General features: G+C 37.0%; 8 protein-coding genes and 3 pseudogenes across 9 annotated transcripts; 7 read left to right on the plus strand and 4 right to left on the minus strand.

The window, feature by feature from the left end:
- Positions 1–9,022: 9,022 nt before the first annotated feature.
- On the plus strand, positions 9,023–11,495 carry LOC119982034 (annotated as a pseudogene).
- A 2,478-nt stretch (positions 11,496–13,973) lies between these two features.
- LOC119981994 (leucine-rich repeat protein 2-like) lies at positions 13,974–16,374 on the plus strand. The gene is made up of 7 exons (XM_038825133.1): positions 13,974–14,175; positions 14,434–14,566; positions 14,704–14,775; positions 15,042–15,185; positions 15,286–15,357; positions 15,469–15,540; positions 16,057–16,374. Exons 1-7 carry the CDS (start codon positions 14,100–14,102, stop codon positions 16,121–16,123), a joined length of 636 nt encoding a protein of 211 aa, XP_038681061.1. The 5' UTR covers positions 13,974–14,099; the 3' UTR covers positions 16,124–16,374.
- Positions 16,375–22,328: 5,954 nt separating this feature from the next.
- On the minus strand, positions 22,329–28,380 carry LOC119981895 (annotated as a pseudogene).
- Positions 28,381–36,201: 7,821 nt separating this feature from the next.
- Positions 36,202–39,340, plus strand: LOC119981998 (PXMP2/4 family protein 3-like). Its single transcript, XM_038825140.1, has 4 exons — positions 36,202–36,641; positions 37,637–37,865; positions 38,687–38,811; positions 38,932–39,340. The coding sequence occupies exons 1-4, from the start codon at positions 36,315–36,317 to the stop codon at positions 39,016–39,018; spliced, it is 768 nt and encodes a 255-aa protein (XP_038681068.1). The 5' UTR covers positions 36,202–36,314; the 3' UTR covers positions 39,019–39,340.
- Positions 39,341–50,304: 10,964 nt separating this feature from the next.
- LOC119982853 (zinc finger protein ZAT10-like) lies at positions 50,305–51,246 on the plus strand. The gene has a single exon (XM_038826439.1). It carries the CDS (start codon positions 50,358–50,360, stop codon positions 51,066–51,068), a length of 711 nt encoding a protein of 236 aa, XP_038682367.1. The 5' UTR covers positions 50,305–50,357; the 3' UTR covers positions 51,069–51,246.
- A 12,242-nt stretch (positions 51,247–63,488) lies between these two features.
- LOC119982280 (BTB/POZ domain-containing protein NPY2-like) lies at positions 63,489–69,856 on the plus strand. Its single transcript, XM_038825581.1, has 5 exons — positions 63,489–63,594; positions 64,544–65,296; positions 67,033–67,102; positions 67,712–68,896; positions 69,127–69,856. Exons 2-5 carry the CDS (start codon positions 65,235–65,237, stop codon positions 69,694–69,696), a joined length of 1,887 nt encoding a protein of 628 aa, XP_038681509.1. The 5' UTR covers positions 63,489–63,594; positions 64,544–65,234; the 3' UTR covers positions 69,697–69,856.
- A 500-nt stretch (positions 69,857–70,356) lies between these two features.
- Positions 70,357–79,024, minus strand: LOC119981980 (QWRF motif-containing protein 2-like). Its single transcript, XM_038825119.1, has 6 exons — positions 77,378–79,024; positions 74,236–74,355; positions 72,500–72,616; positions 72,328–72,417; positions 70,887–70,994; positions 70,357–70,807 (listed from the first exon to the last, which is right to left on the minus strand). The coding sequence occupies exons 1-6, from the start codon at positions 78,740–78,742 to the stop codon at positions 70,727–70,729; spliced, it is 1,881 nt and encodes a 626-aa protein (XP_038681047.1). The 5' UTR covers positions 78,743–79,024; the 3' UTR covers positions 70,357–70,726.
- A 5,102-nt stretch (positions 79,025–84,126) lies between these two features.
- On the minus strand, positions 84,127–86,230 carry LOC119982251 (40S ribosomal protein S29-like). The gene is made up of 3 exons (XM_038825539.1): positions 86,073–86,230; positions 84,454–84,553; positions 84,127–84,339 (listed from the first exon to the last, which is right to left on the minus strand). Exons 1-3 carry the CDS (start codon positions 86,132–86,134, stop codon positions 84,331–84,333), a joined length of 171 nt encoding a protein of 56 aa, XP_038681467.1. The 5' UTR covers positions 86,135–86,230; the 3' UTR covers positions 84,127–84,330.
- Positions 86,231–94,098: 7,868 nt separating this feature from the next.
- LOC119982314 lies at positions 94,099–98,741 on the minus strand (annotated as a pseudogene).
- A 9,269-nt stretch (positions 98,742–108,010) lies between these two features.
- LOC119983115 (zinc finger protein-like 1) lies at positions 108,011–113,512 on the plus strand. Of its 2 annotated transcripts, XM_038826789.1 has the most exons (10): positions 108,011–108,288; positions 108,953–109,033; positions 109,290–109,410; positions 109,512–109,606; positions 111,195–111,266; positions 111,547–111,840; positions 112,023–112,131; positions 112,557–112,737; positions 113,016–113,139; positions 113,264–113,512. In XM_038826789.1, the coding sequence occupies exons 1-9, from the start codon at positions 108,265–108,267 to the stop codon at positions 113,104–113,106; spliced, it is 1,068 nt and encodes a 355-aa protein (XP_038682717.1). In that variant the 5' UTR covers positions 108,011–108,264; the 3' UTR covers positions 113,107–113,139; positions 113,264–113,512. The 2 variants fall into 2 exon arrangements, with proteins under 2 accessions (XP_038682717.1, XP_038682716.1); XM_038826788.1 differs by having other exon boundaries at positions 113,016–113,512.
- A 2,858-nt stretch (positions 113,513–116,370) lies between these two features.
- LOC119983050 (zinc finger protein-like 1 homolog) lies at positions 116,371–123,123 on the plus strand. Its single transcript, XM_038826704.1, has 9 exons — positions 116,371–116,741; positions 117,512–117,592; positions 117,861–117,981; positions 118,083–118,177; positions 119,806–119,877; positions 121,252–121,545; positions 121,721–121,829; positions 122,381–122,561; positions 122,852–123,123. The coding sequence occupies exons 1-9, from the start codon at positions 116,718–116,720 to the stop codon at positions 122,937–122,939; spliced, it is 1,065 nt and encodes a 354-aa protein (XP_038682632.1). The 5' UTR covers positions 116,371–116,717; the 3' UTR covers positions 122,940–123,123.
- The last annotated feature ends 21,056 nt before the right edge of the window (positions 123,124–144,179 follow it).

A 144,179-nucleotide genomic window follows, 5' to 3' on the forward strand; every position in this document is an offset into this window, starting at 1 on the left:
TTGTTTTAATCTCTTTTGCGTGTATGTGTGGTGCATATATATATATATATATATATGGTGTCTGTGTGTGAATGTATATGTTGTATGTGTATATATGCATTTGTCAGTGTATGTATATGTGTAGATACCGTGGGTTTGTGTGTGCATATTTAATGTGCATATATGGTGTGTGCGTGTATATATATATATATATGGTGTGTCTGTGTGTGTATATATATATGTTATGTGTGTACGTATAGATTTGTATGTGTATTATATGGTGTGTGTATGTGTGTGTGTGTATATATATATATATATATATATATATATATATATATATATGTGCTTGTATATGTATATATTCCAGTTTGTATATTTGTATATATGTGATCGTGTGGGCATGTTTATACTATATATGGACTGAATTTGATTTGAGTTTTTATGTCATTTGAGCACAATTTTGACCCTCCATTTTTATGTTTGATGTTGGGTTTGGGCCGGGCTTGACCACACTTGGACCGAGGGGCAATTTAGAGGACTTGGGCCGAAGGGCAAACTTGAAGGAATTGGGGTGGATTTGAGCATTGGCCCCATGGGCTATATTTGTACATTATTTTTATTTGTATTTTTCATTTTTATTCTGTAAAGTGTAAGCATTGTAATAGTGTAGAAAAATAGTGGATGTAAAGTAGAAAATGCATACATGATATCCTAGGATGCTAGAAGCATATAGAAATTAGGGATTGATTTTGTGAATGATGGTTGCATTAGAACGCATGCTTAGGACTTTGATTTCTCACATTATGTCATGCCTTAGACGTATGCTAGGATTGTTTGAATGCCATGAAAATAAATGCAACGCGTTAGTCATTAGAATTAATCCAAGCCGTCTCACCTCAATAAACACACCAAGATTAATTTATGGAACCCTTACGTTTCGTTTAAATACGAAGGAGCCTTCAAGATATTGGGGTTTCATTGGCATTCATACAAAACATTTGGATTTCGTGGACCCGGAAAGCGAATATGTTTTTAGGGATTAGGAGAATTTATTTAAGGACTCAAAGGTGGGTTTAAAGATATTTGGCCCATTCAATGAGCTTTAAATGAATTCTTTCTTTTCTCATGAAGAACATAATTGTGAGTAAGGCTTGAATTGAATCTTATTCCTTGATTGTGGACCCTTTTGGTACATCAACCTATGCAGATGCATCCAGCTCTGCATTACTGACTTTCATCTGAACGAAGATCTCACGAACATCATCATATTCACCACTCCTCCCATACAATTTAACAAAACACTATAAGTTGCGGCATTTGGCACACAACCTGCTGCCTGCATCTGCCTAAACACTCCCATTGCCTCCTTGATCGATCCTGATTCCAAATATGCCTCTAGTAACACATTATAGGACGATATTTCGGGTGAATTTCCTCCAACCCCCATTTCCTTAAGAAGCTCTGAAACCTAACCAAGTCCTCAAGAGTCCTTTTTTCCAAATATATAAACCCACTCCAAGTAGTTGTTTTACCCAATCTTTGGCCAAGCCGGGAATGGCCCCAGTGATCCCGCGCACACTCTTTTTCCAAATATCCAAACCCACTCCAAGTGGTATTTTATCTGATCTTTGGCCAAGTAGGGAATGGCCCCAATGATCCCGTGCACACCTTTTTTCAAATATCCAAACCCACTCCAAGTGGTTGTTTTACCCAATCTTTGGCCAAGCCGGGAATGGCCCTAATGATCCCGCGCACACTCTTTTTCCAAATATCCAAACCCACTCCAAGTGGTATTTTATCTGATCTTCGGCAAAGCCGGGAATGACCCCAATGATCCCGTGCACACCTTTTTTCAAATTATCAACCCACTCCAAGTGGATTTTATCCAATCCTTGACCAAGCCGGGAATGGCTCCAATGATCCCGTGCACCTTGTTCTCCAAACCACTCCAAGTGGATTTTTCATCACATTTCAATAAGACTCATCAAAATGGGATTTTCAAATACAAATTAGAGCCAAATATGAAAACATTCAAAGGTAACTGATTTCGGGAGTTGTGGGGTGCCTAACACCTTCCCCATGCTCAATAGACCCTCTTGCCCATTTTTCTCGTAGACCAGAACGGATGTCCAATTGCATCCTAAAAATCAATTGGTGGCGACTTCATTATTTTTCATACCAGTTGCTTCAATGCCTCCTCTGGGAATGTCAGTTCCTAGTGGTCATGTTTGTAAACTAAATAAATCAATATATGGCCTTAAACAGGCTTCTAGAAAGTGGAATTCTAAATGCACTGTTAAAATTTTGTTTTAATCAAGCCAAAACAGACTATTCTCTATTTTACCATAGGAAAAATGGAAAGAGTGTTCTCTTGCTTTTATATGTTGATGACATGGCTATTGGTGGTGATGATTACGCTCTTATTCAAGATCAAGGAACTAGGAAAGCTAAAATATTTTCTAGGTATTGAGGTTCATAAATCATCTTCAGGTTATTTCATAAATCAAAAAAAAATACACTTTAGATCTACTGAAGGAAACTGGTTACATTAACTGTAAACCAGTTCATACTCCAGTAGATGCTAATGTCAAATTATCATCTAAAACAAGAACAAGATTAGAAAACCCTCTTGAGTTTAGAAGGCTCATAGGGAAACTAATATATCTAACCATTACTCGACCAGACCTTAATTTCTCTGTTAACACTCTTGCTCAATTCATGCAAAACCATACTAATGTGCATTTGAGTGCAGGGTATAGAAATTTAAGATATATTAAAGGCACAATAGGAGAAGGATTGCTTTATCTTTCGAAAACTAACATGCAGGTAGAAGCTTAATGTGATATTGAATGGGCTACGTGTATAGACACCAGGAGATCCGTGACTGGATACTGCATTAAGTTAGGCAACTCTCTCATAGCCTGGAAATCCAAGAAGCAGAAAACTATGTCCCGTAGTTTTGCATAAGCTGAATATCATTCAATGGTAGCAGCAATCAGCGAACTTCAATGGATATATCATCTATTTCAAGAAATATAGATAGAAATTGACCTACCAATGATTTTGCACTACAAAATCAGGCAGCTATTCACATTGCCAATAATCCCGTCTTTCATGAACGGACTAAACATATAATCAGTTTGAGCTATGTAAAATCAGAAAAACAACCAGCGGATGTTCTTACCAAAGGCGTTCCAATCATCACATTGAACTCTTGTTGGCCAAGCTCAACCTGGTCTCTCCTACCACGTCGAGCTTGTGCCAGGGGGGGTGTTGAAATTGACGAAGGAAACATCCCTAAATTGACTGGAATTGAAGCAGAAGATGAAGTTTCTCTGAAATCGAAGGAGAAGATGCTGAAGAAAAAGATGCCCTAACTCTGTTTTCTAATCTGGGCTCGTGTTCTTGGGTTGGTTTTACGACCTATTGCTAATATCTCAATCTGGGTCTTTGTTTTTTATTTGTGTTGGCCATCTCGGCCTGTGTAATATCTTGTTTGGTTGTTTCTTTTTTATTAGCCCAATCTGGTTGCTTCCAACGGTGAGTTCTTCTTATGATTGTTACTTCCTCAACTGTATATATGTCTTTCTCAGACTCTTTGTAAGTCACTTTTTGGTCATTCAATGAATTCAAACCATTTTTCCTACTCTCATCTCCTTCTTCTCTAACTTCTCATCTCCTTCTTCTTACAAACTACTATAAAATATATCAAGTTTACAAATCTCCGCCAAAACCACCAGACTTTCAAACCCAAACGCCTTTTTATGTTGTTTCGCCGGTCGTAGCAAGAAGAAACCCTGCGGGTCCTCCCCTGCACATAGACGGCTGCCACAAGAAGAAACCAAACATACCACAATCAAACTTGGGTATGATCGGGTGGCAAAAGGGTATCTCGTTCCACGTCAATTTGAGAGGTTTTATACATGGGGTTACATTTCAATGAGTATGGTGACAACTATGAAGGGTAGATTTTGTGGGAGAGGGGAGATGAATGTGACGTGTTTGATGGAGATTGGGTTTGGGATGAGAAATATTCATTGTATCAGTTTAAATATTACTTTTTTTTGGATGAGGGGTTTGTTCCACACCAAGTGGAGATGGCAGCCCAATCATTGCAATTTCCCCAAATTCTTATTTTGCTATCTTTCCATTGTTGTTAGTAAAGAGAATACTCATTCTCAGTCCAAGTCAAACACAATGGAGCCCATTCACAACAGCTAGCTATCATTTGTAATCATTTGTCAATGGAGCCGCTAGCTATCATTTGTTTATTTGTTACCGTTGTAGTTCTTTTCTGTACATATACTCAAACCTTGCTCTATTGTAAATTAAGCAAGCAATCAATTCCAAACTCTTTTATGGTATCGGAGCAGGACAACTCTCCAGAAACCAATTCTTCTTTTTCCTCCATGGCATCAGAAACAAACCGCTCACATGGAGATGGATCTGCGTTAATCGCAGCAAATGGCAAACCTGTGGTAGCCATTAATGCAAATTCCCAGCTTGCCCAAAAGCTGAAGCCCACCAATTTCACTTTGTGGAGAGTTCAGCTTGTTACAGTGCTGCGAGGATACAGACTTATGGGTTTTGTAGATGGAAGCACTCTCTGTCCACCCAAATCAGACTTTGCTGAGTTTGACTATTGGGATCGTCAAGACAGTCTCCTTCTCAATGTCATTGTAGCTTCTCTTCATGAGACTGTCTCACCGCTCTTGGGTGATGTATCCACAAGTGCTGAAGCTTGGAAGAAGCTTCACCAACTTTATGCTAATCAATCCAGATCCAGAAAGATCCAGCTACGACAACAGCTTCATAATCTTCAACGAGGCAACCGAACAATGGAAGAGTACCTTCACTATGTCAGGCAAATTGCTGACGAACTTGCACTAGTCAAAAATGCGGTCGATGATGATGATCTTGTACTCTACATCGTTGATGGTTTGGGTGCCGAGTACAAAGGTATTGTAGAAGCGATTCGAGGTCGTGAAAATCCCATATCTTTTGAGGATCTCCATGATCGTCTTGTCAGTCAAGAGGCTTATCTAAAGAAATTGGAGGAGAACCAGTCCATTAATGTGGCCACTGCTCACTACTCTCAAAAACAACATACACATAGATCTCAGAATTCTGGGTACTCCTTTAACAACTCACAACCGAGGTCCTTCCCTCCTCGTCAACACAATGGAGGGGGAAATGGTAGCCTAAAATCACATCAGCAAACCCATGGTGGATCTGGTTCTCATCACTTCAACAACAATGGTTTTCGACAACGGCCTCGTGTCATGTGCCAGATCTGTGAAAAACCTAGGCATTCAGCTAGAGTTTGTAGGAAACTCAAATCGTTTGTCACTGAGTATGCATCTAGTGCTAATTATGCTTCCAGTTCAGTTGGATCTGCTCCCTCTACTGTGCAACCGTGGCTGGTGGATTCAGGTGCAAGCCACCACATGACACATGATCTTGGAAATCTTTCAATTCACTCTGAATACGATGGGACAGATGAAGTAAAAATCGGTGATGGATCAGGTTTGCATGTCACTCATGAAGGGTCTTGTAATCTTCACACACGACTTCACAAATTTACACTTGCACACACTCTATGTGTTCCTGCCATTAAGAAGAATTTGATTTCAGTACACCAGTTTACTAAATCCAATAATGTGTTTATTGAGTTTCACCCTAACTATTTTGTTGTGAAGTCTCAGAATTCAGGGCTCCCTCTGGCTCGGGGCAGATGCATTGATGGCATATACCAATTCACTCCTTCTCTACCTATCTCAGCTCATTTTGCTCAAAAGACAAGTCTCAATATCTGGCATCAATGCCTTGGTCATCCCAATCACACTGCCTTACAATCTCTGTTGAATTCAATTCCAATTTCCTATTCTAAGCATGAAAGATTTTCTGATTGTAACTCTTGCAGTATCAATAAAAGTCATCAGTTGCCTTTTAAGTCTTCAACTCTATCTTCATCTGCTCCTCTTGAAATTGTGTTCTCTGACGTTTGGGGACCAGCTGCTACACCTTCAATCTTTGGTCACAAATACTATTTGCTTTTTGTAGACCAGTTTACTCGTTATACTTGGATTTTTCCCCTAGTTCAAAAATCTGATACAATGTCTTTTTTTTTGCAATTCAAGAACATTGTTGAAAATCGCTTTACTACCAAAATCAAAACCCTCTATACCGATAATGGGGGTGAATTTCTCAAGCTAAAATCTACACTCTCCCAACTTGGAATCTCATGGATGCAATCCCCTCCTTACACTCCTCAACACGTAGGACTAGTGGAGCGAAAACATCGCCACATTGTAGAGACCGAAAAAACTCTTCTATCTCAGGCCAACCTTCCATTCTCCTTTTGGTCTCTTGCTTTTGAAACAGCTACTTATCTGATTAATCGTCAACCTTTAACCCCTCTCAAACACCATTCTCCTTACCAGCTACTTTTTCAACAACTACCGAATTACCATAAGTTAAAAATTTTTGGGTGTTTATGCTACCCCTGGCTTCGGCCTTATACCAAAAGCAAGCTTGACCCTCGCTCCACTCCTTGCATTTTTGTTGGCTACTGTACTTCACAAAGCTCATTCAAGTGTTATGATCCTCAGACCAAGCATCTTTATCTTTCTCGTCACGTTGTGTTCAAAGAACACCTCTTTCCTAGCATCTCAACCTCTTGCCCTCCTCCATATGATTCCTCCGATGTTATCTATCAAGGACAATTGCCCAACCCCAACCATCTTACCTCCCTCCCTGCCTCTTCCTCCTTAGATTTATCCTCTCCACCTTCCCCATTATCAGCCTCTCATGATCCTCTTCCTCCTACTGGTTCCCCATCTAACTCATCTTCTTCTAGTCCCCTTATTGTTGCTGAACCCATCTCCTCTACACCTCTTCCTGCATCTCTTCCTCCCACTCCTCCTCGTACTCACTCCATGGTTACACGATCTATGAATAATATTCATAAACCCAAAGTTTTGCACCACTCCACCGTTCATCCTACTCCTGAATCTCCTGAACCACATTCAGTCCGTGAAGCACTTAAAAGCCCCTATTGGACAACAGCAATGACAGAGGAAATCCAAGCCTTACAAAACCACCACAAATGGACCTTAATTCCCCCTGATTCCACTCATCGCCCTATTGGATCCAAATGGGTATTTCGCCTTAAACGAAATCCCGATGGCACTATAAATCGCTACAAAGCTCAGTTAGTTGCTCAGGGTTTTCTTCAACGCCCTGTGTTTGATTACTCTCAAACCTTTAGTCCGGTGGTCAAGCCAACCACTATTCGTCTTATTTTCTCTATTGCTATTATGAAAAACTGGCCTCTTAAACAACTCGATGTCAATAATGCCTTCCTAAATGGCACATTGACTGAAACTGTTCTCATGAAACAACCCCCCGGATTTGTCGATCAGCAATTTCCTCATCACTTATGCCTTTTACGCAAGTCTTTATACGGTCTCAAACAAGCTCCCAGAGCTTGGTTCACCGCTCTCCGCACCACGCTGCTTCACTTGGGTTTTGTTAACTCTAGAGCTGACTGCTCACTCTTTATTTACACATCTACTTCCGCTGTTCTTTATTTACTGGTTTATGTTGATGATATTATTCTAACTGGCTCTAGTTTATCTTTAATTCACAGAATTACTGCAGCTCTCGCCCATAAATTCTCTCTCAAAGAGCTTGGTGATCTCTCTTATTTTCTTGGTATTGAAGTTGTTCGCACTACTGCTGGTCTCTTTCTCTGTCAACAGAAGTATATTCATGATATTCTCCACCGTGCTACTATGCTGGATTCTAAACCTGTTGCGACACCCTTACCTTCAAACTTCAGTCTCTCACAATTCTCTGGCTCTGCCATATCTGATGCATCCCTCTATCGTCAGCTCGTTGGCGCTCTTCAGTACCTGTCTCTCACGCGCCCCGATATAAGCTTCGCCATTAACAGACTCGCTCAATATCTCTCTCGTCCTACCACTGCTCATTGGCTCACTCTCAAACGCTTGCTGCGATATCTTAAAGGCACTTGTCATCATGGAATTTTTCTCCCATCGGATTGCTCTCTGAAACTCAGAGCATTCTCTGACTCTGATTGGGCCGGTAACCCTGACGATCGCTCATCTGTCTCCTCTTATATAATTTTTCTGGGTCACAGTCCCATCTCTTGGCGCTCTCGCAAACAACGTGCAATTGCTCGCTCATCTACTGAAGCGGAATACCGCTCCCTTGCTTCTACAGCTTCTAAAGTTCTTTGGATTTCCAGTCTTCTCCATGAATTGCACCTTCCTATCCTTGCTCGGCCTGCTCTTTACTGTGACAACCTTGGTGCCACGCATCTCAGTCTCAGTCCTGTCATGCACTCCCGAATGAAACATATAGCCATTGATCTACATTTCCTACGTGATCTCGTCAACAAGAAAGCTATTTCTGTGCAGCACATTGACACTCACAATCAACTCGTAGATATTCTCACGAAATCCCTTCCGCGATCACGCTTCTCTGCTATCAGGTTCAAGATCAGCATCCGTGATGGATCCTTGATCTTGCGGGGGCGTAAAGAGAATACTCATTCTCAGTCCAAGTCAAACACAATGGAGCCCATTCACAACAGCTAGCTATCATTTGTAATCATTTGTCAATGGAGCCGCTATCTATCATTTGTAATCATTTGTTATTTGTAATCATTTGTTTATTTGTTACCGTTGTAGTTCTTTTCTGTACATATACTCAAACCTTGCTCTATTGTAAATTAAGCAAGCAATCAATTCCAAACTCTTTTAGTTAGCATGTTTGGTTGCTCAGAAAATGTAGGGAATGAAGAGTCATTTTGTGTTTTGTTTGAGTAAATAGTATTTTGTTTGAATTTTTTTTTTCCCAATTTTGTTAAGTTAAAACTACGTTATTTTGTATTTCACCGTTAGTCATGACGGTTAAATGAATGAAAGGACCCCAATCACACGAAACGAAAGTAAAAGGGTGTGAACCTTGCGAATTCAAAATGAGGAGTGTATACAGAGATGACTCCAACCACAAAATTGTGTGTCCATTACATTTCGCCTTGTTCTAACTTGTTTCCATACTTTCTTCGACCGCATTTCTTCCCTCAAGTACCCCCAACGAGCGCCACAACCTACTCTTCCTCCTCTTCCGGCACGCTCATCCAAGCTACTCAGTAATCCATGGGAGGAGGCAACGGGCAGAAAGCAAAGATGGCTCGTGAGAAGAACCTGGAGAAGTAAAAAGCTGCCGAAGGTAATCGTCTTTGATATTGCTATTTTAATTCTCTCAGATCCATTTGATATGTCTTGTTTGCTTTGTTTTGATTTGTTTTCAGGAAGCCAGCTTGATTCCAACAAGAAGGCCATGTCCATCCAGGTAGTCTCTTTGCATGCTTCGTGATTTTCTCCTTTTAACTCTTCCGTCTCTGGTCAATTTAGTTCTTTAAAGCATGTATGTCGATTTTATTTCCCCTTTTGTATGGAGTGAATTGGTGATGATTTTCCATCATCTTCTGCTATCCTTATGTTCACTGTAATGGATTGTTCAAAAAATTGTATTAAAGAATTATGATTGATTAGCATAATTTGTAAACGAGGATATGCTTATCTTCTTCTAAGTTCTAACTGAGAAGCCTTATCCTGTTATAACAAATGTGTAATGTCTGTTTCAGAATGAGTCAAATCTCCAGGTACAGATTAAAGGGACGAAACCCCTTGCCCAGCCAATGCGCTAAACCACTTTTTTTTTTTATCCCTTTTAATATGGCACTAATATCACTAATAAAGGCGTAGATTTCTTTTCGGTCAATCCTGTAGAAACTATGTGGGAAATAGGTTGTTAGTAGGAATTTGGTCAATGTAGATGTGCACTTCAGTAGATCAATGTCACAAAGGAAGTTATAAAATAAATGTATGGAATCTATCATTTAATTTGACAGATTTTTAATATCAAACTAGTTGATTTGGTTTTGAATAGGCAGAATCATATACTTTTGGGGTCAGGAGATGACCATCGAACTATGGTCCTGATTGATGATCTTTCGCTTGTACTAGCTGAGAGGGCAGTTATTTGATAGGTACCAGTTTACTGAAAATACTTATTGGAACTTGGTCGTTTTTGAATGATGATTGATGACTTGGCTTAGTGCGAATTCAGGACATGAAATGCATAAGTTTAGGCCAATTGCATAAAAATCAGACCGGCTAGCTTCCTGGTTCTCTGGCGGGTTGCTGAATCAATGAAGTAAACGTAAGGGCTAAAAGTACATAATATCAAAATTGAGGGGATAGTAAAAGGAAAAGTAAAAGAGCAGGGCAAGGAAGAAGGAAACAAAAACAAGGGAAGAAAAAAAAAAGAAGATACTCCATTTTTTGTTGCACTATGTTCTATATTTTACACCAGATCAATGTACGAAAGTAGAGACGGCCAGAAAGTCAAAATTTTAAATGTTATTTGGAAACCTGTTTTCCCTTCTTTCAGTTTAACTAGTTTTCTAGTTTTGACTTCGGAACCAGTTCTAGTTTTGACTTCGGAACCAGTAAAGATTTTTAGGGGTTCTTGTTTACTTTGACAAGCCAGGCTTCCCGTGTTGAGATTATTTTTTGAGGTAACAGATGCTTAACAATGAAAGCTAGGATTAATAAGAACTTTGGTTTTAAGTTCTGAAACTTGAAATTTATCAATGTTTCATAAGTGGATCTTAAAGGCTTTGTATGTGCGCTAGCGAAGGTAAAACTATTTCATTTCTCCCTTGTTTGTGCCTTTGAGGAGACAAGACTGCGGACATTACAAATTGCTTGAATGGGTGTGAAGTTAATAGAACTCTGTTTTGACTTCTTGACACTGTCATCTGTTCTCAAATTCCTATATCTGGTTTATGGTTTTTACTTAGAAAAGAAGCGTCATACCCTCGTTTCTGTTTACCTGTCGTTTGCTAGTTGGTTTAGATTTTTTTGTAGTAGTCGAGATTTACTCGCTCGCTTGACAGGGGTTGTGAACTCTTTTATCTTTATTGTTGGTGCCTTAAATGCTTCTGAATGCAGTGCAAGGTTTGCATGCAAACATTCATTTGTACGACAAGCGAAGTGAAATGCAAGGAGCATGCTGAGGCAAAGCATCCCAAGTCAGATCTCTATGCATGTTTCCCACATCTTAAAAAGTGACAATGCAACTGCAAGAGTAGGGTTTGTATGTGGAGACTGGTTGCAGATTATTTAGCATGCATCTCGCTACTTTGTGAACTACTTCTTGGATGTGGAATTTGTTGGTTAAACTTAAATCAATGGAGTTTATGTGCAGAAAGTACTTTTTTTTCCTCTTATCTGAAAACAAAATTTGAAAAGATTGCCTGGCTCTGGATCTCTAGGTATTAGTTCTGCGGTGCACGAGTTTCATTGTTATGTTTGGTTTGATTATGGGGTGCTTCCCCATGAAATGTTTTGACTTTCGAATTACTTCTGTGTTTGGGATGTATTTGAATCAACCCCTGAAACCCTGAAACCGTATCCAATGCATTCTTCTTGTTTGCAGTATCCGCACACACATGTTATACTTATACAAAATGCTTTGGGGGTGTGAATCTAACTGTTCAGCAGAAGAGTGTGGAGTCTTTGGTGCCGTGAAAGACCAGACACTTCTGCACTTGTAAAACTCTAAAATTCCACTCTAAATGGCAAATGTGGAACACTCATAAAATCTGGTCTACAACAATTGCAGAATTGACTGATTGTTCCTGACTCGTCTAGTTTAAAATCTGACTTGTTTTAGTGGATGGACCTAGAATTATTTTATGAATAATGCTTGACACCCTTAAAAAGTGACCTTAAAAGATCCCGATTTAATGTGAAGTGGGTCTTACATGTATGTTTTTAATCAATGACTATTTTAATGTCACATAAATTTGGGAAACTTTTAGAGGTCATATTTTAGGGGTCTCTAGCATTGTCTTTATTTTATCTGTTGTGTTTTATGTTTTATCCAATTTTTTTTCTCTTTCTGAGAAAATAACATGTTCCTGCATCTCACAAATTATTAGATATTTGGATCGCTCAACTCCTCTTCTCAAACACATTATTGACAAGTTGAAGTTGTTGAAAGTTTAAACTTGAGCCTTCTAACTGTTTCACTTCTGATTAGGGACTTCTGATCCGTATTATCATTTATGGTGTTGTGTTGAACTTTTATGAGATATTATACACATAAGTGTCATTTGAGCTACTCGTGATTCTATATTGGTGGCTTGTTTCATTTATGGTATTGTATTGAACCTCTATGAGAGATTATACACATGAGTGTCATCTAAGCTACTCGTGGTTCTATATTGATGTCTTGTTTGTGTTGTGCACCAACAAACCTACGGATAGGAATACCCTTATTTTTCTCATAAAAAAGAGCAATTTGTCTCATATTTTCGTATAAAGAAAGTAGTTAAAGTACCCTAATTTTTTCTTTGTATTAATGTCTATGGTGGCCCAGTTACTAACAATTGAAAATGTCATATAAATACCATTTTTTTTGATAACTTATGAACACATATGTACACTTGAAAAGATCTTGTCCACATAAATACTTTCTTTAGACATAGGGTTCTTTTTACAAAAATTAATAATTTTAAATTTTTATATTTGTCCTTCTTCTTTAATAGATATAGACTCAAGATACCTAATCTAAGAGATCTCTCATTCATTTTCACCACTATCACCATCATCATCGTCCATCTCCACCGTCGCACCTCCACCATTATCTTCTTCATCTTTTTATTTTTATTCATCTTATTCGATCTGAGATGCATTGAGTTCAGATATGAAATCGGATAGATCTGAGATCGTACAGTTATAATGTTACAGTTTTGAAAAATGTAACATTATACAATCAAATAATTTGACTTATTTTCTTAATCCTCTATGTTTTGAAACTGTAAAGATATACAATCAAAATATTAGCATTATATGACATAAATGGACTTTTTAATGTCTATGTTATAGTTTGAACATTAACATTAAGCGAAAAAAACAGACCAACTTCAGGTCCCCCTTTTCGGTGGCTATTTAAGAAGAAATCTGGTTGGGCATTGTGCATATTCGTGAGGGGAGTCTAACAGTGGTGGTGGTGGTGCTGGTGTACTGAATCGTTGTTGAAATCGTCTGGATTTGAGATTTTTTCTTTCATGTTACTGTTTAAACTAATATATAGCAAGACTAGTGATATAATTGATATTTTATGGAGTACTTATGTGTCAATTTGTTTTTTGAGTGAATCTAGATATCCAAGTCTCCTTAAAAGGTACCAACATGGAATTTTCCGATTCAACGAGACACTTGGTGAATGGGCTGGGCCCATTAGAGCATCCACAATAGATGTTTGATAACTTACTTTTTTGCACTTGAAACACTAGTTTCAAGTTCTTAATGCCTACAATCAGTACAAATCTACACTTTGAAATCAACTCTAAACTTAATAGGCTCTTGACATATCAAGAACTTATTAATAGTCAAATTTTGGATCCACACACACAAACCAATAAAATTTCGTCATGTATACTCAAAAGAGAGAAAAAAAGACAAGGAGAAGGGAAAGTAATTGATAATTGATATTATGGAGTGTTTGATAATATTGTACCATTGTATCTAATACACTTAATATCAGTTTTTCACACCAATATCAATACATATCAACGACTACATTTTTGGTCATTGGAGTAGTTTACAGGATAAAACTTGAGAAGTTCACAAGTCCCAAAGCAGAAGCATGCCACATTGTGTTGGCAGCAGACAATATTGATTCCAAGTCTTCGTTCCACAAATGGGCCCCACTACGCACCCACACACATGCATGACACAACGCGGCAAAAGAAAAACAAAAAGGACTTCACATCCATTGCGTGACTTTTTGCACGCATTTGACTGACTTGACCTCTCTCACACTCAAAACTCAAAAGTCCTCCATTAAAACAGTGAAACTCTTTCTCTCTCTACAGATCTTCCAAGCAAGTTTCATACTTTCATTCATATATTGACTCTGTCTCCCTCTCTCTCTCTCTCTCACTTCTTCTTCCTCCTCTTATTTATTAATTAACAATTGCCTTTCCTTTCCCTCCCGTTCGTTTTTCTCTCATGGATTCCTTCTCTCTTCTCTCCTTCCTCGCTCTATCTCTCTTTGTTTCTCCTGCCCTATCCACCAACTCTGAAGGTATGTATACTTCTTCTTCTTAATTACTTTCCCTTTCTTGGTTTTTTTTTCTGGGTTTGTTTGTTTTCTCTTGGGTGGTGCTCAATTTTGTTTGTAGAGAGGTCAGATTGAGGGATCTCTCTCAGCTTAATTTTCCTTTTTTTTTTTCTGGGTGACCGAATATGTGGTTGGGTTTTCTTAATTTTGAACTTTTGATTTTGATTTTTTTTTTCCATTTTTGATCTGACAAATTTTGGTTCTTCACTTTGTGTTATTCAGGAAATGCTTTGCATGCTTTAAGAAGTAGGTTCTCAGACCCTACAAATGTGCTGCAGAGCTGGGACCCAACACTTGTCAATCCCTGCACTTGGTTTCATGTCACCTGTGATTCCAACAATCATGTGATTCGCTTGTAAGTTTCCTCCCTTAATTTTCCCTATATTTTTTTTTTTTTGGTTTCTTTTTTTTTTTCCTCGTGTTATTTCTTGTTCTTTTTCCTTCTTATGCTCTTTGATTGCTTATTAATCTGTGATTCTTTTTGAATTTCAGGGATTTGGGAAATTCTAACATTTCTGGTACTTTGGGGCCAGAGCTTGGCCAGCTCCAGCATCTACAGTACTTGTATGCGACACTCTGTTTTATCACTTTCATGAATTTACTGATTTTTTGTTCTGCTGTGTTTGGTTACGGGGAAAACAAAGGAAAATTGATTAAAAAAAGCCTCTTTTTCCACTTTAGATTTCTGGTTCACTGAAATGTTAGTTTACATTTATACCTCACACCCACTTGTGCAAATTCTTTTTGGGGAAGCAAATAGACTAGATTGAATTACTCCCTCAAGTAGAAGACAGAAATTTTGGATTTAAGTTGTTGGGTGTCTGGTGCAGGGAGCTGTACAGGAATGACATAGGAGGAAAACTTCCCAAGGAGTTGGGTAATTTAAAAAGCCTTGTTAGCATGGATTTGTATGACAATAGATTTGATGGAGAAATACCAAAGTCCTTTGCCAAAATGAAGTCACTCAGATTCCTGTAAGCATGTTTACACTCGTCATTTGAAGATTTTGAACCTTCAAAACTTGTGAGCTACTGAGATTTATGATAGGCTTATGATGATTTAATTGTGTTGCAGTCGGCTAAACAATAACAAGCTAACAGGATCAATTCCGCGGGAGCTTACCACACTCTCACACCTCAACGTATTGTGAGTACATACATCAAAAATTTGAAAGAAATTTGAATCTACTATAATTCGTGAATTGTCTGTTTGTAACTGTTACATTAGCCCATATAATATCATATGTCAATTTTGTAGCGATGTTTCAAACAATGATCTCTGTGGAACAATTCCGGTTGACGGTCCTTTTGCCAAGTTTCCAATGGAAAGGTAATCCCTACTTTCATCATCATCATTCAGCCTGCTTGATTTGTGCAGTGACACTTCTAAGTAACTTTTCTGATCTAGCAAATGAATGTATGGTTGCATGTTATTGACATTTGCATGCATTGATCGTCAACACACGCCCATATTAGATAGATTATGTCATAAAAACATTGAGAACAAGGAGTGAATGAGCTTAGTTAACATGTATGCAATACCTTCATTTTATTAGTTCAATTGTTAATTGAGGATTAGCCAGGAAACATGTCTGGAACGCTCAGAGTGTCTACTTTTGTCAGAGTGCTTTGTGATCATAAATCTTTGTATCATGTATCAACGTGCCGCTAGGGTGGTCAGAGGTGTCGATTGCATTTTTGTTTTCCTGAAGTATTTGAGGTAGTTAGGGTATATCATGTAAGAACTTTTAAGCTTCTGATGGTTCTGTATTCAACAACACAAGTTTATGGCTTACTGTCATTGGTTTCAACCATAAGAAATTTTCCTTCTGGCTTTGTTTTTCAGCTTTGAAAACACCAGGCTCAATGGACCAGAGCTGAAAGGCCTAGTACCCTATGATTTCGGATGCTAAATGGGCGAAAAGTGGTACAGAAGGATTGGTGTTCACCGCTTCTTTGCCGGGGAACTATAGTCAGCCGTTAATAGTCCTTCTCAACCATATTAGTAGTTGGTTATATCTTATGATGAAAACTACCATATTAGTATTTGCTTATATCCATGATGGACAATAATATTTCATACCTACTTACTTACATTATATGATGAAAAGGTTTATATGTAAAAAGTAACTAAAGCAACAAATAAGATTGTGGTTTCAGTCTACAGGAGTTTTTTTTGTAACGTTAATAGTCCTTTTCACATGAGGACTCCCTCGTGTATCATCTACACGCTTTCTAGCTCCTTCGTCACAATCGCGACCTCCTTCATCGTCACTTGTTGAATCGCGACCTAGAGATAGTGGAGATGTTGGAGAAGCAAGACCCAAGCTGGTGAGAGAGGTTGAGATTGACCCAAGCTCTTTCATCGTCGTTAACTGGTTCCGATTGACCCGGGGGCGCTGTTTGTGGTGAAGTAGATCAAAGCATAACTCTAGCGGCCCCCCCCCCTCTCTCTCTCTCTCTCTATATATATATATATATATGCACACCACACCCAACACAACCACCATTTCATCACTCCATTCTTGCCCCAATTGGATTAAAATCTGGAGATGGATTTTCTGTATTTACTCTAATTTTGTCTTTTGTTGTTATTGCAACAATCATTGGCAGGGAAAGATTACTACAATGTGAGCAGAGCATAGAGAGGGAGGAAGCAATTGAGTGAGTGTAATTTGCTTTTAAGGAAAATGGGTTTTTGATGCTTCATATCCTCTCTTTGATTCCTCAGGTCGTCCCTTCATAGACGATGAATTTGACTGCAATAAATATGAATTTAAGCAAGTAACATACTGCCATTTTGCTTATGATTTCACGCATTACCAACAGAAACTCTGTGTCAACTAAGAAAATAAACAAATTGCCCATAAGTCGTATCCATCAATTTGAGACATTGTAAGGCAATAGCATAGAAAAGGGTAAGGGGCATTTTAATAATGGTGAAAGAAAATATTATTTTTAACCTCAATCATTGAATAATTCTAGTGGTTCAGATTAAAAATTCTCATTATAAGATACATCATATGTACTCCTATGCACACCTAATTTGTGCACTTAAAATACGCATAACTTTTTAAGGGTATGGATGATTGAAATGACAAGTGAGGTTCACTGTTTTTGATCTCATATCTTTCAAATCAATGATGAAAACATAGGTGCATAAATTAAGTGTGCATAGGAGAATTCTTATATATATATATATATTCACTCAATACATATATGCAATTGATTGGGCCACACTAATCCAGTGGATGATTTGGGCCTTTTAGTGATCAAAGACGTATCAAGACCAAAGGTTTACGAATATCTCTACACCGCCCTCCCCACCAAATCTTCATCATCATCGTCTCCTCGGCCCATACTGCTTTATTTGAGAGTAGATGAACTTCGTAGGACCATATCTACACCTATCGCGCATTCCTTAACACCCTCAATTTCTACCTCCATATGCCTAATATCTCCAACCCTTTCTATATCCGATAACCAACAACCGTTCCAATCTTTTTATTTATTTTTTCTTAAAATTTTCCAACATCAATTTGGATTTGGTTGGCATCTTCTTTTTTTAGGCAATAACGACAAATTAAGGAAAGTTACGCAATATAATAGGAATTGATCGGGTCTATAGATATGAATTCATAGTGACTGCAAATTTTTTTTATAGTCATGAAATTCTCATTTTGGAATCGTGTTCTTTTAACAAGCGACAAATAAATAATCTCAAAAAAAAAAAATTACAAGGGCCTAGACTCCATCACTTATTCAACCCCATGATTCTAATAATAATAATTATTATTATTATTATATTGTTAGTAAAATACATACAAAAATATAAAAAATTAATCCTGAGAATACTATATTTCTTTTCCAAGATTGTTAGTCAACTTAATAAGAAATCAATACGGAAAATGAACAAATAAGAACATCACAAATTTAACGAGAAAACACAAACTGAGAGAAAACTTTGGGTCTATGAGGGATCATCCTGTCAAAATAATCAACTATGTGAAGAAAAACTTACAATCTATCGTTACCTACGACTCGATCATACAACTTGACTCAGCGTATGCTTTAACCCCAAATCAATACACCAATGATGATTTGCAATTGCTCTTGGCGCCTCCAAGAGACTTTGTACTCAAGTACGACCCAGGTAACTTCTGAGGTAGCCTGCGTAGGTTGCTTCGAAGCAGTGCAGTCTTGCTCTTCTTCTTCTTCTTATGGATCAGTCAGAGAAATCAATAGAGCAGCACTCAAACACGAAACTCACACTCTCTCATATTGAATACAGATATGAATCACTCATCAGAACATCTAAGAGTGGAAAAAACAAAACAAACAGAACAGACTCGAAACACAAAATATTTCTCTCTAGGTTTTTCTCTCTCAAAGCTTCGATGTCCTTCACTCCATCTTGATGTGCTTTATTTAGACACCATGAACCGCTTCTAATAATCTCAGATGTTGATTAGATGATTATCTTGAAGATAATTGCTGCACATGATTAAGATAAAAACCAACACATATATGTCCAATTAATAGACATTAGTTCTTATCCAATAACTAACAAACAAGGAATCCATATCAACTTCAACTAATCCACAAGGAGTATCCATATCAACATCAATACTTTGTTCCTATCACATCTCCTGTATTAGATAATCTTGATAGCTTCACCATATGGATTGTTGATGCATCAAATGGATGTAAAAACCGTTTTCTTAAATGGTGAACTCAATGAAGAGATTTATATGGAACAACTTGAGGGTTTCAAGGTCAAAGGATAAGAACACGAAGTGTGCAGACTTGTTAAGTCATTGTATGGGCATATGCAAGCTCCAAAGCAATGGCATGAGAAATTTGACCAAGTAATGATTTGAGACGGATTTCAAATCAATGAGTGCGACAAATGCGTTTACACAAAAACTATGAATAATGAGTGTGTAATTGTTTGTCTATATGTCGATGATATGCTAATTCTTGGTCGTCATGTTGAGATCATCAACAAAACCAAGAAAATGCTATCGAAGAACTTTGAATGGGTGAAGCTGATGTGATACTAGGCATTAAGATTCTCAAATCTTTGGAAGGCCTAACTTTATCTCAATCACACCATATTGAGAAAGTGATTGAACGGTTCAAAGGACATGACATCAAAGATGCAAACAATCCTTTTCTCCCTCACCTGGTCTTACATAAGAATATTGGAAACAGTATTAATCAGATAGAATACTCTAGCACTATTGGCAGTGTCATGTATATCATGAACTGTACGAGACCGGATATTGCGTATTCTGTTAGTAAACTAAGCAGATACACTAGCAATCCTGGACATGAGCACTTATGTATTTCTTCTTGGAGGGGCAGCTATATCATGGAAGTCCTCAAAGCAAACTTGCATCACACGATCGGTGATGGAATCGGAGTTCATCACTCTCTATAAAGCCGGTGAAGAAGCAGAGTGGCTTCGATACTTTTTGGAGGATATTCCAATATAGCCAAAGCCTATGCCTGTAATTTGCATTCATTGCGATAGTCAAGCTGCAATTGTAAGAGCACAAAATATGATATATAACGGTAAGTCTCGACCCATTCGTCAAAGACATAATTCTGTTAGGCAGTTACTCTTGAGTGGAATAATTTCCATAAACTTTGTGAAGTATAAAGAGAATCTTGAGAATCTGTTTACAAAAGGTTTGAGTCAAGAGGTGATAGACTGCGCATCGAGGGAAACGGGCTTGAAGGCCTTGATTGAATAAGTTACCTTGATGGAAATCTAACCTAGCGATTAGAGATCCCATTGACTAGGTTCAATAGGACAACACAAGTCGGGTGTAACTTAAGTGTGAGCCGTACGGAGTTTTACTCCAACCCATTCCTAGAATGCACAAAGTGCTGCTAGAAAGTGTGTATAAGGTTAAGCTATGCTTTTAATGATTCCTATATCTTGTGATAAACAAGTAGGGTATTAGAGGATATTCTTGATAGGAAATCACCTATGTGAGTGCAGAGTATGGCAGACTCTATGGTATTTTAAGGCGATATTTCTAAAGCACTCATTGAACCCAAGACGTTCATGGCCGAAATAATGAACACAACCGAGAATCAATTATGAATTTGATCAGTGTTGTGTGAGGTCTGTTGACTAAGCTTACACAAACAACTGGCAGTTCAAGGCGTCAGTCCACTAACTAGTTAAGTAAGTCCGATAGGCTTTCACTAGGGAAGGTTCAAAGCCAAAAGCTACCTATCTCGATGCAGTATTGATTCTACTGCACTCTCAAACGTATTCCCGTGTTCGAGTTGTCGTCTGTTTCCATTCAATGTGGGGGATTATTGGAAAAATGATGGTCAACCATAGTTTGACCTAAATTTAATGACTAATTAATGAGTCATTGAATAATAATTGATGGGTCTTAATCTTCCATATGAAGAGAAGAGGTTGGAGTTTCATATGGTCAAAACCATTTTTCGGTTGAATGGAAATTCACTCCAAAATAGTCATGTTAATCATGAAGAACAAAGTGCAATTAGTGTGTGTACGAGAATCCCACATTGGAGAAATTTAATGTGAATGTGTTGTTTATAAGCTTAAGTTTTGAAGTAAAGTTTTGGGCCCAAGGGCACCCAAAATTTTGTAGAAGGGAGAGACTTTACACTATGGGCTTGGATTAAAAACACACCCACACAAAAGCGCGCCCACCCTCCGTGCAAGGGCCAGGCCAGCCAATTGGTCGGGCGTGGCGTCGCCAAGTGAGCTGGCGAGGCGGGCCTGACTCATGCGTTGACTTGGGCTTTTGTAGGCTCAGTGTCTCCTAAATTTTTGCACAAAGTTTAGTTTATTTTTTGACCCATTAGTAATCCAAATTCATTGAATGTGGACAGATGATTTGGTCAAAACCTGTTGAGTCTAGCCCGCAATATCTGCTTGGCCCCAACCCTCATTACCTGGTCAAGTCAGTTGAAGCCCAAGTGGTTGCACGTCCTGGTCAAGTGGAGGCCAAAAATCAGTGGTTGATCACTAATTTTTCTGGGCTGGTGGTTGCTGGGCTCTCCTATTTAAGGAGAGCTTAGCAGCAAGTCTCAACACACCGGGAACAATTCATCCTTCTTTCTCCCTTGCGTCTGTGTTCTTTCACTCTGAGAGTGCTGTTTTAACTGGTTCGATTGAGTTCATCTATATTGTTGTGCCGCTTACTCGTGTTGTGAAGTGTTGTATCTGGGGAAGAGATTGTCCGGAGAGCAGAGGCACCAAATTGGCCAGGACCAATTCTCTTTAAGGAGATTCGCTAAGGCGTACCTCGCTTGCTCATCTTCTGTCCAGCTGCTTCTACAATTTGGTTTTGATATTTTAATTCAAGCATTTGTTCTTGTATGTGATGCTGTGCTGATTAATATATGCTACTGTGTTCGTTTTCTAGCATCTCAAGATTACTGGCTGTTGTTTATTCAATTTAATTGTTACTATAACTTTTATGCATGCTAATAATCCAACACATAACACAGATAACTGGTTTCATCCATGGAAGTATATCCTCTAAACTGCTTGCTTTAACTTTTCTTTTTATGAGGGCATGCGAATCAAAGGGCATATGATTCCCATATTTGCTGGTCTTTGGATCCCAAAATTTACCAAGACACATCATTTTCAGATGCAGTTGTGCTCCATCATAACGATAACCTGGTTGATAGAAACCTCCAAGACCCAAGCCAAGCTCTCGGCAAGCTTTTAAATTTTCAGATGCAAAATTGGTTGTATCATTTTGGGTGTATTCCAACCTTAATTTTGCTTCTCAATAGTTCTATCCTGAGGAGGGTTTGAGATCCGTAGAAGTAAATCTAACCGAACAGCTAGTAGAATAGTTTTCACACAGCATATATAGAGCAAGAGACATCTAAAACATGATTGTACGTTATGGTTGTAGGATTGCATGCGTTGGTAACATATTAAATTTACCAGTTCGATAGTACATGAGAAAATACTACATATACTCGAACAAGAATGACCAATAAAAAAGCAATTTACTCTAGATTCTAGGATATTATAAGACATAGCATATATTAATATGAGTGTGAATAGATCGATGCATCACATAAATAGATGCCACAGGCAATACAAACTTTTATTCCAACTTATAAGAAAAAAGGCAATATCAACCTTTTATTACCTCATAGAAATAGGAAACACACAAAGAGATAGTACAAATTCTTATTCCAAGCTATAAGGAAAGGCAACATCATCTCGAGTGACAGCCATATCAAGCTCTTATTACGTGGTACAAACAGAAAGCACACAAAGAGAGAGTGGCATGCATCCTCGAAAAGCCATGCATTCCCAAGCACAAATACACGAAAGCTCCAAGAGAAGGCAAGACCATCCCAAGTTATCAACCAGCATTTATGATTCGGTGGAGAAGTTGAGTAAATATATATTGCTATAAAAAAAGAGTAAAAAAGATACTAGCGTGATTTATATATTCCTTACTGTGGGGCTCAATTTTCCATTGTTGATTATTTCCATCAATCTAGATCCCGCCCATAATTATAGCACCATCAAAGGATAAATCGTTCAAAGCAGCAGCTTCCAAATGCGATGCCCATTTAAGACTCCTTATAGCCCTGTAATCTTCACCACGATCGTCTGCTTGTGCCCACAAGACAGACTCGTCAAGAACATCTGGATTATAAGTAACCAATTTCACCTACAGGTATAAGAGTTTTTCACAATAAATGGTTACAAGTAATGGAAATGTTGTCAGTAATTGTAAAATTATAAGCGACAAATTAAGAAAACCTATAATTTTAAGGTTAGAGAATTCTTACAGGAACAAGGTGATCAAAAGAATGTTTTAGGGTTTGGCCAGTTGCTTTATTAACCAAAGAAAAGGCAGGAAAGCCCCATACATCCTTCACATAGTTGTACTTGTCATCTTTGTACCAATGCTGAAACAACAAGAGAAATTAGTGTTAGCATATATGCTAGAATCTTATTATTGTAAATTAAATGTATGCAATTCTTAAGAAAACAATTGAAGAGATTGAAAACACGCATTTTAACAGAAAAATAGAAAGATCAAAAAAATAAAAATGAGAGATCACGAATAAACCTGGCTGTCATCATTTTCATCAACGGGGACAAGAATAGCCATTCCTTCACCGGCGGCAAGATTGTATTCAAGGGAAGCCCTGCAATACACCCTCTGACCGACACCAAAGTGTGTGTGTGTACTTACCCCAAGTGTAGGGTATCGTCAAGTAATAAAACGGTGAGTTCGGTATTGATCCACGAGGAAGCAATGCAAATTTGAAGTGAATGATATGCAAATGACTAGCTAACACTAATAAACACAATGAATATCAAATAAAAGCAAGTAAAAGAAATGGACCGAATGACTCGGTAGCATGAGCGATTTTGTAATCAAAGTAAGCACAAATTGGATTTAAAACAATTAATTAAAAACCTAGTCTCTAGTCCGTCCCGGTGGCTACTCGGTTCTCATACTCAAGGTATCATTGCAAACACACACAACCATACACAATGCATTGTGTGATACTATCAATCATGCATATGCAAAGAGAATTGGGTTATAAGACTTCAATTCATACATGTAGGCCATCGGGTCTCTTAATCTACGATGAACGCTAAGGGATAAGCACCTAATATTATGAATTAATATTCCCCCTTGGGGCTTGGCTTGGCTAACACCCTAGTTTCACACTCAAAGATCAATTAACCATAACTCTCCCATGCACATTCCTAATTTAACCCAAAACCCCATCATCAATACACATAATTAATAGTTATGCAATGAAAAACTCAATTAATTAAGGAAATCATGCAATGGGTTTAACAATTCTCAATCAAACACATTAGATGCAATCCCTAGACTAGACAATCCAAAAATACAATCAAATATGTCATCTCCATAGATCCAATCACACAACCACGAAATTAAAAGAGCAAAATCAAAGCTACAATTCAATGAACATACCTTGAGTAATTGAAACCGAGCACCCACCGTTTGGGACTAGAAACTAGAAAGAGAACTTAGCCACTCATCATAATGGACATAAACTTCAATTTTATAGATGAAAATCAATGTCTACACACGAAATCACAAGAAACCAAGAAAAACTTAGAGAGAAAAATAGAGAGAAAAACAATGGAGGCAAGAAGTTGGAGGAGATGAATCCATTGAGAGAGTCCCCCAATCTTAGGGTTTTCTCCTCTTTTACAAGTATAATGACCTATTTACCCTTACAAAGCTTTCTTCCATTGGTTACATTTGAGAGATACCCAAAAACCCAGCTCAATTAATCATTCTCGGAATGCAGAAATCGGGCGACTGTCCGGACGGTTGAAATCTGTGTGGACAATTAAACCCTCTGGTTCCAACTGTCCAGACGGTTGAAATCTGTTTGGACAGTTTGTGCTGATTTTCATTTTTAGCTGTAGCTTCATGATTCTTTCACCTTTTTGCCCTTTGATTCAATTATCCGAACATCCAATGAAGGTGTCCGGACAATTCTTCATCTCTATGAACTTTTCTTCAATCCCAAGAGCTTCTAATTTTGTCGGTTTAATCATATTTTCTGCAAAACCAATGAAAGACAATCATAAGAGTAAAACTAACTTATTTAAACACAATTACATTACTTAAGATACTAGAACTCCCTAATTAGATGGTATTAGAACCTCAAAATAGAGGTCCGGTCACACCCCCCAACTTAGACGTTGCTAGTCCCTAGCAATGCAAACACTACCTAAAAATAAAAACCTAACTCACTGACGTAGGAATCACGTTTGCATTTAGCATATGCAACAAGCCTTTAAACCCCTAGGTCACCCTAGTGGACGAGTTGTAGTCTCGTGAGGGCTTATCAGAGCGATACCCACAAACACTTGCCAAAGGATCCACCATTACTTTGAAAGCACCACAAATGATTCTTAAGTTCTCACATGCAAGAAATAGAGCTAATCCTCCAATTCCCCTGCTTAGTCAAAGACATGCAAAATCTTTGGAAAATCGATCTCAATCCCGTTAAAAATGATCAAGAACATTTTATACTATGAAAAATATAGGTGCAATCAAGCAAGACAACTCAACACATTCACACAAGTAAAACCTTGTTATGGACCCTTTTGGTGTTCATAAATCCCCGATCCCAAATGTACACAAAAACATAAAAGCATTGGGCTAAGTGAATGACTTACACAATTGGATTAAATGTATGTGTTTATAAAAGATAATTTGGATGGGCATAGCTTTGAGAAAGAAATCACCTACAAGAGCAATTAATGGATCCACCAACTCACTTGCTTACCTTGGATCAAATTCATCAAAAGGTTAAATAGTTTGTAATGTGGCTAAGGGACAAGGTAGGAAGAATTTGGAACTAGGTAACAAGTTGCAAGGTTAAGTTCAAACATGTGAGCTAAATTCTCATTTTGCCACCCCTTCCATTGCACTACAAATCCAAACACTTCTCATCCTTTACACACAAAGGATTAACTTTATTGTATACACCTCTTTTTGATTTTTTTTTTCTATGCACTTTTTTTTTTCTTTTTTCTTCTCTTTTCTTCTCGAAAATGAACAACATTTGAACAACAACCCTCAATTTTTTTTCAACATAAGAAAGGGTAATATCACTACCAACTTATTTTTTTCAAGCTCCTACTCAACCTTGCAACCAAAGGTGGGAAGTATTTAATGAAGTGGTGCACACAAGGCTTGTAAGTGAAATAAAAAAGGCTTAAAGAAATTTAGGCTTGTAATCACTCACAAATGAATAGGCTATGCTCAAATCTCTCAACCTAATGAATCATTCAATCCTAAGTTCACAGGCAAGTGGCAAAATACAAAAATCACACTTCTCAGTAATCAAATGTAATGGATGCAAAGCTATTGAAGAACACGCGCATAAGATGTCAAATGAATATCAATGAATAGCATCACCCAGAACCCAATGTATATCAAGGAAAAATGACTCAAAAGAATGAGAAGGGATAAAAGGTAGTTTTCCAGACAAAAGGATCCAAAAACGTAGTCATACAAATGCTTCAATGCCAAGATGCACACTTAATCACAGTTTTGATATCAAACTAGGTCCCAATCATCCCAAGAAAGATTGATCATAGTCATCCTACTCAATCACATGCATCGACTTCACAAAAGAAATCAAGAAACCTACTCTACACTTGCACGTTCGAACAAGAATAATAAATTAACGTTGAAATTGGTAATGAATCCCAAAAGCATCTACCATTCCCTTCCTAAAGTCCATCTAGCATGTATGAACAACAAAGCCCAACACAATAGGATAGAGGGTAGGAAATCATACCATACTCTTCAGAAGTGGTCGGAATCATGAGAAACGAAGCATATCCTGAAAAAGTTAATACCAACCACACTATCCAAGCATGACACAACAAGAAATTTTTTATTTATTTTTTTTTTCAAATTTTTGATATTCACAAAAGCACACCAAAATAAAGCAAGTTTCACAATGAATTCACAATTCCCTCACCCCCCAACTTAAATGAGATATTGTCCCCAATATCAAGAATGGAAAACAAGGCAAGAACAAATTGTGAAATGCATTGTGAACATACAAAAACACACCAAAATTAAAGGGTAAGAAAATCAAAACATAACACACAACCATGTCACAATTCTCACCCCCCAACTTGAATAAGTGCACAAGGAGCAAAAATTGTGAAATGGATTTTGAGTATACGAGACACACAAAAATAAATGTGATCTCTAAACCAATCCTAAACATATATGTACAAAAGTGGATCGACCATAACACAAGAGAGGGATGGGATCCTTGAGATCCCAAGAACATCCTCAAAATCACTACTCCCACTTTGAGGAACATAACGAACCACACATGATTCGGTCCCCTTTTCCCCAAACTCACCTAAAAAGAATTGTAATCGTGGTTTGGGATGCCACACTTTTCTAATTTTGGTAAATATTTTATGTGTGACATGATGTTTAGAGGATTCTTTAAATCCACTTGCAAAAGGTAACGTTGTCAATTCTTGAGGATGCACTTGGTATGCACCGACTTTGATTGGGAAAGCCTCTAATGCTCCTAAATGAAGGGGCAAATGTTCTACACTATAAATAGTCAAGAACTTCAAAACTTTTTTCATAATATCTCCCTCAATCAAAAGTCGACTACCTTTCTTAATCAAAACTAGCACACCCTCAAATGAATTCTTTGCAAGTGTCATCTCTAATTTATCCTCAACATGAGAGTGAATGTAAAGCTCAGGGATGTACTCAATTGCTCTCCCACGGTCTAACTCATTCCCTTTTGGTCTCACTTTGTTCTCCTCTTTCTCTTCATTTCTCTTCTCTTCGCTCTTTTCCTCAACGTTTTCAACTTGATAATTGTCCTTGTCTCGACATGATCTATCTCCAACTATAACATTTTTCACCTCACCACCCACTTCTTCCACTAATTTCTCATCCTCACTTACCTTAGGAGTCATGGTATTGTCAATTACTATCCCACTCCTTGAGGTAATGATGGGTTGTTCTTGTTCTTGCACATCCAACCCCTCACTTGAAGTTTCGAATTGAAATTCTAATGTTTGAGTGATCTTTGTCAATTGGCTTCTTAAATCTTCCAAGGCTCTATCGGTTTGCTCACGAAATTCAAATCTCCTTTGATTAACCTCCAATTGAGCTTCCATGAATATTTGAAGCGTATCCTCAAGTGATCTCTCTTGGGGTGGGGTGCATGGTTGGTAAGATGGTGGAGCTATACATTGGTGTGAAGATTGTGCTTGCCTAAAGGGTTGGTACTCATGTGCGTGAATGTAGTCAAAAGGAGGAGGAGGAGCATGCACATCATGCCCATAATATGCATATTGTGGAACTTGAGGCGCATGAGGCATATAATGCATGAGTGGTTCATTGGGATATTGAAAATCATGTTGGGGTGAATTTTGAAGTACATGATCATGTGGAACATTTATGGTCACATTTTGCAAATGGTTATCCTTTTGGACAATTTGTGGCACATTTTGCAAAACATTACCTCCTTGGGCATTTGGTTCATGCCTAGAATTTGACAATTCCTTTATGTTCACATTTTGCAATAAACAACACAATGTATTCAAATCAATTTTGTTTCCTTGACCACCCCCCATATCATTAGCATGAACACTACTCCCTCTAGATAATGACATTTTGGCACAAAGTTTCAATTAAGCACAAGGAGCACAAGATAGTAATCGAAGAGTTTCAAGCAAAGAGATCACAACCAAAGGTTCATTCAAAGCAAGAATTTATGAGAATAAGCAAAGGCAATGATAGATCAACAATAGGTTTCCAAGAAAAGATAACCACACCAAGTATACTAGCAAGTAGTAGGGAATAAAAAAAAAATGCTTAAATCTCTCTCAAACAACGTTCCACTACCACAAAGCAAACAAGGTGGCATCCATCGCCCACAGGAAACTAAGTTAATCCCATCCGCCAAGTTCTCCTCACAAATTTTTTTTTTCTTTTCAGCAACTATACTAAATCAACTACTCTAGAAAGCAAGGAAAATGAAGGAACGAAGTTACCCTTGAAGCGTGACCGTGCTCCTTCCTTATTTGATGGCGTTTAATAGCATAAAACTAGCATCTACAAGCCACCCAGCTCCGTCTTTGACACTCGCTTCCCCGGCAACGGCGCCAAAAACTTGACCGACACCAAAGTGTGTGTGTGTACTTACCCCAAGTGTAGGGTATCGTCAAGTAATAAACCGGTGAGTCCGGTATCGATCCACGAGGAAGCAATGCAAATTTGAAGTGAATGATATGCAAATGACTAGCTAACACTAATAAACACAATGAATATCAAATAAAAGCAAGTAAAAGAAATGGGCCGAATGACTCGGTAGCATGAGCGATTTTGTAATCAAAGTAAGCACAAATTGGATTTAAAACAATTAATTAAAAACCTAGTCTCTAGTCCGTCCCGGTGGCTACTCGGTTCTCATACTCAAGGTATCATTGCAAACACACACAACCATACACAATGCATTGTGTGATACTATCAATCATGCATATGCAAAGAGAATTGGGTTATAAGACTTCAATTCATACATGTAGGCCATCGGGTCTCTTAATCTACGATGAACGCTAAGGGATAAGCACCTAATATTATGAATTAATATTCCCCCTTGGGGCTTGGCTTGGCTAACACCCTAGTTTCACACTCAAAGATCAATTAACCATAACTCTCCCATGCACATTCCTAATTTAACCCAAAACCCCATCATCAATACACATAATTAATAGTTATGCAATGAAAAACTCAATTAATTAAGGAAATCATGCAATGGGTTTAACAATTCTCAATCAAACACATTAGATGCAATCCCTAGACTAGACAATCCAAAAATACAATCAAATATGTCATCTCCATAGATCCAATCACACAACCACGAAATTAAAAGAGCAAAATCAAAGCTACAATTCAATGAACATACCTTGAGTAATTGAAACCGAACACCCACCGTTTGGGACTAGAAACTAGAAAGAGAACTTAGCCACTCATCATAATGGACATAAACATCAATTTTATAGATGAAAATCAATGTCTACACACGAAATCACAAGAAACCAAGAAAAACTTAGAGAGAGAAATAGAGAGAAAAACAATGGAGGCAAGAAGTTGGAGGAGATGAATCCATTGAGAGAGTCCCCCAATCTTAGGGTTTTCTCCTCTTTTACAAGTATAATGACCTATTTACCCTTACAAAGCTTTCTTCCATTGGTTACATTTGAGAGATACCCAAAAACGCAGCTCAATTAATCATTCTCGGAATGCAGAAATCGGGCGACTGTCCGGACGGTTGAAATCTGTGTGGACAATTAAACCCTCTGGTTCCAACTGTCCAGACGGTTGAAATCTGTTTGGACAGTTTGTGCTGATTTTCATTTTTAGCTGTAGCTTCATGATTCTTTCACCTTTTGGCCCTTTGATTCAATTATCCGAACATCCAATGAAGGTGTCCGGACAATTCTTCATCTCTATGAACTTTTCTTCAATCCCGAGAGCTTCTAATTTTGTCGGTTTAATCATATTTTCTGCAAAACCAATGAAAGACAATCATAAGAGTAAAACTAACTTATTTAAACACAATTACATTACTTAAGATACTAGAACTCCCTAATTAGATGGTATTAGAACCTCAAAATAGAGGTCCGGTCACCCTCTAAGAAGGTTTGTTTGTTTCAGTCATTTCTGCAGCCATTGTCTAGTGGATAAGCTGGGGATGGGCTTCTAGGGTGGCAAACATGCCTTCTTATATAGGATAAACAAAACACCAAAATACCAATTAATTTAGTAGCAACTTATGAAATTAAGTTAATTAATGACTCTACCACTATAATAAATCTTATATTATGCAATATATATAATTATAAATCCGCAATACTTCTCAAGTTCCCATTGCTTACCTATCAATTGAAAAAAAAAAAAAAGAAGAAGAAGACCATACCGACCATATATTAGCAAAAAAATTAAATCAATAATGCTTAGCATTTGTGATCAATCAATGTGCACATAAGCCAATTCAACCACCGTAGAGGGTTTTTTTTATTTAGTACAACGCGGTTGATGTAGGAATAGATGTTTATCACAATTTAATTGATTATAATTATTCTCTTAGAAATAGTCATATTCGACCACCCTTTAGGGTTAATGAAGAGAGCTAATTTCTTGCAAAAAAAAAAAAAATTAAACTGTGCTGCTCAAATAATTAAAGAACAACAACTATTTTGTAAACAACTGATGACCTAATTTCTTGCACGCCTCTCTAGTTTTCTATTTAATTTGTCAATTAAAAATCTAATAATTTAGTAAAATAGTCATGTGATACTTGATATTTTTTTTCAATTAAAATTAATTTAAATTTAAATTATTTGGTCATGGCCTCATGCCTAGTTTAAATAAAGACTATCCTCATTAAGTCTATATTACACAACTTGAAACTGTGGTTGACTTTGTGCAGAAATTGGTTTCAATACTCGATCAAACATCGGTTCACTCGAGCGAAAGAAATAACGTTCTGTCAATCAGACTCAAGAGTAAGCACACGATATTGCGCTCGGGGAAAAAGGAATGTTTATTGATATGCGAGAGTTTGCGTTCGAGCGAAAGGTATTATGCTGGCGTGAAATTTCACATATGCAAATATGATACATATTAGTTTAAAATAAAAAAGGGGCTAATTATTTAATGAGGTGGCTGCGAGAGAAAAGAGTGTGAAATAGTTTGAGAGAGCCATTTTTTGAAAGAAACTTTGTTCACCTTGTAAGGTGGATTTTACTTCTTGTAATCTTTTTCCAAAATAATGAATCTGCATTTCTTCTGTCAGTAGACGTAGGTTAATATAGAACTAGGTAATTCCTGGTGTTCTTTACTGTTTTTTGCTTTATTCCTACTTTTATGTGGTTTGGATCTTGTTATTGACTTAGTTATCGTTGAGCGCTTTGTATGTGTGATGAGTATCCTACATCAAAAAAATAGAGCTACCAACTCTAGTTTATAAGGATCCAAGGCACCCTCACCTGGTAAGCCGGTTTTCTGGGTTGTAGTTCTACCTTGGGCCTTATGGGCCTGTTTGGGTTCTCATCATTGATGCTTTCATTGAGAGAGTTGCGTTTGCGGAGAGGGCTACCGTCTGGGAAAGGGCTGCCGTCTGAAGGGTGAGCAGAGCCGCCAGGCGAGCGTAGCCGCCGTGGACGTCGGCTGTCCAAGGGAGGTGGTTTGATGAGTATCCCACATCGAAAAAATAGGGCTAGCAACTCTAGTTTATAAGGATCCAAGGCACCCTCACCTGATAAGCCGATTTTCTGGGTTGTAGTTCTACCTTGGGCCTTATGGACCGGTGTGGGTTCTCATCAATGTGGATCAACTCGCACTAGTCATGATTTTAGTCGTTATTTATTCTCTATGAATCAATTAATATACATCCCTCACCCAAAAAAAAGTTATCTACACCACCTACCGACAATTATACGTGCACAATTGCACAACTGACTTCGATTGAATATTGACAATTCAATTAATTTGACATATACTTGTAATTAATATATCTATATATATATCTACAATATGAAGCTGAGATTTGTCATGCAACAAATACATATAATAATAATAACGTGAAAAATCAACGAAAAGGTAATAAAGGTAATAAAGTATTTTTCTTCACTCAAAGATGGAACATCAAATGGTCCACAAATGTCTGTATGTATTATTTTAAGAAGTTGTGTACTACTTATGGCTAATCTCTTAGTATGTTTGACTTTTTTTTTGCCCCAAGTAGGATGATTGCTAATTAATTTGATGAGCTACATTTAGATGAGTTACATTTAGAGTATATTTGGATTGAGAGATTTGGTGAAGGGAAGAGAAGTGAAAGAGAGTTTCCTTTCAATTATCTTGTTTGGATAGTTTAGAAAAAATTGAGGGGGGGATTTGAAGAGAATTGAGCGGACAATTTCTACAATTTATTTGTTATTCTTTGCGTTTAGCTCTTTAGTTAGTTTTTTGCATTCATCCACCAAATATTACATTTGTTTTCCTGTGGATTCGACTTCGGACTCCCGAAAATTACTACTTGTTGACTACCTTGCACTTGATGTAAGTCCACACACTATTTGGTTTTGGTCAGTGTCCAAACAAATCACACAATCAAGTGCCTTTAAGTTGTGTCGGGCATCAAATAACTTAACTTCTTGTATTCTTTCTTTGGGGCTTTCTCTTTGGGTTTTCTAGAGAGACAAAAACAGAGTGAGAGGAGTGCTTTGAGATATCATTCTAGAGTGTACAAACGTGCGAGTTCTTGTGAGTTTCTCAAGGGTGTGATTAAACCTTGTGTTTGTATTATTGTTTGATTGCACGCAATTTCATTGTACATGGTTGTGTGCTTGCATGCTAAATACCTTGAATATGATAATTCAACATCTACTGGAAAGGATTAGAGACTAGAACTTTTTATTAATTATTTTCTCATAATAGTTCTTAGGTTAGTTACAAAATTCCTATGCTACCGAGTCATTCAATCCTTTTTTTACTTTACTTGCACTGATTTTTTATTCATTGCATTTTAGTTTATAGTTAGATTTGTATTTCATCCACTTCAAAATTGAATTTAGCTTCCTTGTGGTTCTCATTGAGTTTATTACTTGCCGACTATCCTACACTTGGGGTAAATACACACACGCATTATTTGGTGTCGGTCAACATTTGAGCTCTGCTCTACTCTACTCCACTACTCATCAGTTTCTTCATACCTCTTGGGGAAGGGCAGAGCCAGGAATTCATGTTTGGAAGCAACTAAAAGTTGACAGGGAACCGGGAACAACGCCTTTGAAAAAAACAATTGAGTCATTTACAACATTACAAAACTATAGGGTATGAATATGCGTCCATGATATTTTATTTAGACTTTGAAGATATTTATGCTATAGTGTATGAATATGCTAGAGATGTCTTTCATCTCCTTATTGGATTTCAAGGCAAGGGACTTGACTGGAGAAGCGCCAAGCTTGACATTTGACAATTAAAATAGTGACAGACCAATGGTTTGTCGCCATTATTGTGATATTTGAACTAACTTGGAGCCCAGCTATAGTACAAATAAGAACAATAGAAAGTCTGGCCCAAGGCCCAGTCTTCAAGAGGAACTGAGGAAGAGATGACTTTAGGGCTTGAAGAAAGAAGAAGAAAGATGAAGTGTATTCTCTGTTTGACAACCATCTTCAATAATTGAACAAGTGTATATTTTTCTACAAAAAATTTGGGGGGATTACAACCTAGTGTAGTCCTCCTAGATCTGCATTTGCTCTCGGATTTGTAATAGAGTGACAAATGCTTTGACCTCTCTGGAAGCGCTCGTTTGAATCAATTTCAATCAGGTTGGAATCGATTCCCCTCCATTCAAGATCTTCTTTCTTTCCTTTTTTCAAACGGAGGGATTCGAACCCTGATTATCAATGTGACACACACCATTTTTATCACTCCAACTATTGGTTTGGGTCTCCATTCATGATCTTCTTACCAAAGGTCGTATTCCCTTTTGATTAATGGATTTTCCTCCTTAAAAAAAAAAATCTGACATGGTATATAAAATATCATATTTTCTAAAAATATTTCTCTAAGTAATATAACGTGAATGGTAAAATATCATTTATTAGTGATCGAAAAGCACAAATAACTATACTTGGGTGAGGAAAGTGATGTTTACTAAAAGGAAATCTCATAAACAAACAAACGTGACTTTTTTTCAATTTTATTTTGGTGAAATTTGTAATATTGTTCCCAATTGTGCAATACAAAAAGTTAGGAGGGACTTAGAAAGAAACTGACAATTGTATAATTTGAGGAGTTTCAACTTTCAATTCAAATTTTCAACGAGAGACACGTGCCACAAAAGAAGACTGAATGGACACGTGGCAAGAACTGGTTTGGCTGTCCGCATGTCTGGAAAGTGGAAAGTGGAAAGTGTCCCACATGATTTGCCTTCCCGAGCTGGGAAAACAAGACTATAATCTACTCGCTCTTCTACAAAGAGAGTAGCCTACTCCTTTTTTTTTTGTTTGAATTTTTTATGAGTATAAATTTTAAAAAATAATTGAAAATTATTATTAAAAATAGTTAAATAGGTCATTTAACTCAACCATCGATTCAAATTCGATATAAAATTTTCACCATGAAATTCTTCCTCGGAATATTCATATTTTAAGGGAGAAAATTATTATTTTTAATCCAAAATTAAATTTTAAATAATATATACAGAAAATACTTAAAATTCTTTTTTTTTGAGATGGAAAATATTTAAAATTCAAACAAAAATAAATCAAACAAAAATCAGAAATTTTATTGATAAAAGTAAAATTATAATACGGTTATAGAACCACTAAAATAAATCAAACAAAAATCAGAGTTTTAATCAAACCCAAACTCAAGAACAAAAACAAAATGGGAATACATTGCCCAAGAAATGCGATCTTTTATCCTCCAACGAAGCCAACTTTTCGGGCTTGAAATACTAGTTGGATAGAATCCAACTGGCTGAGAACCAAAACCAATACAAACATGTTTGGGTCAAATTGGAGAATTCACACAACATATTTTTATCCTTATACTTAGATGCAACGGTCGACTTTACCCCACACTAAAGAATATAAATTTCTCTCTACTAATACACTACGCTCCATTTCCTTAGAGCTTTTAAATATTAAGTAATTTCTTCTAATATGAGTTATTTTTAACAAATGAGGCTCTTAAGTAGTGTTTTAAAATACCGGTTGAATCGAAAATCAAAAAGGTCACCGGTACGATTTAATAAAATATCGATAAAATATCAGTTTGGTCAAATATCGGTTCAACCAGCCAGTTTTCGATAAATACCGGTTGTCCGGTTTGAAAAAAAATTAAAATTGAGAACTTTTTGATAAAAAATTAAATAAATATGAAAATAAATAAGTAAAAAAAAATTAAAAAGTAAAAGTTGAACCTAATTGAGATTTAAATGGTTATGTTGGACTTGGACTTTTATAATTTATATAGTTATGTTGTACTTTCTTATAAGAATACTTGTTAATTGAAAATTAAATTTGGTAATATTGTGTTTAATTTGAGATTGAGAGTGTCATTATTGTGATTATTACTTTATTTGGATGGATTTTAATTTATAGTATTTTTCTAAAAAATTGCAGATTTTCTATAATTTACTAAAAAGAAATCTCATAAACTAACGTCCCTTTTTTTCAATTTTATTTTCGTGAAATTTGTAATATTGTTCCCAATTGTATAATTTGAGGAGTTTCAATTCAAATTTTCAACGAGAGACACGTGCCACAAAAGAAGACTGAAGTGGACATGTGGCAAGAACTGGTTTGGCTGTCTGCATATCTGGAAAGTGGAAAGTGTCCCACATGATTTGGAAATCAAATCCCCTTTCTGGTAGAACTTTTATTAAGGCACCGAAAACTCTTCCTTTCTGTCTCTCTCTCTGTCCCTCCAAAACCCTCAGAAAGGGCAGAGATTCGCAGAGAGAGACATTGACAGATTAACCAAGATGAGCACAGCCCTCCTGAGGAAGACAAGCCTTCCTCGTCTTTTACATGGACATTTGAGAAACCCCATCAGAGAAACCCATCAAATCCTCGGTACCCAAACGCCGCAGACCAGAGCCTATTTTCGTTTCCCTCATTTTCTCAGGAAAGCCAGGGAATATGAGCTGCCTCCTTCCTCGTTCGCCTCTTCATTCTCTTATTCTTCGACAGCGTCATCATCTAGGGTTGGGTTTGTTGGGTGGTATTTGGGGATGGTGAAGGCGAGGCCTGTGTTCACTAAGAGCGTCACGGCCGCCCTCATTTACACTGCTGCCGACCTGTCATCTCAGGTGTGTAAAGTCCCTTGATTCTCATTTACATCGGTTTTCTTGAAATGATTTTGTCAGATTTATTCGTGTGTTGGAAAAATGGGATCTTGATTTAATTTTCTTTTTGGGACTGCTGTTGGGTCAGAGGTTCTATTGAGTTTTCCAGAGTAGTTGTTTATTGTCATTTTCATGTACATGACGTTTTATTGTTACTTTGAAAAGAAAGTCATCTTGATTTTGGGTATATATTTATTCTTGCTTGCTTTTCTCTGGCATCAATGGAGTGTTTCAAGTCAGGTTTTCAATAGAAATGCTCTATATGGAAATTGTTAGAATATGCTGATGTATTCAGAGGTTTCATTGAATTCATTTATTTGTCTTGGTGCTGAATGGGAAAATCATATAAATCAATCAAAAAGCCAACGAATATGCTTGACCATGCCTTTTAAGGTGGAAGGACTCTACTTGCTTTTGTTTGACAGAAATCCTTGCAATGACATCTCTTCCATATTTTCCTGGTCTTTTTTTGCAATCCTTCCTTTTGTTCCCGAAACCTATTTTCTTTGTTGTTTATAGACTTACCTGTTAAAGTTTTTGATTAAGTAATCTATGTACCCAATTAAGTATAACAAAATTTTTTTGACAAGGCTAACCTTAGGAGGAGAGCTCCCGGTGGTTGTGGGAGGAGACATTTCGAGAGGGTTTCTGAAAAAAAAATGTTGATTTCTACTGAAACCCTCACGAATTCTCCCCTCGCCAACCACTGCAAACTCTCCTCCCAAGTCCCAAGCTTAAAGTAATTGTGTAAATATTAAAGATGAACAAACTTCTGCGAAAAGATCATAAAGTATTTTATAACTTAGTTTATATTGTTTACAAGTTTCCCTTGTACCAATCTTCAAGCCAAGGTTTTGATACATTGACACAATTATATTCATTGTGATGGTGATCATTCATACATATTTTTCTAGTTTGAGTAATACTTTGCTGTAGTATTCATAACGAATTTTCATTAGACAATTGCAGGGTCATATTCAGAGTCTTATGATCTGGTGAGGACATTACGCATGACTGGATATGGTATGCTGATTTTGGGACCATCACTGCATTTTTGGTTCAATTTAATGTCAAAGCTCTTTCCAAATCGAGATTTACTCACTACATTGAAGAAGATGCTCATGGGCCAGACACTCTATGGACCTGTCATGACTGTTGTTTTCTTTTCTGTAAATGCATATATGCAGGGTGAGTACGATTCTTTACTTTTAAGGTGTGTTGCTTGGATTATCGGGAAAAAAAGGTGTGCTGATTGGCTTATCGTGAAAAAAAGGGTGTGTGTTGCTTGTCGTATGATTATGCGCATTGTTACATTTTTCACTTCTGTGCTGTTTCCTCACGCAAGCCAAGTATTTGGTTTCAATGTAAGTTGTTACTAGAGATGAAGATAAATTTTAAGGTTCTTTTCATTTTAGTTTTATATCGTTAACTAATAGCGTTGCTCCTTTTGCATTTTTTTTCTAATTGTGCCTTTACCAATAATGTCATTGAATTGTCAGTGCTAAGGTGACAATGAAATTAGGCATGTATCTTTGTAGGTGGTTGATACTGGATCTAAGGTGAACATTGAACTTAGAGAAATTTTAAGCTTAGTTTGACTTGACGACTGGGAAAATATAAATTTAGCCATTCTTCTATCAAATTTTCAGTTGTGGGTTAGAGCTTTTGAGAGCAGAAATGGATATCCTGTTACCATGCAAGCATGCTTGTGAGTCCAATTTCATGTTTCCATGACTTACTCGTTTCAGCGAGCCATAGATTTACTATAAATCAAGTTGTATAAATATCATTTTTCAGCTATGGTCCCACCTTTGAAAGGTTCTGACCAAAAACTCCAGGAATGATCCTAATCAATGACAAATTTTCCCTTAGAAGTGTCATTATATTGGAGCATGGAATGCCTATCTCAGTTGACGGAACCTTAAACAACTTTGTGTACTATCTTAGAAATGTTTTAACATTTTCATTGTGATATGTGTTTTCACTGTTACCATGATTTCCTGGCTCAGGTGAAAGCGGGAGAGAGATCATTGCTCGATTAAAGCGAGACTTAGTCCCAACGATGATAAATGGTGTTATGTACTGGCCTATATGTGACTTTATCACGTTCAAATTTGTTCCTGTTCATTTACAGGTATCATCTATTTGGAGGAAAACATGGGCCTTTTTCTTTCACTTTTTTTCTGCCTGGCGTGTTATTACAAGATGATGTGGGTTTTGAACTAATTTCTATTTCATGTTTTTGATTTGGCAGCCATTGGTTAGCAATTCGTTTTCATATCTATGGAATGTCTATATGACATATATGGCGGGTTTAGCAAAAGTAGACGCCTCCAGCTGATGATTGATTTCCCTAACTTGTCTCATATGTCACCTGTCTCTACATTTGATGATGGCCATGGTAGACGGTTTTGTGAAGAATCATAGTGTATGATACCAGCAGGAGTAGGAGCACCGAAGAAGGAAAACAAACTTTCTAGCGAGTTTCATCTCTCGGACGGATTTAGCATCAATTTCTCTCATATTTAATTGTTGGTAATCCTTTACAATTTTATGATTTTATAGGAAATCAACTGTACACAAACTGTGATGTTAAGCAGTGGATCAGTGTTGAGACTTTACTTGTAGTATTACTCAATTCATCCGTGTGCACTATTTAGCTATGGGGAAATTTGCTTTTGTTTTAAACTAGTCACCATCCGAATCATGAATATCTCTTACATCAGGTCTTGGGGAGATTAAAAGGGGAAGAGAACAAAGACATGGAAATTGTTGTTAAGCTTAGAAAGACGAAGATGGATAGCAAAAGAAAAATAAGTTATGTTTTCTGAACATGTAATTCAACAAAATAAGCTATGTATATATGTTTTCTGGACATGTAATTCAATACAAGCTTTTGGTCAAAATACACATTGTATTAGGGGTGTACACCGGACCGGGTCTGACCCGACCCGGTGATTTTTTATAGGTGAGGAACCCGGTCCGGTAACTCTGTTAATAACCAACGGGTTATCGGGTTTCGGGTCTTTGGGTTATCGGGTTCGGGTTTCGGGTCACCTGTTAACACAGAGAGTCCAAATCGGTATATCAAAACTGAGATGTTCTGATGAATTTACCCGGTCAGGGACGGAGGGGAAGCGGAGAGAGTGAACGGACAAGCACATATCTGAGTTCAATTCTAATAACTAGTCAAACTAAGCAAAAGTTGAAGGCAGATCTGTCTTGGCCTGCAGCCTATGATGATGAATATCCAGCGGATTCACATAAAGGACTAAAAGGCAAATCCGAGATGAGAAGGAAGATGTTATTAGCTAGAGACAACAGAAAATTCGATGGTGAACAATCAGAACAGCAGCTACATGAGGTAATGGCAAGCAAATCAAGATCAATTTTGCAGACAAGGATACAAAGTTGCGGCAAACTATGTCGGAAATAATTTCGCTACACGAGATCCACGCTATGCTTTCTACTCTTAGAGATCGCCTCTGCCTCTACCAAGATCTGCCAAGATCGCCTCTACTCTTGGTAGTGATAGAAAGTTGTAGAGAGAGCTGGAAACTTCCAAAAACCATTAGAGTCTCCTTTGAAGCAATAATACCAACTTAAGTACTGGGCCTATTGAGTTATTGGGCTTATTGAAGTATTGGGCTATTTGTTAAGGTTGTAATTGCCAATTGGCATACATATATTCCACTCCCATTGTCCCACATCATAAAACTACAGAACAGAATAGTAAGAAATAGTCTTTAAAAGGTCAAAGCAAGCTAGTAAATTATAACTAATCAATTATATAATTCGTTTTTATTTTATTAACCGGGATAACCCGGAAATTACAAATATAATGACCCGGTACCTGGCCCTATTATGAGATTTTTGGGTCGGGTTTGGCCTGGACCGATAAAAAGAGTTTCGGACCTGCCCGATAAGCTCCGGGTCGGACCGGGTTTCCGGGTCCCTTGTACACCCCTACATTGTATACAGCAGACAGAAACAGGAATTCTAGCTATAGGCATTAGTTACCGTCAAATATGGGGCTCCTTTGCTTTCATATGTAAAAGCATGAGAAAACCCTAGTCACCATGAAACAACATTCACCATAAAGCCAGATCTCTATTTCACCATTATGGGTTCATTACCACATTACAACCGCAACATAAGTCTCTTACGAGACATTTGATTCATAATTGTGTGAGATGAGCATGATATGAGAAGGAGATGAGTGCGAAGTAAATGTGAGATGAGTATGGGGTGAGTGTCATCATCCCTAAAGCCAGATCTCTATTCCACCATTATGGGTTCATTACCACATTACACCCGTAACATAAGTCTCTTACGGGACATTTGGTTCATAATTGTGTGAGATGAGTATGATATGAGGAGAAGATGAGTGACAGGTGAGTGTGAGATGAGTATGGAGTGAGTGTCATCATGTTTCGAAGAGTGAGCATAAGTGTGAGAATATTAATAGTATAATTTTCATATTATCTTTTTTTCTTTTTAGAAAATAAAATAATATTTTATAACAAGTGTAAAAGAGTCTTTTACACATCAAAACTCATTCTCCACAATGGAGAATAGAGGGTGGAATGGGTTTGAGATTCAACCCTCCAAAACTTAACCAAACAAGAGAATATACTAATTCCACCCTCTCACACCATCATTCCCCGCTCAAAACACTAACCAAATGCCCCGTTAAGCCTTTAGAAAAGTCCAAAACAGTGGCTTAGAGGCACACAACATAAAAAATATCGCTGTCGTGCAATTTTCAACCATCAAAATCATAACAAATGATACTGCACACCTTATGTAAAGTCTGAACCTAAGCAAACAAATAATGAAAGCTATAAAAGAGTAGAGTTCGAAGAGATGCAAACAATGATTTAGAGTGGTTCGGAGACTTCTCCAAGTCCTTCTATGTCCATTACCCAAGCACACCTGCCTAGACTTTCAAATCCACTAAGGACACGATTGTCTTTTCAGAGTAAACCACCAAACTCAGAGCTTTTTCAACAAGTCACCTTCTAACCTTTTATAGTATTTTTAAATTGGAAAATGACATATTAATATCATTTTCAAACCGTTGGACATCTAGGTCCACTCCAAAAAACTTTATCCCTCATAAGTCCATTTTTTTTTATAATATTTAAATCATTTAAATTTTATCTTATTCCTTTTTTGTCATTTTTCAAAGAGTATTATATCTAATATGATTTTCTCTCTTGTTATATGCTACATCTCTCTTATCTCACTACATCTTCTCTCTTTACTGCATCTCTCTCTTATCACAATAACTTTCTCTCTCCTACTGTATCTCCCTCTTATCACAACAACTTTCTCTCTCCTTCTAAATCTCTCTCTCTACTACATTTCTCTTTACTACGTCTTTCTCTCTCTCTCTCTCATCTCTTTTTATGGCTGTCGTTTTGGTCCAAATATGACTGACCATTATGCGTCTCTATGAGGGGAGTCTAATGGTGATGGTGGTATTACAAATTGTCGTCAAAATCGGCCGAATCTGAAGTTTTTTTTCCAAATTATAACACTAGCCGACCAATGTTACTGTTTTGAAATAGTAACATTGACCGACCAATGTTACTATTTTAAAACAGCCATAACGCCCATATCCAGTGGCCGTTTTGGGTTGTACTTGACTGGACATTGTGCGTCTCAGTGAGGGGATTCTAATGGTAGTGGTGGTATGGCGAATCGCCTCTAAAATCGATCGGATCTGAAGTTTTTTCCAAATAGTAACACTGGCCGACCAATGTTACTGTTTTGAAATAGTAACATTGGTAACACTGGTCGATCAATGTTACTGTTTTAAAATGGTCATATCTGGTGACCGTTTTGGGCCGTACCTGGCTGGGCATTGTGTGCTTCAATGAGGGGAGTCCAACTGTGATGGTGGTATGGCGAAATCACAAAATCACATTATAACTTGGCAGTGTGCAGAAGCTACAAAACTTGCAAATCAATTAAATTTTCAACTGTCCAAATTGTCTAATGTTATTGCATTTACAACATGGTGCTTGCTTGCTTGCTTACAGAGAAACAATCAACCCTAATACCTATACCTACAACAACAATGAAGCCTAATTACAGAATAATATCTAACCATGAGAGCTAGTAAGTAACAAAGAGCTTTCTACTGCCTTGCTAAAACTGACATCTAATAATTTGTCAAAAATAAACAAGGAATATTTCCATACTTTTGAGATAACGGCCGCTCCAACTTAGGATTGTTGTTCTTGGTGAACAATGGTCTTCTATCGCCTGACTCCAAGTCAGAAATTGATGAATCTTCTCCTCTTTGTCTAGCTAACCTTTGTAAGAAACTTGTTGGTTCCTCTGGTGGTGGACATGATGTATTTGGTGTTTCTTGTAAGCTCTGCATGTGTTGTAGGCAAACTTGAACGGCGTCATGCACTCTCACAAAATACCATTCCTTACCAAGCAACTCTATAAAACCAGACTTGGATAATGTCAGGAGAACCTCCTGGTTTGGATTGGAAATTGCAATCTGCAAAAAAATCCCAGCAAGTAACAAGCATTATAAGTCTCTAGATGTACACATATTTGTTTGATATTAGAAGTGTCGGTGTGGCGTTATCAGAAATATTGTCCACCTGGATATCCCATGATTTGTACTGGATAAAACAAGGGTAAGAAAGTAATTAGTATACTAGTGGTACCTTAGAGGGATAAAATATTTTAGACTGGACTTAAGTGTCCAAAAGTTTAACAAGTGGTACCGGTCTGAAATTTTCCCTTTTTAAATCTAAATCACAAAACTTTTCACAACTCACAAGGGAAATACCCATAAAGGGTTAATAAAGAGCAAGGTTACACTCCAGTATTTTGGGAACTCTCAAGATAGTAGATATGTAGATGAAAGTGTATAGGAGCTTATAGAACAATAACTGCATGTTTGTATGCTCTCGGATAGAATAAAATAAGACTAGCTTTGCTTGCAAGAGAATGAGAGAACGTGAGAGAGTACTGCATGGCTAGTAATAGTGTTGTTCATGCAAGTAGTGAACGTGGCATCATAGAGTAGGGAGTGGCGCCATGGAGCGGCAGACCACTTCCCACTCCATGTCGCCTGTTAGCTTCCTTCAACCTAATCCTAGCAAGAGAGAATTTGCAGAGAAAAACCAGAGAAGGTTTGGTGAAGAAGAATCTTCATTTCAAAACGATTTCAATAACTCCTTCATACAGACAAAGACTGATCCTTATATATGATCAGCTAAACCGACTTAGTTGTAACTAACTTGAAACTAACTTGCCAACTCAGCTAATTACAATTGATTACAACTAACTAAGCCACATCAGCACACTAGAGCTAATTACAATTATATCCTTATTAATAGGTTCGTAACATCGCCACGACCATGAGTGATAAGAATTAACCTCACTGTGTTGGTACGAAAATTGAAGGGTAATATAATCATTTGTTGTATTAATTCTGTTAGAATTAGATAAAGGATTGTAACTTAATTGTAATGGGTTTGAGTCAGTTAATCTTAGATTGGGTTTCAGTTACTTGGTTGTGACACAGCTAGGTTCTTGTATATAAGCATGTGGGCTTCTCTTGTAAAGGCATATTTGATAATAAGAAAAGTTCTTCAGTTTCTTTCCATTTTCTCTGTAATTTCATTTTCAGTTTACATTTTGGTATCAGAGTCAAAAACCTCACATTGCCTTCCTTCTAGGTTTTGATTATGAGATACAATACAAAAAGGGAGTGGATAATATAGTGGCTGATGCTTTGTCTAGGGTCCCTAGGACCCAGGTTAGTAGTTATGATGTATCAACTGAAGTTCTCAATGTAGAAGGTGAATTACAGGCTATTTCATACCCTTATTTTGGATGGCTAGATAATCTCAGGAGAGATTTGGAACAGGATGCTTGGATCCTAGCTAGGTTAAAGGAATTGAAGGAGTCTGATGCCACTGGAAATATGTCTAAATTCAGTTTTGACAATGAATTCCTTAAATACTAGAAAAGGATTGTGTTGAGTCCTGATTCTTATTAGACATCAAAAGTGTTTCAAAGAATTCCATGCCACTCCCACAGCTAGTCACCCAGGAGTATTAAAGACATATCAGAGGGTGAAGAGAGGTTTTTATTGGGTTGGGATGAAGAAAGAAATTAAGTTTTTAGTGGCTGAGTATGTTGTATGCCAACAAAATAAATATGAAACAATATCTCCCCCTGGTTTGTTACAGCCATTACCAATTCCTAATAGAGCATGGTTGGATATCAGTATGGATTTTATAAATGCTTTACCAGTTTGTAAAGGCAAATCGGTAGTAATGGTGGCAGTTGACAGATTTACTAAGTATAGTCATTTTTCGGCACTTGCTCATCCATATACAGCTAGTTTAGTGGCTTAATTATCCATTGAAAATATATTCAAGCTTCATGGGATGCCTGCTTCAATAGTCAGTGATAGGGATCCTATTTTTATTAGTTTATTATGGAGAGAATTCTTTAAATTACAGGGTTCAAAGTTATGCATGTCATCTGGTTATCATCCACAATCTAATGGACAGACTGAAGTAGTGAATAGGTGCTTAGAAACCTATCTCAAATGCTTCACTTGCTTACAACCTAGAAAGTGGTTAAATTGGTTAGCTTGGGCAGAATGGTCTTACAACACTACTTATCACACTGCAGCACAATCAATACCTTTTTAGTTGGTTTATGGATACCCACCTCCACATGTGAACTCTTACGAGATATGTTCTGCCAAGCTGGATGTGTTAGAGAAATCCTTGTTGAAAGAGATGAGATGCTAGCTATGTTAAAGCATAACCTCTAGCTTGCTTAGGAGAGAATGAAACACCAAGCTAACAAACATAGAACTGAGAGGAATTTTAACGTTGCCCAAGTACTATGGCCTTTATGAAGTGTTAGAGAAGATTGGTATGGTGGCTTATCATTTGAAACTGCCTCCTACCACCAAGATACATCCAGTATTTCATGTCAATAATTTGAAAAAGCACTTGGGACCTTCTATTGTTGCATTTTGATATATTACCTATTGTGACGGAACAGGGATTGTTGCAACAAGTGCCACAAGCTGTATTACAAAGAAGAATGTACAAAAAAAGGTAACATAGCAGGGATTCAGTTACTCATTCAGTGGCAAGATCATAGTGAAGTTGAAGCAACATGGGAAGATTGTGAGGAATTCACTCAAAAGTTTCCTACATTCAAACTCTGAGCTGATGTTCTCTTGTTTGTATTGCTGAATTTTCTTCTGATGTCACTCTTAGATGTTGTCCTTCCAACTTTGATCTATCTTTGCTAGCATTCAGTCCTTGTTGTTGTTATTAAGTTCTGCTTGTCCTTGTTGCTGGTGATCTCTTTGGAAGATAGCAAGGTTGATATTCTTACCAAATCCTTGAGGACAAGGATTGTTTCAAGGGGAGGAAAATTTATAAGACCTCACTGTGTTGGTACAAAAGTTAAAGGGTAATATAGTCATTTGTTGTATTAATTCTGTTACAATTAGTTAAAGGATTGTAACTGAATTGTAATGGGTTTTGAGTTGGTTAATCTTCGATTGGGCTTCTGTTACTGGGTTGTGGTTGTGACACAGCTAGGTTATTGTAAATAAGCTTATGTGCTTCTATTGTAAAGATAGATTTGATGATAAGAAAAGTTCTTCAGTTTTTTTTTCCATTTTCTCTATAATTCCATTTTCAGGTTCATTTATACTAGGTTAAGGTTGAACGAGTTAACAATGAGGCACGAGCTACAAAATTTTCCTTTGTTTCCTCTACATAATTTATATTAAAAATTATAGATTAGGTAAACACTTTGCTTATTCATTAATGTTATTTCATGTTTTTTTATTGAAAGGATTCATAAGTGCAGTTGGTATAATGTTATTAGAACATTATGTAAGGTATTGCTCTTTTAAAGGAAGACAATGAACTTCCGCAGGAACCAATTTTTACACTCCACCAATTTAAATTTGTTCACATATTGTTTGCAAAAAATTTTATTTTTGTAATAAACAATTTATATTTTTACAATTATAATGACAAAGTTATAAATATATCAAAGGGTCTCCTCTGTGTGTTAAATGAGAACTCTTTTCCATGCGAATATTAAGGTGAAAATGAACGTGTATGAGCCACTATACACATTCATAAAACTTCCAACGACAAACGGAAGTTTTATACTCATCACTAGCAATTCACAATTCTAGGGAGTGGTAACAATACTAGAATTTCACCAGGTAGGTATGCTGCAAAATTCTAGGGAGTGCTAACAATAGTATTTCACCAAGTAGAGGGTTTAGTTTGACTCTGACAAATATCTTCACCTTACTGTTTCACTATATAATGTTGTATTATTGGGAATCGTCACCTCAAACTTTATTAATCACCATTCATACATGATGCACGTAGCCTTGGTATGCACCTAGTTTAGTTGAAATTATTGGGTCCATTTGTCACTCTGTTTGCCACCCAAAAAGCGCACCACTTTGGTGTCTTTGTCATTTGGCACTCCGTCGTGTTGAGCTAACTCACCAAGTCGTCATTTTGGAGGAAGCACCTGGGGCTACTTCAATCTGTTAAGAAAAACGCGGAGGAGTTGACGGAATAAAGTTACGGAAATACATTTTTCCAATTATGCCCCAATACTTTTTATGAAAAGCTCATATTATCTTATGCTTTAAAACTATTTTGTAGTGACATGCCTTCATGTTACTGATGTAATTAATTTTAATACAACTAATAATGAAAAATATTGGACAAATTATTATGACAATAAAAATCTTAATAATTATTATGATAGTAGAAATTTTAATAACAATTATGAGAGTGAAAATGTTAATATTTTTACTGTCATAATAATTTGTCCAATTTTTTTCATTATTAGTTGTATTAAAATTTGTTGGATGTTTATATCCTAATTTATTATTATTATTATTATGATACATTACAATTAAAATTAAACAAAATTCACTGAATATTCCACCTAAACGGCTAAACCTCGTAAGTGTTGAAACTCATTTTACTGGAGTTTTGTACATGCCAAACACTAGATTGCATATTACCTCACCATAATTTTTTAGTGAAACTCACCACACAATACTCCAATAGGTCAAGACACAACACACAGCCAAACGCATCCATTGTATTCGAAAATAATTCAGTTAGGTCACAAAATAATATCCACGTGGCAAGTCGGCAGGCGCTCTCCAAGTAAATGGACGGCTTGATGTGGCTGTCATCTAATCGATTGTCGGTTATACTTTGACATGTGAAAGTAGCTAAAAAGCAACACGTCGAGGTACCACGTGTCAGAAGCTAAAAGAATGAGCGCGTTCAACCTACTACTACAGACTAGAGCAGACCTGGAGTCAGCTGACTTGGATAATTGTCATGGTGCAGCAATCACACACGTGGCTAATCATGGACGTTTATCAGGAACATTAATTAGCTGTCGTTCTAGAAAGCCAACACTCAAGCAACTACCAAAACGGAGTACACACAATGATAGTGTTTGGCAAAATGTGTTTCACTTGTGTTCAGGTGCATCACACCTCACAGCATTACAGTTTTTTATGACACGTCAAATAGTTTTTGCGTTTCAACTCACCTCACAGAACCATAGCTTTTTACCTCATAGCACCTTACTACATCTCACAGCATTCCCAAACTCTTACAATATATGTTGAATTGTTCTACGTAATCAAATTAGATCAATTATTTTATTTTAGATTAATGTACAATGTAAACATTAAGTGATTTTATATTAATATTACTAGTCATCTAATACAATCATAATTTAGATAGCCAAACGCACCTCACAGTACCACACCACAGTTAGGGCTGTTAAAAAACTGAACCAAACCGAAAATCAAACCGAAAATCAAACCATATTTTTTAATTTGGTTCGGTTTATCAGTTTACGATTCGGTTTCGGGTTGAAGTTTTGGATATATTCGGTTTCGGTTTACGGTTCGGTTTGGAAATTATATTTTCGGTTTAAAACCGAAAACCGAAATTATTTTTACATATATTTTTATTATATATTTGTGTTATGTAATTAATGTTAATATGTTATAATAACCATTTTTACTTAATTAGTGTAAAATTAAACATTTAATGTTTAATGCTTTATATATAATTACAATATAATCAATATTACTTAATAAAATTACAATATAATTGGATATTGGAAATAATTTTCTAATTATATCGGTTTAAACCGAAAACCGAAACCGAAATTTACGGTTCGATTTAATCCGGTTTATATATGTTATTCGGTCTGGTTCGGTTTGTCTAAATATGAAACCGAAAAATTTCGGTTTGATCAAACCCGAACCGAACCGAACCATTTCCACCCCTAACCACAGTTTTAAAAGTGATGCGTCAAACAGTTTTTTCGTTCCAACTCACCTCACAGCACCACAATTTTATAACTCACAACACTGCACAGCAGTTGACAACACTCTCAAACAGGCCCATTGTTAATCCCGATCGTGTGAACAGTAACTATTAAGTAGATGAGACGGATGTACTGCCGCAGGTAAGAATCAGTGCATTGAACGATCGAATATGCTGAAAATGAAAGTGAAGCCTTGATGTGTTAAAGTAAATGCAAGAAATATATACCCAAGTTTGGCATGTTGTTGTCCTGACTAAATTGGTAAAATTATCATCCGTTGGCGTGTTAGAGGTGTACAAAAGTCGAGTCAAAACCAACTGTTAAAAAAAAGTATAATGTATAGCGTATAATTACCAGTAAAAAATATAATTAATTACAATGATTCGAAAAATATTAGTATGTGAAGAAGTCTGGAAACTAATGGGTCATTTGTTTGATATTTAAAGGATGGAATGAGGATGAGAATCAACGACGGAGCCAGGAACTAATCTTGGAGTGAGCTACTGTATATTGATTCATTCGGAAAAAAAATTAACAGACTACAACCTAGTGTAGCCCCCTCCCTCAACCCTTGGTGAGAGTCACTCATTCACTTGCTTGGTTGATTTCAAGAGAGTGAAATCTCAAACTCATCACACCCTCTCTATTCTCACCAAAATGGTGAGAATGAGTTTTAATACATAATATTATTTTATCCTTATTATAAAGTAATCACATCAATTATACTATTAAAATTTTCACACTCCTACTCACTCTTTATTTCATACCAAACACGATCGTGCTCACCTCAAACTCATTGTTACACTCACCTCACGCTCAACTCACATTCACATTCACATTCACAGTCATTCAATTATGAACTAAATATCCTGTAATTTTAATTAGGGGAGGTGATGTCATAAATAGTTAATTTGGTGGCTAATAAGCATGCACACATAGTAAACCACTACATATCTTCATAGTAATTATCCCATATATCAAATGTACCAAATAAAGAAATAAAAAAGGGTAGTGAATTCAATGGTTCTATCTTGCAAGATATGCCAAGATTATGCCACAAATTCTATCCGATTCTAGTGAATTACCCTCACAAGTCCAGCAGGCAGGAGTGCCATTGTTTTGACTTGGAATGAGTCATCAAATACGAAGCTCACCCTCTCTTTCTTTACTTGACCGACCCTCACTCTCTATATATAAATAACCGACTAACCCTCTCTCCCCCTCACACACAACACAACTTCAGTCCACTCAGTTTTCTTGAAAATTATGGCTCTTGAAGCACTCAACTCCCCAAACACTACACCCAATCCTTTCAATGCTGCTTATGAAGACTCGGACATCAAGCGCAAACGCTCAAAACGACCGCGTAGCGAGGATGAGTACCTCGCGATCTGCCTCATCATGCTCGCACGTGGCAACACCAACAACAAGGACAAGGAGGCAGTGTCTGAGTCTCAGCCGCGGACTTTGGAATTGTCGTACAAGTGCACCGTGTGCGACAAGGCCTTTACTTCTTACCAAGCCCTCGGCGGCCACAAGGCCAGCCACCGGAAATCCTCTTTCGCCGCTGCTGCCGATAACAACAGTAATAATAACGATCATCCTTCCAGCAGCACAACTACCGTGGCCGTGACCGCCACGTCGAGTGGTAGGGCTCACAAGTGCTCCATCTGCCACAAGATTTTCCCGACCGGCCAGGCTCTCGGCGGACACAAGCGATGCCATTATGACGGCTCCAATAGCAATAACAACAACAACGGGAGTGTGGTGACGTCATCATCGAGTCACGGCTTGAGCCAGCAACAGCGGCAGCGCGGCTTTGACTTGAACTTGCCGGCTTTGGTGATGGAATCCGCTTGGGCAGGACACGTCCCCATGAGTACTCGTCGATGTGGTGCCGGCGAAGATGAGGTGGAGAGCCCCCTACCGACGAAGAAACCGTGTTTGTTGCTTAATAGTGAAAAATCACTGAATTAGAATTAATTTGCCAGATTTCGTGGATTACAAGAATTATTATTATTATTATTTTTTTTTGGCCTTTTGGTATAAATTGGTTGTGTACAGGGGATTTGTTTAGTAGTGATATAATCTGGGAGTAGTAGTCAATTCTTTAATTTATTCTTGATAATACAGTAATTTACGATTTTTATATTTACTATTCTTCTCCTAAATTTGGATCAATTTATTTCTATATATTTTAGCTCAAAAGTAAAAAAAAAAAAAAAAAATTGTAGGAAGAATCAAACACATCATCATCATCATCTTGTTGATCCAATAAGAAAATTGATTTGATTAGTTGTAAATAAACATGTGTTGTAAATTAATATATAGCACCTCAATTTGACCACTTTAGTTTTTGGAGTACTTCACCAATTGATTTATTTTAGTGTGTTTGTAGCTAATATTAAAAAAGCAACCACGTGTAGCACTGAGTTGATTGTATATATATATATATTCCCAATTATTGCCAAAGTAGTATTCTATATAAATATATTTTGAATTAATAATTTACAATAAAAGCAGGGATGGGGGGGCAAGTGTGAATTAATAATAAGTGTTGTTAAAGTCCAATTGATTGCCGTGTGAAGAGTGAAATTAAGAAGAAGATCAGAGGCAGTAATGGAATGGCGTTGATGATATTGGAACAAGGCCATGTTAGTTAAATTTAGATTTTGAACCGTCGATGTCTTTTTGCGTGCCTTACTACATTTGTCATTTATAGCATATATATATATATATATATACACCCTTTATCCAATAATTCATGTGCTACCTAATTACTTGTCTTAAAACCCACACACCTCAAATTAAAAACCCATTACCCATATTATAAAAAAAAAAAAAAAACCCATTACCATTTACCCATGCATCTCCAAAAATCGAATTTTATTTTTATCATTTTTGTGTCGTTGAGAAGTTAAACTGATGTTCCTACGCCCAAAATTTGCAAAAATTCTTCGTAATATTCAGCGTTAAGATGGTGAAGCTGGACGGTCGTGTTGGACGGTGGTGTTGGGTCCAAAAAAAAAAAAGAGAGACTTGAAGGAGTCCTTTATTTAAGCCATCGATGATGCTTTTGCGTGGCATATAGTGTGACCAATTAATATGGATACCACTCAAACCAAAAATGCAATTAGCCTCTCTCTTAAATTTTCTCTCAACTAAAATTTCTCTCATAGTACATATTTGGGGAGGAGGAAGAGACCACGTCCTCCATACACCTTTTATAGTATATCATTTTAGTTTTGTTGATTTGTTGCTAGTAAAAATGTTGATGAAACTACCTTGCATTCACTATGGGAATGCCCAGCTACGAAAGATGTGCTCTATGTAAGTCTTGCAAAATTTCAGAAGATGAATTTGGTATACTAGGGTTCTTTTGCTCAGTTTTGTCTCGCATCCTCTTAGATTCTTGTTTCACATGAGTTAGCGACTCTAGCAATCACAATGTGCATGATCCAGCTCTGGTGAAATAAATTTGTCCATGAGGGGGGTACTCACGCACCCTACACAGTGATGTAGTGGGTCTAACTCAACCCTGAAAATCGACTTACAGGGGGAGGATTGCCCACCACATATAAAGCACTTCACTTGCTCCCGCCTACCCGATGTGGGATATAACAACCAGCGCACTGCATCAACATGATGTAATGGGCTTAACTCAACCCTGAAAACCGACTTACAGGGGGAGGATTGTCCACCACATATAAAGCACTTCACTTGCTCCCGCCTACCCGATATGGGATATGGGAACGACCAGCGCATTGCATCAATTTCCACCCTCCCCAAAGAACACGCGTCCCGCGTGTTGTGCACAACCCCGCGGACCCACATGCACCCACACCATCAGGATGGGCTTGGGCTCTGATACCACATGATGCAGTGGGTCTAACTCAATCCTGAAAATCGGCTTACGGGGGAGGATTGCCCACCACATATAAAGCACTTCACTTGCTCCCGCATACCCGATGTGGGATATGGGAACGACCAGCGCACTATATCACACAGGTAGCTCATCATGGTACTATTACAGTTGAGGAATTTGTTACTGCTCAAATTGGACTGGATAATCATCGATCAACTACAGATTCAGCTAGTGTTCAACTTGAAATGCAGTTATGGAAAGGTCCAGCAATTAATTTTATAAAAGCAAATTGGGATGCGGCTACTCAGTCCCAAACTAATCGTATTGGGTTTGTTGTTCTGTTCGGAGATGCTAGTGGAGATGTAATGACATGTAGCTCATTGGTGAGATCACTTGATCCTTCTTTGGCAGAAGGCCTTGGCAGCCTTACATGCAGTCAAATTAGCCTTTGAATTGGGATTCACATATATAATATTTGAAGGCGATTCTTCAATTATTGTGGAAGCTATCAATGGAGGAGATTTGAATCTTGTTGTATGGTGTCCGGTGATAATGGAGATCAAAAGATTATTACGGTATTTCTCGAATTGGAAGGTTGCCCACGTTCGACATACAACTAACATTGCTGCTCATTGCTTTTCTCATACAAGACATGCATGTTTGGATTGAGGAAGCACCTTGTTCGGTCATGCGCATTATCCAAGCAAAGAAGCGTTCTTGAGAATTAGCTCAACGAGGTTCAATTGGTGACTTAATATGAGTTTTTTCCGGTGTTGATTTGTATTCTTTTGAACTTTCATGTTTTGTCCAGATTTATTTTTGCTAATGGTTTTATTCCACCTATTTGGTGGTTCGAGTGTCACTACAAGAAAAATGGTTATTGACAACGAAACTATAGGGAACGAGACGTTTTTTGTTGCCAATACAATGTCATAGGCAACGAACAAAACAAGTTGTTGCTATTGGTTTTTATATTGTCAACAAACTTCAAGTTTCGTTGCAATTGAAAGTGCCGCCACACCCGTGAATGCTTGGCACCAAAATAATAAAAACGTAAAATATTGTTTCGTTGCCAATGATTACAATTATTGGTAATGAAATATAATTGTTGCCAATACCACATAACTATAGACAACAAATTTCTGTGTTTGTTGCCAATGATTAAACCTATTGGCAATGAAATAAAAGTGTTGCCAATACACGATAACTATTCATAACAAATTGTTGATTATTGTTACCCGTAATCTATCTTTTTGGCAATGAGAGAAAATTATTGCTAATGAGAAAAAGTTTTTGTTGTAAATGCTTATTGGCAACAAAAAAATTGTTGCCAAAGTTAAATTATAGTCAACGAACCAATGAACTTATTGCCATTGTAATTGGTACATGCATAATTGAATCAGATCCCGCACTGCATAGAGAACAACTAGCTGAACAAATTGGATGATGATCGACTTATAATTAAGTTCTCGCATGAAGGGATAATGTCATGACATGCCCCCTCATATGAAGATGCATACCTTCGGAGGTAAGTGTACCTTGGGACCATATCCAGCGCCACCAACAAGACCCCAATTAAGTTTACTATCTTTTGCAGTTTAAAAATATTATAATATATTATAGGAAATTTTAAAGAATTAAATTTTAAAAAAAATTAAAATAAGTATTGGCAACAAAAAAATTTTGATTAACAAAATGTTATTGACAAAAAAATATTTAATTAGAAATACATATATGGCAATGACTTATATTTCGTTGTCAATACTTCTACGGACAGCGACTCAATTTTAGTTGTCAATGCATGTATAGGCAACGAGACAATTGTTGTTGCCAATACTTATATAGGCAACAACTAATTACTCGTTGTTAATGCATATAAAGGCAACAAAATAATTATCGTTGCCAATACTTATACTGGCAACAACTACCACTTCGTTGTTAATATATGTGGTGGACAACGACTCAAATTTTCGCTGTCAATGAGCAAAGAAAACGCGGCATAAACAACAAATGTGACAACGAAAATTTTTCAATGCCTTTGATTTATTGACAACGAAAATCAGGATTATAGACAACGAATATTATTGTTGTCAACGAGGTTTTTTGTTATAGTGTGTCGCTAATGGCCTCCATTTCTTTTACTCACAAGAGGAGTATATAAATATATATTTGGTCTATTATGACCTTTAAGAAAAACACTAAGGACTAGCTGGATATACATTATTGAGAATAATCGCATCCCAGTTATAATCAAGTCTATATTGGTGGCTTATTAATCAATTAATTAGTCGTTTAGGTATAAATCGCAAGAAGCATCTCAAATTGGCCTACTTTAATACTTGCAAGTAGCAATCGCAAGATTTTTTAGTTATATTCTATTAATAAATAATAATGAGCCAATTTTTTTTAAAATCATTAACATGTTGTAGAGATAAAAAAAACGTGCAACAATATAGACCCCCAATTTTATCATCAATCTTATGTGATAAGTGTGATAGTCATTGATTAAAAGTACATATATAGGGCCCACTTAAAATGGGAGGCATAAATTAGGGGTCTCAAACATCCTATGTGACATGTGTGATAGGCATCCTATTTAACTTTTGTCCACTCTAACATAAATTTCTACGTCTGCCCCAGACTCCAACAAAAATGTAAGTCAGTAGACAATAGGTGTGTATAATTACTATTTTTCAATTGTAAACTTGCGGGTAGACGAGTATGTAATATTAAGATACTCAACCCCCCATCCTACTCTCACTCTCGTGAGTATGAAAAGTCAATACTCTCACCCTCCACTTGTTCATCCTCACCATACCCTCAAAATTGTGGGTGGGGTTTGCCAGTATCCTTAGAGCGATACAAACTATACTTACCACTTCACCTAGTGACTCATGAGTCCTTTACATAAGTGGTTACTTAATATTCCTTTCATTGAATATAATTGAAAAATTAAATTATTAGATATAACAATTTCGTGCATTGCCAGGCTGACGTCTAATGTGGTTTACAGTTGTAAACTTGGAGACCCAATTTTTATCCGCCAAATGTCATTTTAGTGCCCACCTTATTAAAGTTGGACACATAGGTCAAAGGAAAAAATATTTTGTCATATAAGTACCTCTTTTTCACATAAATACCTATTTTAAAAATTAATAATTATATAATCTCACATTTGTCATTCTTCTTAAATAGCCATGGATATAAAAAAATACCTAGGTCCAAGACACCTACTCTCCATCTCCACCACTACCACTGTCCGCCTCCATCTCCACCACTGCCACCGTCGCTCCTCCACCACCATCGCACCTCCACAATCATTTTCTTCATTTTCTTATTATTATCATTATTTTTTATTAGTGTTCGTCTTCTTCTTGTTAGATTTGAGATCTAATATAAGATCTAGGATCGTAATATGAGATATGAGATTGTAATATGAGTTCAAATCTGAGATCATACGTTACTGTTTCAATATTACTATAGATCTGAGATCGTATGTTACTGTTTCAATGTTGCACGAGCAATGAGGGGAGTCTAACGGAGGTGGTGATGTAGCGAACCGTAGCTAAAATCTTCTGGATTTGAGACTTTTTCTTTCATGTTACTGTTTCTATGTTACTATTTCATCATGTTACTGTTGCAAAAATTAATATTAGACTAATGTTTATCTACATTATCCTATTAATGTATTGGTGTTGTGATGCAGAACCATGTACTATAGATCGAGTTTTTTTTAAGGTCATTCTCTCCAGTAAGAAATATGAGAAGGGTTTTGTTTATTATGTTACTGTCGAAACAGTAACATGAACATGTCTGAATGATTTTGCAGAACTTGACATATTAATTATTTCAGATCCAGCACTCATAAACTCAAGAAAATCTTGAACAAAAATCATGTACCCAACATCTACATCTAAATAAAAACAAGGAATAATAGAAACAATAGTTGTAAAGCTTTTTAAGCTTTAAATTGTGAAAAATATATTTAAAGAGAGAGAGAGAGAAGAAAGAGAAGAAGAAGACGAAGAAAGAGAAGAAGAAGAAGAAGAAGAAAGAGACAAAGAGACGAAGAACAAAGAGAAAGAGAAAGAGAATAGAGAGAAAATGAAGAAAGAGATAGGCGAAGAAGAAATAAAGAAGAGAGAGGTTGGGGGTAGAAAGGTAAATGATCATTTCATAAGTACTTTTATGTCCATGTCTTTTTTGTTGGATCTAGATGTCCAAAAGTGTTAGAGTGGGTATCGGCTTGGCATTGTCCCATCTTGGATTGGGACGGATTGAGCCCACATTCCCCAACTAAGCCATATCTAGGCCGAGATAGAGGGACCTTGGCACATTGGCCGGGAAATAGAGGGGCCCTTGGTACTCCATTATATTGGGGCAAGTTAAGCCCCAACTAGTTGTTCGAGGTTTAGCATTTGCAAATTCTTCATGGATTTTTTTTATGATAAATTTACTTCTCATTAGAATCGACTCGTGGGCACACATATGTCTAACCCAGTCGATTGCCAACTGAGCCACCTCTTGTTGATAATTTTTCATGGGATCAAACTTTCATATTCAAAGAATTCAAGAACCCATTATGATAAATCTTAAAATAAAATGGGCTTGAATTTATTGATGTCTTTTTTTTTAATAAGCTGAAAAGAAAATATTTGTGGATGTAAAAATCTAGACGATCCACAAGTCAACTGCTAAGATGACTGACGCAACGGCAAGCCTCCGTGAGTTCTATAAGAACAATGGAGAGGACGACCCTTCATGATCTGGTGACACTCCGATGCTCAAGTCAATAATCTTATTAAGAGCAAATCAATAGTCAAATGTCTCGGTTGTGAGAACATACCTAGGATGAGTTTGGTCATCCTCCTTTTATAGTGTTGTAGATCATATCTGTTGGGATTTTCATAGCCCAATTGTTCAATATGTTGAGATCTTGACATTGAGGTTGTGATACGAGGATCCTTCATGATTTTGACATTAAGATCGTTTGCGATATGAGGATTTGTCCTCATCTAACTTTCTAGTTTGAGTTTGAATCTTTCCTAGGTTGTCGTTAGGCAGTCTTTCCTATTTGGATTGAGTGGGTTGAGTCTAGATACTTTCTTAGATCCTGCATGGTGGTTAGACTAGTATTACGTGACTATTGGGATTCCCACGTTCCCTGTCCTTGGGTCGACTTCTTAGTTTGAATTCTCTCTAGATTATCCTCTGGGAAGTCATTCCTCTATATGCCACCTATCAAGCTGTCATGTTGACCTAGCATGTGTCATTTTATTTATCCACAATATTAAGACTTTTTTCTAAAAAGAAGAAAAGAGAATTGCATATCCTAGGAAGCACCAACTCGGATACGGGGACGCGGAATGCGGGTGCGCGGACTCGGGGATTCGCAAAACCTCAAAAAATCCTATATTTGAGTGCGGAGGGACTCGGCAAATAAAAGCTATTTATATATTTTTTTGTACATGTATTTAGAATTATAAATGTAATATAAATAACTCCATGCATATTGTATTACTTCAAATGTACTAAAAGTCAATTACAATACTATTTATAAAGTATTGTTCACACTTCCAAATTACAAAATATAGTAGTAGAGTAGTAGTTGTGGATTAATGTTTTCTGTAAAAACAACTCTTTTCATTTCAGGTTCATCAAGAGAGAGGTCAGCCACCTCTAGGATTCCTGCACCATCCATAGAATCAAAAGACTCTCGACCAATATCCCACATCTTAGACTTCCCTGTCATATATTGATGACTTTTCCTCGATAGAAGACGGAGATTAGTGTGTACAAACACTAAATCTTCAGCACGTTAGGGAACTATCTTATTCCTTCTCATGGAATGAATGAAGGAATAAATTCTCCAATTTCGCTCTGAGCAAGACGAAGATGAGGGTTGACCAAGTACTTTCAGCGCTAGTGATTGTAAACTAGGAGTGGAAACCCCATATATAACCACCATGATTTTGGACCAAGTGATGCTCGATCCTTCATAGAATCATATGATAAAAAAATACCCATAAAAAGCAGAGAAATTGGCAAACTCCACGGTTACCTTAGTCCTTTCATCATCATTTGGAAAGTACCTCATCAAGCTTTTGTTCCTCTCATTTGAAATCTCAAGATCTTTATGCGGAGGAACACGATTTGGAGCACCATCAATCCATTCCTTGCTATAATACCTATAAAAAAAATGTAGTGGATTATTTGTAATTTATAAAAAAAATGGAATTTGGAATTTGTAATACCTATAATAATTGCTTGTTGTAATTAAAAATGGAATTTGTAACTTATAAAAAAGAAATTTACCTTGGATTTAAAGAATGCGCTAAACAATGTGGTGGATTATTGCTCTTGTTCCATCTATCAATAAGAATGGAATGAACAATTGAATAAAAGCTTGATTCTTCGGTAAGTTCCTTTCCCTCAAAGTGGTATATAGATGTCTTAACTCCCTCAATCATAGAATCTCACATATCATAGATCAAATGAAGTGTAGGCTTCACTATAACAAAGGGGCGATTTTGTGACGAAATTTAGAGACGGAATAATATTCCGTGACGAATTAGCCACGGAGTATTCCGTCACCAAAACTAAACATTACCTTTTTTAATTTAATTTGTGACGGAATATTCCGTCGTAAATATTTCCGTCACAAAATTTTCATCGCCCATTCCATCCCTAAATCCCGTTGCTAAGTTCCGTCGCAAAATTTAGCGACGAGGTTTTTGTGACGGAATATTTTCCATCACAAAATGATTTAGTGACGGAATTTCATTGGTCAATGACGGAATATTCCGTGGCTAAATCTGTTGTTTCTGGTAGTGCTTATTTGTGTGAGCACACCGAAGCATCTCATATATTGGATTAGTGAAAGAAATGACTTTATCAACTTTGTCCCACCAAATATCATTCAATATTATCTCCTTCACATGTTGTGCCTTTCCCACATCATCCTCTCTATATGCTTCCCACTCATCAGAGATAACCAATTCTTTCAGACCACGCTTGATAAGTTTAAGCCTTTTTAGCATCACAATCACATAAGGGAATCTAGTTTCAGCAACAGAGAGCAATTTCAAAGGCACAAAGCTATTGAACAAAGCTAATCTCATAGAATGATTGGCGATGAAATTCTCCACCAACACCGCATCTTCTGCAAGTTCACTAATCCAACGACACTCATGATAAGCATCTTGGTTAGCTTCAGTATTCTTGGGGGCACAAATATTCTTCAGAGCAAGATTTAAAGTGTGCACTACACACAGTGTCCAGAATATGTGAGGAAATTGTGACTCAATGATCAACCTTGCAGCATTGCATACTAGGGCATTATCAGTAACAACGACTCCAAATTCCATTATTGACTCTTTCAGCAAATTGGCAATAAAGAACCTGTCTTTAATTTCACCTTCACAATTGATCGCTCTTAAGAACACTCGAGAATTCTCTGTAGCCATCATAATATTGATGAGTGGCCTTCTTTGAGGATCCCCCATCCATCAAAGACAATACTTACACCTTTTTCACTCCAACTATCTTTGATTGGCACTAATAGCCTTTCAATATTTGCCCTCTCTTTCTGAAGGAGTGTAGTCCTCAATGCATTATAAACATGAGGAATAAAGCCAGCAATATTGTTGTTGGATGCAAATGTGTAGGAATTTATATAGTGAGGATTTCTAGTCAAGTGAAATGGCAATCCACAGGAATAGAACATCCTAGCAATTTCACCCCTCAACTGATCTCGCGCTTCCATATTGAAAGCTTTTGCTACAGCTGAATCATTAACACCTTTTCTTTTTTTTGTTTGGACATCTGGCAAAAGTGAACTTCCACCCATAAATGAACTTCCACCGCTAGGTGGGAGTGGGATAGAAAAAGATTTGGATTTCTTCAAATTTTCAGCTTGATCATTAAGCTTTTGCATCTCAAAGTTAACTTGAGGAGTCACAGAATTGCAAACAACTATTCCTTGTCCCTTGATCTTCAGTAGATGAGCTAACACACGTGAATAAGATCCCACATAATTTTTATGGCAATATTTACATTCAAACTTGACATTTCCACCCTTTTTCTCAATTCTATCTAACACAATGACATATTTCCAAAGAGGATAATTGACATCCGTATCATCTGTAGTACTTCCTATTGTGGCTGACGAATTTCAACTTGAACTCATTGTTTGTGTATCTAAAAAAATAAAAAAAAATATATTAAAGCACAGACAATGAGTGAACTCATCTTCTTTGTATCTAAAAGCCAGAAGCATACAATACACAAAAACTTCAGAGAACACAAAATAAATGGCAACATCACATTTTCTCAACAAAATAAATGACAGAAGCACACCATCACAAAATGAACTCATGGCAGAAGCATAAGAAATAAAGCCGTGCGGGCCCGATGTATCCACAGAAACTGGACAACCCATTGAGGGCTCGATGTATCCAAAGAACCGAACAACCCAAAGCGAACAATATAGTTGGTGTGTATGGGGGTGTTGGATTTACAGCGTGATATCGGAGCAATTCGGTCCAGTTGGACATGAGCTCTATTGCACTTGTTGGGTCTGGCATAACCCAGCCCATAAGTGCGGGGGAGTGTAAAGTCTCACATCGGTTGTTGATGTGTAGACAATCCGCTTTATAAGGGTTAAGTCCACCCTTAACCACTAATTAGGCCTTTTTCCTAGTTTAGTGAGTTGGGACTTGACCCACTTGCTAGCTAGGGAGAAACAAAGCCGTACGGGCTTGATGTATCCACGGGAACTAGACTACCCATTAAGGGCCCGATGTATCCGAGGAAGCGGACAATATACTTGGTGTGTATGGGATGGTGGATTTACAACATTTTCATTTCACATTTCAATGTATAAGATCTCATAATGGATAATATTATATTATCCCTGGTTCCTTAAAAATAGTCTAAACACCGTATATCATCATTAATGTATAACTAATTTATACTATCTCATGCATGCCTTATATATCTCTTTAACGGTTTTAAGATTAAAAATGTGTGTGGATCTAATTAGTATATCTCTTTGATATAATCAAACGGGAAAACATGGGGTAAGATGCTAATATGCTATGCATGAGAGGTGGTCCAAGTCCAACCACAGATTCATTCATTATAAAATGCATTGTAATAGATTAGACACAATCTTGTATTAGACATACACACACATGCATGCAATCCGAGCCAACACATTGAGACTGATGAGTGTGATGATTATTAGGGTATCTTTTTTTGATTTAACGGAGCAAGTGAAGTGATAATCTATTTAAGTATAATAGCTAGCATTTGTGGGCATGTGCACGACACTGTTTTTCTATCTTTCTGTATTAAGTAATAGTACAATCCATATCTTACATTGAAATTTGACAGGCCATACTCCAATTATAGGGGCAAGTGGTGGTCGATTATATTGTCTACTGACTACTGAGTTGATTTTCCTCAGAAATAGGGATTTCCAGACAAGTTATATATAACAATAATACTTAAATAGATACCCCGATACTTACGTAGGAAATTGTTTTTCATAGAAGTGTAAAAACAAAAGAGAGGGAGGCAAAGTGCTTTGTCTAAGGTGGGAAGCATGGGAATATGATAGCTTACAAGCTAGAAGAGGAAAATTATAGGCAGAAAGAAACTAGTACTTTGGGTCAAAGTTTGACACTATGAGAGATCTATTTTCCATGACCAGCATGTGATGTGACCACAAAATTAAAATAAAGCTAAAGCTGATCGAGAGAGTTTTATGCTTTTGAGATCCCCAACAATGGCAGATCGAAGCTATGCAATATACGTCCACACACATGCTTCCCCAACTGAAATAAATTCAAGTGATAATATGCCTTTGAGTCTTTGACTGTACATTGATGCTTCTTTAGAGAGAACCAAAAAATGCTCTCACAATGACTTTTAGGCCATTTCTGTCCTATAAAAAAAAGTTATGGGAGGTCAAAGTTTGAACATTTGGCTATCAAAGGAGCAGGGAATCAAGTGTTTCTTAAGGAATCATCTTTTAAGTTCTAGATTAATATATGGAGACATAAATATATATATATATATATAATATATATATGTATAGGAATTCTCCTATGTGGACCAGAGGTGTGGACCAAGTTTGTGGACTTGTTTTTCAACCATAGATGTGGTGGGTCCCATAATAAATGTGTGGCCCCCACTTATGTTGTGATTGATTACAACCATTGGATTTTGGTCCACAAACTTGGTCCACACTTTTGGTCCACATAGGAGAATTCCTGATGTATAGGTATGTATGTATGTATGTATATCTAGGAGGCAGTATTTATGGTGGTACAGTCAGCACCATGTGTGGAAATGTTTTAAACAAACTTAGAATTCAATGATATGGGTGAATGAGCAAAAAGCATGTCAAACCCACAAAACAATAAATAGAAATTATTTCATTTTTGCAATTCTGGGGACTGAAGATGTTAGAGTTCTGAAATGGGAGATGAGTGTTTTAATGGGTTAAATCGGGGAAGCAAGTAAAGTAAGGTTTGGGGGATTGAATTCATTTAATAAAGAGAAGTGGCAACAAGAAAGCTTGGTGGGTGGGTGTGTCAGATTTTGGCGTGCATGACTGAGCAAGCCAGCAAGGTAGAGTGAGTCATGAGGTTCTCTTAATGTCCCAAAATTGAATAAACTCTTCCTACTTTCTGTCACAGAATTAAATTGGAAACAAACAAGGAAAGTGAAAGTAATTTTATTTTTTTGTGTGCTTAGATGCACAAAGTATTTGAGGTAGTCTTGGTACACACATCACCGATGAAACATCTCGCAACAGCTTGGATTTTTGTGTAAAATCCTGAAGGGTTTTTTTTTTTTTTGCCGATTCTGTAACCCAGAACAAGAGACAGCTCATTCGCTGATGGGTACTTCTGAAATTGTTTCTTTAGCTTTTGGTTTCGGTGGGTTCTGTGAAATTTTGTTTTCTCGCATTGCCTCTTAAGCAAAAACATGTTCTAATGTTCTTTTAACATGACAATGTAGATACATTGGTGAGTTCTGCCCTGCTTTTTGGGGATCAGTATCTGTTTGTTTCTTAGTTCTTCGGTGTGATTTCGCTTATACTTGAAGTGGGGTTCCTTCTATTTTGTTGAATACTCATTAGGTGCAAATAAATAGGAACTACTGTTCCTAGATTTGAAGATTTTGATACTTGGGTTTTGTTGGGGTTTACACGGAGAGTGGCTTTTGGGGCTTGTCTTTTTGTTTGCAAGTTGATAACATGCATAATTATTCATGTGTGACTTTAGGGTCTAATACACTAAGAAGATTTAACAGCTTAACATGATCTTTGGATTCGCTTTTGTGCTATATTTCTGTGAGATGTTCTGGTAGATTCCAAAGATTTCAGTTTGATGATGTTGTGATTTATTGTTGGTAGTTGAAGTTTGAGTCTTCATTACAATAACTGTCTTTCATTTTGTGATTTTTCTCATTGATTCCCGTGCTTTTGCTAAAAAATATTGAAGATTGGATGCTTTATGTCTACAGTTTTGGTGGTTTCTTCAGCTGACACATAGATGCTGTTTTTCTTTTGCAGGTTTTCAAACTTCAACGGTAAAAAACCTGATTTGTGTATGTGTTTTATAAGTTTGGAACTTGAAAGAAATCTTTATAATAATCTCTAGTAGTAGGGAAAGCAAGAACAAAGAAACAGAGTAATCAGATTGGGAAAAAAATAAAGCATAGTGGGTGGAGTCAGATTTGTGATGTGAGGTGTCTGTAATTTGGGAATTGTTTAGTGTAGAAACCTTGTTGGCTATGTCTCCCGGGCTGACTTCTTGTGCCCGGACTCCGTGGGCTTTGCTGCCGTCCAAGGCAACAGCCACTTCTGTGGTTCTCTTCCCATTCAAGAGAGCCTATTGTTAAAAATATTACAAAAATCCCCACCATCCCATCTTCACCAGTTATCTCTTTTATTTCTCTTACTCACACTCCTTGATTTCTGTCAAGATTCGGTCATACCTTATAGTAGCATACATACTTCCCCACCTATTTGAGATCCTTCTTTACTGTCCTCAAAGCCCAGAGATTTTGTCACCTCCAATAGTTTGGTCCCCACACCTGGGGCATCCCTTTCCATTTGTGGGAAATTTTCCTTGAGCTGGGTAAATATTCAAGTGATGGGGATTCGTGGTTGTAAGGTACAGTATTTGATGTAAAAGCAATCAGTTGAGTAGCGTGGAAGGCTCTATAGACATTTTAGACGGATAGATCTTTTGGTTGCAAAGATGAAGTATATGAAACTTGGATCTAAGCCTGATTCTTTTCAGACCGATGGGAACAATGTTAGGTAAGAAATTTTGATGCCTTTTTCTCTATTTCATTGTCAGATTAGCCCTTTGCTTTCATTTTTTCATTGAATTTTTGTCCTTTGCAAAGACTATGCTAGTTTTGTTGTTGTAGCTTTGTCACTTCAGTTTATAGTTATTAGGCTTTTCCCTTGGGAGCACGATGAGTCTCTCCCTCATTTTGTTGGAAGGTGTATGTTCATTGCAGTTACTGCTTAATTGCGTGGATGTATGATTCTCTGAAACGTGATGTTGGCATAGTTTTAAGTTCTATTAAAGCCTTTCTCTCCATTGACTTAGAAAATCATGCTGATTGCTTCTAGATTTGTTCTGATTTCTTTTGTTTCATTTTGGTAGCCTTTTCGGCAATAGTCCAGCACTTACATGCTAAAGAAAGTGTTCTGTTTTCTTGGTCTCACACTTTGGTTGTAGAAGGAAATATGAAACTTGTTTGGGTTTCAAATATGCCACATTTTCTTTGTCCCTGTATTCTGATAAAAAAAGGCAAACAAATCCCGTGTACAACGCTCCCATAGTTGTTGGGTGGGGGGAGGACATGCAGGATGTACGCAGACCTTACCCCACGTAATATATTGGGAGATTGTTTCCAAGAATTAAACCTATGACTTTTAGGTTGTACCCCTGTATTCTTATAGCATATAGTAATTCATTGCTTCATAAAATAAATTTACTAAATAAAAATAAGAGCTAATTTAATTAAATACATACAATCCCATATTACAGCATATGGTTTTTGTATTTTACATTGTTCCTAACACCATTGAAATCTGGTTCTTCTGATCTCTTTTTATACTTCTAAAGCTGCCACGGCCTTTTGCCTGGATTTGGAATATTGTAGTCTAATTATAACGTCCTTAAGAAGGATTGAGGGAGGGAACTTGTTTGCAGAGTTTTTACACCTGGCAACCATAGACTTCCACATATTGGATGAATCAACCTGGTAATTGGCAGATGTGATCCTAAGATAGGAATGATAAGATCCATGTCAACATATTATCTGATTCTAAGTCATACGTTTCACTGGACATCATTTACTTTGTTGACTAGAATAAATTGTTCAATTGAAGTAGCAGAATTTCATGTCATCTAAAAATAGTAGTATGTGAACTTTTACTATGCAGTGGGGGCATACATTAACATTATACAAACTATCGACGTTACAGGAACAGCATCCACAAGATAGTCTTCGAGTACATGAATATGGGATATCCCGTTTTATGAAAATTACAAGTGAGTCAATAAGTTACCTGCAATATTGAACAAAAACTTTGGAAAACTCATGTAACATTTTGTGAACATTGTTTTATTTGAATGGGGGATGCTTGGATTCTTGATGAATCTCATATTCTTGTTAGTCTCCTTTGATAGCATACTCAGGGTTAGTGAAATCTAATGGTTACCTGCAACCAAGAATCAAGTAAGTACATGCTGATGTTATTTTGAACAAAATCGCACCAAGTACCAACTTACTTGTCTATCAGAATCTTACTTTTTGTGCTGAGTTATACTATAGTTGAGACTGGCCCTTAAAAAGTCTGTCACTGTGGAAAGTTGATAGAAATAATCTGATAAGGAAAATGCTAATGAGGGTCAGAGCCATGAGGTGATCGTAGATGGATATTGTTAATATCCCCTATCATTGAGCTGTCGTCTGAAATTTTTTTTAAGTCTGAGATTTCGAGAGTTATTGCTTTACAAAACAAAATGCTAAATGCAGGTATGCAGCTAGTGAGTTGGCAACTGATATTATTATCAATGTTGGGGAAGTAAAATTTTATCTGCACAAGGTATGGCAATCTTTCTTCCTTGTTGCCATTTTTTAAAGATTTTACTTAAGTTCAAAATTCTGTATTTCTTGCTGTGGCACTTGACTGCTAAACTGTGTACTCGTCATGTAGTGTATAGTAGGCTGCTTGCAATAAGACTCTGGTTCCTTTGCCTTTGCCTGTTTTCTATCAAATTCAACTGATCTTTTGTTATAAAATTATATTGCTCATATATTCTCCTTCAAATTTAACTGATCCTTTGTTAAGTTCAGATATATGGTGATTATGATCTGAGCTAGCACGGCATGTTATGAAATTCTCTTTACCTTCAGGAACAATTATAAGCCTAAAGTCTAAGACTATGCAGTTTGGCTTCCTGGCTTTGGGACAATAGAATTTTTGCTTATAATTGGACAAGTTAATCATAATCTCTAAACAGTAAATGTACCTAGGGCACGATTTTGGATATCATTTCGAATAGATTAGTCAGCGGAGTTCCAATACAGTAATTTGATCACAAATGATTGGCAATAGGCAGCTCAATTTGTATCCATAACATGCATGCAAACAGGCTTTGGAGCTTTGTATTACCATTTAGTGAAACTAAAATTGAAAATATATGTTATGCAGTTTCCTCTTCTGTCAAAAAGTACTCTGTTGCAGAAGTTAGTTGCATCCGGTAATGGTGACAACAGTGATGAAGTCGACATATCTAACATCCCTGGTGGGCCTGCTTCCTTTGAGATATGTGTCAAATTTTGCTATGGTATTACTGTCACCCTCAATGCTTATAACGTCGTCGCGGCTCGTTGCACGGCTGAATACCTTGGAATGCATGAAAGTGTAGAGAAAGGCAACCTTATTCACAAAATTGAAGTCTTCCTCACCTCTTGCATTTTCCGCAGCTGGAAGGACTCAATCATTGTTGTTCAGACCACAAAGTCTCTATTGCCACTATCTGAGGACTTGAAGGTGGTTAGCCGCTGCATAGACGCTATAGCTACCAAGACCTGTGTTGATGTTTCCAGAGTTGACTGGTCTTATACATATAACAGAAAGAAGCTCCAGGAGGAAAATGGGGATGATCCAAATCTGAATGATCTCAGACACCGATCAGTTCCCATGGACTGGTGGGCTGAAGATTTATGTGAGCTCGAAATTGATTTGTATAGGCGTGTAATCATGAACATTAAGACCAGTGCAGTAGTTCCCAGTGACGTCATTGGAGAAGCCTTGAAAACTTATGCCTACATGAGGTTGCCTGGTTTAAACAAGGGAATGATCAAGAGTGGGGAGATGCTCAAGTCTCGACCAGTTGTAGATACCATTGTGTGGCTGTTGCCTGCAGATAAAGACTCTGTATCTACTAGATTTTTGCTCAAGTTAATGAAAGCAGCTTTATGCGTGGACGCAGTAGATATGGTTAAGGCACAGCTAATACAGAGAATAGGACAGCAACTAGAGGGTGCATCCATAAATGATCTTTTGATACTATCAGCAGAAGGGGAAAAAGGGGAAACTGTGTATGATGTTGACACTATAAAGACTATTGTACAAGAATTTCTGATGCAGGATCAGATTATTGATACTGCGTCGCCAGAAGTGGCCCAAGAGGTTCTGGAGATAAGAAGACCGGGCATTTTATCAGATGCTTCAAAGCTAATGGTGGCAAAAATGACAGATGCATACCTTGCTGAAATTGCAAAGGATCACAATTTACCGCTGTCAAAGTTTATTGAGCTTGCCGATATGGTGTCTGGAATACCCCGGCCTGTTCATGATGGGCTTTATCGTGCTATTGACATATATCTAAAGGTATTAATATCTAAACACATGCCATCTATTCGGTTCATTGTGTAATTCGACTTAAAAGGGAAAATGTTGTTTGCATTTTTGCCTGGTACAGTTTTTTTCAATAAACTTGCACTAGTGTACTCAGATACTGCTAATGTATTCCCGGGACAATTGGATTCACTATAGTGGGAGATTTCAACATAGGAAACTTCTATAAGCTGTTGCTTAATCGTAATTGTGACTCGATGCAGGAACACCCAGGAATCAGTAAGAGCGAAAGAAAAAGGATCTGCAAGCTGATGGACTGCAAGAAGCTATCTGTTGATGCATGCATGCATGTGGTGCAAAATGAACGGCTCCCTTTGCGAGTACTAGTGCAAGTACTCTTCAATGAGCAGGTCAGGGTAGCTGCTTCATCTGGTTGCAGCACTCCAGATCCACATAGAAGCATCAGGGATCTAAACTGCGATTCTCGTGGGAGCTCAAGGTCAGCAACAACTAACCAAGAAGAAGAGTTGGACCCAGCTGCAACAGCTGAGGAGCTCAGAGCCCTAAAGAGGGAGCTAGCTTCACTGCGGTTGAGCAATGGAGTGGCAACAATGGAGAGAAATGGAGAAAGTAAAAATGGAGTAGACAGAGCTGCCATTGGTAAGATGAAAGGGTTGCTTAAGTCCAAGAAGAAGATCCTCACCAAGCTTTGGTCAAGCAAAGGTGGACATGGTGAAAACAGCGGCTCAGATTCTCCGGAGAGCCTTGGATCAGCAAACTTTGATGAAGCTAAGTGCACTCCATCCAGAAACAGGAGGTATTCAGTCTCCTAGTGAAAATTAGTTAACATAGAATAGTTTTTTCTCTTCATGGTTTTTCTTTTGGTGGCTTTTCTGGACTTACCTTTGTCAATGTCTTGAGCTATGAATGAAGCATAATTGAATATGGACAATGTTAATGAAAAAGAGAATAACTTAAAAGGAAGCAGTGGGTTTTATCATTTCCAATCTTGATATGCCATGAAGTTCACAAATTCGCCATCTTGTACTCATTTTTCAACCATGAGGCAATCAAATTGATAGATAAATCTAATTAACTGCATACCCATTAGCTGCAAAAATGAAATAGTGTAACACGATTGATTTTGAAGGGAGTGCACAGTGCCTCACTAGAGTGTAGCGCATATTTAACCTTTAAGCTGGATTTGTGAGGATTGATTCAAGTTTCGAAACTGAGCTATGTAAACTGTAATTCTATGATTATATCGTATGCGAAAAATGTTAAAGATTGGTATCTCAGTTTTCCCAAACTGTTTAGTTGGATGCATATGAAATTAAGTACGTACAACTCAACAATAACTGAGATATCAACTGATATCTGTATGGAACTAACCCTTACCCTTGAAGCAGCTGTGATTCTCACTATTTTCTTTAAGTTGGGGCCGGGATTTCGCAGGTCTATTGTAGGCATCACGGTTTATAAACAAAATTTACTCAAGAAAAGCAATTGCATTGGTCTCATCATGATTCAATGACAATCACTAGTAGCAATAACATGTTAACATGATTAAAAACAAGCTGAACATTACACTATATACATACATGCATTCAATTTCGCTGCAAATGCGAAAAGAGTAACTTGAAGCTAACTAGCGAGCAGAGCTACTTCCGGTTATCTTCAAAACATAGATATACCAAATACATGTGTCGTGGAATGGTGTGACCTGCCAAATTTTCAAAACAAAAACTAGCTATGATCAATCCGTTCTTATTACCTCCAGAGCGCCACCACCCGTTGGAAAAACAAAAGGCTGGGGGACAGTGATGTTAGCATTCAGAGTGAGATTGTCAAGTAAGATCAGTTCTACACATGTGTTGTCAGACTGCTCATAGTTGGTGCACGGTTTAGTAGTATTATATGCGTCTTCAAGCTACAGTCCTTAACCTGTTAATGAAATACCAGAGCTATATGAGCATATGAACGACAGTTTAATGATAGGAGCACAATGAAAAACCTGATTTACCTGCATCCCTGCTATTGAGGACAAGAAATCTTTACATTGCTGAAGCAAAGCCTTTTCTTTCGCAGTTATATTCACGAGTTCGGACACTAAAGAGTTCATATCCTCCACCTGTGAATGACAAATGGTTTTAAATGTATAAGGCAGCCACTTCCAAAATAATCAACTGACGTACAGGACAAATTGTTTTCCATTACAAAGTTTTCGGCATTTATATAGTGGTTTGAACAAGACCTTTTTTTCCCCGGTAGAAAGGAGACAATCAGTTTCAATAGTTGACCATAAGACTTCGATCCAGAACCCCATCCACCAAACACCGTTCAAACCCCCCCCCCCCCCCCCCACACACGCAAAAAAAAAACAAGAAAGAAAAAGGAAAGAAAAGGAAAAAATGAGAAAGGATTAAATAAATTGGAGTTACCAGCTTATCACTAAACCAAGTCACCAAGACGTGAGAAATTTTGAACTGCCAAAAAATTATCTTTGTTGCAAAAATACACAATCTAAGACGGTGGGTTTTAGAACAATCAGCCTATACTGTATCGATGATGGAATCAAGAAGTTTCAACTGTTATTGGCTGCTACACAAAAGGCTCACAAGCAAGTAAAGATTGTGCCACTGGAGGCCAAATGGTATATGTTTGAGTGAAAATATTTTGGCAATTTTTTTATGAACCAACATATGACCCCCCCCCCCTCCTTTACTTGTCTTTGCTCGACACGCATTGTCCCATTCCGATCACTATTTTCGTAGGACAAGTCTCAGGTTAGTGATAGAACAACTAAATAAGGTGGTGCAAATTATTCTTCTTAACAAATGACGTGGGCATTTAGAAATTAGTAAGGAGACACAGCCTCTTAACGAACGATAAAGAGAAATTCCCGACATGGGAATATCTAGGCAAACTGAGAGGTCCAAATAGCTTGCCATAACACTTATGCTGCTACTTAAAAGTTAGATAAATCACCATTATCTTGACCTCATTAAAGACGCATCAAGCCCAACCTACCTGCTAAACCAGCAAATCAACCAAAAGATGTCATACAGTGTTTCTGAACTAAAGCACCTAAATCTTAATGACAAAAGCAACAAAACACAATTCAATCGTTTCTGTGTTTGCGTATTCCTTTCTTTCAAACTTCAAAGAACCTTCAACCCCAAATATCTCCTTCCAAACACCACCCTTTGGAAACAAAAGAAGAACCTTAGTAGTCAGTACCTCACTTAGGATCCAACACAAAATGTTGAAGCACTCAACACACGAGACAGAAAAACAACAATTTATTATAGATTAAAACAAAATATTGAAAGCAAAAAAACAAAAGAGAGTAGTCATCTACCACCAAAGACTAAATAAATGAATACCATATCATTCTTCAGTACTCATAAGTGATTTGTTGTTTATAGTATTATATTGAATAACGGTTACAAGAATGAATTTACCCTTGATGATAGAGAGCATATAGAGGATGCCATTGCATGCATAACATCAACTGCTGAGCCTACAGCATCCTTCAAATTTTGGATATCAGCCTAGTAAATGGTAAACGAACAAGATTAAATTTTTTCAACCTTAATCATGCCAGACATTTAAAAGTTATATTACGGTACATACTGTTGCTTTTCCAACAACCGGAAGACGAAGAGTGCTGGCCTTTAAAGCTTCAGTTGCTCCTTGCAAAGAGCTAGAGTGATCTCTATCTAGAAGAGCCCATTCTTCTAGATGGTTTATCTACCACATGCAGTAAAACAACTTCAGCTATCAAGAAGAATAAATGATACAACAAATACTAGCATGCAGCACCAACTGCATCTGAGAAATAATAATAGAAGTTGGCATGAGTAAATGCATAATCAAACAAAATTCATTTAAAATTGTGTTTATCAAGCCGGTTGACAGAACTTATATATGGAAAATTACAATAAATCCTGCTGTGTATATCCAGGAATGATGACCAGAATATATTGCACGCTTCTAGTAGAAAACTGACTCTTCAATAGAATATCAAGAGAGTAAAGAAGGAAAACAATCGACAGCACAAACAAGATAAATATATTCCTTTTCCATAGTTTTAACACTAATAATCTAAACAGATCTCTCATTAATATGCTTGTAGATATTGTCTTAAGGGAAAGAGGCTAAATCATGAGTTAGCTTAGGAATATGTAGGACTAAAACATAATACATGAATTGTAAATTTAACAAAGCCATGAAAGGAGATGATAAACCGATTAAAATAGATGGGAAAGAGAAATCACTTTAATCTTAGGTAAACAATTCGAAAGGATACATAGATTAAGGATGATGTGTCTCACAAGACCAAAGTGCTTTTCAAATAAATAAATAAATCAGGCTAAAGCTAATTGGATGTAGTAAAAGATTGCATCCAATGTTTTGCATGAACACATGATGCACTCAAGGTTAAAGGTATAAAAATTATTCTCCCTGCAATGATACATAGCACATAATGTTGGACCATTAAGTGAGAACATGCTCAAACAATGAACATCGCAGAAATCACAATGCCACTGAATGTGCAGCTACACAATGACCAGAAAAGAAAAATGCTATCTGATCTAGGTTAGGGAAAGCTCTCCAATCAAAGGTAGAATTAGACAAAATTGTCCAAGGGTTTGGGCATGTACAAAGCAAAAATGTTGGTGTTCTGATGTGAAAAGTCATGAAAATTCAAGCAGGAGACTAAAATGTACAAAGAGATAAAGGAGGTCAAAAAAGATAAGGATGACATAGATAACACATAACAATGGACATTATAGGACCAGTATAGAGTGCAGTTCTAGACAGAAACGAATTGTATAGGAGAATCCACTTCTCCTTATGATTCATAAAGGCGCCTCCAAAATGTTTTGGGAATAAGGCTTTGATGGAGATGATTGACACAATTTCTAAAATCATATGATTATACGGGTGTATACTGATAGACATGGAGATTTTAAATTCAATAAATCTTTTAAACAAGTTCTCTTATTGATCAATAGATATGTAACATCATATGCTTTGCACTGATCCACTAGTTTTTAAGGAATATTGCATAACCATGTCAGACACAGTAGAAACGAATAAAATATAACTGGTCATGAAAGATGATAGCAGCTGCCTCAAAGCTAGTTTAACAACAAAATTCATACTTTCACTCCATATGATTGATTTTCAAATATTTAATTTAGTTTACAATCTACGTAGCCTATAAGCTGCAAGCTGCTCTTGTGCAAACATATTTCAAAATTTTAGCATACACTTATTTCCAATTCAGGGAAGCTAAGGTAAATGTCCACTTAAAAGAACCAGCAGAATACAGTTTTTAATAAAGGTGCAGCTCTGAATCTTACTTGTCCCTTGAGAATGGAAGCTAGCTTCAGCTTTTGCCGGACCAACATTAACTTGATTCTTTTAAGAGTCACAGAATGCCGTAGTTCGGAAGTTGTAACCCATGCATTCCATAAAATTTTCTGGTACAAGGAATGACATTTAGATTACAAAACTTTTGCATCACGCATTGTTGTATATTCAAGAAATTTCAGTAACAAAGTATAATATTTTTCAATACAGAGCAGTGCCACCAAACATGCCACTACAAACAATGTCGTCGTAGCTGTAAGAATAAGTAAAGGTAAACAACATCCGTGCACAAGACTCCTTTTATCCCCACATAATTTGTCAAGAGACTATTTTCAGAAATTGAACCTGTGAGCTCTAGGTTGCACCACTGCAACTGTACCACTAGGTCACATATTCAAATGGTAGAATAAAAACTGCCAGGAAATGGTTGTTGATTATTGTTAGACGAACAAAATCATTAGGTGCAAAAAGCTCATGGCAACATAGAAAGCTTCTAGATTTGTCCCATTAAACATAAATCAAGCCTCAGTTACATAAGCTGACCCATGCCAAGCTTTTTTTTTTTAAACTCCAGTACACAAGGCTCCCGCAGTGAGCAGGGACAGGCAAGATGTACACAGCCTTCTCCCGCATGATATGCAAAGAGGTTGTTTCCGCCTTTCTGGGGTTTGAACATGTAACCTATAAGTTGCACCTCTGCAACTTAACCGCTGGGCCACATGTCCATGCCATACTCATATTTCAAAAACTCAAATGTAGCCAGACATAGACAAGTAAAAAAATCCATTCATGAGCAAAGCTGTGTGACACAAATCATATGAGGCCTATATGGACAGTCTAGAAACTGCATACCAATCCTGATGTTGTAGGATGTAACTAAAGGAACTAGGTCAAGTCTGTTGAACATATGTTTGTTTTGAAAGAAAGAAGAAGAACGTACTAATGATTGTACCCTTTTCTTTTTCTTAAAATGCAAAATCATACCCTTGTCATTGTTAGCAGACTACAAATTTGTGGAATGTGATCAGGAGAATGCAGAGCATTAATTGGGTTCACTTCAGGAACAACTAAGGAGGTATGGAGGCTTTTTTTTTAATTTATCTGAGACAAAGAATCAAAAGGGAGTACAAGACATGTTGCCTCTGATTACCTGCTGGACTACGTGACTGGAAAGGAATACTAGGGCCTTTAGAGGGTTGAATATACTGTCTATAATATTGAGAAAACATGTTTTTTTAACATGCTTTCTTTTTCAAGAGTGGTCGTGAAGGTTGATTGTAATGCGACTGGATAAGTGCTTGATTTGTAACAAAGTAAATGTAATGTTTGGACCTACATGATGAGGGCAATCAATTTAACTTTGAATGGATGAATATGAAACTCTCGCTCCAAGTTATGGGTTTCTACTGCATCCCGACAAAAGTATCATGGTATTTTGGAGAAAAAGCTTTTGTTGAAAGAATATATTTAATATAAGTTTCTCCCTTCCCAGGTTTCTCTGTCTTTGCTGTTTCTCATCTCCATCTCTCTTCCTTCCGAGATATCTTTCTCTTCCCACTTTTCAATCTCCTCTCTCTTCCCTGTTCTTTCTATTTCCTATTGCTCCTGTGTAAGTGTGTGCATTGAGTTCTGCATAGGTTCTACATCACCTTACCCAGTCCTTCCAGGCTTATTCTTCACAAATTCTAATTGAGCCAGACTCAGCCAAGTACACAAGTTTATCCACAAGCAGAGCCTTGTAATGCATATCAAAATGAGACCTATTTGGACATATTCTAGACACTGCATGTCGAGCCTGATATTTAGGTCGTAACTTGAAATGTACTATTTTACTCTAACAATGAATTTATATTAGTTTAATTGGTTCTCTTTAGAAACTTTTGCTCCAAGTTATGGCCTTCTTTGCTTTCGAAAACGGCTTAGCATATTGTCCCACGAAAACTTTATACATAAGCTGAGGAAAGGGACTAAATATCAAGTTCCTGAACCCCCTTTTCCGGCTTCTCCTCTACCCTCTTTCTTCCTTCTCAGATATCTCTCCACCCTCTTTCCCTCCTCTTCGCTCTTCCCTGTCCTTTCTATTCTCTCCTGCTCCTATGCAACTGTTTGCCTTGAGCTTGGCATTGGTGCTAGAGGACTGACCCAATAAGGCTAACATACCGGAATGAAAGAAACGCCCATAACTCAAGCTCTCATGGGGGTAGATAAAACTAAAACTAACTGAAAATAATCATACAAAGTTAAGTGGCTCATGTTCAATATGAATATAGCTGTTCAACATTCCTTGACAGCTCAACATTCTGAAACATCAAGTATCGCTGTTCTATCATAATGAGTGGCTCATGTTCAATATGAATAGCAACACTGACATTCCAGTAAAAGAGCCAAGCCAAGTGGCTGGTACGGGTCAAAGTGTACAATTTGCCTAGCAGATCAAGGTAGTAAGTCTCTTTTTGTAGAGCACTCGCATTAGTGTCTCTTAACCGATTCTCTATATTACCTCCTCAAACAACATTTTTTGACAATTTACAGCTTCTCTATTTAACAATCACTGCATCAATATCTCTGTTATAATCTCTACTTCATTAAAATATTAATTTTTCTTTCTTTATTGATTTTATATTATTTCAGGTGGGATGCAGGTGAGAGGAGAGAGAAAATACAAAATAATGTTATTTTAATAGTTTATAATGCAATAGTTATACAGAACTCTAACAGATTCTAATGCAATTGGTTTTTTGCCCAAATATGAATTTTCTATTATCTAAAATACCTCTAAACTGATGCAAGTGCTACGGATTTTATCATACTGTAAATAGAGTGGCCAGTATTTAAGTTTCAAAAAGAATCAAGATGCCTAAATCCCAATCCTTTGGTAGTTTACAATATAAAAAAGATTCAGCTGAGAAAAAAAAAAAATTTCTCCCCTTCTAGCCTGAGGAAGACATGCTATTATTATGTTCACAAATTCTAATCAACTTCCTACATTGACAATATATCAAATTGAACATAAACCACAACTAGAAGGAACCATGTTGAGAAACAATATCCAGCTGAGAAACAAAAAGTGTAAATTAAAATCCATTTGTGAAATCAATCAAATACAAGTGTACAGCAATTAAATAAATTTACCTCTGCATTCAGTCTTCGCACCATGAAGGTAGCATCTGCCCTTGCATTCACAAACCGCCATTGTAAATAACGGTTATACAGAAGCCGCAACAGATGTACATCTACAATTCTATCCTCCCCTATTTTCCCTCTCCTTACATCAACTGAAAAACTGAGAATGGAAGGGGTGTTACTAGAATTGATACTCAACAGTCCACCAACTGCATTCCTTACCCTAGCAGGACTGAGCCCTCTCAAAGGAGAGGAAGCTGAGGAAGCCCAAAGCTTACTTGGGGAAGCAGGTCTTGTAGCTCCTATAGCAGGAGAAGCTATTGTCCGCGGGGATGCCAATGGACCATCAATACTGAACCTTTTGGACTGAATAATCTTTGATTGGATACCCACCCTGGAACTGAGGCTTCTAGACAAAGGAGATCCTGGATCCTGCAGCCGTCGCAAGCGACTATTTGTCTCCTGCCAAAACCTAGAAGATACAACAATACCACGGGGACCACTCTTCTCCTTCGAAACCCCATTTTCATTGCATTCTTGAAAGCAAGAAGTGGCACTACCAGAGGACACACTGTCAGTATCGGATTCATGCTCAGAATTACCATCTAGATTTTGCTCAACATTACGCAAATCCAAGCTCAACCTCCTACTACTCTCATCAATCAATGATTGCTGCAAAGATTTACCCACCAATCCAGATCCAAACCCGATCACCTTACTCTTATCTCCACTATAATCCAAACTCCTTGACAAAACATTGTTCGCCCTTGAATTTACTTCTCGGGACCTGCTAGGCCACCGTTGCTTTTCAATGGGCTTCGAATTCTCCGTCTGATCTCTCACTGGGGTCGCTCTGCGCCGCTCAGGAGTGGGCTTCCTGTTCGTATTGGGGGTTGTAGCTGTCTTGGTCTTGCTAATCGGGAGTGAAAATGCCTCTCCTTGAAACGAAACAGACAAGCTTCTGCTGGAAGTGACCAGCAGCTTTGTCGCCGCAGATAACTCGTTCGCACCCGCATTGCCTTGAGGAGTCACCGGCCGAGTAACAGAGGCTGGCCGCCTCCGGTCTACGGATTGGGAACGCTTAGGGACAGCTGTTGGGGAAGGCACGTAATTCGTAGACCGTGACAAAAGAGGAGAGGGAAACCTTCTTGAAGAAGACGAAAAAGAAGAAGAAGAAGTTGTTGTGGTGGTTGTTGTTGAAGTAGTAGAGGAAGTAGAAGTGGAAGGAGAAGGTGAAAGGTATCTAGAAGGGACTTGTTTGGCTCTGGGTTTTCTTGCTGGGACAAACCCATTTCGCTCTTTCTCTAAGGAAGGCAAAAGAGGAGGCCTTGCTGGGTTTTCAGTAGAAGCTGGTTCAGGAACGGCAGCCACCATTATCAGAGCTCGCTTTGTTCCCTCACATTGATGTGGGTTTGTTCCTTCACCACTCCTCCAGAAACACGTGGGCTATCGGTGGCTTTCATAGCCAACACCTGCAAGATATGAGAAACCCAGAAATTGCTTCTTCAAGATTCTGCATTTTCAGAAGCGACAGTAGAGAATTGCTATCAGAGATCAGAAAGAGAAAGAGAGAGTGGAAGTGCGAGTGCGAGTGGGAGTGAGAGAGAGAGAGAGAGAGAGGAGGTGAAAGGGAAGATTTGGGAATGGAGTTTGTTTTGGGGGTTTGGGTTTTTGGTGTGTCGTTAGAGAGACGTTAGGTTAAGTTAATTTAATTTAATTTAATTTAATTACACATTGTTCTAATATTTGTCCTTCTCAAAAGCAATTTTGTATTTTACTTAATTATTTATTATTTATTAAATAATGAATCATGTTATTCATTATTTATTCTAAGAATTATATTAGAATGTGATCAAGTACTTTTTCTTTTTTCAAATAATTTAAGAAAACATATTTTAGATTCCACATATATCATCATACCAAATTGTTCAATCATCACAGTCACACACCCCTCAAAAAAGAAAGAAAAATAATAATAATACTATTCAATCACATTAAAATATAGTTATAAACTGTTGAATCACAATTTTTTTCCTTCTAAAAATCTAAGGACTTCATCCATAAAATCCTCATAATTTATCAATGACTCTAACCGTCTAGGGTTTGGGTATTTTCTTTAGAGGGAGAGTGGTTGGGGCATATTTTCTTATGTCTGGAGCAATAACTTTTCATGTTCGAATTGAGTGATACCCAACTTCGAGTTCTCATTCATTCTCATTTACCTAACCAAAAAAAAGGGTATTACCTTATGGGATTTGATGTTAAGATAAAAGAAGATAAGGTCCTAATTTAAACGAGGCCTAAATAGTTATAGTAATCTGATCTTTCTATCTTTTTGAATAGTAAAATTACAAATTAAAGTGTATTCAAAATAATAAGATTTAACTGACATGTCATCAAAGATTTGTAAAAATACCAATTCTTAACATCCACTCAAAATGAATTGTGATTAAATTTTGTGTGTGATTGAATTTGTTTGACATATAAATATGAACTCTAGTATTATTATAAGGGTAAACATAAGTGATTTCAAAGAGAAACAACAAAAAAAAAAGGAAAATTTGATGGCATGAAGACTTGATGGGAAGAGATGTCATGAAGAGTTTTGATTAATTAATATTTTTAGAATAGAGATGTTGGGTGTTGTGATTTGATGTGAGAAAAATTAGTGATTTGGTTATCTTTATTAATGAATTCAGATTGGTTTAAACTCTTTAATAGAAAATATTAAATAAAAATTAAAATAATTAGTATATAGAAGGGTTTTATTAATTGGAGTCCTCTTAGATTTGTGGGGTATTAATTGGAGCCAAACTTGAGTGCATAGAATAGGCCGCCATGGTAATAGGCTCAAAGTTGTGAAGGTAAGTTAAGGGCGTTATTGGCATGAAGGTTTTAGAGAAATGAAGGTTGGGAAGGGTAGATTGAGAAATAACTTGTGGGGAGTTTTGAAGGGTTTTCCCTCACATCTTCAATATTCCTCTTTGAGCCCCCAATTTCAAATAGAATTTTTATGAACCCCTCTATCAAACAAATTAAGGTTTTCTCCCCTTCCCATCCATTCCAAATTAAACCCTTTTGACAAATAAAATCTATAAGGGTTGAAAAGGCCTAATTAACTCATGAGTTTTTATCAACAATTGAGTTTGTTTTTCTTTTTAGTGTTCTTGTACACATCATTAGCTATTCTTGCATGCATATTGTTATTTACTGATTAACACTAAAATTAATATTTCTAAATTGAACTATAAGTCTATGTATACATATGTGTGTGTATACTATATAATAAAAAGTAGATGGTATTATGCAATAAATCAAAAGAGGAGAAGGAGATGAAGAGAGTGTACGTACCCGGGAGAAAAGACATGTACAGGAGAGAGCAAATTAAACTTCCTCCATGAAAAGAGCTTTCAAGCAGAACAAGCTAAGTTGATATGTTGTCAATGAAAACACACCCAACTTAATTTATTTGACGACAAATATATATATATATATATATATTAAAAGTAATGACAAGATATTTGCCTAGTGACTTTTGCAAGCTAAGGAACAACCCATTTTTTCTTGTTTTAACTACAATGTTAATCACTTTGTAATTATAAGATGCCACATCTCATTCCACACATATATATTGTCCCTTGCTTTTAACGCATTATTATTTTGGCTTCTAACAAGTACTTCTCTTGTACTAATTAACCAGCATGGGCTGTTAATCATATATATATATATATATATATATATATATAGCACCATCAATGATATATATTGATCATGACTTTCTTAATTAAGAGCTACTTTATGTATGAGAAGATTCAAGACTAGTAGGGAATTAAGCAATCACTAGGCGTAATTAAGCCTGTGCAATGCACGAAATTATTATACTAACTAATTATTAATTATTTTTGAAAAGAATATCAAGTACCATGGGATTAATATGGAGCTCAACTTGTAGATAAGATTAAGCAATCACTTGGGGTAAGCCCATGCAATGCACGAGATTGTTATAGTAACTAATTATTAATTATTTTTAACTGAAAGTAATATCAAACACCATAGGATTATTATATCAAATTAATAATTTGATTTTTATTTTTGTTCTCTATTGTTGAATTAAAATGGCAGATTTTATTATTTTTAAATTATTTTTGAGGGAACACAACACAAAAACTGATAAATAAAAAATTAGAATTGTAATAGGCAAAAATCTAAAATTTTGATTAGTTAATTTTTTTTTATTATAATTATACATGAAACAAAATGATGATCTTCTTTTCTTCTTGTTTTTTTCTTCATCATATTTTCTCGTTCAACATATATAAACTAGTTCTTGCCAGAGTTTACGTGATTGAGTTGGTCGGCAACAAAACATTCCAGCTAAGAGAAAAGGACTCGTCATTACTACTCCAATGGCAATACCCCCGAGAACTATGATTCACTGTATCAGCTTATTTCTTATTCAATATATTTATCCATTCAATTATCTTAGTTTTGTATATATATATGTGGGTAAGTCCATCCCTTACATGCTAACAAGGCCTTTCCTGGGCCCAGCAGGAGTTGAGCTTGCTCAGTGAGTTAGGTTTCAGCCTGTGGTAGCTTATGTATTTAGCCATTCAATTATCTTAGTTTTGTATATATATGAGTAAGTCCATCCCTTACATGCTAACAAGGTCTTTCCTGGGCCCAGTAGGAGCTGAGCTTGCTCGGTGAGTTGGGTTTCAGGCTATTGTAGCCTATGTATTTAGCCATTCAATTATCTTAGTTTTGTATATATATGGGTAAGTCCATCCCTTACATGCTAACAAGGCATTTCCTGGGCCCAGCAGGAGCTAAGCTTGCTCAGTGAGTTGGGTTTTAGCCTATAGTAGCCGAGTTCAAGAGGAACAATGTATTCACGAGAATCGGATAATCCAAACGGAACAATATATGATAATACCAACTTTTTTTTTATAGAAATAATCTTGGCTATGTGCAAATCTTCACTCATCCTAAACCCTAATCTTCTTAAATACTTATTAGCGTGGAAAGTTTAGCATACGAATACAACTCAATTAATTATACTATGCCAAATCTTGAAGCAAATCTACCCTTGCAAAAACATTACATATATATGAGGGGCTTGATGATGAGTTTTTAGAAAATAATAAGCTAGTCAAGAGTCTCAATCTAATCATACTGTTGAGCCACACTCAGAGAAAGCATAAAGCAAGAGAGAGAGAGAGAGAGAGAGAGAGAGAGAGAGAGAGAGAGAGAGTCATTTTTGCTCTACAAATTCATCCAAAATTAAAAAATGCAAAAGCATAAGTATTAAGAACCCTAGTTGTTAAGCTATGACTGTTAAATATACTAGTATTAGCTAAAGCTTTTGAATCCCATATGCCTTAAAATACACTCCATATAAAAAAATTAGTTTAAAAGTAATACATCACCTAATGGTGATAGGTTGTTTAAGTGGTACTATTTCTTTAGCCCTACTTTCTAAGTGAGAAATAAAATTGCAAAGACTAATCATTCTGTCTCAATATTCAAAGATTGCTTCTTTTTTCCACTTGTGAGTTTGTTCTATTCTTATTCATTAATTTAATGGGCCAAATGCATTTGTTAAATGTGATCAAAATATTTAACACTAGTTGGGGAGTACATTTTCTTAGATTCTAAGATAACTAATAGAAATTGATTGGAAGACCCAAATGTGCTTTTGTAACTATGAGATTTGTGATTGATAACCAACAAATAGAGACTTTTTTACATACGAAAATGTTAATGTTCACCCTTAAAGCACTAGATAAGGATGAAAAATGCTAATGTGTACCCATAAGGCACTAGATAAGGATGAAAAATGTGCATTAGAATTTGAAAAAGATATGTATTTTAAGTTTAAAAAATTAAGTGAGAGAGTATTCGTCACTCATGACATGCTTTGGTTTTCTATAATGGATCCTTAACAAGTGCCCTAAGGACACATGTTATCAATACCCTTTTACATATACTCAGATAACTAATAGAAATTGAATGGAAAAAAAAAATGTGCTTTGCTACTATGGTTGTGTGATTGATGACCAACAAATTACTCACAAGAGACTGCATTTTCCTAGAAAATGAAATGGCCAAGATCAAGTTGAATTCAAAACAATGTGTTTGGTCTTCACTTGCAGATTAGAAGTTTCCAGTTGAAAAGTAATGCATATGATGGTGAAGAAGAGTCAGAAATGATGGCAAAGTTTCGCTGGAGAACACTATTGCTTGCTTCAAAATCTGAACTTCATACTTAAATTGGTAGGAGAGAATTGATTTGTTGTCTAGAAGGAAAATCTAAAAATAGCAAGTAAAAAAACCTTAAAAGGACCCAAGAAAAAGGAGGAAAAAAGACAGGTTGCCGAAAATTCAATCCAACCAACCACTTTCACTTTCATCTTTTATTACTAAATTTTATTAATTATTTCCTCTTCTTTTGTGGGCAATTCCATCCAACGCAACAATAGGGATGGTGAACATTGGGGACCAGAGAGGTACCCAAAGACTAAAGAACCTTCGTGGGTTGGGTAATGGTTGTCCCAACAGCTGCCAAAGTCTCCTCCCATTGTTCAGACACAGAACCCCATGTAAACCTAATTGAAATTCATTTTTCTTCAAGTGGGCATGAGACTCGAACAGATCCCACCTCCAACAGATCATAGCTTGTGGAATTGAAGTACTCTTATTGGCAATATGATGGAAGCAATTCGAATGAAGTGGGGGACAGATGCATGCTGTGCATTAGAAAAGAAAAAATAGCTGAAGAACAGGGGACCAGTAGTACCCAAGTTAGACACTCCAAAAAGTTTTCAATCCTTGCATCAATTCAAGTTCAATAATTTATCATCAACTAAATACGCATCTTTAAAATTCATTCAGAAACAAAACGATTGCCATGATTGTTCTCCAGGCAATTCTTCCATGCTAGTGGGAAAGGCAAATCTCCTTTAGCGGTACTGCAAGGGAAAGAAAAGTTTTTTAGAAAATGACATCAAGTAATAAAAAAGAATGATCATGATTTCTATTGACATGCGCTATCAACATAATCAAATTTCATGGAAGGTTTTTACCTTAATGAAGCCAATTTCCTTGGCATTACTACGAAAGCACTGTCTGCAACACATGAGGCCGTACTTCCGAATGATACCATGGGGGTTCCCACACACACGACTGAGAAGAAAAATGGAATAACAGGATTAGTGCTTCTTCCCTGTACTTAAGTTTTATAGTGAAATTATAGGATGTACATGTAACATCATAGAACTGGTATAAAGAACAGCAGCAACATATGCAACTACATTGACCAATTCTTTGAGCAATGATTTCTATAATAAACATTTATAATTAATGCAATTGCTGGCTAAAAAATATTTCCAAAATCAAAACGGACTTGGTTTAATGTAGTCATTAACCAGCAAAGGTAAAGACCTAAAGGGGACAATAGCCTCAACAAATGCATTATCTTTTGAACAGCACAAGAAAGGAATTCCCAGAGAGTGAAAGCCAGAGATATAAAGCAGGCTGCAAACAACAAACATAACTCAAATACGGAAAAAAAAGAAGTTGACTCATTATTTATCTCTCTCCTGTTTTTATTTTATTTTATGTTTTGACGAGTAGAAATGCCAGTTTGGGCATGAAGTATTTTATAATTAAGAAGTATCAAGCTACACATTGTGCTTCACAATTGAAAAAGTGCAAGGAAATCTTCCGCAAGGCGAATATGGCCAGACACACTATAGAAGTTTATCTTAAAAGAAGAATGCGAAAGAAATTATGTCAATTAGCACCAAGCGTACGCAACCCACAGATGTTACAGGTCCTATACTGATTACTAAGGATACCAAATCACTCCAAAGAATATAACATGCCCAAACAATTGGTCTAAAACATAATAAAAGAGCTAAACTCAATTACATGATAAAATGAATAGATAGAAGACAACATGAAAAAGTAAAAAACAAGAGAACAAAAAGAAAAATAAATTAATAAAGTATGCTGAAATTCAAACCACATTCAGTTAACAAAAAGTTTTTCACCACTACAAGGTCATATCCATCAGAAAGGAGTACTACAAACAATACACCAATCACACAAGATAAGGAATTAACAATCAATTTCATGAGCTGTGTAGAGAACAGTTCATATAACCTTGAAAGACAGCCTATCAAAAAGTTATGAATCATCTAACTTCAGAACAGAATTAAAATGAAGATTAATGTCCATTTTGGAAACACTAATGCAGAGACAAGACATAAGAAAATAGAAAAGGTCATTGATATGAGATTATTCACCCTAAGATTTTGAGATCATTGAGGAAGAGTCCATTACTAGATTTCTTACTGATAATCTTACCTCACCAATACCTACAAAGTTCAAGCAAATCAGTACAACTACCACATCAACTAACTTCTCTATTAAGTTCTAGTGTTCTACCACTATAAAATGAAATTCTTCCTAATCGTAAGCCAACTTTAGATACCAGATCAAAATACAAAGAGTCTACGCAGGAAATAAACCGAAGACATTCCAAAACTAATTTGACTGGTTTCAACACTTTCTGAACTTAGCGAATGATTCTCATATCCAGCTTAAAGAAATCAACGAAGATTTATGCGTGTGAGCTATAGAATAACAAAACGTGAAAATTCGAACCAATATGGAGAAAATAAGGATGACAATAGTTTACCAGGCACGAGATCCAGGGCCATAGTTCTTGGGATGAGAGTTCCACACGTTGGAGTGCCCCATCGCTCGCTCTTCTTTCAACCTTGGGAGCTGCGGACTGTGGAGTTCTTCTGCAAACCCTAGAAATCGCACCGTGGATTTGCAGGAACTTGGAGCATTTAACGAGCAATCAAAGTCAAAACCCTAGACTGTGGACCTGTGGTAGCCATTGGACTAAGTTTTCGGACCCGGATCCGGGGCAGATAAGCAACTTAATTGGGCCTTATCCTTTCGAGGGCCCGAACGCTAGCCCAGTTAAGACTTACGACTCATATTTTTGGGCCGCCCTTCAGGCAGTACGGGCCCACTTCACAACTCCACCTGAGGCTTTAAGTGGAGACTCCTTATTTCTTAAGGCGACGTTAGATGACCCGGTAACCCGGTGACAACCTCTATATCAAGTATGAACATTTCGATTTGGAGGTTTTAGTTTAGTTTTAACGATACAAGTTGAGACTCCTTCAATGGCGAAACAAGCTGCCTCTTCACTTCCTCCTCGGCGGGTAATACCATGTCATTTTTCCCTTGAGATTCTCGCCTCCCAAACGTAGAGGATTCAATATTTTCATTCTTGCAGGAACATGGTTTTGAAGATGAGTTGGAGGATGACTTAATGGAAGAAGAGGGAGCAGAGTCTGGTTGGGTTGAGGCCCGTACATCGTGCGATCACTTGGATTCCCTGTCTTCTGATCTTTCCCATATACCCACTCCTGATACTCTTTGCAACAGGTACTCTGTTGAATTTAGCTTCGATTTCACTGCAATTTCAAAAGCCCTCAATTTTTAACACCAATTGCTTGTTCAGTTTCATTTATTTTAATACAACTGTTAAAAGGATATCTAGTTTTTTTTTTCTTTTTTTTTAAAGTACTGTTGTACTACCCTAATTCCTAAACCCTAAAAGGATATCTTGTTGTTAAGTGTTATTTACGTCTAGAAGTTGGAGGTGGGGAACTGGGCAGTGCATTCTAAGAATGTTAAGTGAGTTTTCTTTGTCTTTTATTTTTTTTTTCTGATTTTATTTTCCCAATTGTTTTAAGTTGAGAGATTTTATGTGACTGTTATGGTTGGTTATGACACTCCTACTTCCAAAACACTCGGTAATCGGAAGACCGTTTAAACCAAGAAGTTGTAAGTTTTTCTCCATATTGATTCTTTTTGGTACAAGGTGCGACATCCGAGGGAGAATTGGCTATGTCTATGCTGTAAGGATGTCCTGTGTAGTCGTTTTGTGAACAAGCATATGCTTCAGCATTTTCAGCAAACCGGCCATTGTTTAGCGCTTAGCTATAGGTACATGGATTCTTCTTCGTTTTTTTTTTTTCATTAATTGAAGTTTTTTTTATTGAGCTTGTCCTGTTTTCCCCTTATTTCCATGCTTATGACACACTGTATTTCCTCTTGGGAGTAGTGACCTCTCAGTTTGGTGTTTTTCCTGCGACTCATATTTGGATGTACAAGTGATTATGGAATTGTGGCCAGTTTATGATACTGCTTATGTTATCAAATTTGGAGTGGCACTGCCTTTCCGGACTGTCGAAAACTCCAACGTTCACGGTGCTCATCCCGGGGAAGGATCATTTGGCAGTTAAACTTTGTCCTGTATTTTGCAGTTTCTCCATCAAAATTTTGTGTATTTAGGATGGAGTTTTCTCTTTGCGGGATGTAGGGTCTTCTCTGTTTATCTAGCTACCTTTAATGGCAAGCTCTAATGATGGTGGAAGTCTAGGCTTTTGTTTCTTTTTCCCGTGTTCAACTGACGTACCACCACTTGTATTGTAATTTTGTGATGCCTTAGTCGGATAATGAATGTAAATGCTTCTTTTGAATGTTTTAAATGGTCTTACTTCACAGAATACTCTGTGACAGGAATACATCCATACATTCTTCTTTTACAAATAAAATTAGGAAGATTCTTGTGCTTTGGTATTTTAGCTTTCAGGACTATTGACTGTTGAGCGTGTCACGACTAAAAATTTCACATCGGAATGGTATAACCCAATTGAGTGATTTATAAATAAAGATTCACTCTCACACATCCAACACCTTTTCATGAACTTGGGTGTAATAGGCGATAAAACCGTGTGGACTCAGAACTGAAGTTAACAAAATTGATTTGTAGTGTTAAAAAAGACTAATAAGTCAGACATCACGTCCCAAGCTTCTATGGTAAGTGACAAGTGACTTATTAGCTTTGGAAGAAGTTTGGTTTATAGTTAAGCCTAATAAATTATTCTTGTATTGAAAAATGAGATTAACCTTTGTGTTTTTTTTTTGAAATACCATTGAGAAATATGTTTTTCATTAGAATCGAATTTTGGACACATATATGTCTAACCTAGTCGATTGTCAATCGAGCCACCTCTCATTGGTAACGTTTGTATTTCTTGGAATGTAGTTATGTTTGGAAATCTAAAAAAGTTAGTATACTTAACTTTGGAATTTGGTTAAGTGGTTTATATTTATTCAACAATAAATTATTGTTGTCTTCGAAAACTATTTCAGCATTTATATTTTCTTAGTAAGCAGTGTAGGAGGCTCACCATTTGGCCCGCGGGCCTAGGCCCGGCCCGGGCCTGTGGGCTAAAGCCCGGCCAGGCCCGAAAGTAGACCGGGCCTGGGCTTCATTTTAGGGCTGGGCCCGGCCCGAGCCCGACCCAAGCCCTACATTATTTATTTTTATATGTATATAATATGTATATATTTACATATATATATATATACATACACACATACATATATATATACATACACAGACAGTGCACACTGTCTGTGTATTTGTATATATATATACGTATGCAGACAGTGCATGCACCGTCTGCATATATATACATACATATATATATATATATATATTATTGTAATGTATGTATATATATACACATAATACGTATATATTTCACCCTCTATAAAATATTGTTCAATTGTATAAAAATTAAAGTACAATTATGTCATTAATCAATTGTAAACAGGGATGACAATTTGTTCCCGCCCCGATCCGACCCGCCCCGCATGAATTTAATCTCCAAAACCCTAAAGGCCCAAAACCCTAAACCCCAAAACCCTAAAGGCCCTAAACCCTAAACCCTAAACCCTTAACCCTAAATACCCTAAACCCTAAATGCCCTAAACCCTAAATATCTTAAATCCTAAAGCCTAAAGCCATAATATGACCATCTACTCATAAATGTTGATAAAATCTTAAGACCTTAAGATTTTATAAAATAAGTATAAAATTAAGTTATTTAAAACTATAGATGTGTATAATATAAAATTTAAAATCAATACTCATTAAGTAAAACTAAAATTATTTAATTGTGTTAAAAATATAACAGGTGGTATGTAAAGATAATAATTTAATTAATTGACAAGTATAATATGAAAGTAGCTTTGGCTTGTTGGTCAGTTCATTACTCTTCTATCTAAAAGTCTCGAGTTCGAATCCTATGATGAACAATTTAATTTTATAATTTTCAAAGAGAATGAATAGTGATGGGCCATGAGAGCCCGGCCCGAGGCCCGAGCTTTATGGGCCCGGACCGGGCCTGGGCCCATAAAAGTAGGGCCGGGCCGGCCCAATGTCGAGCCCTATGTAGTTTCTAGAGAAACACAATCTAGGGGTGAATATCTGGCCGGGTTCTGGGTTATCGGACCGGGTTCCTCCCCTCCAAATAATATCGGGTCGGGTCAGACCCGGTCCGATAACCCTATTAAAAATAATCGAGTTATCGGGTTCCGGGTCACCGGGTTATCGGGTGACCCGATAACCCGGATTGATTTAAGAGGTAGGCCCAGTCCAACACATTATGATATATTGATTAATGCTTAAGCTATCGAAGAAACAAAGACCAAAGCAAATCTACAGTATTGCCAATAGAAATAGAAATAACCTGGACAGTGGACAACCATACACATAATTCATAAATGCATAATTATCAAAAGCTAGTGAATATCAAATATTCAAATCTATTCAAAGCCTCATCAGTTCATCACAATTATTCCATACACAATTACACATAGCCCCAAATGGTAATTGCAAATAGCCAAATACTAACAGTGGTACCACAAGTCCATCTATGTCATCCTTCCATACCAAGTAAATGACTAAATGCAACCTAAGTGTAAGGCACCCCACCCCAACCCAACAATCACAAAACACAAAAGGTCGTTCAAGCCAATGCTCATACAATAATTTCTCAGAACCCCATCAAAAATTATATAGCACTATAAATCCTAAGTAAAAGAAAAGAAAAAATATAGAAAACTACATTGCTCCTGTGTATTTCCTCTCAAGAGACTGATATAGGCATTTAGAGAGATAACAAAACAAAGTTGCAGGACTGAATGTAAGCAAATCTGTAATGAACATCAAATATTCAAATCCCAATCCATTCAAGTGTTCAACAAAGCTGCAGGACTGAATGTTTTAAACCAAACCAGCAAGCCAATATGAGAATGCATGTTGATGATTCAAGAATACATCAGTACGATATCAATATCAATGATTCAATATGCAGCAAACCATTAAAACTTTAAGAGTTTAAAACATTCAGCCATTAAAACAAAAAAAATCCATTAAAAGTTTAAAACATTCAGCCATTCCCAAAAAAAAAAACATAAACTTCCTTAATACAAAGCTTTGACACCAACATTCTTCCTCCTTGCTTCTTTATTATCCATGTGTTCCAACTTTCCATGATGCCACTATACAATATACAATATAAATGAAAAATCATAAAATAGTTAGGTCCATGTAATATACCATGTCCAGGCAATCAAAAACTACTATACAGAATACACCATAATATTTGTAATTCTCTAATTCTCACATACCAATATACCATGTCTTCAATTAAGTTTTGCGTACAACAATAGGTCAACACCCTAAAAAAATTCAGAAGCTCAAACAAGAGGACCTAGACAGCTCTATTATTTGATCTCAGTTCTATTAGATGCACCTAGATTCTAATGAAAACAACTCCTACAAGTTGTAAATCCAAACAACCACGCACCTAGACAGTAAACACAATCTTTTTGAATGCAAGCACCTAAATACAATCAAACTCCATATCGGAAGCACGACAAAGTAACCCAACCCATCTAAATTTCTAATCAATAATCATACACAATTTTACTAAAACACATCCAACTCCTAGTACAGGATAAAACAAGGTGATTTCAATGTGATTATTGTACAGAATGACATTTGCTTAATTTGAAGGGCTTTGCTAAAAAAACCAACAAAGTACACTAAATATAGAAAACAATCGGAACATAAGAACCAAAAGTCTTGAATCAAATGAGAACGAATAACATGAACATAATTACTAACCTTACTTGAGATTTGAACTGAAAAACACCTTCAATTGGCGGAGACGAGGACAAAGTGAGGCTGGCATAGAGGGGTACAATCTTCAAACAGAATAGAAGACCCACGACTAAGGCTGACGTAGAGAGGGAGAGGCCGGATGTGAGGACAGAGTGAGGTCCCGAAGATGAGACAGAGTGAGGCAGTCGTCGCGAAGAAGAATTTCGTTTAGCGTCAAAGAACCCTAAAGACACTATAAACAATTTCGTTTTAATGAAATAACGTTTTTTCTTTTCGTTCTTTATTTTAAAATAAAATTCTGTTTTAATTGGTTATCGGGTTATCGGGTCCGATATCTCACAAAATGCAAATCCGGTACCCAGACCTATTAACTAAGGTCCGGGTCGGGTTTGCCCTGGTCCGATAAATATCTTATCGGGTTAGCCTGATAAGGTCCGGGTCGGACCAGGTCTTCAGATCGGATCGGGTTTTAGGACCCGGTGTACACCCCTAATACATTCAAATATCAAAAAGCGAGTATTTTTTTTAAAAAAAAATCATTTAAAGGGATAAAAGAAATATCAAGGACAAAAAAGAGGCCCCAAGTTGGCCCATTGATCATTTTGGGGTTTGCATGTTTATGTTCAATGGGCTTATTTTGGTTTGTATAAGTTGGGTCTTTTGGATGTTGTTTAGTTATTTTATTTTATTTTTAATGAAAAAATATCCAAAAGACGTCATATTGGATCTCGTCCTATATCATAACTAGTTGCATGCCCGCGCTTCGCGCGGTACATATTTTGATTGGAAAATAGAGATGTGTGAATGTTTTTCGATACTTTGTTAACATGAAGAGCAGTAGAGCTTTAATTGTAAAAAATAGAGATGATTGTGAGATGAAGATAAAATATGTACAATACTTGTTTTTTAATTTGCTAAGAAAATTTTTTTCTAATAGGGTGTAAGAAATTTGATGCATAAGAAATAAGTATGCTAAGAGTTTATCAATTTTTATTTGCGTCGCTAGTATCTACAAAGTGTTATAGGTCACCAAATACATGTTTATGAGACAATATTGTATGGTTAGTACAACAATCTCTACAAAGTGACATTTAATATCGAGAAGTACAATGTAGCATAAGTAGTATTTTTGAAATGATATTTTTGTAATAAAATTCTTAATATTTTTAGAATAAGATTTTTGAATTTTTATTTTTGAAATGTTATGTATGACTGGTAGATTTATGCCTATAATCATTTTGACCTTCAACAACTCATTGAATTCTACCGTGCTTTCCTGTCACCACTTACATGTTCCAATACCAAATGGGCTGAATTTACTTACACATTAGAACAATATAGCATGAGAAAAACCTCTCATGTTGTGTATGTTGCAATCCAAACAGACTACTAAACCTACCAAACTCTAAACATGCACAATACATCAACTAAATACTACAAAAACACACAAAATACATCAAAAACACACTAAATGATGAAAACACACAAAAATTCCCACAAAATGATGGTAATTTATGCCAAAAACACACAAAATGTTTTCAAACTAAATACTACAAATGAATTTCATTAATTGAGTAATATCAAAAGACTCTCATAATTAGCAATACATGACCTTTGAGAAACCAAAATAATATCAAACCACTCCTATGAAACATTAAATTCCCATACAATTCAATATAATTTTAAAATTATTTGAATAATATTAACTGTATGAGTGTGGTTGTGGGTATTAAAGTTTTGTAATATATTTATGTGTGTGGTTATGGGTCTTAAAGTTTTCTAATATATTTTAAAATTTTCTTTTGTCTATGTAGGTTTTTTTGTAAAGACGTCCACGTGGCATCATGAATTAAGGAGAAGTCTTGTGGATCCTCAGTTAAACATTAAATTCCCATACAATTCAATATAATTTTAAAATTATTTGAATAATATTAACTGTATGAGTGTGGTTGTGGGTATTAAAGTTTTGTAATATATTTATGTGTGTGGTTATGGGTCTTAAAGTTTTCTAATATATTTTAAAATTTTCTTTTGTCTATGTAGGTTTTTTTATGTAGGTTTTTTTGTAAAGACGTCCACGTGGCATCATGAATTAAGGAGAAGTCTTGTGGATCCTCAGTTATATATATATAGATTGATGTCGGCTAGATGATCCCACGTGCATTGTCCCACAAGCATTTTGAAGTGGACCAGGACTTTTAGTGCCATGGGGTGGTTCCTTAAAAACTCATTTGACATGAGACTTGAACTTTAAGACCCTTTTGAAAATGGTTAAACTTCACACGTTAATCTTCCCACCAAACCAACATCTTCAAGTGATTTTTTTTTTCATGTTACTTGTTTTATTGTTTATGAATGCTAGTATGGTGTGTTAGTTACCATGATTGTTAAAGGGGCCTAATTCATTTCAATTCCAGCTTTTCATATTTTCCCTATAAATAAGTATTTCTATAGTACATATAAGTTATAACAACAATTTGAAATGTTAAATCTAGTTTAAACCTTAAAGAGCCTTTTAGTATAAAATGAATATAGATACATATTTTTTTAAACGGGAAGGGGGATTCGAATCCTGGTCATCATGGTGATACACACCATTCTTACCACTTCAATTAGTGGCTCGAGTGTAAATGAATATAGATCTATTAGACCAAAGCTCTATGATTTTTATTGTTTCTATGATTTTATCATTTCTTTACTTGACCATACAAAATTAATACATTACACAATCCTTGTTATTATAATTTAAATTGGTATGGTTCACAACACTAGACTACATAAAATATACAGTTGTTGTAATGTGTTCAATCGCCAAGACTTGTACTAGTCCCTTGCAAACAAATCACAGGCACGATGCTCACACTCCATCTTGCCCCACCTAGCATCAACTCTCTGGCAGGGAAACACCAGTTTACCAAGGCTGTTGAAATCATTAACCATGTTAGCAAAATCCAAGCGTTTACTAACATGGTTTGTCAAAACTCATGAGAAAGAGTTTTAAATTACTACATTAAGAATAGAATAAACAGAAAAAGTGAAAACCATGGTAGATTCCAGCCAGGTCATATCAAGACCTAAAACAAAATATAAACTTAGTTCTGATCAGTTGTTTTAGGTTTATATCGACGTAGATGAGCTCAAGTTTGCACTTGAAACATATTGATGTGAATCCCACATCGGTGGTTTCAGGTGTCAAGTTGCAGTATATAGGTGTGGGCAAACCTAACACTAGCAAGCCAGTTTTCTTTTGGGTTAATTAGGCCTGGATCCTATTGTTGGGCTTGGGCCTGGGTTTACATCAGAGCGTGTTTCGAAAACACGTGTCAGCCGGGGCCCGGAGGGGTAGCAGCGACGTGTCGTAGAGGGTGAGAATGACCTGAATCCCACATCGGTGGTTTCAGGTGCCAAGTTGTAGTATATAGGTGTAGGCAAACCTAACACTAACAAGTCGGTTTTCCAGTGGGTTAGTTAGGCCTGAATCCTATTGCCAGGCTTGGGCCTGGGTTTACATCACATATATTATGTAAGACTGCAAAGCTCTTTTAATTTTATGCTGATGAGCCACTGACACAATTTCAGGTGCCAAGTTGCAGTATATAGGTGTGGGCAAACCTAACACTAGCAAGCCGGTTTTCTAGTGGGTTAGTTAGGCCTGGATCCTATTGCTGGGCTTGGGCCTGGGCCTGGGCCTGGGCCTGGGTTTACATCACATATATTATGTAAGACTGCAAAGCTCTTTTAATTTTATGCTAATGAGAGTCACTGACACAATAATACGATGTTCATCTTTCCTCATTAAAGTGTAAGAAGCAACAAGCTTCCCTCACATATTAGAAAAAGCTTAACTTACCTTCTGTTAACAACATTGTGGACGTGACACAACCACTGCGAGAACTCAGCATGAGAACCAGCCTGTACAAGATTTGCTCTGCCAAGTATGTATGACAGCCATAAGTTGAAAGGTAAACAAAAGGGAAAGGGGGCATATAATGACAAAATGGTTTCAAAAACTACATGTTTCAGCTTCTTCTTTTTTGCTTTACTGATGAAATTTTGAAAGATAAATAGAGCCTAAAATTCCCAGCACCTCTTCCCCTTTTGATGAAAAGCACAACTTAGCATTTTTACTGGCTCAAATTATATTGTGATAATTCTCATTTGAAGAAAAATATTTGTCGCGACTTGCAATGCATGGCTTGGACAAGGAAATGCTTCTCAAAGTAAGAAAAAGAATTTATCCAACACAAATACATAGCCAAAATTTCTCAATGCAGTGTTTATTCAGTTATTTGTGGAAGTATATCAACTAAAAAAAAAGCTTCTCTTCCACCCACCTGATTTATAGTGGTAGTACAAGGAAAGCAAAAAAGAGAGAAATACAGAAAAGAGTCTGCAATTGGTAACATATATAGAGAAAGGGCGGGAGGAGTGGGCCGGGGGGCTGCAGGATGGAACATACCTAAGAACTTCCTTGAAATGATCTGCACATTCCTTGCAAGGATACATCCGATATAATATCGCCATTTAACATAAGCAAATGAAATCCTATTAGACCGCCTCAATAGTCAATAAGATAAACAAGGTATTGTTCTGTTAGAAACTCATCTTGTGGTTCAATCCACATTTTCTTTACCACTTCTTGGCTCCAAATTACCAGCAGTATGAATGCAGCAGCTTCTTCTTATGTGACTGCAAAATGTAAAGAAAGTATCAATAAGTTACCACAAAAGCTTGAATACCGACTACATAGCATATGTTCTCCTTTTCTTTTCTTTTTTTATTTTTTTATATATGTTTACTCATTTTATATTTGCTGGACATTAAGTACTTCATAGGTAAACGCTAAACAACTCCCGTGCACAAGCCGTCCAGTAGGCGGGGTCAGGGACAGGGAGGATATACGCATACCTTACCCAGTTACCCTCACATAATTTGTGGAGAGACTATTTTCAAGAACGGAACACGTGACCTCTAGGTTGCACCCATGCAACTCTACCACTAGGCCACATGTTCTGTTGTAAATTAATTAAGTACTTCATAGCCGAAGATAAATTGATGTCACAAAATGTGTTTTGTACTTCTGTTTACTAAGATTAGTGACATGGGGGATATTACTTTTGCTTTGCCTTACTTTAAACTCTGAATTAAGAATTTAAATATTACCAGTTATTTGACATGTTTCGTGAATTTTTATGGTATTTGTGTTCCCACAATCATATATAACTCAACCCCTTTAGTCAAACTCAACCTACAGCAATGTTTGGTGAGCACCAATGTACTGTCAATTGGCATTGTTAAAAAATTCATTAGTTAAACAATATGAAGCTCCAGATTAGATAATAATGACAATTAAGTAACAAATAATAATTACACGTTAAGTACAAAGTCATGCAGATGATGATTCAAACATATCATTGGGCTGAAGTTTAGGGTTATAAGAAAAAATGAACCACAAAATTTTTAAAAAATAAAAGAGAGTAATATTTGAGTCTGCTTAATAGTCGACAACTCTGCGGACTAGTCTTCAATTGAGCTGGGACAGGTCATTAAAAACTGATATATTTTCAGGAATCATGTTGTTTTAAGCTCCAACCTAGGACAAACTTGCCATCTGGTGGCCTCAGATCAAACGTGCAAGATATAGGCAAGCCTTCAAAGTAAACTTTACATAGTCCGTATTTCATCCTCATGTTAGCACATTATCAGCTAATAAATTCTAACTTTTTTTGGTACACAAAAGCAGAAAATCTATGGGAAATTCGGTTGAAGGAAGAGAATTCTTGGTCTTAGTAAAAATTCAAAACAGCCACTCCACTAGCCATTAGACCTCAGAAACAGTATATGAACATGCAAGAGAGCGCCATACCAGTTCTTTTACATCCTTCTTTTGTTGTCATGTTGGATTTTCAGGATACTGCATGGGAAAAAAAAAGGGTTCAAAAATTGGTAACTTTTTAAAATCAAGAGATAATATAATGCAGAAAATTAGAAAACTTATTTTCTTGAGATTGAGATGGATAAAGGTTATTGAAGCTAGTGAGCTCCCACTTAGAAGCAAATTGAAAAATTCTATCAATTCATAAAGAAAAAAGTTCAAAAACACATTTTGGACAAAAGTATTTGTTATGCAGCAAGTAGGAATATCAAATTTTGGTGTAATTGTAAAAGTTGCATTTCTGAAGCCATAACAAAATTCACAAAAAGAGTAATAATGCAGATACCTGTGCAGCTAGAGTGTGAATAAAAGTCCAAGTGGCTCTTCCAAGCTCCTCTTTAGTCACAGGTGAAGTAGCTTTTTCCTTTACAGCAAACATTAAATTTACTATGCAAATATATTTTTATGCAGTTTTCTCTGTAGCAGCATGTCAGTACTAAGGCCATGCAAATGCTTAAAAGTATAGTGATATTAAGTATCAAGAAATTTATATCCTAGTGCTACCAGGATTATAGCAGCAAACTTCTGAAATCAACCTCACAGTAAGTTCACAACATCCTTTTTTCATCTTCTTCATATTACCCTCTCTTTGGTACCAGTAAAAGCAGGAAAGGAAAGGAGAAACAAAATTGTTGATGTTTCTACAGATTCATATTTAACATACTCTATATTCTCTTTAGATAACCATATAAGTTTATATTTCATTTTCCTGTGTTACCCACAATCCAATCAAAGTTTTGGCTTCAATATTCTGAATCGGGGAATTGCCTCTTAAAATTTCATTTTGTGACACAAGGGCAGAGTAATTGTCATCATTACCTTCACACACATCAACCCTTTTAAGATGCAATCCCCTACTCATTCCAAACTATTCAAAAGCTATCAAACATAAGCGGTCGAAAAGCAAGTCCCACATGAATCAATACACAAAATTTGCAAAGGACTTTCCGTTGAGGACTTTTTCCGAACAAGTGGTGTGCTCCTCCTTCATGGGCAAACGACAAAAACTACCAATTGATGAAAAATCGAACTCAACCTCAATACAATGAATGTGATGAGCGAAAATGAGGGATGTGAAGATAAGTGAGCACCTTGTTGGGAAGAGAGTCCGGAGTTTGGACAATGGCGGCGCCATGGTTTATTGGGTTAACTTTGGATGATGAGGAAGAATGTAGAGAAAAAAATGGATTCTCTTTTGGGGGAGATGGGTGATGAGTGTGATGGCCAATGAAATTGAAGAGATGGGTTTCGATGCAATTTGAGAATTTCTGGACAGTTTGGAAAAGAGGCTGCCATGGATTATCGGACATTTTTGAGGAGTGGGAAAAGGGTTAATCTAAATAGACCCATGTTTTTACTCCATATACTCCCTCCATTTTCTGTGGACATTTTTGAGAAGAAGTGGGAAAATAGTTCATCTAAATACATTCATATTTTTACTCTATACACTCTCTCTCTTTTTTATTTTTTTTCCTCGATACACCACCGATCCCATCATTGATCTTATCTCTTTTATATTTTTATAATTTTAAATTTATTTGGTTGAAAAAACAATATTATTAAAATATAATACTATTAAAATATAATACTATTAAAATATAATATTAGAAATTTTATTTAATATATGATGTGAATTCTAATTTTTATTATGTGAATTTTTTTGTATATTTATAATTATTTTAATTTGAATTTTTATGATGTGAATTTATTTTTTTGTAGGTTTGTAATCATTTTAGTATGAATTATAATTTTTATTATGTGAATTCTTTTGTATGTTTGTAATTATTTTAGTTTGAATTTTTATGATGAGAATTTTTTTTTTATGTTTGTAATCATTTTAGTATGAATTATAATTTTTATGATGTGAATTCTTTTGTATGTTTGCAATTATTTTAGTTTGAATTTTTATGATGTGAATTTTTTTTGTAGTTTTGTAATCATTTCAGTATGAATTATAATTTTTATGATGTAAATTCTTTTGTATATTTGTAATTATTTTAGTTTGAATTTTTATGATGTGAATTTTTTTTGTAGGTTTGTAATCATTTCAGTATGAATTATAATTTTTATGATGTGAATTCTTTTGTATGTTTGTAATTATTTTAGTTTGAATTTTTATGATGTAAATTTTTTTTGTAGTTTTGTAATCATTTTAGTGTGAATTATAATCTTTATGATGTGAATTCTTTTGTATGTTTGTAATTATTTTAGTTTGAATTTTTATGATGTGAAAATCATTTCAGTATGAATTCTAATTTTTATGATGTGAATTCTTTTGTATGTTTATAATTATTTTAGTTTGTATGTTAAATTACTGTAATACCCTTTTCGAGTATTATAAATACATGTCTTTAGTATCATTTTCTCTACATCTTATTTTTTGTATATTCTACTCTCCATTTGGTTGTAGGTTAAGTTACTCATCCACTATAATTTAAGTAACTTATCTATAATATTTTTCTAATGTTATGGATAATTATATAAGTTTATGGGCCGACGATTTAAGATTATCCAGTGGAGGATTAAGTGAGGTATTTTCATATATTATTGTTTGTACAACTTTTTTAAAAAAATTTATGCACACACACATATATATGTATATACGTATTTCTAATATTAATATTAATTCATTTATAAGCATGCTAATCCAAGCCGAGAAGAAGTTGGATCAACATCCAAGCAAATTGAGCAAGATTTTACTGATGAATTTACTACAGATACGGTATGTTTATATGTAAATGGTATAGTTTGAAACACTATATTACAAAATTCTAATTATTTTATAATATGTGCAGATATTCCAGTCTCGAGAAGAATTAATCCAATGGGCACGTCATATTGGATGAAATCTTGGGTTCATTGTTATCATCTTACGGTAGGAAATTGGAGGTCCTGGAAAGCGTCACAAATTGTTAATGGCATACGAGCGTGGTAGAAATTATAGATTCTTGAAGAACTCGACAAAACTTATAGGATCTAAGAAATGCAATTGCCCATTTCGATTGAAATGAATGAAATTGGAAACCAATGATGATTGGATGATCAGGGTTCTTAGTGGAATTCATAATCATCCAGCAACAGTTTACATGGAAGGACATTCATTTGCTGATAGACTCTCAACTGAGGAAAACAATACTATGATTGATATATCAACGAATTTGGTAAAGGCACGCAAACATATTGTCTACACTAAAGAGCAATGTCTATGGCCAAGGGTCATTCTCATCGATAGAGAATCAGAGTATATATGAATATGAATTTCATCTTGCAGAAATTGAGTTAGAATTTTATAATTATCCTATGATTGTTATTTACTTAAAGGACGTTTGACTAACTTTTTACAAAGAGAAGTTTGTATCTGTGTGGATAAACAAGTGCATGCATTTTGGAAATACAACAACAAGCAAGGCAGAGAGTCAACATGCAAATTTGAAACTCCATCTTAGTACATCTCAAGGTAATTTTGAGTCGATATGATCCATTATTCATAATTTTCTTGAATGTCAATTTACAACAATAAAGAGTACCTTGGAGAAGAGCTTAAATGTTGTTCCATTTAAGCTCTTCGAAATATAACTTGTTTATCCACGCAGATACAAACTTCTCTTTGTAAAAAATTAGTCAAACGTCCTTTAAGTAAGTAAGAATCATATCATAGGATAATTATAAAATTCTAACTCAATTTTCGCAAGATGAAACTCATATTCGTATATACCCTGATTCTCTATCGATGAGAATGACCTTTGGCCATAGACATTGCTCTTTAGTGTAGACAATATGTTTGCGTGCCTTTACCAAATTCGTTGACATATCAATCATAATATTGTTTTCCTCAGTTGAGAGTCTACCAACAAACGAATGTCCTTCCATATAAACTGTTGTTGGATGATTATGAATTCCACTAAGAACCCTGATCATCCAATCATCATTGGTTTCCAATTTCATTCATTTCAATCGAAATGGGCAATTGCACTTCTTAGACCCTGTAAGTTTTGTCGAGTTCTTCTAGAATCTATAATTTCCACCACGCTTGCATGCCATTAACAATTTGTGACGCTTTCCAGGATCTCCAATTTCCGATCGTAAGATGATAACAATGAACCCAAGATTTCGTCCAGTATGACATGCCCATTGGATTAATTCTTTTCGAGACTGGAATATCTGCACATATTATAAAATAATTAGAATTTTATAATATAGTGTTTCAAACTATACCATTTACATATAAACATACCGTATTTGAAGTAAATTCATCAATAAAATCTTGCTCAACTTGCTCGAACGTTGATCCAACTTGCTCGGATGTTAATCCAACTTCTTCTCGGCTTGGATTATCATGCTTATAAATGAATTAATATTAACATTAGAAATATGTATATACATATATATGTGTGTGTGCATAAATTTTTTTAAAAAAAGTTGTACAAACAATAATGTATGAAAATACCTCATTTGATCCTCCACTGGATAATCTTAAATCGTCGGCCCATAAACTTATATAATTATCCATAACGTTAGAAAAATATTATAGATAAGTTACTTAAATTATAGTGGATGAGTAACTTAACCTACAACCAAATGTAGAGTAGAATATACAAAAAAAAAGATTTAGTGAAAATGATACTAAAGACATGTATTTATAATACTCGAAAAGGGTATTATAGTAATTTAAAATACCTTAGGTTCAGTGATTGACTTGCTTCAGTATGTGTAATTTGCCTCTCGATCTTCTTTGATCATTTTCGATGATCTAATATTCTTGCTTTGTTGTAATTTCATTTTCCGTAGCATGTTTTCTCTTGATGTCTCTTATCTCTTTTTGTCTTCCCTGCACGGGTTCATTTGATCAATTCTTTCTAAAGATCTTCCCTGTCGTTAGGCTTTAGTGCTTAACGAAGGTCTTGGCACTTTGATTTCGTCGTTATTTATATTTTATGTGTATTTTTTTGGCCTCTATTCTCTGTTGTATATCCTCTTTTGGGTTGCTACTGCTCTGCGCCAAAAACAGCAACTGCCACAAGATTGCTAATCTTTGACTTTCTATCTATATGCAATGAATTTTTACCTTTTATGGATTTATGAATATATTAATAACTAATTTCTTCCCTTCATTTTTTAACAAACGTTCATCATTCCTTTCTCTTCTCTAAATGAGACTTTATATTTCAAGGTCTTTTGTAATTGTCCCGATGAGGTTGTATTTTCAGGTGTTAATTTCTTTGATTTTTTTCATCTTTTCTTATCGATGTGATTTTTTTCATCCCTTGTGAGGCGGACATCAAAGAGATCTTTGCAATTGCATGTATCAATTGAGGTTTGGAAGAATTGATTTGTGTCGTTGTTGTGCTTTATTTCTTACCGGGATTTGACGTCAATCATAGATTGTGTCTCCCGGTATTTCACGTGACTCATCCATTGCTTTTGATGAGGTAGCTAAGGTTAGTGGCAATTGTTATGTGTTCTATCTGGTTTGATTTGGCAAGTTTAGTAGTTCGATCTTTCCCCAATATCACTAGCCAGTAAGTATTTTCCCGTTTCTTCACGCTTATAGTTTTGTTAGCTTCTTCAATCTCAATCTTCCATATTCCTATTGTTGCAATTTTGTACTAGTGGTTGACATGAGCTTCTATTTGTTACAGTTTGTTGGTGTCAGCTTCGTATTGGGTACGGATCGACAGCGTGAGCTTCAATTTCCTACTGACTAAAGTGTTCGATTTGTTAATATACAAACTTAGGACATATAGTACAACTGCATCTAATAAAAAAAATGTCATAAGTGAGACAACGGAGTAGGTGAGTCTCCTCCAAGACTGAATTTTGATGATTTGGACCTTTATTTTCGATGATCTGATTACGCCTTTGTTTTCTTTTTGATAGTGATGTCATTAATAGATTTGATTTTGTTTTCCTTTATTTAGTGTTCTGAATATGTGATATTTGGATGGATTGGGTTAATATTAGTGGATGCAAATTATTATAAATAGACGAATGTGCATGCGAACAGGTCCCACTGTTTGAAGCGGATGATAATGTTTATGAGGATGAGGAAGATGGAAATGATGATGAAAAAATACATGGTATAAAAGATGGAGGTCATCATTATATACATGGTCAAGCAATTGCGCAAGATAGGGTTAATGTCAAACAAGAAGATTCTGATGGTGTTGCTCTAATGGAAGATGTTCATGATATAGAAATCAATGTGAAAGAAGAAAATATCAACTCAAAGGCTGTTTTGGATGAGTCAGATCATACTATTGCATAACTGAAGCAGGAAATAGTTGATTTGAAGATGAGATTGGATGAAAAAGAAGATATATTGAAAGATGCTTTTATTCTATTACATTGTATGAAAGATATAGTTGCGAAGAATGAGGTTGATTTGGAGGAAAATGACATGTAATTGAAGTATATGAAGCATGTCAAGGAGGAAAAAGAGAAAGGTAGACCTTGTTTTGGTTGGTAGTTTACAGAAACACAAACAATACATAGTTGAGCTTAAAAAGGAACAACAAGAGAAAGTATTAGTAACACCTATTCCTCAAATGAAAAGGGGCATGAAAAAAAGGGCAACATAAATGTGGCTACAAGATCTATGATAAGGAATGTCAGGGAGAGAACAAGAAGAGCAAAGCTAGATTCTAACTTTGAGTATGCAAATAAGAAGAAGCAACTGGCAAGAAGAAAAATGGTGACAGAGGAAAATATCGAGAAAGACAGAGCAATTGATCTCGATGATTTCGCACCAAGCAAGAACGGTGCCAAAGTAAAGAAGCATAAACTTGGGGCAGAAATTTAATATCTACCTCCTGATGACCAAGAAAAGATGAAGACAAGTTCAGAAACTGTAAATCTTAGGTGAGTAATTCTCGGATTGTACTTTTTAATTGAACACATTGAATTTTGCAAACATTATACCTCATGATTGTTCCGGATCCCCTTGTCCATTGTTTAAATTGAATTTTTCATTGGATGTTGAAATTTGGTCTGTCACTCCAGCGCAAATGTTTGGTCTGGTGAGAATGAAATTAGGTTCTCAGAAATGTTAAAACTGGCGGGTAATGCTATGGCCTCAAACAATGTAAGTTATTTGCCTATGTAAAACAATGTAGTTGATCCTGCAGATTTAATATTCCTTATAAGTATGTAAATTCATGATTTAAAATCCCCCTTCAGGTTATTGATTGATTTGTTGAGGTCCTAACAAGGCAGCAACATCAAAACGAAGACCTATCTGAAACACATCCTGTATTGACTATGACAGTGACAAGTTCTTCGCAGGTAAGTAATGTACATTTTAATTCGTGCATTGGATATAGTGAATATTGGAAACTAACTATACCTGATGCTTCTATACAAGCATACCTCATATTACAATGAATATTGGAAACAAAGATAATGTGAATACTTCAATGTACGTTACTAAAGCTTCATTCAATTAAGTCGTAAACATAATACAACTTCCAATATGAAATCATGTTAAACTTACTACAACCTTGACTACACTTTTTCACATAACCAGAGTTCATAAGTACATAGTTTAATGCGAACAAAATACATTCCCATGAACAACAAATGAAATTGAGCATTATCATCTTCTCATTATAATTAACTTCATCAAACCAAATTTCTTGAATCCTGCCAAAAAGACATCAACAAGAAATTAGCAAATCTTACTACAAATATGGTATAACTGAAATATAAACAAGATAGGTGATAAAAATTTCATACCAAATTCCTAGTTGTGCTTTGTATTGGTGTTCCTGGTTGTATGCGCTTCTTCCTCTTGAATATCTTTTTCTTTCTTAAAGATGGAGGACGTCATTTCCCTCTTTTTGGAATACTTTGTTTTGTCTTGTTCTAGGTTGGCATGCTGAGTATACACGCCAAGTCAGCTGCCAACTAGATCTGGGATTATTTGGGACGGGATTACTTGTGACAAATAAAATTTTCGAAAAAGAAAAGGACAAAAACCTAAATAATTCAAAAAAACAATTCGTGTGTAGTAAGGACACGTGACTAGTATTTATAAAATGAATTCATTATTTATTAATTTTCTAGTGGAATGAATTGGGTAGAAGAATATTTGGAGATAAGACATTGATATTAATTGGTGATAATTCAAACAGAGCCAACTTGAAGATGTGGAGAGAAGTAATGGAAATGCAAATTAAAGTGACAAATATATAATATTAACAAAAAGGATAACTTAAGAGTAGGGATGACAACGGAGCAGGGCGAGGGCGGATCATGGTCGCTCCGCCCCCGCCCCGCACCTCCAGGTGGTGCCCCGCGCCCCGCCCCGCCCCGCCATACTCCGCGGATCCCCACGGATTCCCGCCCCGCCTCTATTCAAGGTCGAGGGCGGATCATGGTCGCCCCGCCCCCGCCCCGCACCTCCAGGTGATGCCCCGCGCCCCGCCCCGCCATACTCCGCGGATCCCCACGGATTCCCGCCCCGCCTCTATTCAAGGTCTTTGAAAATTGCAAAATTAGATTGCACATTCTAGGATTCGAACCTGGGACATCTAGGCGGGAAAATAATGAACTGACCAACAAACCCAAGCTATTTTCATGTCACACTTGCCAACTAATTAAATTATTATCTTTACATGCCACCTATTATATTTTTAACACCATTAAATAATTTTAGTTTTACTTAATGGTATTGATTTTAAATTTTATATTATACACATCTATAGTTTTAAATTGTTTAATTTTATACTTTATTTTATAAAATCTTAGGGTCTTAAAGATTTTATCAACATTAATGAGTAGAGGGTCATATTATGGCTTTAGGGTTTAGTGCTTAGGTTTAGGGTTCAAAGCCTTGAGGGTTTAGGGTCTTTAGGGTTTTGGGGTTTAGGGTCTTTAGGGTTTTGAGGTTTAGCGGTTTAGGGTCTTTAAGGATTTGGGGTTTAGGGTTTAGGACCTTTAGGGTTTTGAAGATTAGGATTTAAGAGTATAGGGTCATATTTAACTTAAGATTTAGGGTCCTATATTTTTATCAATATCAATTCAATTGACTTAGGGTCTAGGAATTATTTATATTGGATTAATTATATGGTTTAGGGTTTAGCGCTCAGGTTTAGGGGCTAGGGTTTATAAATTATTTAGTACTTAGGTTTAGGGGTTTAGGGTTCATGGATTATTTAGTGCTTAGGGTTTAAAGATTATTTATATTGGATTAAAACTAAGCATTCAAATCTCTATTTTGACATTATTAGTTTATTATTATATTATAATCAATGTGTTCAAATCAAGTCAATTTAAGTTAGGGTTTAGGGATCTTAAATTATTTTTTATCAACATCACTTCAATTGAATCAGGAGTAGACTATATTTAATTTGAGATTTAGGGTTTTATGTTTTTATCAATATTTATTCAATAATCAATCTAATTAAGAGTATAGGAGTATTGTAAATATTATGTATAGGGTTTTAATGTTTAAGTACTTAGGTGTAAGACTTATTAAAGAAGTTTATGAGTTACTTTGATTTTAATAATAATATCAAATTAATATATGTTTAGATAAACAAATATTTATCTATATTATAAAAGAAATCTTATATATATATATATATATATATATATATATATTATGTACATAAACATGTATTGCGGGGCGGGGCGGGTCGGAGCGGGAGGCATACCCACCCCCGCCCCGTACCCGCGCGGGTTGAAAATTTTTGCTCCCGTCCCCGCCTTACACAAGTCTCGGATCGGAGGAAATCCGTGCGGATCGGGGCAGGTCGGGACGGGTCGGAGCGGGTCGGGCACGAATTGCCATCCCTACTTAAGAGGCAACCAATATTTTATCTACTATCAATCTTTTTGGCAACTTATCTAGACAATGCTTAAATCAAGATAAATCATCAGTATTATTTAGCCGTAATGTTCAAGACATAGTCAAGAAAATGGACTACTCTCGTGGAAGGTTTTTTGAAAGTAAATGTTGACGCTTACTGGATTAATGGTTACTCTGCAACTGGTTTGGGAGCTCTTATGCGAGATCATCATGGACATGTTCTTCTCTCTGTATTCAGTCCAGCTCGTGCAGCAATCTGTAATGAAAGCAGAAGCTCATGCGTTTCTCTTTGGAATTCGGTTAGCTATCCAAACAGGAGCAAACATAATTGTGCTAGAAGGGGACTCCCTTACGATTGTTCAAGCTCTCACCCATTCTAATGAGTCTCCAGCCCGTTTCGTCCTTCTAATAGATGAAATCAGTGGGTTGGGATCATCAATCATTTGTACTTTCTCTCATATCAGACGTTCAGCTAATCATATTGCTGATAAACTTGCTTCATTAGGAAGATCAGCTTCCTCATTTGTAACTTCTAGTATTTATAGTTCTAACTTCTAAGGCTCAAAACATATTTGAAGCAAAAATAATTACTAGAATAATAAATTTCATAAAAGATATTAAGTTTTAATATATCATAAAAAAAATCCTAAGAAAAATCCTGCAGTTTCTCTTGCTATTGGTTCACTTGTGTTTTTGCAATGAAAATAAAACTTTAATTGGGCTTTCAGCCCAGTATTAGAGTGTGACAATGGAGTCGGCCCAGTCAAAGATGAAGCCCATGAAGTTTCCTACACGAGAAACCATATCTGAGCTAAACGAAACGTATCTGGCTGAAACATTTTGCAAATCCGGAGGAGCGAGGGAGTTTTCTTTGATCAGCGCTTTTAATTAAGAGCAAAGCAATAGCTATGAACCTCATAACTGCATCAAATCCTTCTCTGTAACCATTCCTTCTCCCGTCACTCCTAAACCCTAGTCCATCCGAATCGGTCTCTTAGCTCTGTCATACGTAGATTTCAGTGACAGCAAAGTATTCGTTTCACGACTGATCGGTTCTCTGTTTAACCAATCTAGTGAATGCAATGGTGGTCTGCAAATGCCGGAAGGTATCCTTCTATCTGTATATCTCTATGTGTTGTGTTAGTATATGCATTCGTTGGTTGGCGTTTCATCGAATACCTTGTTATAATTCAGATTGTGATTCTGAATTTCTGATGCCGCTGGAATTATTCTATTATTTTCGGATTCAGTGTGGTTTGGAATTTTGATTAAGGAATCCGGTTAATGGAGGTTTTAGATCGGTTTTGTAGTTTTTGTTTTGGTAATTGGGAGATAAAAGCGAGATCCGTATATATATTCAGTATTTTTTTGCTTATTTTTGCAATTTTAGTTGATTTTGGTGTTTAACGCGAGGATGAACGGATCAGTTGATAATTGAATAATTTTTAGGTTTTTCTACTCAGGCTGTAGCTTGATGCCTCATGAATTTTGGTCCATGAGTAAATTTGGTATCGGTTTTTTGCTAAATTTGAAAGCATTTGGACTCATTTGATGATTATCCGTTCACATTTGATTTGAATATTTGAAATGTCAAAGTGGATCGATTGAAGAGATAGACTTATATATTTTAGGTTTCTGCTTATGTCAATTTTTTGTAGGTTGACCTAAAATTGTGCAGTTGCTGGTAACATCTTAAATAGGTTTCTGTTAAATGATTCCTTTTTAAATGCTGCATTGAGTTCTTACTTAACGTGGACTTTGGTGTATCAGGCTACAAAGTTGTACTGCTTCGTGCACAAGGTCCCGGTTTGTGGGGAATGCATATGCTTCCCGGAGCACCAAATATGTGTGGTAAATGCATAAACTTTATTTGAGTATGGTTATTTCTCTTGCATCTGATACAGACTGCATCTGCTTTCATACGATTTCATTTTCCAATACTTGTTATCAATGTTTGGACGAATTATGCTTTCTTTCGTTTACCTCATATTGCCCTAGCAGCAGTCCTAATGCAGAAATGACCAAAAGGGAAGGAATAAGGTTTAGCATAATTTTTAATTTTTTATGATGCTTTTTATGGCTTATATGATATGTTCACTCTTTGTAGGTTCGGACCTATGCAGAATGGGTTGTAGATGGAGAATATGACTGGCCTCCAAAGTGTTGTTCATGTCAAAGTGTGCTTGAAGAGGGGACTGGTTCTCAAACCACCCGTTTGGGCTGTTTGCGTATGTTATTGCAGAGCTAGCAACTACTGCAAAGATTTATCTCTAATTAAGTTTCTGAGATTGTGTTGCTTAAAGTAACAGTTTTTTTTTCCTTATTATAGATGTTACACATACAAATTGTTTGGTTTCACATATTAAAAGCTTTCCTCCACACACGGCTCCAGCTGGATATGTGTGTCCTTCATGTTCAACTTCGGTATGGTTTACTTTTAAAAGGCTTTTTTTCTTCAGGGTTTTGCATTTTTTAATTCCATTTTCTTTCTTTGTTATGGATTATGGCCATGAAGCCTTCCGGTTTCAAGTGGTTAGTGGCTAACTGAATTATAGGAAAACTACTTTTCAATTTGAAGCTTTTAACTTTGATCTGTGGTAAGGATTCAATTTGTTAACTAGTTAGGTCTCACATTTCATTACTTTATCAGTAATTAGTGTTTCGTTTTCAGGAAGTGCTTGCAATATTAGAATTAAAATAGCGCAAAAGTCTATAGATACTACTCATTAGAAAATATGTGATTAACTAGTTGGTTTATTTGGAGAAGTTGTGGGCTTACTGTACTTTCTTTCTTTCTTTCCTTTTCTTATTGCTGTGGTAACACGAACTGCCCCCTTCGTGCCTGATTTAAAACGAAAATGTATCTCTCGGAAAATTTTACAAGCCCTTTATCTTTCTTACTCAAGTTCTTATTTCGAATCACCAGTCTTTTCAACCTTGGTTAACCAAAGTCCCTGTTGGAAAAAAAAGTTAAACTCTTTTCTTTCACTTCACGTCCTTCCTTTACAAATTAATGTTGATTTTTCAACAAAACGGCATCCTGATTCTACTCTTTAATCTTTACTTTTCTTTTGCCATTTTGTAAACATACCTTAGGTCCTTAATATAAATGTGATCTTTATATGATGATACTGAACCTTTGAGATATTTGCTTCTTTTTTTTTATGTCTGCATGGAAGTTGATGCTATAATCTAAATACAAGAATGACGTCATGCTAAGGCTGCAATTCATCTACTTTTTGCAAACAATTTTTTTAAATTTAATGATTTGATTCTCTAAGTTGATGCCTCAAATTTTTAACACAGCAATTCCCATGTCCTCTTAAGTGACAATCGTGCATGTACATGTGCAGCTGAAGCCTTAATCAAGGCTAAATATGCTTCTCTTTTTTCAGTGATACTCATTTGATAAAATGTTTGCTGTTTTTTTTACCATTCAAAAAGAAGAAAAGCTTTCCTGTCCATAATGTGTTGGAGTATGCAAAAGGATGGGAAATGCTTACGTCTTAGTCTTCATCTTGATCTTCTTTAGTTTTGAGTGGTGGAGTATGCCTAAGAGTGTCAAGTTTTTCCTCACCTGTTCTTTATGTGTTGGAGCATGCGAAAGAGGAACACAATTCCCTTCACGCGGTCCTAATATTTTGAAGTATGTAGGAGTGGTCAATATTCTCTGAAATTTATTAGCCAATGTGATGCGAATAGGTTTCCTTTATTTTTCTCTAAAAATCTGTCATGTTCCTAATCTGTTGGAGTGTGAAAAAGTAGTTGCGAATTCGCCTCAACCTCATATGCTAGTGGGAGCTCTTTGCATTTGAAACAGTATTAGAACTTTTTTTGGGCTTACTCGTGTACAAGATTTGTCATTTTGAGTACTTGTGGCAGCATTCTTTAACATGGACAATTTGGTTTTGATTGTTGAACATATATTATGATTGATGTTTCTTGGAGCACTGACCTGGTATGGTGTTCAGTATGCATAATGGTCCATTGTCTTTTTTCTTTGCTGATTCAGATATGGCCCCCTAAGACCGTTAAAGATTCAGGATCTCGACTTCATTCAAAGCTGAAGGAAGCAATTATGCAGGTTTTTTTGCTACAGCTTTTTTGGCCAACAGAATATTAAGTTGTTACAGTAATGACAATCTGACAACAATTTATTGATTTTTCCTTTGTTAATTAATGTTCTGCGTCGGAGCAATACTGACGGTGGCCCTTTTTTTAAAATTTAAAAATAGAAGGGCCCTTCACAAGAGCTTTCTTAATGATGAGGAACCATGGGCCTTTAGCAAGAGCTTAAGCCAGTAGTGTTGCATTTCCAGTGAATGAATTTGCATGTTCATAACTTCATATTTTCTGTTGCGCAGACTGGTATGGAAAAGAACTTGTTCGGAAATCATCCAGTTTCATTGCCGTCAGCAGAATCCCTTGCACCACCTCCTGCATTTGCCTCAGATCCTCTGGTTTCCGCGTCTTCTAATGGCGGTGGGGAAGACAATGTGAGCTCATCTTATTTGATGGCAAAAGATGAAACAAACACTAGCCAAGGATACTCAGCTGCGACCGAAGCAGGTTCTTTTAAACTTTCAGTGAAGGATATTGTGGAGATAGATGGGCCTAGTTCTGCAGGGGATTATGCTAAAAATTCTAGTCCTGTTGGTGTAAGAGACTTTTGCTAATTTTTGCTTCTCTAGCTAGTAATCTATACAAATTCTTCTTTTAGTTCTTTTAATGCTTATATATTATCCTTGGACCTTGGTATGTCTATGGAAGTGATTTAGTTTGTTATCTGTTTAGTATTTTATCTTACAGTCTTTTGTTGAAATATTGCCATGCCAACCAGCCTGGTGCAACAACACGAAAGGGTGCATTCCATGTAGACAGGCAGAATTCTGAAATCTCTTACTATGAAGATGATGAAGATGGGAGTCATAAGAAGTACTCTAGGAGGGGTGAGTATGAAGTTATGTTCATAGTGCATGGAATAATTTACGGTATATGAAGCTTTAGTAATTATTTCCCTTTGCTATCTTAATATGAGGAAAGGTTCATTTTGAGTAATTGCATGCCATTTTTGTTTAAATGCACATCAAATTTAGCATGCGCGATGGTATGGTAAAATGCAATTTTGTTTTAAGCTTGTTTAATAGACGTTAATATATCATCTAACCTTTGGTGTTGCCTTAATATCTATTAAACATAATGAATAGGATGTCTAGGAAGAAGGCATTCTAAACCTTTCTGGAAAGAAGCGAATAGATACACCAAATTCAGGCTGTTCCCTTCTTATGGTTTATCTAATGCATATGCATGTCATTGTTGAGAATAAATGTCAGCCCAATTCTCAAATATTTACTCAGATGTGTTTCTGTTGTAGGTCCTTTCCGCCATAAGTTCCTCAGAGCTTTGCTTCCTTTTTGGTCCAGTGCACTTCCAATATTACCAGTGACTGCACCACCTCCACGTAAAGATGGGGATGATGCCGCAGAAGGTCGAGTACGGCATCAAAGACCATCAAGAATGGATCCTAGAAAAATCCTTCTCTTCATAGCGATCATGTAATTTCTACATTCTCTTTTGGTAGATCTCTATTCATGGATTTTTTCCTCATCAATTAATTTACTACTAGAGAATTGATGATTTGATATTGCTAACAGGGTGTGTAAACTTCTTTATGCTGAAGCGCATATGCTGTGGATTTTTGTTCATTTTATCAATTTGATTTATTTTAACCCTGCGAAACCTAACTAAAAACCAACTGATAAGGCGCATAATTTTTTCTTGTGGTGTGTTGTGATGCTTCTTTTCATTGATGCTAGCTTATTATTCTGTGTAGGGCCTGCATGGCAACAATGGGTATATTGTATTACAGACTTGCACAACGTGGTTTTGGGGAGGATCAACCTGGAGATGAGCAGCAGCAGTAATAATCCTGAAAGTTGAGTCGGTGCTGGTATTTACTACTCCCTTGAATGCAGACCTGCGGTTTGCTTTTGCATCTTCCAGGTTCTTGTTTTGTTCATCTCTTGTTTGGATCTCTGTTTTCATTTCTGCCAAATCAAACAAGTGGATGGGTGATCCCCGCCTTGATTTTAGGGGCTTCTGACAGTGAGACATTGTAAGCTTTTTTCTTGGGTGTTTGCAGTGTTGTTGACTGCATTTTTTAGCATTTTCTTTTGGTGGTGAAATGGAGAATCAATTGAAGGAAAATGATGTATTTAAAGTTCACTATTCTGTAATCTTCATCGATAATGATAACAAAAATACACATGGATTGGATCTTGAATTTGGTTCTGCTTTCCTGCATATATCAAAAGTTTGATGTTAGATGAAGAGGCAAGAATGTGAAATTATGTTTGTGCTACTAAGTTTTTGCTACTAAGTTTTGCTTGAGCTGGTTAATACTTAGCACATACATGTACGCCTACGTACTGCATGAGCCTCTGTGTGTGTTTCTGTACGGACAACTTCTTCTCTTACAAAGCCTTCGAGATCCATCTCTCTTTCTCCGATGAGTCAAGACTGTGGAAGGTACTGCCTGGTTCCGTCAAACTTCTCTCTTCAATTCCACCGATGAATGTTATTTGATGAGGTTGTTCTGATTGTGCCGGTCGTGGGTTCAGTATAGCACAGGTGTAGGTATTATCAGGACGAAGAGCTTCTCAACTAAACAATAAAGTTGAACGATTAGAAATCAATGTCGACATCTCTAACTGGCAAACTGTGGCAGCTAGCTAGCATATTCTTTAGTTTGTAATTGTAGACTGAAGAAGATATATGATTTTTGCTTAACAATAGAGCATTGTCAATCCTGGGAAATGGAGTTTGAAGCATTTGAAGGAACCAAATGATGATTTAAAGACAAAGAAACGAAGAAAATATAAGGTAGTCTCTTCTCATATATATTAAAAACCTAATGATGACCTCAACCTCATTCATCAGGGACATCTGAGTCCATTCGTACGCCGGACACGGACACGGGCACGGGCACGGGCACGGGATGGAAATTGTGTCACTATGTTTTTTGGGAAAATTATGTTTCTTACTTCTAGTATGAATTCCGCTCTTAAGACATATATAAGGGGACTGGTCCATGAGGCATTGGCGGCTCGTGTCAAGACCCCGTGTGCACAATGGGGGAATGGGTCACGTAGACGGGACGGGAAATGTGATCACTACATTTTTCGCAAATTTATGTTTTCTACTGTAAGCTTTCACCCTTAAAACATATATATAGGGGTAGTATGGTGATTTAAAAGACCACCCTTCCTATAGATAACATGAGCTTCAGTTGCGAGATGTTATGCATGAATTACAGGCTACGAAGCACCCCACGTGACATTCGAAATGTGGAAATTTAAACATGGGTGTTCTTCGAGAATGCTTGTCGAGGACCATATGTGTGGGCAGGAGAAATGAGGTGTTGAGGGTCTTCTGTAAAAAAATTTAAAGCATACCGAGTTGTAATGATTTTGGAGCAACTGTAATGAATATTTTAACCAACTAGCCCGAGGATTTTGGTGGGGCTCTAGAGCTGATGGTGTTAGACCAATGTGTTGGGTAAGTTAGAAAAAAAGGTGCAAGCCGAGAAAATTTGAGATATGGATTTTCTCGTGACTTCAGAGCCCTTAATGAAACTCTTCTCATTAAGAAGGGATAGCGTCTCCTTACAAATGATCAATTTTTTCTTAGAAGCGACTAGAAGCGACTAAAAGCTTTAACCCTACATATGTGTGGGCAAGTCTTTTTTTTTTTTTTTTTTTTTTTTTTCAGATGTTTTGAGGAAAGGCATAAGATGCCCGATTGGAAATGGAGAATCAACTAAAAAGTGTAGGGGGATCCATGGCTGCTTATAGAGATGAGTTTACTTGCTGAAAACTGTCATTGGGATTGTGATGAGGTTTCTAGTTAACCCGCGCCTGTATATGAAATTTTCATATATTTGTCTAGTACTTATAGTTCTAACTTCTAAGGCTCAAAACATATTTGAAGCAAATATAATTACTAGAATAATAAACTTCATAAAAGATATTAAATTTTAATATATTATCAATAAATACTAAGAAGATTCCCGCAGTTTCTCTTGCTATTGGTTCACTTGTGTTTTTGCAATGAAAATAAGAGAAATTTTATCTACAAACCACTAATTTACTATCTTTACACCACTCTTTACACATTATATGTTTACACCATAAATTTATAAGTCTACACACAAATTTGTGATGAAATTACCAAAATACCCTTGTGATCCTTTCACTCGACAAATTTCATGGCATAGAGGGGGGCTGAAATAGTTTTGTTGAAATGATTTGAAATTTTTTATATCTAAACCATTCATTTTATCTCTTGGTTCTCCAAGTGACATGTACTGTATGTACCTCTTATCTCTCCCTTTTCTCTACAACACATCAACAAAAGGTCATGTTTCTCTCTCCTCCTTCTCCTTCTTCTCTGCAACTACAAATCTCTAATACTCCATCAAAAACATTAGCATTTAGCACTCATCTCAATCTAAAAACAAATCTCCTTTTCTGCAAAAACAAAAGCAAATTCGAGATCTGGGTTTCTCTCCCATTCCAAATTTTCATTTAACAAAAACAAAATCGAGATTTGGGTTTCTCTCCCATTCCAAGACTTTCCTTTAACAAAAACAAAAACAAAAACAAATTTAGGTTTCTCTTGTTGAAGATAAAAAAAGCAATTCGAGATCTAATTTTTCTTTGTCGATCTCTCTTGAAACAATCTCTCTTAGACTTTGGTTTTTTGGTTTCTTTATTTCATCATATGAGTTTCTACGGGTGTCAATTCAAGACCCACTGTCTAAAATTTTTCCGGAAGAGGAATGTTGAAGTTCTATCTTTGAACATTAAAACCTAGATGGATGAGTGGTAATAAATGTGGACCATTGATGAAATTAACAGTTGAGATTAAAACAATGATAATAAAATGTGGACCACTAGATAAAATAGAGAGTTGGGATCAAACCAATTTTAGGAATTCCACCTAAAAACAATTTTTAGGTTAAGGGTTAATATGTCATTTGAATATAAAGATATTTATGTAAATTATAAAAAATTAAAAAGTGGTGTAAAGATAGTAGAATAGTGGTGTGTAGATAAAATTTTCCTGAAAATAAAACTTTTTTCTTTAAATAATGAAAATAAAATTTTAATTGAGCTTCCAGCCCAGTATCAGAGTGTGACAATGGAGTCGGTCCAGTCAAAGATGAAGCCCATCAAGTCTCCAAGACGAGACCATACCTGAGCTAAAGGAAGCGTATCGGATTGAAACATTTTGCAAATCCGGAGGAGGAGGGGGGAATTTTCTTTGATCAGCGCGTTTAATTAACAGCAAAGCAATGGCTATGAACCTCATAACTGCATCAAATCCTTCTCTGTAACCATTCCTTCTCCCGTCACTCCTAAACCCTAGTCCATCCGAATCGGTCTCTAAGCTCTGTCATTCTTAGATTTCAGTGACAGCAAATTATTCCTTTCTCGACTGATCGGTTTTCTGTTTAACCAATCTAGTCAATGCAATGGTGGTCTGCAAATGCCGGAAGGTATCTCTCTATCTGTATATGTCTATTTGTTGTGTTAGTATCGTTGGTTTGCGTTTCATTGCATACCTTGTTATAATTCAGATGGTGATTCTGAATTTCTGTTGCCGCTGGAATTATTCTATTATTTGCGGATTCAGTGTGAGTTTGAATTTTGATTGAGGAGTCCGGTTAATGGAGGTTTTAGATCGGTTTTGTAGTTTTTGTTTTGGTAATTGGGAGATCAAAGCGAGATCCGTGTATATATTTTATTCAGTCTTTTTTTCTTATTTTGCAATTTCAGTTGATTTTGGTGTTTAACGCGCGGACGAATGGATCAGTTGAGAATTGAATAATTTTTAGGTTTTGTCTACTCAGGCTGTAGCTTGATGCCTCATGAATTTTGGTCAATGAGTGAATTTGGGATCGCTGTTTTGCTAAATTTGAATGCATTTGGACTGATTTGACGATTACCCGTTCACATTTGATTGAATATTTGAAATGTCGAAGTGGATGGATTGAAGAAATAGACTTATATATTTTAGGTTTCTGCTTATGTCAATTTTTTGTTGGTTGACCTAAAATTGTGCAGTTGCTGGTGATAATGGGAAATATCTTAAATAGGTTTCTGTTAAATGCTGCATTGAGTTCTTACTTAGGTTGACTTTGGTGTATCAAGCTAAAATTGTGCAGTTGCTGGTGATAATGGAAAATATCTTAAATAGGGTTCTTTTAAATGATTCCCTTTTAAATGCTGCATTGAGTACTTACTTACGTGGACTTTGGTGTATCAGGCTACTAAGTTGTACTGTTTCGTGCACAAGGTCCCAGTTTGTGGGGAATGCATATGCTTTCCGGAGCACCAAATATGTGTGGTAAATGCTTAAACTTTATTTGACTATGGTTATTTCTCTTGCATCTGATGCAGACTGCATCTGTTTTCATATGATTTCGTTTTCCAATATTTGTTGACAATGTTTGGAAGGAATTATGCTTTCTTTCGTTTACCTCATATTGCCCTAGCAGCAGCCCTAATGCAGAAATGACCAGAAGCTATAATTTTCTAAAAGGGAAGGAATAAGGTTTAACGTAGTTTTTACGATGCTTTTTAGGGCTTATATGCTATGTTGTCACTCTTTGTAGGTTCGGACCTATGCAGAATGGGTCATAGATGGAGAATATGATTGGCCTCCAAAGTGTTGTTCATGTCAAAGTGTGCTTGAAGAGGGGACTGGTTCTCAAACCACCCGTTTGGGCTGTTTGCGTATGTTATTGCAGAGCTAGCAACTACTGCAAAAATTTATCTCTAATTAAGTTTCTGAGATCGTGCTGCTTAAAGTAACAATTTGTTTTTGCTTATTATAGATGTTACACATACAAATTGTTTGGTTTCACATATTAAAAGCTTTCCTCCACACACGGCTCCAGCTGGATATGTGTGCCCTTCATGTTCAACTTCGGTATGGTTTACTTTTAAAAGGCTTTTTTTTTTCTTCAGGGTTTTGCATTTTTTAATTCCATTTTCTTTCATTGTTATGGATTATGGCCGTGAAGCCTTCCGGTTTCAAGTGTTTAGTGGCTAACTGAATTATAGAAAAACTACTTTTCAATTTCATGCTTTTAACTTTGATCTGCGGTAAGCAATTGTCGTGGATTCAATTTGTTAACTAGTTAGGTCTCAGATTTCATTACTTATCAGTAATTAGTGTTTCGGTTTCAAAAAATTCTTGCAATATTAGAATTAAAATAGCGCAAAAGTCTATAGATACTACTCATTAGAAAATATATGATTAACTAGTTGGTTTATTTCGAGAAGTTGTGGGCTTACTGTACTTTCTTTCCTTCCTTTTCTTATTGCCGTGGTAACACAAACTGTTCCTTTGTGCCTGATTTAACGAAAATGTATCTCTCGAGCTATTTTACAAGCCCTATATCTTTCTCACACAAGTTCTTACTCCAAATCCCCAATTTTTCAACCTTAGTTAACCAAAGTCCCTGTTGGAGAAAAAGTTAAACTCTTTTCTTTCACTTCACATCGTTCCTTTACAAATTAATGTTCATTTTTCAATAAGACGGCACCCTGATTCTACTCTTTATATTCTTTACTTTTCTTTTGCCATTTTGTAAACATACCTTAGGTCCTTAATATAAAGTGGTCTTTATATGATGATACTGAACTTTTGAGATATTTGCTTGTTTTTATGTCTGCATGGAAGTTGACACTATAATCTAAATACAAGAACGACATCGTGCTAAGGCATGCTCTGCAATTCATCTACTTTTTGTAAACAATTTTTTAAAATTTAATGATTTGATTCTCTAAGTTGAAGCCTCAAATTTTTAACTCAGCAATTCCCATGTCCTCTTAAGTGACAATCGTGCATTAACACGGGCAGCTGAAGCCTTAATCATGGCTAAATATGCTTCTCTTTTTTCAGTGATACTCTTTTAATTAAATGTTTGCTGTTTCTTTTACCATTCAAAAACAAGAAAAGCTTTCCTGTCCATAATGTGTTGGAGTATGCAAAAGCATGTCAAATGCTTATGTCTTAGTCTTCATCTTGATCTTCTTGAGTTTCGAGTGGTGGAGTATGCCTACGAGTGTCAAGTTTTTCCTCACCTGTTCTTTATGTGTTGAAGCATGCAAATGAGGAACAAAATTCCCCTCACGCAGTCCTAATATTTTGAAGTATGTAGGAGTGGTCAATATTCTCTGAAAGCCAATGTGATGCGAATAGGTTTCCTTTATTCTTCTCTAAAAATCTGTCATGTTCCTATTCTGTTGGAGTGTGAAAAAGTAGTTGCGAATTCACCTCAACATCATATGCTAGTGGGAGCTTTTTGCATCTGAAACAGTATTAAAACTTCTTTTGGGCTACTCTTGTATCATTTTGAGGGATCATAACGTAAGGCAAGACATATATTTCACTAAACCACCAATTGATTTGTTATGTACTTGTCGCAGCATTCTTTAACATGGTCAATTTGGTTTTGAACATATATTATGATTGATGTTTATTGGAGCACTGACCTGGTATGGTGTTCAGTATGCATAATGGTCCGTTGTTTTTTTTCTTTGCTGATTCAGATATGGCCCCCTAAGACTGTTAAAGATTCAGCATCTCGACTTCATTCAAAGCTGAAGGAAGCAATTGTGCAGGTTTTTTTGCTACAGTTTTTTTTTTTGGCCTACAGAATATTTACAATAATGACAATCTGACAACAATTTATCGATTTTTCATTTGTTAATTAATGTTCTGTTGCAGTTAACTTCCTTGGAAAGATTTGTTGTAGTATGTGTAAAGCATTAAATCTTTGCTTTGCACTAGCTTTTAGTCTTCTTTTTTCTTGGTTTAATTTTAAACTTTGCTGCTTTTAGCAATGAGTTATTGGGGCCAAGCATCGTTCAATCTCCAGTTATGCCCACAGCTAGGACAAGTGAGCGTATGAAGATTTAAGCCTTGATTGGTCTGAGAGACAATATTATGAGAAGGCTTCCCCGAAATTCCTTTTATGGCAGGACTTAGCTCTTTCCAGCCATTCCCTCCTAGGCATTCAGGGATAAGGATGGCCCAGTACCTCTCTGCCATCATCTCATTTAGGGACCACACTCTGCCTAAGTTGTTGGGTTGGAGTAACAGAACCCATTTCCTCGTATCAGATCTGTAGCTTCTATACCATGAAGATCTCAAGTCCTGAAGCCAGAACTCCTCCGTGGACCGCCATAGCCACTCCAGAGCCCCTTTGTCAAGGAATACGGAGGTTTTCTTACCCTTGGATCTCTCAGATATGTGCACCCACTTTTCACCCCTGCCCTCAAGCACAATGTCGAAAGATTTCTGCTCCATTATCACCAGAAACTTACTTTTTTTGAGACCAACAGCTTGCGCAACGCCCTTGCCCAAAGATGGGGACTTCCTAACAGCAGCTCGACCACTCTTGACAACACCCTTATCTGACCCACTATTCGTGAACAGCTTGAATCAGCCTTATGAGCAGTCTGGCTCTTAGTATTTCCGAATTCCATAGTCAAGCTCTGGTTGAGTGGGTATTGTTCTTATTTACTAGATTTTATTAAGTTCCCGAACATGTAATTCTGGTTTGCACCCCCTTGGTGCTGTTAATAATACCTTTTCTATTCCAAAAAAAAAGCAATGAGTTATTGGGGGAAATGTTATCTTGGGGAGGGGGCAAGTCAAGGTTTTATTATAATCATCCCCTCTCGCTCTCCTCATCTCTAGCATTTGCCAACTTATTATTGTTCTCTTTTGCAGTTGTTATCTGGAGGATTGTTAACTCCCGCCGATACAATATAAACTTTCTTGTTCGGGAAACTTGTCTTATCATATATTTATGGAGCAATACTTCAACAGTGGCCTTTTTTTTAAAAAAAATTTAAAAAATGGAAGTGTCCTTTACAAGAGCTTTTTTAATGACGAGGAACCATGGGCCTTTGGCAAGAGCTTAAGCCAGTAGTGTTACATTTCCGGTGAATGAATTTGCATGTTCATAACTTCATATTTCTGTTGTGCAGACTGGTATGGAAAAGAACTTGTTTGGAAATCATCCAGTTTCATTGCCATCAGCAGAATCCCTTGCACCACCTCCTGCATTTGCCTCAGATCCTCTCGTTTCCGCATCTTCTAATGGAGGTGGGGAATACAATGTGAGCTCATCTCATTTGATGGCAAAAGATGAAACAAACACTAGCCAAGGATACTCAGCTGCGACCGAAGCAGGTTCTGTTAAACTTTCAGTGAAGGATATTGTGGAGATAGATGGGCCTAGTTCTGCAGGGAATTATGCTAAAAATTCTAGTCCTGTTGGTGTAAGAGACTCTTGCTAGTTTTTGCTTTTCTAGATAGCAATCTATAAAAATTCTTCTCTTAGTTCTTTTAATGCTTATATATTATCCTTGGTATGTGTATGGAAGTCATTTAGTTTGTTATCTATTTAGTATTTTATCTTACAGTCTTTTGTTGAAATATTGCCATGCCAACCAGCCTGGTGCAACAACACGAAAGGGTGCACTCCATGTAGACAGGCTGAATTCTGATATATCTTACTATGCAGATGATGAAGATGGGAGTCATAAGAAGTACTCTAGGAGGGGTGAGTATGAAGTTATGTTCATAATGCACGGAATAATCTACGGTATATGAAGCTTTAGTAATTATTTCCCTTTGCTATCTTAATATGAGCAAAGGTTCATTTGGAGTAATTGCATGCCATTTTTGTTTAAATGCACATCAAATTTAGCATGCGTGATGGTATGGTAAAAGTATCTCTTATTTGTTAACTTGGTGAAACATCAATCTTGTGGAAATGTATTGCCACTATTATGGGAGTGTGAAGATGGCCTGTTTTACATCAGGTGCTGGACCTCCCAAATATATATCTATGTAAAATGCAATTTTATTTTAAGCTTGTTTAATAGATGTTAATATATCATCTAACCTTTGGTGTTGCCTTAATACCTATTAAACATAATGATTGGGGTGTCTTGGAAGGACATTCTAGACCTTTCTGGAAAGAAGCTAGTAGATACACCAAATTCATGCTTTTTCCCTTCTCATGGTTTATCTAACGCATATGCATTTCATTGTTAAGAATAAATGTCAACCCAATTCTCAGATATTTACTCAGATGTGTTTCTGTTGTAGGTCCTTTCCGCCATAAGTTCCTCAGAGCTTTGCTTCCTTTTTGGTCCAGTGCACTTCCGACATTACCAGTGACTGCACCACCTCCACGTAAAGATGGGGATGATGCCGCAGAAGGTCGAGTACGACATCAAAGACCATCAAGAATGGATCCTAGAAAAATCCTTCTCTTCATAGCAATCATGTAATTTCTAACATTCTCTTTTGGTAGATCTCTATTGATGGATTTTTTCCTCATCAATTAATTGAGTACTAGAGAATTGATGATTTGATATTGCTGACTGGCTATAAACAGGGCGTGTAAACTTGTTTATGCTGAAGCACGTATGCTGTGGATTTTTGTTCATTTTATCAATTTGATTTATTTTAACCCTGCAAAACCTAACTAAAAACCAACCGATAAGGCGCATAATTTTTTCTTTTGGTGTGTTGTGATTCTTGTTTTCATTGATGCAAGCTTATTATTCTGTGTAGGGCCTGCATGGCAACAATGGGTATATTGTATTACAGACTTGCACAACGTGGTTTTGGGGAGGATCAACCTGAAGATGAGCAGCAGTAATTATCCTGAAAGTTGAGTCGGTGCTGGTATTTACAACTCCCTTGAATGCAGACCTAGAAGATCTGTGATATTTATTTATTTTATTGATAATAGCATTGTAAATCTGTGATATATGTGCTTTGTCGCTGGACTTGGTACGCATTTTTTTTTCTTTTTATTGCGTAATACTAAATAATTTCTTGAACCATTCCAATCCTGCGAAATGGAGTTTGAAGCATTTGAAGGAACAAAATGATGATTCAAAGAGAAAAAAAAAAAAGAGAAGAAAATATAAGGTAGTCTCCTCCTATTAAAAACCTAATGATGACCTCAACCCCATCCATCAGAGCCATTCGAGTTCATCCACACGTCGGACACGGGGACGGGACGGAAATTGTGACACAGTTTAGAGCCATTCGAGTTCATCCACACGCCGGACACGGGAACGGGACGAAAATTGTGACAGTTTTTTTGAAAAATTATACAGTTCGTTTGATGCAGCGGAATCACTAGCGATGCCGCCTTGCGGCTCCACTACGCCAAACGGTGCTCTCCCGCTAGCTCCTAGAAAAAAAAAGCTTCGTTTCTGGAGCGGTGATAGCATTTTTTTTTTTAAATACAGTGAGGCCCACCTTGAAGATTGATTTTACAAGTTTATAAATCGATTATTATTATTGATAATTTTCATTTAATTACTTTTACATAAAGAATAATGTTTATATTATATTAAGATTAATATTAAGATTAAGATTAAAATTAAGCTTTAAACATGAAGATTAAAATAAAATAAGATTAAAATATTAAAATAAGTATAATAAATTAATAACAAAAAAAATTAATATTAAGATAATGATTTTATTTATAATATATACTTAAAATTAATTTTATTAATAAAGTACACTTATCAGATTAAATTTAAGATTAAATATATTATAAAAAATAAAAAAAATAAAATCTATTAAGATAATAATTTAATTCACCAGCTTTTCTACTAGCTTCAGCTTTTAGTTCACGAAACACCTCACAACATATTACACAGCTTTAAGCCCAATTTTTTCCCCACAGCATTTCCGCTAGCATTGAAAATCAAGTTTTCCGCTCTATCAAACGGACCCTATGTTTCTTACTGCCAATATGGATTCCGCTCTTAAGACATACATAAGGGGACAGGTCCATGAGATGCTGCTGGCGACTCTTGTCAAGACCTCTAAACGCACATTGGGGGAACGAGTCATGCAGACGGGACAAGAAATGTGAGCACTAAATTTTTCAAAAATTAATGTTTACTACTGCAAGGTTTCACCCTTAATCAAGACATATATGAGGGTAAGTTGAAAGACCGCCCCTTCTACATGCAACATGGACTTCGGTTGCGGGATTCTACATCCTACATAGCACCCCACGTGGGATTTGTTGAAACATGGGTGCTCTTCAAGAATGCTTGTCGAGGACACATATATGTGGGCATGAGAAATGAGGGGATGTGGGTCTACTGTAAAAAAATTAAAGATGATTTTGGGCCAGCAAAATTTTTAAAAAAAAATCTTAGATGTGTTTTGATCGGTTTTACGAGTCCAACCATATATTTTTGTCTCGAACAAAAATCAAATTCATTAAAGATATAGAATGTTTCGGTTTTATATCAAAATATTGAAGATATAAAGTGTAGTGAATAAAATCTTATCACCACGTTCAACGAATGCTCCTCTGTGATATGATCGCCTGAATCCTAAAAACAAAGATTGTGAGTGGGCCCGACGGTCGTTGTTTGACCGTAGGCACTCCGAAGCTCAAGTTAGCTTCCAAGATAATCTAGCTAATAAAATCACAATTAGAGCTTAAGGAAGAATACTTAACACTTTACCTCCTTTTATAGTGGAAGAAATTCACTTCGTGTATAACTCTATCAGAGTAATTTTAGGAGTTTCCTCCAATCAATAAGTTGTTTAACTTAATTGAAAAACAATTTCTGATGTCATAAACCCGTTAATAATAACATGATTTAACATAGAGAAAAATAAATAGAATTATGCCACGTGTCTTGTCGGAATATTCCTCACATTTGCCCCCAACTTGAGTGCACTACGTAACCCACATAATAGCGCTTCATACTCCAACTCATTATTGGTTGCGTCAAACCTCAACATGATAGCCTGCTCAATGGTTAGGCCTTATGGGGAGGTCAGAACTGCCGCAACTCCGTTCCCCTTTTTGGTTGATGAGCCATCAACAAAAAGTTCTCAAGTACTTCCAGGATTAATCTCCAATGTCCAAACTTCCTTAACTGGCAGTTCTGGAGGACTGGAAAATTCTACTATGAAGTCGGCTACGACTTGGCCCTTGACAGCCGTTCTAGGGATAAAATCTATATCATGTTGGCCGAGCTCTACTGCCCATTTAGCAATTCTTCCAGAGAGGTCGGCTTGACTCAATACGCTTCTGAGAGGGTAGGCAGTAGCAACTTCGATGGAATGATCATGGAAGTAATAATTGAGTTTCCTAGAAGCTATCACCAAATTGTACAACAACTTCTCCAATGGTGTATACCTCGTCTCAGCGTCTAGGAGTGTTTTGCTAACATAATAAATTGGTTGCTCAATTTTCCCTTATACTCTCAAAAGAACGATGCTCACAGTAATTTTCGACACTGCCAAATACAACCTTAACTTCTCTCTCGGAACAGGAGTGGCCAGAAATGGGACCGACTGTAAGTAATCCTTCAGTTAGGCCAGTGCCATTTCACACTCCGCATCCCATTCAAATTTCTTTGCACCACGTAAACTTCTGAAAAAATGATGGCATTTGTCAAAAGATTTTCTAATGAATCTATTAAGGGCAGCTGTCATTTCGGTTAACTTCTGCACTTCTTTAACTAAGCTTGGGCTCCTCAAGTTTATGATAGCCGCGATTTGGTCTGGATCGGCTTCGATTCCCCTTCGGGTCACTAGGTGTCCAAGGAACTTTCCGGAACTAACACTAAAAGCACACTTTGAAGCATTAAGCTTAAGTTTGTATGTAGCTGCCATTCCGGTTAACTTCTGCACTTCTTTAACTGAGCTTGGGCTCCTCAAGTTTATGATAGCCGTGATTTGGTCTGGATCGGCTTCGATTCCCCTTCGGGTCACTAGGTGTCCAAGGAACTTTCCGGAACTAACACTAAAAGCACACTTTGAAGCATTAAGCTTAAGTTTGTATACTTCCAAGACATCGAATACAGATTGGAGATCTGAGAGATGGTCGTCCTCTCTAGCTGTTTTGACAACCATGTCATCGATGTAAACTTCGACTGTGCCCCCGATCATTCCTCCAAACATCTTCGTGACTAAACGTTGATAAGTCGCCCCCACTTTTTTAGTCAGAAAGACATTACCTTATAGCAATAAGTGCCTCTTGGAGTAATAAACGTAGTCTTATCTTCATCCTCTTCCTTCATGGGAATTTGGTGGTAACCTATATAGGCATCAAGAAAAATCATCCTTGGACTTCCTGATGTCGAGTCCACCAACTGATCAATTTTGGGCAATGGAAACAGATCTTTTGGACAGGACTTGTTAAGATCCGTGAAGTCTACACAAACTCGCCATGTTCCATTCTTTTTCTTAACCGCCACTGTATTCGATAACCACTCTAGGTAATCCACTTCCCGTATGGCTACTGCTTCAGTCAATTTCTCCACTTCCTTTACCACGGCTATGGCATGGGCCAAGGCCGATCTTCTAGCCTTCTGGATGACCAGCTTCGAGGCGGGTTGGATGTTCAACCTGTGGCTCGTAACCTTCCGATAGACTCCCAGCATTTCCTGAGAAGTCCAAGCAAAGACTCCGATATTTCTCATTAACAGTCCGAGGAGGGACTCTCTTTCTGCTGCTGGTAAATTCTTGCTAATGAGAAAATACTTGTCAATATTGGACTCGTCAATCTGGATTTTTTCAAGTTGCTTAGTCGACTTCTTTTCTGGATCCATTCCCGGCTCAGACTCGGCTAATGTCTCTTCCACAAGGGTGCCTATCTGATGAGTATCCTTCACTGCTCGGGGATTAGCTACCTCACTATTCTGCTCTGGCTGATCTCCTTTCACATCATACATATCACCGTTATAAGGAAACCAGAGAGTTTGGTGATAAGTTGATGGTACGGCTTCCATGGCATGAAGCCAAGGTCTTCCTAGAATGGCATTGTTAGCCGTTCTCCCCTGTACATCCAAGAACTCCGTGTCCAGAATCTTTGGTCCCAAACGAACTCTTGTTCGAATTCTTCCTAAAGGATAAACCTGGCTACCATTAAATCCAACCAAGCATACCGTTTCTGGAACGAGATCGCCTGACTCAGTCCCAACTCAAACATCGGGTAGTACATGATATTGACAGCACTTCCTTGATCAATAAGCACTCGCTTAACATCAAAACCACATGCCCTTATAGTGATCTTAAGAGCATCATTGTATGTTGGGTCTAACCTGGCTAAGTCCCTGTTTGAGAAGGTAATGTCTACTCCGGTTCTTCTTTTCTTTGCTTCTTGGCCCTCGGCCATCTTCGTTTGAGCAATCGTGTTATTCACATAGACCACGTGTCCCTACCTTTCCAATGTAATCACATTGATTGTGCCTTTTGGTTCATCATTATCATCTTCCCCTGGCCTGCAGTAGATCTTCCGACATTATCCCGAGTCTTATTGCTATCTTTTGCCTTGTTCTTCAAATACTTTGCTAGCTTCCCTTGTCTGGCTAACTCCTCTAGGTGTTCACATAGATTGTTACATTCTCCTGTCATGTGGCCGACATCTCTATGGAATGCACAATACCTCTTTTTATCCCTTCGAGTTAGGAGGTAATTGGTGAAACCACCGTGATGCCATCGTTCCCAAAGAAGATGGGAAGACCTTACACAAAATTGGATCATCTCCTTCCCATAAGATCATTTTCCGCATAAATTGGTCCAAGTGGGCAACTGGATCAGTTCGGCCATTGAACTGTTCAAACGTCGGCATTACGAGCCTTCTAGGGACCTTTCTTTTTCTGATCTCTCTTGTAAAAGGGGAAGTTGTCATTTCTTCGAGAGCCTTCATTGCTCTCTACTGGGCACCATAAATGAGATCGGCCTTCATCGCATCTGGTTCGTCACTGTACTTGATCGGCCTATCATCCCGATGCTTGAACTCACGAGGTCTGCTGTCAGCTTGATGAGAGTGTCGATCATCTCCATACTCTTCTCTCCTCCTCGACACTCTTTCGGGGCTTCGCCTTTCGTATTCCCTCTTGGTGTACGATTGTCGGGGTGGTGAGTGCCCTCGCCTAGAATGGGAGCCATCTCTTCTCATGAGTGCTCGCTCATTTTTTCGCGAGGTGAACTCTCGTGGGGGCGCTTACCCTTTACCCTGACCTCAGTGAGCCCTTGTCTCAAGGACTCTAAATACTCAGTGGTGCGATGGATCTCTACCTCAACTTGGTCCTCAGGTGGAAGCGTTCCCTTTGCGACCTGATCGACTTGAATCGGGTCAACGTCAAGATTCTGGTGAGCCTGGTTGGTCAGATTGCCTGCCCAGGACCTTGAGGTCCAAGGTCATATTCTCACCAGGGGGTTGAGATTTGGGTAGTTTTCATCCGTTGTGATGACCTTCATACCCCTCAGACATGACTTAACATGTGTGTGGTTTATGGACCTTTCAAAAAAAAAAATCCAAAGAAATATTATCGCTCAAGAAGTCAAGATCTTAACTATTGCGGGCTCCGCTGTAAAAAAGAACCCGCCACCCTGGAAATGTGGGCACCACACGGTTTTTTTCCTTGTTAATATACCATGAACTTGTTCCCATCAATAGTTCTGATAGTCCAGTGTCAAAACGCGGCAAGTGGTTTGGTTTTTCATATTTTATTTTTTTTGCTGTGGGCCCCAACGAGTTTCCGCGTTTGACAGTCCTCAGCTTCTCTGCTTCTATTATTTGAAGAAAAAAAATTTGACAATGGTCCCCTGTTTTTTGTTAAAAACCTGTACGTAATTATATATTTTTTAATACAAAATGCAATTGATCTACAGCTCTCATTCTTTTAAATGAAATGCCGACATACCCCTAACTATATATATATGAATTATCTTATGACGTTTTAAAATGAGATCCTAACTTTTAAGATTCATTTTTAGGGTTTAAAATATATTTTTAAAATTTAAAAAAAATATATTTATATTTTTGATCGGTTTTATCAATCCAACTATATATTTTTTTTGTTTGAAACAAAAATTAAATGCAATAAAAAAGTGTATGAAATATTTTTTGTTTTATATCTAACGATCCAGATTTTTCATACACTTTTCATATTGAATTTGATTTTTGTTTCAAATAAAAAATATATCGTTGGGTTCGTAAGACCGATAAAAATATAAATATATTTTTTCTAATTTTTAAAAAAGGTTTTGAACCCTAAAAGTTATAACCTCATTTTAAGACGACCTCATAAGAGAATTCATATATATATGATGAACAATATCACCTTAGAAAACATCAACTTGGTGGAATATATGTTGGTGTAGTCGTGTAGAATACATTTGATGAGGATAATGTATATAAAGATTGCGATCAATTATATAATTAATTGTTACTTTTCTTTAGTACATACGTAGCTTAATTATGTTGCAAAATATAGTCCAATTCTTCAAGACATTAAAAGAGAAGAAAACAAGAAAAATGTAAATGCTATGCTATAGTATATATATATATATGCAAAAATTATTAGCTCCTTCCATCACATTAATCGTTAGTTATCTAATGATGTTCTAATGATGTGCATGGGATATAAACAAGATGAGATGACGACGTGCCAGGCTTAAGCTCCTTAATTACTATTCCCAAACTTAAGCTCTCACTAATCTTTCAAACTTCAAAATATAGACACAATATACACACATACAAATATAATATATATATATATATATGTAATGATTAAATTACAGTGATCGTTCCCTAGGTAGTCTTGGCTACCGAGCATGAGACATGCACGTCTACGCTCAAGTTTATAATGAATTCACAACAACCCACACGTACAACGAATACAATAAAGAAGAATAATATTTCTGCATTTGAATTTTGCCCTGTGATAAACATTAATTATATATATATATATATATATATTTGAAGAAATTATTTACGATGGAAGTCATTTGATTAATTCACGTTGGCCTTTTTGATTGTGCGCCAACTGTTGCCAGCTTTTAAAAATGTCCCATACAAACCCTAATAAGTCGTGCACGAGCCGGCCAAGCCAACAATATATTTGGTCATTTTAAAACTAGTATAGTGTATATTCTCATTTCTCATCGTAACAAAGCAACAAAATCAAATTCTATTTCCAAAAATGGTTTTCCAATATAACATTTTAATGACGAGAAAATAATTCTCATGTAAATTTCGGATGCTTGAATCGTCTCACTTCTTTTAAACCTTTTTTACAAGTCGTAGGCTGTTAATATGAATAGTCAAACTTAGATTCGTTAACTGGAAATATTCTTTTTCAGCAAACTCAACCACCCCAAGTGTTAATAGATATAGTAATCAATTAATTCATCTCCAAACATTCCATATATTAAAAAAAAAAAAATTGGTGGTAAAATTTGGGGGATATATATATGATCAAATCTTGCTGATCGTGCAAGGTGCAATGGCCGGTGCTCATTTTGAATATATGATTGATGGATATTGATGATGTTTTGGCTGTACACATCTTTAAAAGAAAAAACAATGGTGGTAAAATTGGGTGTATATGAAAAAATCTTGTTGATCGTGCAAGGTGCAATGGCCGGTGCTCATTTTGAATATATGAAGCTTGATTTGATCATGTTTTTTTAAAGCATAAACATCGCCGGAATCAAAGGTGAAGAAGCTTGAGAGATGGCATTGGAAGACTGGTTCTTCACTTGTTTATGTTTATCACTTTGTTTTGTTTTTGGTAATTGTGTATTGATAGTTAAAAGTGGTGTGTATATCTATGGGTTTCTTTATTGGGTTTTGGTCCTAATTAAGTTTAGGTTTCAAGTTTCAAGAGATCTCACAGCTAGCTAGCTAGTTATAAAGATCACTCTTCTTTTTGATAATTGACATTAGGGTTTTAGACGTTTATTAAAAAAAAACATTAGGGTTTTAGAGAATTAGGGGTTTTGATCAACCCAAATGATTCACCATCTCGTTTCTTCTTTTTTTTGGTACCTTGAATGTCCATTAAGTAGATAAATGGTACAATAGGTACAAAAGTAAGTACATCCATACACAAAAAAAATCTCTCCATAAAAAACAAAAACTAAACTTGACCCAAGATAGTCAACATACAAATACAAGGAAGAATAATGCTGAGAGACCTCCAAAATAATGACCCCCATTTCATCCCCAATCAATGTGAAGTATTGGATGTTAAGTAGGTCATACCTGTATATTTATAATCAATGAGTACTACTTAACATGACACATAGGTTGAGAGATTAACTGAGGGTCATATTTTAGGAGCTTGTGGCATTACTGTACAACCTAGAATGCAACTCACTAAAAATGCAAATTTTTTGACTTAGACATAGGTTAAGGTTAAGGCTCCTATCAATTTATTAGGGTTGTCACAGTAGTAATTGATTTGAAATTGTAAGATATAACATCGGATTCTTTGACTAGTGTTAGATTGACAGAGTAATAATTAGTTGATTTGAAATTGTAAGATATGGTATCAATGTCTTTGACTAGTGCTAGATTGACAGAGTAATAATTTAGTAGTTAATTAGTGTTTTTGATAAAGATTTAGTTATTAGTGTTAGATTGAGAGAGCAATAATTAAATAATTTAATTATTATATTTTCCGCTTAAGAATATGAGTTTTTTTTTTCATAAATAAAGTAAGTTAGGGTTGTTACAAAGATATGCCAAATTAATAATTAAGATTGAGAGAGTGCTAGCTAGGCTGTATCTGAAGTGTGTCCTATTATCTCTCGTGTCCCAACATACATGAATTCACAATTAGGTCCACTACTATGTGTCACGAGGCCTAGGGCTAAGTCTTTACATGTTATATTTTATAATGTTACATGTTTTATTGTGGCCAAAAGTATACTCTATAAAAATTTATATTTTATAATCTTACATGTTATATATGAATAGGACATAAAAAGTACGTACTTAAAATGCAGACCACTTTTTGAGGGTATGGAAAAATGAAATGACAAGTGGGACCTACTGTTTTAAACCCCACATGTTCCAAATCAACAGTGAAAATAGATGTCCGCATTTTAAATCCGCATAAGCGAATTTCTCTATATATGAAATGACAAAAGAAACCTCTTGATTGCTCAAATAATAAATTGTCACAGACCTCTTGCATTGTCTCAAACATGCATGTAACCTAACAAGTATAAAAAGAGCTTATTATCTTAATATTTTACACGATCATGCTACCTTGCCCTAATATAACTTTGTTGATGTAATCATTATTGGTTCATAATTGGAATTTTATACTTGAGAAACCATGTTATGATGTTATCGAAATCAAAACTAAAAATCTAACCTAATTCCCTCATGTTGTTAAAAATGTCCATGGTTTAATATACCCTTTTATCCTTTCTTGTTTTTGGAGACTCATGAGTAGCTTAGCAATTGCGTTTCTCTAGGAGTAGTTTATGTTATTGTTGCTTCAGTTGGCTAATCTTAAAATTTATCAATAGTATAGAAATATTACCATCTTCCTTTCAGTTTTGAATATCTATATTAAAATCCTACGGCTTGTCAAAATGTTTAGAAAAAGTGGGAAGATCCAAACAATCTAAAATTAAATTCAAGACATTGCTCGGCTCATATGACTAGGTTATGCTTCGGCCATGTGTTACAGGTGAATATTTTTGTAAGATTATGGTCGCCGGATATGTGAGATATGTGACATGTATCAATAATTGAATAATCAAAATGAAAAATGAGTTCTACTTGATAACGTTGAAAATTGTCTTCAGTCTTAATGATGTATCAAGCGATATGACTAATGTCAAGTTTTGTCCTAAGCACTAATGAGGACGGCTTGCACAGAAGAACACGTAAGTTTGTGCTCGGGGGACCTCTTCGATGCTCAAGTCAGTAGGCTATCAATTGGAAGTGTTTGAAAATCTCTCTCAAGTAGCAAGTAAAGTGCAAGAGTGTAAAATTTGGAGATCATTTTCCTATAGAGGGGGTCCCTTTTTATATGGTTGGTTGAGTTCCAGTTTTGGTGGGAGTAGATCTCCTATCCATGATCTTGGGCAGATTTGTATGAAGGTGAATCCTATTCTGATTATTTTCCTAAGTGGAGTTGGTTTCCATCTAGACTCTTAATGGTGTTTGGTCAACATGGGTTACTGAGAAGCTATGCTCGATATTACACCAATAGTGTCTCTAGATCACACTGAGATGCTCACTTCTCGATTACCTGCCTTACGTTTATTCTTTGGATGTCTTCTCCTCAATTCTGTCTTGGTCGGTGATAAAGGATACTTTCATTGCTAATGGGAGCTCGACTGGACATGCCACGTGTCAATCTCTAAGTGAGGGTCATTTTGGTTATATCATATATGTCCCCACACCTTTTTCCTGAGTCATCTGATTGGCTAGGATAAAGGTGTCATTATTCCTTGCGTTTAATACGACTACTCCTTTTCGGCTACTAATATCAGAGGCTGAGATGGAGGGATACGAAGAGTAACCTCGGATTTGACCATTAATGGTGCTGAGCTCTCCCAATAAATAAAGTGAGGGCGGTCATTTTCAACTTCTTACATTGCTTTTCCATTCTTCCAAGCACACTTCTCTTCATTTTTCCCTAGCAATCTCATTACCTGAGCAAGCAATTTCTTTTCGAGCAAGTCTTTCAGGTGCATCATTTTAATGTCTTCTTCTACATCCTCGTCTTTGGAGTCTCGTTTCTCGGGCTATGATTCTTGTTCGGATACTTGCTCGAGGGAGGTTTTAGGGTTGTCACTCTTGAAGAGCTTATACAACCTCTAGGTATCTTCAAACATAGTTCTCTTAGAACTGCCCGACATTAATTGACCTCTTTATAACAGCCAAACTGAGGACACTCCTCCAGAAAAGGATCGAGAGCCTATTGGTATGCTTTCAGACTTGAATGAGCCCGAGGTAGCTTCTTCTAGGGAGAGGTTCATCATTGATTGGCCTTATATGGCTATTGAGGAGAGGGAATCTATTTTCATCCTTGGAGGGGCGAATAAGTTATGCTAGCTGAGTGAGTACATCAACTTTTGTATTTTCTTCTCAAGTGATTTTGTTTAGCTCTACCTTCAGAATCTTTTCTAGTAATTCCTTAGTCTTGACCAAATACTTCACCATGTTAGGGCCTTTTACCTCATATTCTCTTCCGATTTTCTCGGTGACGAGTTGGAAGTTGCTATTGATGAGGAAGTGCTTTATCTCTAACTCACTGGGTAGGCACAACCCTGCTAAAACAACTTCATATTCCGCCTCATTGTTGGAGGCTTTGAATTGAAAGTGGAGTGCTAGTTCTATGCTTATGCCCTCGGGCCGAGTAGGAGAATTTCAGCTCCGCTTCCATCCTGATTGAAGGAGCTGTCAACGAAGAGTTATCATTGTTCATACTCTTCCTCAGTCCTTTGTTCCTCAGGTGCATGATGGCCTCCATGATGAAGTTGGCCAAGGCTTGAGCTTTAATGGTCTGATTCGACTGGTACTGAATATCAAATTCACTTAGTTCTACCGATCATTTAATCAAGAGGCAGATAACATCACTATTAAGGCCTTAGCTACCAAAATTGTAGGGGCAAAGTTCTACAATCGTTGAAAGGTCAACTTGTCTTTCTGTGGGGTCCGTTCACAACCTTGAGTCCTGCAGATTTCACAACAAAGAAAACCGTGAAAGCTCCTCAACCGGATTGGGGGGTGCCGGTCGTGGAGGCTCCGACGATCAAGTTAGATTCGGTCGGAGGTGGAAGACCAGCTATGTTCTTAGGTGTTTAGTCTGAGTATGTTGTCTCGGGGTATTTTCCTGTATTGTGGGCAAGAAGTGTTCGATTCCCCCCCATACGAAAGAGGGGGTATTTATAAGAGAACAAGTATCTACCTCGGGAATTGTGTGCACCTATAGATATTTTATTGGACCAACTTGTACGAAAGAAGTGTAACTGAAAGGTCTATCATATCGGCTGTGTCAGAGTTGACAAATACCAAAAAGTAGAATAAAGTAGTAGTACGAAATGATCACAACAGGTGTTGATAAAGGAGAGGGTAGAATTGTGGGCGACATTCTATAAAGAGAAATACGTACGAGAGAATGTCTTACCTGGAGATATAAGTCTGTTGCACCTATAGATATTTGCTGTAGACTAGACTGACAAGAACTGCTTTGCAAGAAAGGTAGCTCATGCAATGGCGCTCATACGAGATAGCGCCATCAAACTGCCTTGGCGCCTACACAAGGTCGCCAACACATCAGACGACTCGACACCTGGTACCATATTGCTAAGGAAAAGTCATTGTACAAATGATAAAGCAAACAGGCTGTAAAGCCATAAAGCTCCTGCAAATACATGTCAGAGAGGGTGACAGCTTTACTGTAAGACTACTGTTATGTTTACTTAGTAATGATGTAAAGATTGTATATGGGCCTCTCAGATGGGCTTTCGGATTTGGGCCTAATCGTGGTAGTCTAAGTGGGAAGACCCAAATAGTTCTACTAGTTTTGTCATTATGTGATGACGTGGTGCCACACCATTTTTGGCACCTACAATTGTCCCCCACTCTCTAAGCATGAAAACAAATTCATCTTGGAGAGTAGCGCTTGAAGAATCCCTGCAATTAAACAGGAAAACGAAGGAATAAGTACTACAGAAGATGACATGCAGAGCACCGACAATCCGAGGTGTTGGGTATCCAAAAAAGACACGGTGTAACGCATTCGCAGGGAAGCGGTGTAACGCATCGATACTTGTTGATGCTGATGGGATACAACTCCTTTTGTTCGAAGTTGTATAGGAGACAACCTCGTTTGTTTGAGGTCGACAAAGCCTAGAACCTCGTTTGTTTGAGGTTGTATGTAGCCAGCATGGGCGTAAGTGTGATAATGAGATTGTAGTCATAGCTGTGGCCTGAATTGGCGCTAGCATGATGACTGTAGTGAAGCTGTCGCTGTGGCCTGAGATGGCGCTAGCATGTTAGCTATCTGATGTAACCGATCCATGCTTCGAAGGTGACTGTACTCACCTGTAAAAGAACACTCAATGGCGATTGCATGAGTACCAGTTTTGTTCAGTATATCACAAGAGTTTACGTAAATGAAAATGTAAAAGATCAGCAATTCTGATTTGGTAACCATTGTTCATTGAGCATTGGCAGGTAGTACCCTGTAATTATCTCAAGAGAAGTTAATTACATGGACTAGAGTAGTAACAATAGCTTTAGAAGAAAAGTTGATTGCTACTATGTAATATGGTATGATCGTCATTGTGTTAGATACCGTATCGCGTGCCAACCTGACATGACAAGCATTTAATGTACCTGACGCGCACAGTGAAATTTTGAATATTTACTGCTACCATTCCTTGGGGAACACGTTTCGATAACCGTGCGTATGATGGCTGTAAGGGCATTATGGACAATCGTACAATGCTGAAACTCAAAAATTACACTCTGAGTTTTCAAAAGATAAACTCTCGACCGAATTCCACAGACTTCGCTCAGACTCGCTGAATACGAAAAGAAAGAGAAATCATCCCACGACGTTCACATTGTACTACTCGGAAGGTAATTCTCAATTCCTCCTGCCCTAAGTTATATTCACTAGAATGGCAAGATTCCATGTTCAAGAATCAGAAAGGGTCTCTGGTAGCAGTAGGACTCCCGCCGACCAGAATAAAGATGAACAAGAACCCAGCGTAAATTATTCTTGGTCTGGGTCGGGAAGTTCAGAGTCTGGCGGTGACAGAGTCGGCACCAGTAAGCCCGCTCATGAAAAGAAACAATCGGAGAGAAATGGTCATATTGAAGGACCATTGATACCGAAAGGGTTAAACCCTAAATCGACCCTTGCAGCAAGCGACATGGATTTCTACCGGGAGAAATACAGAATTCACTCTTCTATTGAAATCAGACCTGGGGCCGTCACAGAGGGGGTTGATTTTCGAGTCCCTGGATGGACACCATTTTACCTTCTGTCCTTCAGCATAGGATTGAGATTCCCCGTTCCTAGCTTGCTTGCTGACGCTTGTAGGGTATGGCAAATATGCCCTAGTCAATGGATGCCAAATAGCCTCAGAATTCTTCTGAGCATTCAATGCTTAGCTGAGCTGGAGAACCTAGAATTTGGGATTGAAGAGCTGGTAGTGGTCTACTATGCCAAAGAAAGTGGTCCGGGGAGATTTTGCTTAGTCCGTCGGAGAAACAGAGAAGAATTGATTCTCGACACCGTCTCCAATGACCACATTGTTGAATGGAAGGACAGATATATCTTTGCCAGGGGTGCCCTGGTATTTGGGCTCCACGGGGATTTACCTTTAAACTGGGTTGAAGGAGATAGTAAGTTTCTTTCCTCATTTATTGGTTCATTACAGTCACTGAATCTTATGTATCGTTCCTTTGCAGCATCAAAGAATTTGCTGAGCAAATGGAAAAGTAGCCCCGAAGTGCTGCGGAGGGTAGAAGAATTTTACAATCTTGGAGAACGGAAAAGATCCAGAAAGAACATTCTGGTGCCCCGCAAATTAGAGAAGACGTTTCTCTGGAGATATATCAGTAAGTGTGCAATAATTCCTAAGTAAATAACTCCAGACTCATAACGAACATGCACTGGAAATTCATCCTTTAATATTACTTATGCAGGCGACGACATGTTTGAAAACGTTTTTACGGATATCACCGACGCGGACGACCTCTATGAAGCTCTGCTGCAGGATGCTGAGAAGAATCAGCAGGGACAAGATACAGTCGGTGGGGGCTTTGAGGCTGCTATGCGTGCTGCAGAGGCGTCCCAAGCCAAGAAAGTTAGGGGGAAACGAAAGATCGCGGGAGAAGTACCCGAAAGAAGAGTGAAGCAAAAAGAGGATCCCACTGGTAAAGGCAAATTGACGAGCACTGGAACTAGTGGGACTAAAGGGAGTAAAAAAGAAACTGCTAATATTGGCGAAGAGGCAGAAAGGCCCAGGAAACTCCTTCACGACGCCATTGCCTCAGGACCCAGAGGTAGAGGAGGCATTCCCTACAGTACTACCGTGGTTGCATCAACGACCATTGTTCTGGATGATGGCTCAGATAACGATGAGGAGGACACAATGCCTTTGATCAGGAGGTTGCCCAACATCAGGGCAGTCAGGACAGAAACTCTTGAGCCAATGGAGACTCCGGCTCCGGAAGATCGTGGGGAGTTCGACCCGGCAACTGATGACTATATGGTACCAACAGTGGTATTAGAAGTTGCAAGGGAAGAAGCTATGGCCAGCGGATCCAGGACTGAATTGGCGGTACCGGGCAACCAGGAAGCGGAAGACACTGCCCAAGGAAGGGAAGATATTCAACCTAGGCTAAGGTTGGACGTCACGGGGAGTGAGATGGAGGAAATCTCGATATGGGTTCGCAAATCCTTAACTGTCTCCTCTGCTCCTATACTCGCACCAGTGGGAATTAGAAAATTCGTATTCCCTGAGGATGCCAGAAAGTTGGATGCTATGCCTCTTCCTAGCCAGTTCAATTATTCAGTGGCTCACTGGTTTACTGTAAGTGTCTTAAAAAGTGCACCAATTTACTAACAGTAGTTCACATTACTAATACCGCATTGGTTGTTCTTTTGACAGGCGCTGCAGGGGGTACTCAGATCTGGAGAGAACGCCATTGACAGTTTAAGCAAGGAAAAAACTGAGAAAGAAAGGCTAGAAGGCGTGGTAAAGGAATTAGAAGAGAAATTGATCAACGCCACGTCTTCTCAAAAAGATTTAGAGCTTCAATTGATTGGTCAAAAGCACAGAAATACTGAAGTATCTGCTCAAATCGCAAGGTTGGAGGAAAAATTGAAAGATGCAGATGATCAACTGCTGCATTCAACCGAAATGTTGAGTGCATTGGAAAAGAAAGTGCACGACGATGCGTACAAAGCCAACCAATTTGAGTCAAGAATTGAGCAAGCAACCAGAGACGCTAAGTATTTCAAGGATTGCTGGGAAGGAGCCACCAATCAATTGGAAAATGCTGAGGCCAAGGTGAAAACATTGGAGTCCCAAATGCAGCATCAAGCTAAACACCTAGGTGAAGTCTCCAATGAAAAAGATCTGCTCAACAAGGCGTTGGCAGCGCAAACTCTAAAGACAACTGAGCAGATCAAACTGTCCAGGAAGATGGAAGAAAACTATCTTGTCAAAATAGGGGCCATGGGAGGTGTCGGTCAAGCCGCAGAGAGGTTCAAGCTGCTAACCCAGTACAAAAAGAATGAGCATCAGAAATGGGACGTAGACTTGATGCTTAAGAAGGCTGTAGTGGTGCTTGAAAACTATCAACCCAATAGAAGATGGGTTGCAGATGAAAAAACACTTGGAGGAACTAGCACCGAAACAGACTTGGCGCCTCCAGAGAGTAACACCCCTACTGATGAACACATTACCCTTGAAGCTGGCGAACCGCCAATGCCCAGCATTGGGCCGGAAGATCTTTCAGCTGAAGTACCTCGAACTTCTAGTGCCGCCATTACAGAAAATGTTCCAGCCGAACCACTAGTCCTTGGGATAGAAGTTCCCGGTCCTGAGACTGATGCTACCGTGGAAGCTACAGAGGTTGAGGTCCCAGGAGAAAATCCGTGAATTTGTTTGCCTTCCCTTTTTGTAATAATTCGTTTTTTTTGTAATAATTTGTCTGAATAGTTCGGTATTTTTACGTTCTCTTTAACTAGCATCCAACTAGTATCTTTGGTAAAATAACCTTACTCTGTCCCCCAGTTTGAGTGGGACTATGAGAATCGAATTCTAAGAGGCCGACTCAAACTATTGTGAAATACGTGGCAAGAGACGAAATCTGACAAGATGGGACGGTCGGACGCAATTATATCCATCTTCAGGGAATATGGCAGAGTAAATCGCAGAACAGTAGAACAAGATCTTGACTGAGAAAACTCCGAAAACTTAAATACGGCCATTGTCAGGCCAAAAATCGTTACAATAACAATAAGTGTTCCAGAATACTATTGGCGGACTCAGCGAAAAATTAAATCCACAAGACTGTTACGCTCTATATAAGGAGTATAGAGCAAAACAAACAGCGAGTTGAAAGATAACTCAACAGGGGAATTCGGTGATATTGGCACTGCTGATCAGACTATACCGTCAGCTTCGGCAAAAACCCCTACGGGTTGCCCAGCGCTGTCGGTGAGTTTGATCAGTCGTCCCTTGTATCATTGTTGCTATCAGAAAACACAAGAGGTACTATTATGTCAGCCACGTTGGCCTGGCTTCATTGCCAGTCCGGGCATCCTCTACAGAGGTAGCCTAACACTGGGAATGAGTCAGGCCAACCAGGCTGCTGTAATATCTAATCACAGGTCTGGCGACACCATGTGTTGGCGATGGTATGCTATAAAATTTTTAGAATATCTTAGAAACTAGTCTGTATTTAATGCTTTGAGATTCGTAATACTGGGTGAACCTTTGTCCCCCAGTAATAAAGGTGTTTTAATAGCACACGCTGATTGGAATCATCGTGAACTTACATTCAATACTGTCTTTAATTACTCAGCAACAGTGCGGAGAATCTTGCAAAATTTTCAGATTAGTTCACTTTAGAACTTTAGATACATTGGACTGCTTTGTCCATATTAAATGTTCAGGTAGAAATTTTTCCGGTTGTAAAGTTTATCTTGACTCTTGGATTACCGCAAAAGAATTAATTGTAGAATTAATTTTGGAGGTTCTCGAGAAGATGAAAAGGTAAGATATTTCACTATATAAGAACGATTTCGTTGCAGCAAGGAAATCATCCTATCGACTATTTCTTCTTCCAACTTCTACAGCAATGGCCGCGTCCCAAAGTTCTGTCAACTCCCCATCCGACTCTGATGATCACAAGGACGTGAGTTCGTCCCTTCACCCCGACTATGGAAACCCTAACCAGTATATCAGCGACTTGAAGGAGCGCTGAAGGCGATGGAGGAGGAGATGAAAGAGATGAAAGAAGACATGGAGGTCCAAGAAGGACAAATCACAGAGCTAACCAAAGCTCTGCAGACTGTTGGCTGTGCCATGCTCCAACTGGAGGAGCTTGCGGAAACGCGAGCTATGGAGCAGAACATAGCCAAACTCCAAGATTCGCTCCTTAATCTTTCTGTTTTGATTAAGGATGCAAGAAATAAAATGAATGAAAGTTTGAACATCTGGTCGTAAGGACCATATGTTTTTTTTTTTATCAGTTTCGAAAATAAAATCAGGATTTTCAATATTCCTGTCTTTTACAAAGTTCTTTCAATACTGCGCAAGGAACAATCAAAAAATCACGAAAACTTATCTGTAATGGCGCCTCCATGTTTTGTCGTCTCAATAGATGACTGAATCATCAACCTTCAGTACTTTTCAGCCCCTGCGCTCAAAGGAACAATCAAAGGTAGTCGATGGGACTCCCATCGACACTCCGATGCTTAAGTTAGTTCTCATATTTATACAATTGATGAAGTAACTTTTAAAACGATAAGGTACAATAATAACAAAAGATTAAAGGTTTCTAGAAGTGGTACAGCTTTAGATGGACAGCATTCCATGGGTGCAAGATTTCTTCTCCACTTTGCTTGCGCAGTCTGTAGGCGCCATTTCCTAGTACCTTGTGGACCAAATAGGGGCCCTCCCAGTTCGGGCCCAACTTCCCAGCATTCAGCTCCCTGGTGTTCTCGAAGACTTTCCTGAGCACAAAATCCCCTTCTTGAAATGCTCGAGTTCGAACATTCTTGTTGAAGTATTTCGAGACTTTGTCATGGTATGCGGCTGTCCGTGTGAGCGCCTGATCTCTGAGTTCATCAATAGTATCAAGCTGATCATTCAATTCTTGCCAGTTCCTTTGTTCATTTGTCCACTGAAATCTAGCAGACGGGAGTCCAGCTTCGACCGGAATAACAGCCTCGGATCCAAATGCAAGAGAAAAAGGAGTCGACCCTGTAGGCGTTCGTGCAGTAGTTCTGTAAGACCATAGTACTCCAGGTAATTCATCGGCCCAAGCACCCTTAGCCTTTTCCAGACGCTTTTCCAGGGTCTTGATCAAGGTTTTACTGGAAGCTTCAGCTTGGCCATTACACTGTGGATGTCTTGGCATTGCAAAGTCTACCTTGATTCCCCAATTAGCACAAAACTCCTGAAATCTGTGACTTGAAAACTGCGGACCATTATCCGTCACAATTTCCTTAGGCACTCCAAACCTGCATATTATATTCTTCCAAACGAACTTTTTCACATTGCTACCCATCTTCTTCAAGACTTGTACAGCCTCGACTTGATGTATTTTCAGAGGATACTCTGGACAGTTTTTTGCATAATCTGATGCTCCGGACCTGCCAGAGCGCCAGTTACTGCTAGGTTCGCCAATGGCAGGCGATTCCTTCCGAGGACGCTTGTCCTCTCGTTTCTCTTGCTTAGGAAGGTTGGATGGCTTTCTCCTGGCATCTTCCTCCCACCGAACAAATACGGTAGCTTTAATTAGAGCTTCTTCATAGCTCTTAACATCACACTTCGTGAGCTCCTCATAGAATTCCCCATCGGGAAGCAAGCAACTTCGGAGCGCTTGAATTGCGGTCCCCGGATCGCAATAAGGTATCGACACCTTCTCCGTGTTGAACCGGGAGAGGAAATCACGAAGGGACTCCCCCACACGTTGTGGCAACCGATATAGGTCATCTGAACACTTATGAATTTTACGGCTGCTAGAGAACTGCACCATAAACGTCTCAACTAGCTTTTCGAAAGAAACAATGCTACCGTTAGGTAAATTTATATACCAACGAAGAGCAGGACCAGTAAGAGTAGACCCAAACCCTTTGCACATACATGTCTCGTGCATGCCATATGGTATGGCGATAGCTCCCATCTTCAATTTATAATGGGCTACATGATCCTCGGGGTCGTCAGTCCCATTGTACAACTTCATGCTGGGGACGCTGAACCTGTGAGGCAGATCTGTCTGGTATATACTATCTACAAATGGTGAGCCCATATAGCAGTTGGTGTTAATTTTGGCCGAAGCAGGAGGTGCTTTGGTCAGTTTATCTATGTCTCCCCGCAGTTCGAGAATCTGCTTAGCCATCGCCGCTTGAGCGACTGAAGCTATAGTGGGCCCTGTGAAAGGTGCAACAGGGAAACGTGGTGGCCGTGGGAGCTTACTCCCCGGAGAAGCTGTCAGATCTACTGCAGCATCCCTATCGACATTCTGCGGAGTTTCTTCCGTCATAGGGTATTTACCCCTCGAGGTAGAGACATCATACCCGCCAGGGGTGGTGCTGGGAACAAACTGAGCACTCAAAGGATAAGGTAAGGGGTCACTAGGTGGTGGTGTTTGTTCTAGACGGGGAAAAGGTGGTATTTGAACTGAAGTAGGATCATGAACCTGAGAAGCACTCTGACTTCTCAGCTGTGACACTTCCTCACGGAGTGCTGCGTTGTCGCTCGACATTGATTCTAATCGCGCATCCGTTTGCTGTTTGTTTCTTGACATATCTTCTCTCATGGCTTGCATGAGTTCTAACAGCTGGCTGTTAGTGACATCGCTGGTTTCAGTCATAATGAGAAGTTGTCGTAAAATCTTTTTGGCTCAACACTTGTCAAGCCCCCTATCTGGCGCGCCAAATTGTAGGGGCAAAGTTCTACAATCGTTGAAAGGTCAACTTGTCTTTCTGTGGGGTCCGTTCACAGCCTTGAGTCCTATAGATTTCACAACAAAGAAAACCGTGAAAGCTCCTCAACCGGATTGGGGGGTGCCGGTCGTGGAGGCTCCGACGATCAAGTTAGATTCGGTCGGAGGTGGAAGACCAGCTATGTTCTTAGGTGTTTAGTCTGAGTATGTTGTCTTGGGGTATTTTCCTGTATTGTGGGCAAGAAGTGTTCGATTCCCTCCATACGAAAGAGGGGGTATTTATAAGAGAACAAGTATTTACCTCGGGAATTGTGTGCACCTATAGATATTTTATTGGACCAACTTGTACGAAAGAAGTGTAACTGAAAGGTCTATCATATCGGCTGTGTCAGAGTTGACAAATACCAAAAAGTAGAATAAAGTAGTAGTACGAAATGATCACAA

This window comes from Tripterygium wilfordii, chromosome 17 (genome assembly GCF_013401445.1).
Source record: "Tripterygium wilfordii isolate XIE 37 chromosome 17, ASM1340144v1, whole genome shotgun sequence".
Classification (NCBI taxonomy): Eukaryota; Viridiplantae; Streptophyta; class Magnoliopsida; order Celastrales; family Celastraceae; genus Tripterygium; species Tripterygium wilfordii.

Bases quoted from the DNA above. Each gene is read 5' to 3' on its own strand.
- LOC119983050 (XM_038826704.1), top strand. From the start codon at position 116,718: ATGGTGGTCTGCAAATGCCGGAAG. The intron at 121,546-121,720 runs GTAAGAGACTCT...CATGCCAACCAG, and splicing joins AAAATTCTAGTCCTGTTGGT to CCTGGTGCAACAACACGAAA. The intron at 122,562-122,851 runs GTAATTTCTAAC...TATTCTGTGTAG, and splicing joins CTTCTCTTCATAGCAATCAT to GGCCTGCATGGCAACAATGG.
- LOC119983115 (XM_038826788.1), top strand. From the start codon at position 108,265: ATGGTGGTCTGCAAATGCCGGAAG. The intron at 109,411-109,511 runs GTATGTTATTGC...TCCTTATTATAG, and splicing joins CACCCGTTTGGGCTGTTTGC to ATGTTACACATACAAATTGT. The intron at 111,267-111,546 runs GTTTTTTTGCTA...TCTGTTGCGCAG, and splicing joins TGAAGGAAGCAATTATGCAG to ACTGGTATGGAAAAGAACTT.
- LOC119982853 (XM_038826439.1), top strand. From the start codon at position 50,358: ATGGCTCTTGAAGCACTCAACTCCCCAAACACTACACCCAATCCTTTC.
- LOC119981994 (XM_038825133.1), top strand. From the start codon at position 14,100: ATGGATTCCTTCTCTCTTCTCTCCTTCCTCGCTCTATCTCTCTTTGTT. The intron at 14,176-14,433 runs GTATGTATACTT...TGTGTTATTCAG, and splicing joins CCTATCCACCAACTCTGAAG to GAAATGCTTTGCATGCTTTA. The intron at 15,358-15,468 runs GTGAGTACATAC...TCAATTTTGTAG, and splicing joins CTCTCACACCTCAACGTATT to CGATGTTTCAAACAATGATC.
- LOC119982251 (XM_038825539.1), bottom strand. From the start codon at position 86,134: ATGGGGCACTCCAACGTGTGGAACTCTCATCCCAAGAACTATGGCCCT. The intron at 84,554-86,072 runs GTAAACTATTGT...TTTTCTTCTCAG, and splicing joins GGCCCTGGATCTCGTGCCTG to TCGTGTGTGTGGGAACCCCC.
- LOC119982280 (XM_038825581.1), top strand. From the start codon at position 65,235: ATGAAGTATATGAAACTTGGATCTAAGCCTGATTCTTTTCAGACCGAT. The intron at 65,297-67,032 runs GTAAGAAATTTT...TGCTAAATGCAG, and splicing joins ACCGATGGGAACAATGTTAG to GTATGCAGCTAGTGAGTTGG. The intron at 68,897-69,126 runs GTATTAATATCT...GACTCGATGCAG, and splicing joins CTATTGACATATATCTAAAG to GAACACCCAGGAATCAGTAA.
- LOC119981980 (XM_038825119.1), bottom strand. From the start codon at position 78,742: ATGGTGGCTGCCGTTCCTGAACCAGCTTCTACTGAAAACCCAGCAAGG. The intron at 74,356-77,377 runs GTAAATTTATTT...TCCTTGTACCAG, and splicing joins TGCGAAGACTGAATGCAGAG to AAAATTTTATGGAATGCATG. The intron at 72,617-74,235 runs GTAAGATTCAGA...TGCATGTGGTAG, and splicing joins CTTCCATTCTCAAGGGACAA to ATAAACCATCTAGAAGAATG.
- LOC119981998 (XM_038825140.1), top strand. From the start codon at position 36,315: ATGAGCACAGCCCTCCTGAGGAAGACAAGCCTTCCTCGTCTTTTACAT. The intron at 36,642-37,636 runs GTGTGTAAAGTC...AATTTTCATTAG, and splicing joins CTGCCGACCTGTCATCTCAG to ACAATTGCAGGGTCATATTC. The intron at 37,866-38,686 runs GTGAGTACGATT...TTCCTGGCTCAG, and splicing joins TGTAAATGCATATATGCAGG to GTGAAAGCGGGAGAGAGATC.